General features: G+C 34.4%; 3 protein-coding genes across 3 annotated transcripts; all 3 read left to right on the top strand.

The window, feature by feature from the left end:
- The first annotated feature begins 673 nt into the window (after positions 1–673).
- On the top strand, positions 674–9437 carry LOC143343123 (uncharacterized). The gene is made up of 5 exons (XM_076767652.1): positions 674–740; positions 1126–1313; positions 8506–8642; positions 8735–8867; positions 9384–9437. The coding sequence occupies exons 1-5, from the start codon at positions 674–676 to the stop codon at positions 9435–9437; spliced, it is 579 nt and encodes a 192-aa protein (XP_076623767.1).
- A 10058-nt stretch (positions 9438–19495) lies between these two features.
- LOC143343134 (uncharacterized) lies at positions 19496–66509 on the top strand. Its single transcript, XM_076767678.1, has 10 exons — positions 19496–19538; positions 61180–61313; positions 61451–61495; positions 61570–61765; positions 62153–62414; positions 64694–64810; positions 64903–64993; positions 65501–65637; positions 65730–65862; positions 66379–66509. The coding sequence occupies exons 1-10, from the start codon at positions 19496–19498 to the stop codon at positions 66430–66432; spliced, it is 1212 nt and encodes a 403-aa protein (XP_076623793.1). The 3' UTR covers positions 66433–66509.
- A 1868-nt stretch (positions 66510–68377) lies between these two features.
- Positions 68378–80680, top strand: LOC143351619 (DNA damage-regulated autophagy modulator protein 1-like). The gene is made up of 6 exons (XM_076783377.1): positions 68378–70036; positions 73569–73687; positions 76620–76846; positions 77884–78022; positions 78095–78246; positions 80543–80680. The coding sequence occupies exons 1-6, from the start codon at positions 69954–69956 to the stop codon at positions 80642–80644; spliced, it is 822 nt and encodes a 273-aa protein (XP_076639492.1). The 5' UTR covers positions 68378–69953; the 3' UTR covers positions 80645–80680.
- The last annotated feature ends 63499 nt before the right edge of the window (positions 80681–144179 follow it).

Below are 144179 nucleotides of genomic sequence, written 5' to 3' on the forward strand. Positions count from 1 at the left end.
AATTCGATTTAGCTGGCTGATTTATCCAATCCGCAGGGGTAACAGTTGCGGTGGTAGTATTTTTAATTATTTGTATTCGTTCCTCGACGTATCTCCGATGCACATCTTGCTACCTACCCGACACGGTGGCTCTCTTAGTTCGGACGGCCCTGAGTGCACGGCAGGCGCGCACCGTGATTCATCAGTATTTTTCGTTAATAATTCAAAAACGAAGCTCCATCCGAATTTTTTGCAAAGGAAATTGTTGTTCAGAATCGTCTCAGCTACCCCACATTTCCGGTTCTTACACTATTTACGGGACACCCCCGTATATGTTGTCAGGCGGATAGCACATTATTTGATAATAGAATATTAATAAAATAATATATAAGAATCACCACGAAAGTGATAATTCTGAAATTGTTGAACGTTCTGTTTGGCAGATTATAGGTTTCGTCACGTCGTTCTGTGAACATGACACTGATAGGGTGCTGGATGCTATACCGATTATGGTTACGAATCTCGTTACAATGATAAAACTAATAAACATTAACATTAACAGGAAAAAAGTATTTACTCGCACTATTCTACGAAGAAATTTTATGTAAAACCAATATCACGGAGATCAATGTTTTGCAGTTCAGAAAATTATATGGCTTCGTGATAAATGAATGGGAGTCATTGAAGCTTAAAAATGAGTTACAAATTTTGGACGAAATCACCAAAACTGGAAGTAACATTGCATTTCTGTACAGAAGTAGGTACATTTTTCTAATTTTTAGTCACAAGTATTTTCATAATGTCTCATAGAACGTTGACCTATGGCTTCTTCGATACTTATTCCATAACTCTTATATAACGGAATGGCCAATTAGTTGTGTATTTCACAAAAACACACACACACACACACAAAAGTATATTCAAATGTTTTAAAAAATCACTGAAAACTGCCAACTTTTGGGGTCTGCATTTTTTGAACGATGTCAAAAACAACGAAATGATGAATCAAAAAAGAACAGTCACTTTTTTTACATAAATTACAATATATTTCGTTTAGAACAAAATCTTTAATATCTGCATGTCACAAATCCAATCAAATGGACCAAAATACGATCAATTTCGTGAATTCCTCTGTATCCTTTACAGCCACTTTATTGGGATCCTTGATATTATTCGCTCTCCTCCCGCTGATACCTTTATTTTTGGATATCGTCCTACCGTTGAATGAAACACGATTAAAACAACAAGTGTTCAAGCTTAACTACTTGGTAGACGATGACAAATATTTCTATCCTATATACTTTCATTCAATTTGGACTTCGACCACTATTGTGGTAACTATCGTTACCGTAGACTCCATATACATGCTCGTAACTCACCATGCCTGTGGATTATTCGTCATATGCGGGTAAATGTAAGCTCTAAAATTTAAATGCGCGATGTAACACCTCTCTTCAACCGCAACTATTTATTCTTGCAAAAATACACTTAATTCCGCGTATGCAGAATGGATTATAAAATTCCATAACTTAATTTTGTGCACAATTCCTATTCACGCGTTGTAGTTAACTGAAATTATTTATATAATAAAAAGTCACTCATCGTATCCACTCAACACACATATCTTTCGATTTGCCCTTTCCTAATATTATTTCCCTTAAAGATTTCTAATTAATATACGGGGTGTCCCACATTTTTTATTTGAACCAATAAAATCAAGACTAGAATGATATACAAGGTGTTCGACCACCCCTGAGAAAAATTTTAATGGGGGATTCTAGAGGCCAAAATAAGACGAAAATCAAGAATATCAATTTGTTGACGAAGACTTCGTTAAACAGTTATTAACGTTTAAAGTTCCGATCGTACTGAATTTTTTTCTCGAAAATGCACAGGATTTTGAGGGTACGTCTATTCACCGAAAATTATTGTAATTGACTCCCGCAACCGAAAATAATTTTTCCAAAACGATTTGAAATTTTTTTTTTCCGTCGAAAAATTTCACACCTTCTCAAATTTTTTCTAGAAAGTGGGTAGGATTTCTTTTAGAGTTAAATAAATATTATATATATATTAATCCAAATTCAATATCATACAAATCAGGTGAATCGTGTCAACTAGAATAATAGACAATCAATTATACTTTGGTTACTAATGAAATTACTTCACTTAATACAATTACGCGGCACGGATTATAAATTCATTTCCTAACGCCTCCTCTTAATACGTGCCTTACATTAATTACATTTTTCATTATTGTATAAACATTCATGCATTATTTAAATTTCTTAAACCTATTGCATCTATACAAAAATAATGTTTTTCTTTGGTCATTGGCTTTGTTAATACATCAGCTGACATACGGTCGGACGGTAAGTATTCCACTGAGAAAGTTTCTTTCTTTAACACATCTCGCAAAAAGTGAAACCTTATATCAATATGTTTGGTTCGCGGATGAACTATTGAATTTTTCGCCAACAATTGTGCTCCAATATTGTCACCATAAATATACATTTTTGCGAATTCTTCCAACCCGATTTCTTTTAGAATTTCCTGTAGATAAAGTCCCCCTTTCACAGCCTCGGTCAGCGCCATGTATTCGGCTTTCGTGGAAGACAACGCCACCGTGCGTTGTTTTTGCGATTTCCATGTTACAGGACCTTGTGAAATCTTTATTACGTACCCAGTATACGATTTTCTGTCTATTTGGCACCTTCCTCAATCAGCATCAACATATACAGATGCACCCTCATTTGAATTCCTAAAAGTAATGCCATGATTAATAGTACCTTTTAAGTACCTGAAGACCCTCTTTACCGCTGCCCAATGCTCGTCACCATAACATTCGTTAAACTGAGCAAGAGCGCTGACAGCATACGCTATATCCGGTCTGGTAGCGACCGCCAAATACATTAGGGCCCCAACTAATTCGCGGTACGGTCTCTTCTTAGTTTCATTACCCTTCGCTTTATTCAAAACTGCGTTTTTATCCATTGGAGTGGCCACAGGATTACAGTCAGCTAAACCGTATTTTTCGAGGAGATCCATTATATATTTTCTTTGAGACATACTTATCTCTTGTGCCTCCTGCCGAATCTCAATACCTAAACAATAATTTACTCGACCAAGATCCTTAATATCAAATTCTTTTGCCATCCCTTCTTTAATACTTTTGATCCACCCTTTGTTATTGGATATAATCAACATATCATCCACATATATGATGACATACAACCTATCATTCTCGTGCTTTCCGTGGTGTAAACAAGGATCTGCTACTGTTGCTTGCAATCCCAACTTTCTTAGATTTTGGCTAAGTTTCTCGTGCCATTGTCTTCCTGCTTGACGTAATCTGTAGATTGCCTTCGTCAATAGACACACTCCATCGTTGCTGCGATCAACTTCTTTTAATAAATTTTTGGCAGTCTCTCTTATCCGCTTGTTTTCCTTTCTATCTTTTGCAATTTCTTGTAAGCAGTTTTCCAATTGATCAGGCATTTCCATGAATATTTCTTCCCGAAGATTCCCGTTCAAATACGCCCCTGTCACATCAACCTGTTCCACGGTCATATTCATCTTGACCGCCAACGACAACAATAATCTTATTGTCTCCAACCTAGCTACAGGAGCAAACGTTTCATTAAAATCTATTCCTGGACGTTGTGCGAATCCTCTCGCCACAACCCTAGCCTTGCGTTTATCCAAGGACCCATCTGCCTTATATTTGTTCGTAAGTACCGTTCTCGAACCTATAACCTTCTTGTCTTTTAGCCTTTCCACAATTTTGAATGTATTATTTCTTATTAAATTAGTTATCTCTGATTTTATAGCCTGTTTCCATTCTAACTCATTTTCCCCATTTAGGGCGTCTCTTACCGATATTTCTGCTATCCCAGCTGCTTGCTGTAAAACAGAATTATCTTCTTCTTTTTCAATTTCATTCGGTTGACCTTCGACTTCGATTTCTCCAGTATCCACCGATTCATTTTCATTTCCACTCATTCCTGTGATATTCTCTTCTTCTTCGTTGGATTCCACTATTCGCATTTGATATAATTTTCTGGGACGACCTCTTTTTCCTGTTCGAATCATTTTTGGTCTTCCCGGGGCTCGGCACTGGCGTTGACATGTTTCCATTGATTCTTCTTCTCGTTCTAATTCTCTTATACTTGGTGTTTCAGGAGTCTCGATAACCAATTCACCTGTCCGTACTTGACTTTCAGTACTATTTGGCAAACAAATCAACGGGATCATTCCCGATTCCAAACTCTGATCTTCTTCAAAATTATACGTTTTATTTCCATAGTTATAGTCATCCTCGATAACCCTTATACCTCTGGAAACAACCAATTTTCTTTCATTAGGTAACCATACCTTGTACGCCTTTGATATTTCCGAATAGCCGATAAATATTCCCATTTTTGTTTTTTGATCAAATTTCTTTTTCCCAGGATCCTTATTTAACAAATATGTTTTTGCACCAAATGTTCTCAAATGCGCTAATCGGGGTAACCTTTTGTTCCACAATTCGAATGGAGTCTTTCCATTCAGAGTCTTCGTAGGACATCTATTTCTTATATAATTTGTGGTATCCATCGCAGTTGTCCAAAACCTTTCCGACAATCCAGCATGCAGCAGTAAACATCGACTCATTTCGACAAGAGTACGATTCTTTCGTCCGGCCACCCCGTTTTGCTCGGGGGTATATGGCACTGTCAATCTTCTTGTTATACCATTTTGTCGCAAAAATTCTTCAAACTGTCCATTACAGTACTCTCATCCATTATCAGTTTGTAAATTTTTCAATTTACACCCTGTATGTGTTTCCGCGTAGTTTTTAAAATCCTTAAATGCACAGAACACTTCATACTTTCCTTTCAGAAAATAAAGCCTACACCACCTGGAATAATCGTCGATAAAGGATACTACGTACCTATATCCTCCTAGGGATTCTTTATTCATCGGACCACACACATCCGAATGCACAATTTCTAACAATTTAGAACTCCTTTGGCTTCTCTCTGGAAAAGGTGTCGAAGTTAACTTTCCTCGAATACACGTTTCACATGTGGGCAGTGTCTTTTCTCCATTCAAATTTATTCCTATGGCATTTTCCTTTTTGGCCAAATACAATAAATCTTTCACATTTAAGTGTCCCAATCTGTTGTGCCATAATTGAATTTTCGATTTTCTTTGCAGATTAGAATCTTCTTTAGAACTTATAATTCTTCCATCTACAGCTTCTTCACGCAGGTAGTAAAAATTTCCTATACGGTTTGCTTTTAATCTAACTCTTCCTTCTGGATCGACCACGATGGCATCATTTTTCCCAAAAATAACTTTATAATTCTTGTCTGTTATTATGTTACAGACAGCAAATTCGACCTCAGATCAGGCACATACAATGTATCTTTCAACTCAATATTCTTAGGATTACTATCTAAAACTGTTCTAATAGTAACATTTCCTTGAGCTTTTACTACGGCTGAAGTATCATTAGCTGGACTTAATTTGTTGTATCTAGAATGACTCATTTCATCAAACTTAGATTTATCTTTACAAAGATGAGTTGTGCACCCACTATCGAGACACCAATATCTGTGCTCCGGGTCTTCGCTGATATTATATACATCATTTACATTTACATAAAATAATTCTTTGGCCATACCTGCTGTAAATTTATTTTTACTTCTTTTATTCCAACAATCAGCTGCGCGATGACCTAGTTTTCCGCATTCATAACACTTAATCGGCGATTTCCCAGAACCGTATAACTTATTCCCTCCTTTGTCTCGTCTTACTTGTTTATCACTCTTCCATTGATTATGCTTAACCACCATCACTCCATGGTCCTCTGATCTCTTCTGCAATCTAGTTTCGAATTCTTCCATAATTTTTATTTTTACAGTATCAGGTAATTAATCAGGTAATTCATTACGCGATTCCATGGCGCATCTAAAATTCTCGAAATTTTCTGGTAAACTATTTAATAACATAGCCCTTTGTAAATCTTTATGAATATTTATATTCATCTCTGCTAGTTTTCCTACAATTTCAATAAATGAATTTATATGATGTCGGACATTATCGCCACTCGCCATGCGATGAGTCGTAAGCCGTCTTAACAAAGTGGCTCTCTTCGCTGGCCCTTGCGCTGCATACGTTGCTCGCAATTTTTGCCAAACTTCATGTGCCGTCCGACACCCTTTTAACTGGTTCAACTCTGATGGGCTTACAAATAATATAATATCGGCTTTGGCCTTTTGGTCACCTTTATCCCATGCCGCTGCCGCTGCTACTGTCATCTGATCTGCTTCAACAACTACGGGTCTTTTCAATGTCCCGGCTGCATACTCCCATCCATCATTTTTCACTAATAACGCTTCTGCCTGCATGCACCACGTATCATAATTTTCTTTATTCAGAACTTCGATCCTACCTACATTTCCCGTTACAAAAGCCATATCTTATACCAACTCTATCACTTATTGTTCTCACTTATTTCACTCAAATTATTTCACTCAAATCGCCAGCAAAATATGTCGATTCCTGGGCCCATAACCTTTTAGAGTTAAATAAATATTATATATATATATTAATCCAAATTAAATATCATACAAATCAGGTGAATCATGTCAACTAGAATAATAGACAATCAATTATACTTTGGTTACTAATGAAATTACTTCACTTAATACAATTACGCGGCACGGATTACAAATTCATTTCCTAACAATTTCGGGTGTATATCTATTCACCAAAAATGATTATAATTGAGCCCCGCAACTGAAAATAATTTTTTCAGAACGATTTGAAAATTTTTTTTTTCGCCGAAAAATTTAGACACCTACCCCCTGTTGATTTTTCTTAAAAATTCGTTTATCATTCTTAGTAATTTTGTTTGACGCCCTACAGAAAAGTTGTCTAATACCTTTTTGTAGGTACACATAAGCTCTACTTCAGAAAAAAGTTTCATTGAAATATATTCACAATTGTAGGAGTTATGGCTGTTTGAAAATTGGACCATTTTTATGGGGTTTTTCTCATTTTGCTGGGTCAAGGTCCAACTTTTCGAATATTTTTGCGACTTGTACATATTCTCCACCAAAATACGCGTAGTTTGCTTTTTTAAACATTAAAATCGTCCAATCCGTTCAGGAGTTATGACGTTTTAAAGACTCGCAAGAAATTTCCGGGGAACATTGCTGGCCATACATTATATTTTCGTTTAGGAATTTTTTTCTCGAAAGTACGTAGGTTTTCGGGAGTATGTCTATTGACCAGAATTGATTATAATTGACTTTGGCAACCGAAAATAATTTTTCCGTAAATGATTTGAAATTTTTTAATTTAATTTTGTTAATAACTTTTTAACGAAGCTTCAATCAAGAAATTTATATTCTTGATTTTTGTCTTATTTTGGCTTCCAGAATTTCCCACTAAAATTTTTCCCAGGGTTAGCCGAACACCCTGTATAACAAAAAGTCTATAAATGCTTTGTTAAAAAGTTATAGAAGAAATTACAAAATTTGTTAAAATATTCAGTTCTGACTAGTGACAGAAATCAAGTTGACCACGTTTGAGAACAAAATCTCTTCTGTTATGTATTACCGAGTCTTGATAATTTTGAAAGTTTTAGCATTGCACTCACAAAACGCAATAAAATACATGAAACAAAGTGAAAGTATTTGTTTATTAGAATTGTTGTAATCAACACAGGAATCAGATTAAACAAACGACACAAAATTTCGATCGGAACATTGATAACGCTGCTAAGGAAAGAGCCATATATCAAGAGTTCAAGAACTGCGCAATTATCCACAAAAAGGCAATACAGTTGGTACTCTTTAAATAATAACAAATTACAAGGAAAAGATAAAGAACAGTTTATGCAATACTACTAAATCGTATTACTCTTTTATTTCGAGGTTTTACGAACTCATCAATGACATAAACCAGCGAAGCTTCTTGCTTCAGATCGGGCTGAATATGATCGATATCAGCGTGACAGGTGTCCAAGTAAGAATAATTTTATAAATAACGAGAAATGTGTTTGAACCACGTAGTGCAGATTTGTCTTGTTATCTAATTGAAATTTTCACTTACTGAATCGGTATCATGCTCACCATTGATTCGTTATTCCATTTATCTTAATAATTCATTATTGTTCTTTTATTAGAGAACAGAAACGAACCCGACTTTCGATCACTTAACGAGGTAATATTGTTGAATAATATCAGATTCCCTTGCATAGGACCTGATTGAATAACTATAGCTAGACAATATTTAAATATTAAACACAACCACTTTAATTATTCATTAGATATTACATAGTGAAACGTAAAATACAGTAATGCCGACCATGCGGCTCGAACAAACGACGCGACTTGACACGAACAAAAGACACGGGAATTCCCGCACGATCTTCTACTTTATAGGTGTCGCTACTTTGTCCGCGTCCTTATTGCCGCGAGATTATGAACGGCTCAACCAATATCGAGCTTCGTTAACATTTTTGCTTTTCAGACGGTTATGAACCTAAATAACGTGAGAGAAGCATTCAGGATTGGTATTTTCCTCGGGGCACAACAATTTCATTTGTTTTTCAACAGTCTGCCTGGTCAAAATCTCGTGGATCGCAGCTTACAATTACTCGACGATTTGTACGCTCTCAATGTGTAGAAAGAAGAATATAGTTCTTAATAATTATGCCGACAATTAACGCGAATGTAACATTTTGCGAATCTTGCGACAGATACAGCTCCAAATGGTACCAAGCGCCAGTGAGAATGCAACGAGTGATTTACATGATGCAAATAAGATCCGGCGTACCGTGTACATTGACTGCAGGTGGATTGTACAACATGAATATAGAAAACTTTGGAATGGTATGTAACAAAATACATTCAAGATGTTTCTGAAGTATATGGGATTAATGAAATTAGGCATTATTCGAATTGTTTCGAATAAATAACGATTATGATTTATTCCTAATGTAACAAATAACAGATAAACGCTTGTTTATTTTTTATTCGTTATTTGACGTTTTTATCCAAAAAAGAATTTTGTTCATCTCTAATACAGAATTGGTTCGAATTATTCCCGGATAGTGGTGGGGGTAATTATGTGACAAAGATATTACTAATGTACTATTACTATTTATTTCTAATAGCTAAAAACTGGTAACAATGTTTATAATCCTAACTTTGTCAGAAATTCTTGCTAAACTTCCTTGCAAAAAAAAAATAGTTTCATCTCGAAATAGAAACATTAAATTCAATTCATATGTCTATGTTTTTTATCTTTACAATAAATAAACTTCTAAATTTCACCGACTATTACAAAAAGATCCTATATACGATAGTAGTATAAGCAAATATCAATAAATGCGTTTCTATTTCAAGATTATCAAATCCTGTATGTCGTATTTTACAATGCTGCTATCATTGAGGGAATAAATCATCGTGACTACTGGAAAACATCCGCAATTAATAATTTTGGCTTCGATGTAAAAGTATGTTGTTCTAAATTTACCGCAAAATAAATTAAATTGTCAATATTTACATTCCTGTATTAGTGTATGATTATACTGAACATTTTATCCGATCCACTACTGCATGTGAAAATTAAAAAATTCAACACCATAATACTCAAAATTAGAAAAAATTCTCAGCTCAGATCTTATTGCATAACATTGTCAAGAAGGTTTTAAAAAATAATATAATTCACCGATCCACTCTAACAACAGAATCGACAATAAATAATAAAATTGGTAAAATTAGCATCATTAAAAAATTTTATTGCTAATATATGAAATCGAATTTTCGATATACTTCGAGGTGGTAGTACTGCAATAATTATTAAATTTTTATTTTTGTTTTCTTTACAATTTATGGAACGCGGATAAAACAGTATTTTCGTTTAAATTATGAATTACAATAAACTACCGAAACTACTTTTGAATATTTATTTTTATGGTATTACATACTTAGCAATGTAAAGTACTATTATGGTTTATAATCTGAAAGTAGAACTCACGGATATCTACAAAAAAGTATTAGACAACATTTTCGTATAGTGCCAAACATTAAAAATGAAAACCAAATTTTTAAGAAAAATCGACAGGGGGTAGGTGCTGTTCGACGAAATTTAAAAATTTCAAATTATTTTAAAAAAATTATTTTCGGTTGCGGGGGTCAATTACAATTATTTTTGGTGAATACACATACTTTCGAAATCCTACGCACTTTCGAGAAAAAAATTCGAGTAGGTACTGAACTTTTTAGATGAAATTAAAAAATTTCAAATTGTTAAGATTCCACATCGGGGGGCGACCCGAATCGAGTCATACGCCCCTGTCGTTGCCTCGTCGGGACCGACGCGCGACTGTTTGGCGACGACGAGTTTGCAGTTGTTTCTTCTTCATATAACGACATGTTTTATCTTTCCGCGACTACGACGTTTATTCATGTTATGTATAATTAATAAATCTTGTTTGTGAGTTAATACCATTTTATTTCCGAGTCTTCTAACCGGGAGCTGCCCTCCAAACAGGTTATGGGCCCAGATAGGAAATCGAAAGAAGTGTAACATCGGCAAATAACGTGAGTGTCGTGATTGTGCGTCTCCTGAGTTCGTGCGACATTTTTTTTTCTTCCAAGATGACGACGACGTCGGTTAAAATCGAGTCTTTGACGAAAGATAACTACGATACTTGGAAGATCCATATGGAATCGTTATTAATAAAGAACGAAATGTGGGATTATGTCAACGGCGAAACGAAAAAGCCGGAACTTGTAGAGGGGAACGCGGCATCAATCGAAGCGGTAAAGAAATGGGAGAAGGAAGATCGCAAGGCAAAGTCCGACATCATCCTTGGAATCAGCCCGAGAGAATTAAAGCAGGTGAAGGAATGCGTCACTTCCCGAGATGTTTGGCTACGTTTACAAAAGACGTATCAATCAAAAGGTCCGGCTCGGAAAGCCACGCTGCTGAAACGTCTTATGCTGCATCGCATGGAGGAAAATGGTGACATTCGAGATCACCTCAGGGATTTTTTCGACACGTTGGATAAATTGACCGATATGGGGGTAATCCTGGATCAAGACCAACTGTCGATAATGTTGCTCTATAGTTTACCAATGAGCTTCGAAAATTTCCGATGCGCAATTGAATCGAGAGACAACTTACCGCCACCAGAGGACCTTCGAGTAAAAATCGTGGAAGAGAGCGACGCTCGAAAAAAGGACGAGCGCAATGTCGAAACGAACGTACTCTTTGCGAAAAGGACAAATAGATATACAGGCGCGAATGCAAGAGGAAACAGTGAATCGAAAAGCGATCATAAGAGAAAAGTTAAGTGCTTTCGATGTCACAAATTCGGACACAAAGTGAGCGAGTGTAAACAGCTACCGAAGAACGTCGGACAGGCGAAAACCAGCCTCTTTATTTCATTGAAGACGCAAGAGGCGTACAGTGTGGAAGAAAATAGAAGTGATACTTGGTGCCTGGACAGTGGGTGCACGGCACACATGTGCAAAAGTCGAGAAAAATTCGCGAATGGTGTTAAAATGTTTCCCGGAAAACTAAATCTCGCGAATAGTGCATCGACGGAAGTTGCAGCGCGCGGAACTGTTTCTATGAACACAGTGGTAAATGGAAAAACAGACTTAGTTACTTTGAATGATACGCTACATGTCCCGGACTTACGTAGCAATTTATTATCAGTGAGTAAAATTACGGATAAAGGTTACAGTGTCGTGTTTGAAAAACACGTGGCGACGGTGGTAGACGGCAACCGAAAAACTGTTCTACGGGCACCTCGCGTAAACGGTCTTTACATTGTAAGGGAATCGGCACCTCAGTATCGTACGGCCACTCGCACCAGCCCGATTTATCGATCGTTCGTGGCATCAGCTGAGGTATGGCATCGGAAGATGGGACATTTAAACTTTAAAGATCTTGAAAAGTGTGCTAGAGACGGTAAAGTACACGGAATAGACATTAAAAGATCTGGTAATTTAAAGTGCGATATATGTATTCGCGGAAAAATGTCTCGGTTACCTTTTACAAAGTCATCAGAACGGAGTTCTAGTTTATTAGAGATCGTTCATTCTGACGTATGCGGCCCTTTTCGCGTGAGATCGAATGGCGGTGCCGCGTATTTTGTGACTTTTATTGACGACTTTTCTCGATGGTGTGAGATCCGTATGATCAAGTCGAAAGATCAAGTTTTCGATAGTTTTAAAGATTTTAAAACGTATGCCGAGAATGTAACCGGAAAAAGGATTAAGTATTTGCAATCCGATAATGGACGCGAATACGTGAATACCGCGTTTGACAAGTTCTTGAACGAAGCCGGTATTAAGCGACGACTCAGCGTCACTTACACCCCCGAACAGAATGGACTAGCCGAAAGGAAGAATAGGACGATTTTGGACATGACGCGATGTCTGTTGTTGCAATCGTCGTTACCAGATGGTTTTTGGGGGGAAGCCGCAAACACGGCAAATTATATACGCAACCGATGCCCGTCTGCCAGCCTCGGAGGCACAACACCATTTGAAAAGTGGACAGGGCGAGTTCCAGACGTACGTCATCTACGGATTTTTGGTTGCGACGTGTATTCTCGTGACAGGACACCGAACCAGGGGAAGCTCAGACCCCGTTCAAGAAGAGGAATATTCGTCGGATATTCGGAGACCTCAAAAGCTTATCGTGTGTGGGTTCCAGAAGAAAGAAGAATCGACATCACACGCGATGTTATTTTCATGGACGAAAACTCCATTGTAGACAGGAGAGTCGATGTGCAAGAGAAGTCGACAACATCCGGAGAAGTAGGAAAATCTGAACCTACTGGACTTCTCGAGGTAGTATTATCCCCGAATGACGATTCAAACGAGGAAAGAGGACAGATTCGTCAGCAAGAACCAGACGAGATCGTCGACTTTGAATCGGGGGAAGTGAGTGCTAGCGATTCAGGCGACGGCTTAACTGGCGATCAAGAGGAAACACCTAGACGAACACGTGGACGTCCGCGGATCATAAGGATGGGTTCGAGGGGAAGACCCCGAAAATTGTTTCATACGGCTACCAAAGCCGAGGTATGTGATACCGAAGAAGTTTTTCTGATGGAAGTACCATTGAAGAAAGCGCTAAACGGACCCGATATGAGCGAATGGATTCGTGCTATGGCTTCGGAACTCATCTCCATGTTGAAGAACGACACCTGGAAACTCGTACAACGACCTAAGGATCGGAAAGCGATTGGCAGCCGCACCGTCCTGACGAACAAGTATCATCCGGACGGCACTCTGGCCAGGAGGAAGGCCCGAATCGTTGCTCGTGGTTTTTCACAAAGACCCGGCATCGATTTCTCGGAAACCTTTGCCCCTAATGGGACGTAATAAACACGTTGCAGAACAATTCGCTCATGTAACGCAAATCTCCACAAAATAATGCGAGTTTTGCCATCTGATGAAACCATTAGAAATTCTATCTTCGCTGGTAAGAAATTATTCTTCGGGATACAGTATTTGAGAATCAGTTTCCTGGATGTACAGTATCCTGCTCGTTAAATTGTTCGATTAATTTCACCGTCTAGCCTATCAGAAGATTACTTAATTTGGAGAAGATCGTTTTCTTAAAATATTGAGATATTAAACTTGAGCAGTACACATACAACGTAAATGAAGATTGAACGATATACTCGATATATTTTTGAACATTACGATTTTACGGCCTCACTTAGAACTTTAAGATGCAACGAACTCTATCGTCAGTTTAATTAGAATACGTATTAAATCGAAAATAACATTTCCCTCGTTTTATAAATACGCGTTTAAAAGAATTTTTAATTCGAAACTAAATTCAAAAAGAGATAACGCAAGAAATAATATTTGCAAACTAAGTCTATTAACTTCCTTCTACAGCTATTAGTATGTAACAAGTACCTGCTCTCTCAGGGGAAAGTACTTGATTTTATGCTTCAAGTAAAAAGAATAAAGATATTCTGCTCTTTAATTTATTATCAGGAAATGAAATATTTTTATTTTAATAAATTAAAAAGCAAAATATCTTTATTCTTTTCTAATTTTATCTTTATCTAATTTATTATCAGAGAACGAAATATTTTTGTTTTTTAAATTAGATAAATAAAATATATTATACTGTGACATGGATAGTTTCTATTTTAAAGAATTTTTCTAACAAATAAAATATTTTATTTTCAAGAATACATGTATGATCTGAAATAAAATATTTATTTATGATTTACTAATTAAAGTAGTATTTTTAGTTTAATAAATTGGTTAAATAAAATATATATAACTGTGACACAGATAGTTTCTATTTTAAAGAATTTTTCTAACAAATAAAATATTTTATTTTTAAGAATACATATATGATCTGAAATAAAATATTTATTTACGATTTACTAATTAAAGTAGTATTTTATTTAGCTCTGCATATCGGGTGAATAGCAAGACGATTTAGAATAAGTATTACGGTGTTAGGAATAAAAAATTTGAAAGGTAGATTCCTCAGAAATTGAACGAGAAAACCAGAAGAGACGACGGTATCGACTATACCGTTCGAAACGTTTTTATTTCAACGTAAGAAACGGACATTTTACCATCCCGATGCGACAATCCAGCAAAATGCAATGACTGCATTCGAGGTGTTTCGACCGATTCTATCCTGCGTAATAGTCTGTGTTAGATGTTTTTACCAAATACAGAGAGGATTGGTAGAGAGCCAATTTTATACGTATGCAAAGGAGATGAATACATTTGCAGAGTTACATCTCGAAAATAGATTTATACTTGGGGTCGACATACATACAACCGAGAAAACGAGTTTGTTAGCCTAGTGCAGGTGAAATCGACGTTGAAGAATTAGTTGCCCTTCTAAGACAGAGAGAAAGACAGATTAACAGACTTATGTCAAGTTTCACCGACAAAAAGAATTATTCATCCACCAAACACGACAAATAAAACCGTAGATGACAACATAACACGCACGTTCCTTATTGCCCTGTGTTAACGAGTATGTATTTTTCAAGATTGTAAATAAATTCGAGAAAAATAACAACATTGGTGCACTTTCATTTCGATCTTATATACTGAAGATGGTTCGACTAATAAGTGAAAAATAAAAAATAAGAATATAATTGTTTCATTTATTCTTTAATTACTTTATACTAACTTAATTAGATTCAAAAAATAGGAAATAAATTGTTCGATAAAAAAATAAGAAAATGAAAGGAAATACAATGTTACTTTTATAAAGGTTTGTTATTTTAATACTTAGAATCAAATACAGGGTGTTCGGCCACCCCTGGGAAAAATTTTAATGAAAGATTCTAGAGGTCAAAATAAGATGAAAATCAAAAATACTAATTTGTTGATAGAGATTTCGTTAAAAAGTTATTAACGTTTAAAGTTCCGCCCGTACTGAATTTTTTTCTAGAAAGTGGGTAGGATTTCGGGGGTAGGTCTATTCATAAAAAATTATTGTAATTGACCCCCGCAAACGAAAATAATTTTTCCAGAACAATTTGAAATTTTTTAATTTTGTCGAAAAATGTCACACCTTCTCGAATTTTTTTCTTGAAACTGCGTAGGATTTCGGGGATATGTCTTTTGACAAAAAATGCTTGTAATTGACCCCGGCAACTGAAAATAATTTTTTTAGAATGATTTAAAAATTTTCTTTTTTTGCCGAAAAAAGGCACTCTGGGTCGATTTTTCTTAAAAATTCGTTTTTCATTTTTAGTAATTTTATTTGACGCCTTACAGAAAAGTTGTGTAATACTTTTTTGTAGGTACTCATGAGCTCTACTGCAGGAAAAAGTTTCATTGAAATATATTCACTATTGTAAGAGTTATGGCTGTTTGAAAATTGGACCATTTTTATTGAGTTTTTCTCAGTTTACGGGGTCAAGGATCAACTTTTCGCATATTTTTGCAATTTCTACATATTCTTCATCTAAATACGCGTTGTTTGCGTTTTTGAAAATTAAAATCGTCCAATCCGTTCAGGAGTTATGATGTCTTAAAGATTCGCATGAAATTTCGGGCAGACATTTCTGGCCAGAAATTATATTTTCGGTAAGGAATTTTTTTCTCGAAAATGCGTAGGATTTCGGGGTACGGGTAATGACCAAAAATGATTGCGATCGACTCTTGCAACCGAAAATAATTTTTTTAAAACGATTTGAAATTTTTGAATTTAATTGTTAATAACTTTTTAACGGAACTTCCATCAACAAATTGGTATTCTTGATTTTCGTCTTATTTTGGCCTCTAGAATCCCCCATTAAAATTTTTCCCAGAGGTGGCCGAACACCCTGTATACTGAAATCCTCGTTTGTTTGTTAACTTTACAAGAGTTTATTATAGTCTATTATAGTGTATTTCATCGCGATAAAAATTATATTGCGTTCACCGCAGATATTTATCTTCTAGAGATCCGAGGCATACGCTTTGTTTCTAAAACTCTCGTGAATTTCTTACATCCCTAATTAGTTTGCTTCACATTTACTTCGAAGAGTAAGCGGATGGTGTCTTTAAGATAGGTAAACGGCAAGCTTCATAAATTTTATTTTGCAATGAATTTAAACGCGAAACAAACTTATCTTTCTATCTCTATATTGTGAAAAATTTAAACTCATTGTATGTAAAGGCTGATGACACCGTTACTTTGAATTTTCGTTTTACTTATATTGTGTATTTTTTTCAAACACTTTGTAAATTTTAATTAAGTTACTCAAAAATAGAATTATAAATTCTTAAAGACCTGTTTCTGTCTAATTTTCAATAAAGAATAAGTAAATACATTGCTCGTTGAAAAAGAAGAAAACGATAGGAAATACAATGTTGCTTTTATAAATCGTTTTTTCATTCTCAAAATTGTGTGTTGTAGCACTGTTAGAACCGGAATTCAAGTTGACATTTTATTTAATATAGGAATAAAACTTACAAATAGTACCTCTCATACACAATTAATACGAAATTATTAGTGTAAGTTACAACCTGATACTTTAATATTCCACGAAAAATGAATTTTTCCGACATTCTGTGCAAAAAATTCACCGAACATACTGGTAGTAACTGTAAAATATACAACAAAATTATACTGTTATACGATCGTAGATTTATCAAACTTCCGTGTCGAATGAAATGATACAACTCCACACTCGTAAAACGTAGAAATACTGTTTACGATCACGTATCGATTTTCTACTACGATAATAAGGAGTAATTAAAATCAAAGTGCAAAAGACAAACCTTGTGTAGCCAAACCGACGACAATCAGAAGAAGCACAGTTGTTCTCTTCATTTTTTCGCAACCCAATATTTTTTGTAAACTTTAACCCTGATCAGCCGGTGTGTCGGAGGAACAATCTCTTCTGGCAGCACTCAGACTCGCGAATGTTATTAATCCAATAAAAGGGCACTTCTCCGAATTTCGAGTTCACTGAATGTGCCACGAGGCTAACGTCATTTCGGTACTGTTCCCGTGAAGATCGTCTGAACGCGAAATAGGAACCGGAACTCCTCCAGGAGGACGATCGTTCCGGGTGACGCGCGACTATGTTTCCCAAGGTAAAGGTCTCTTGGCCGCAGGTGACTTTCGGGAGTACGTAGACTCGAACGACCGATGTGAAACGATCTTTTCTAAAGACTGAGGTGCTTACTCCTTGGCAGGAAGTCGTCCAGGTGTTCTGCTCCCCCACTTATTTCTCTTCTCTACCACCTCTCCTTTCAGGTAACGACCGATGTGCTGGTTGCCATCGAGAACGAGGCTGACTTGTGCGACTGACTGACTGTTCGTCCCCTGTGCTTACGTGCTCCTGCGGTATTCAGGCCAACTTTTGATGCGATATCGCCGAGCCACAAGATGACAGAATTTCCCTATGCCAAGGTAGAATCAATTTTACCAAAAAATTCGACTCGAACATGGTACCTTAATGGAACGATAGAAGCACCGAAACATTCTAACCCGAAGAAGTGAAAGAGTACTGTAGGATTTAACAAAGAGAATTGTATTTGGAACGAATGTACAAATTTCGGGGGCTCGACCGGGATCGATCGCGAAGAAAAATTTGTGTTAGTTAGAAAAGTTGAGTACTGTTAGTATGGAAACTTTGGCTAAAATCGGGGAAATTCAGTACAAAATTAATACCGCATCTGTAACGAGTATAATAGCTTTGCACAAATTTATTTTTGAAACCGATGGTGACCGAGGGAATCGAAACGCATACGTGATTTTAAAGGCTTTCAATTTCAGACAGATTCAGTAGAACGTAAAGCTAAATTAACATATGCTAATGGTTTAAGTTATGGCGATTTGGTATCTTGTTGTAACATCTTAGACCTGGATTATGGAGGAAGCCGAAAAGATTTGATTCGGAAAATTTGCTCTGGTTTAATGGATTTACGTTCTCTGTGTTCACTACAGAAGAGGATACTGAAGACGATGAAATTGATGAAGTCATTGAAGATGATCAGGGTCAGAATGTTGAAACATCTGTTATATTTGAAGATATAAATGATAACAATATTACACATTTCTCTTTATTAAATAAACGAAATCACTTAAAATTTGCTATGAACTATCGCGCTGTAGAAGATTGTGTTCGCCAGTTTGACGGTACTGGTGTATGTTCTGTAGAAAGATGGATTTCTGATTTTTGAGATGTTGCAATATTGTTTCAATGGTCTGAGTTAGCGAAAGTAATTTTTGCAAAGAAGTCTTTGACAGGTATAGCAAAATTCAGAGCGAAGGTGTTGTCGAATTACACGAAATGTTAGTTAAACGAAAAATGTGGAAAGAACGAAACGAGTGGTTGTGAAAGACAGATGTGATTCTTATACGATACTAATTTGTGTAAAAAGGTTGTGTATGCTTCGTGTGTTTCAAATTCGTTTATATAATTATATCATTTGTACATTTGTTCCAAATGCAATTCTCTTCGTTAAATCCTACAGTACTGAAATAAGGTAACTGTACTAGTAATCGGAACCTTCGAAAAAAAATTCTTGTTTTCTTGTTTTCTTTGTTTTTACGTGCAATATAATTTCGCTGTACCCTCGCAAGAAAGTGTTTTTGGTCCTTCGAGATAATCGACACAACACGTGCAAACGTTACAAACGCTGAAGATCTCCAGCCCATCACGAGCCTAATCATTGTTACTTTTTTTTTCTAAATTTTAAGATAAAACAACAAGGAATTATACAACAGACAGATTATACAGTAACAAACTTTTGAGTTTATCTTAGGTAATCAAGTACATTCAAGTATTTCAAGTATCAGGGATTTCGATATGTTGAGACTTTATTTCAAAAAATTCAAACCAGTCTTTTCCACGTCTTTGCCCCCGTCTACAACTGTAAGCATATTGAGGACAGATCCACTCACGATGCTCTTGATCGTTATAATTTCTTTCACAACACCTCATAGTAAGTCTTAATCTGGTTCTAGTCTCCTGGAATCATCTTAAGCAGGGACCGGGATGGAACGAAATGATGCTGGGAATCGTCTAGAAGGCAGAGAAGGCAAGTCTGGGGATGGCTGAAGGTGAATTGGGCTTGTACGAGCTCCAGGCATCTTAAATTTAAAGGAAGAACCAGTTAACCCTTTTCTTTGGTCACTCATAACTCCGCATATGAGAATAAAAAGAATAGAGAGGAGAAAAATGAAAAGATAGAATATAGCCCCCAAAAAGAGGGTGCCAAAAAATGCTATTAACAATGAAGGTAAAATATTAATACTGAGAGAGTCAAAGGTAGAAAAAATATATGAAAGCGGTGTGAGAGATTATCAATATTACCTGACTTTTATCAGGAAAACCGAACACTCTAAGATCCTAGTGGTGATCCGTGACCATTTTTTTAAATATCTCATTCTTCAATTTATTGTCATAAACAAAACATGCGATCATAGAATCGCCAAAATAAGTAGATAGAGAGATAAGGGAATACTCTTTAATCAATACCTAAAAATTAACGTCAGAAAATGACATTACTCATGAGGATGACCAAATATTTGTTCTCCTCAAAGAAAATAACAGCCTTCCAAAACTAATTGACTTATCTGCATATGCTTTAGCGAAGTCGAGGTGTTTTCCTCTATTTCTATTGTTTACAAACGATTTCTTTCTTGCTGTTTTACCATAAATATTAGCAGAATGAGTAATATTTTGTACAGTTTGCAAAGATGTTGCGATATTGGCGAACTTTAACCACTCACAAACGAATTTTGTATTGTTTCTTATCGTTAATGCCTTTCATCGCTCTGATCGCAATTTATTTTCTGTAGTCCCAGTTCTTCATCCTTTATTACGATTCTTCTCACCGTCGAGGGACTTAAATGTAACGTTTTATCGATTTTTTGAAAATTCTCACTACTCTTACGCAGGATTATATTTCATACGATTGCGAACAATTCACTTTTCTTAGCAGCCATACTTTCTCTATTGAGTGCAAATGCAGTCTAACTGTGGAAATCGGGAGAACTGAATCATAGAAAAACTCTGTTTACATCCATCTCCTCTTTTTTCTCTAAATAATCAAATTACAATCTAATCTTCGTGTGTGATTAATCATCAGTTATTCTGATGTTTGGTTATTCTTTGTTTTGATTATTCTGGTTATTCCGTGTTTGGTTGGCGTGAATGAGGGTGCCTTTCTGCGAAAGTTACTCATTGGACTACGAGATCTTGTGGTTTTCTTCTATTCAATCTTCCGCGTTGATCCATGTTTTGTGAAAATTGAGATGTGTTTATGTTGTTTCAATCAGCTGTTGTGGTTTTTGGCGAACTCGAGTATTTCATCTTTGACTTCTTTCATTTTTCGATCCTTATGAATGTACTTGTTCTTTTATCTCTCTATTTTGGAATCTTTGCAGTATTTTTATATTTCATTTCCTCTATATTGATTTTATGACCATTTTATATAATAGGAACTTTTTGTTAAGTGACAAATACGGTTTGCTACTTAGGAGCCAATATATACGTCTTTTTAAAAATAACCAATTCTCGTCTCTTTTTCTTTACGTGTATTACTCCATTTGAGTTTGGAGTCCAGATTTATGTTTAAATATGGTGGTCGCTGTGCGGGATTATTTCTCGATTTTGTGTGATGGGAATAAAATATTCTTCTTTTCATAGTATAAAGATTACATGTATCGATTTCGATTCATTTAATTGCATTCTTCATTTTTTTGTCTAGTTGCTTGTTTTAGTATTTTGGAGTTCGTTATTGGCATCCTGAAAGTTGTCGCTGATAGCTATATACAGGGTGTTCGGCCACCTCTGGAAAAAATTTTAATGAGAGATTCTAGAAGCTAAAATAAGACGAAAATCAAGGATACTAATTTGTTGATTGAGGCTTCGTTAAAAAGTTATAGAAACATTTCCGGCCATACAGTATATTTTCGGTAAATAATTTTTTTCTCGAAAGTACGTAGGATTTCGGGGGTATGCGTATTAACTAAAAATGATTGTAATTGACTCCCATAACCAAAAATAATTTTCCAGAATGATTTGAAATTTTTTAATTTCGTCGAAAAATTTGTCCACCTTCCGGAATTTTTTTCTTGAAAGTAAGAAGGATTTCGGAAGTATGTGTATTTACCAAAAATGTTTGTAATTGATCCTTCTAATCAAAAATGATTTTTTCAGAACGATTTGAAATTTTTTTCTTCGCCAAAAAAAGGCACCCACCCAATGTCGATTTTTCTTAAAAATTCGTTTTTCATTTTTAATAAATTCCTTTGACGTCATATGGAAATGTTATTTAGTACTTTTTTGTAGATACCTACGAGCACTACTTCAGAAAAAAATTTCATTGAAATATATTCACTATTGTAGGAGTTATGGCTGTTTGAAAATTGGACCATTTTTATGTGGCTTTTCTCTTTTTACAGGGTCAAGGAACAACTTTTTTAATATTGTTTGAATTTCTACATATTCTTCACTAAAATACGCGTTGTTTGCCTTTTAAAATATTACAATCCTCCAATCCGTTCAGAAGTTATGATATTTTAAACATTTGCATAAAATTTCAGGGCAACATTTCTGGCCAGGAATTACATCTTCGGTAAGGAATTTTTTTTCTCGAAAGTGCATAGGATTTCGAGAGTATGTGTATTGACCAAAAATGATTGTAATTGACCCCTGCAGCAAAAAATAATTTTTTTAGAACGATTTAAAATTTTTTAATTTTGCCAAAAAATTTCAGCACCTACTCGAATTTTTTTCTCTAAAGTGCGTAGGATTTTGGTAGCATGTTTATTCACAAAAAATCATTGTAATTGACCCCCTCAACCGAAAATAATTTTCCACTATAATTCGAAATTTTTAAATTTAATTTTTGATAACTTTGTAACGGAACCACAATCAAGAAATTTACAGTCTTGATTTTCGTCTTATTTTGGTTTTTAAAATTTTTCCCAGGGGTAGCCGAATACCCTGTATTTATTAAAACGTGCAACTATGAACTCTACATATATTAGAATCATAAATGGGCTAATACCTTTGAATAATGTGCCAATACGTTTTTCAGTAAGAAGTTTCCGTTTTTTTTTATGCTTCTTTCGCCGACATGATTTCGAGTTCGACAATAATACATTACGTCTGTATGTCACAGAATATCAGAAGATATATTACTCCAATACATAAAGATATAAAAAAAATGAGCGTACCAATACATTTTTTTACCCATTTATAATAAAAGGGACTTTTTGCACCTTCGTCAGGAACTGCCTTGGTTAAACGAATCCTTTTGGTGCGAAGATTCGCTGTTCTGGTTTTCCTAACGCTTTGTTCAACCGCGCGAAAGGACCTAACGGTTACTTTTTTTGACGAAAATCTGCAGGTCGCCAAATGTTTATGTCTGAATTCGTTCCTCCACTAATCACACTACGCAATAATAAATATACAAAAACATTTCATAATCGGTTTCTTTCTTTGCGAAAGGGTTATATCAATTCCATACAAAGCACTATTAATAAAATGCGTTCGTCGTTATTACGATTTATTAACCGACATATATATTCAACATAAGTGAAGTGCATTAAAAGATAACTGTGTTTTTAAATAAAAGCTGCTATTCTCTTTAGATCATCTCGAATTTATTTTACGGTTCAGTCAACTAATGATTTCGCGATAATCTCAATTATAATTATAATAATTAAACTTTATATAATATTTCACAAAGCAAAAGACACGAATTAGAACTGTTCACTTTATGTAGAATTCACGTGCTACCAGTTTTACTTTAAAGCATATCAACTCGCATCAGAAGATACTGGAACTTTCTAGCGCGTCATAGTAATGGGATGTTGCATGCAATTCAGTTCGTGAATTTATTCATTTTTTTTTTTGTCGTATGCATTTTAATGAAACTTCGTAATTATAGTACCGTTATATATAATAATAATTAGAGGAACGTTGGTTAAAATAATCACTGATAGTTACGAATAAATCAAGCTCTACTAATATTTTTACTTTTACGATACTAATTAAAGAGATGTCTGTAACACTACCTTCAAGAAAAGTAGGTTATAGTATCGAGCGAATTTCTCAAAATGAAAGAATCTAACTCATCGTATATTACTTTGTAAATATCAAATTTATTACAGTGTTTCTTAGATGTAACAATATCAGTTAAAATGACGTGGTTCGAGTAGACGAAACACTTTCTCGCAAACAATTAAATTTTACGGTTACATTAATCAACATGTTCGAGGTGAAGGTACGAACGCATTTCATTGTCGGTGCAAAGCAAAAGCAACAATTACTCGAAGAAGGAAGCATGCCCATCGAGGGTTAGACGATCCGGTTTAGGATGTTGCGGTTCGCTGGTCAACGTACTAGTTCTTCCTGTTTGGTTTAAAATATTTTTAATAAGCGATGGTAGGATTTATTATGTACGATAATATAATACGATGACGCGAGGTTCTTTTAATTTTTACTCAAAATCGTAACATTAACTTAAATGATCACGCTCAAATAATGTATTTTTATTCAAGGACGAACATTAAATTCAATATATTATAATAAATATTATTTGAACAAGCATAATTAATTTAATATTAATTAACCACTTTTAGTAGATTAATAATTAGAAATACATAAATATATAAGGTGTCACTTGGCTCATCTATACTTCCGTGTTGTCCCAACAATCCCATATAAAACCATAAAACAATTCTTCTGAAAATTAAAAATTAAAAGCAACATTTTTTTGTTGCAGTAGTTACACAGCGTTTTCCGCATGTTGCTATAAACACTTCAGGAGTGTGTTCTACAAGTAAAAATAGGACTAAAATGTTATACAGGGTGTTCGGCCAGCCCTGGAAAAAATTTTAATGGGGGATTCTAGAGGACAAAATAAGACGAAAATCAAGAATACCAATTTGTTAATGAAAGCTTTGTTAAACAGTTATTAACGTTTAAAGTTTCGACCGTACCGAATTTTTTTCTCGAAAATGCGCAAGATTTCAGGGGTATGTCTATTCACCAAAAATGATTGTAATTGACCCCCACAACCGAAAATAATTTTTCCAAAACGATTTGAAATTTTTTTTTCGTCGAAAAATTTAGGCATCTACCCCCTGTCGATTTTTCTTAAAAATTCCTTCTCCATTTTTAGCAATTTTGTTTAACATCCTACAGGAAAGTTGTCTAATACTTTCTTGTAGGTACCTACGCGCTCTACTTTAGAAAAAAGTTTCATTGAAATATATTCACAATTGTAGGAGTTAGGGTTGTTTGAATATTGGACCATTTTTATGGGGTTTTTCTCATTTTGCGGGGTTAAGGACCAACTTTTACAATATTTTTGCTATTTGTACATATTCTCCACCAAAATACGCGTAGTTTGCTTTTTTAAACATTAAAATCGCCCAATCCGTTCAGAAGTTATGACGTCTTAAAGATTCGCATGAAAATTCGGGCAGACATTTCTGGCCAGAAATTATATTTTCGGTAAGGAATTTTTTTCTCGAAACTGAGTAGGATTTCGGGGTTATGTCTATTGAACAAAAATGCTTGCAATTGACCTCTGGAACTAAAAATAATTTTTCCAAGACGATTCGAAAGTCTTTTTTTTCACCCAAAACTTTCAGCACTTATTCGAATTTTTATCTCGAAAGTGGGTAGGATTTCGGAAGTATGTGTATTCACCAAAAATGATTGTAATTGACCCCAGCAACCGAAAATAATTTTTCCAGAACGATTTGAAATTTTTGAATTTAATTGTTTATAACTTTTTAACGAAGCCTCCATCAACAAATTGGTATTCTTAATTTTCGTCTTATTTTGGCCTCTAGAATCCTCTATTAAAATTTTTCCCAGGGGTGGCCGAACACCCTGTATAACAAAAAATCCATAAATGCTTTGTTAAGAAGTTATAACAAAAATATGAAATGTGAAACTTGGTTGAGATTCAGGTCATTAAAATAAGAAAAGAAATTTATAATAAAATAAAATCAATCTTTTGTAAGCATTCGATATCGTAAGTTTCTTTGCAATTTACTGAACATAAACTTGAACAATAGTTCGAAATTTTATTACAACATAAAGTTGTAATAAAAACCTCTGATAAAGAAATGTGCAAGTTATTCACATAATTCTACGTTAAAAATATTTTTTCGTGTTTCAACTAGCAGTAAATTTGTTTGTTTAAAAAATAAGAAACATCATATTTCATATTTTTGTCACAACTTCTCAACAAAGGACTTATGAATTTTTTGTTATATAACACTTTAGTCTTATTTTTAGTATAATCTGTATAAGATATAGTGAGTATACTGTTAGGGAATAAAGACAAACTGTGACAAGGCCAAACATGTTCAGAAGAATTGTTAAATATATGGCTGAAAGATTATTAACAGCGTTGTAAAATATAAAGTTATACAAAAGCAAACTATGACCTATTTCATATAGGTATGTATAGTCAAAAAAGCAGCGCCTAACCGTGTTCTTCGTCACATCGACGTCTCGTTTTCCTAGTGCATTCCGTGTCGGTCATTCGAGAAGAGGTCACGATTGGATATTCAATTAGAAACGTAATGCACAAGTATGCGAGTTGCATCTTCTATGCGAGATCGTCGCGTGCGATTGCAATTTGATGCTCGTATCATTCCAAATTCAGACAAAACCGATAGAATTTAAATAACTATTTTATGCAACGGGCAATTTAAGTAGTTACGCGATGCGCTAGCGTCCTACCAAGGTAAAATTAGTGTTATAAAAGTATAATTCCGACCAGACGTCGGTAAACATATATCAATACTTGCATATACTCTTTATAAACAATTTCGAGAGATGCAATTATTCATCGTCATATCAAAAAGTTAACGCTTAACTCGACATTTAAAAACGATAAAAAATACCGTATTCATTGTTTTTAGTAAAAATGGCATGCTAATATAATTTCGAAGCTCGAAATTATTGCCTTAAGATTTATTGAAACTTTTTTATCTTATAACGTAAACAAAAAATTTCAGTAGAATCGAATATTACACATAATTAACTGTTCAATGCAATTTCTTTTCAAAGAGTTCTTGATTGTTCTTGAATCTCGATAAAATATTTTCGCCTTGTTTTTGCGTTAGAACGATGACACACTTAAGTTTGCGATATAATTTTTATTTCGAGCACGTGACTGGAATTCCAATCGCGGAACTAGGTGACTAACTGTTAGCCAACGCTTTTTTAGGGCACTTTCAGCATCACGGTAACCGACGAATTGCGTAGGGCCAGATTTGGTAGAGGCGGAAATTTGGTGCGACGAAAGCTAGCGGTGTCGAGTCACTTGTTAGTAACATCGGCTTCCTGACCCACATACCACGACCGCTATACAAATGCAACGTTCCTTACGTAGGTGTGAATTCACGAGGGAACACAAGTGCATCTGCAAGTCGACGTATGAGGAACGCATCATCATCGTTGAGGATGAGGCCTCCGTTCGCGTACCTGATTATTCTGACATGGAAGACACGGCTATTGACGTCCTACCTACCACTGACACTATTTTGCAATTAAATGGACAATATTTTACGAGCCTTCAAGACGCATGGAGATCATTCGCTCGTTCATTGCGAATCTCAGTATCGGCATCTTCCATCACGTACAGAACGATGTAACCACAAGTTATTCTTACCTTTGGAATCTTGATGCTAAAGATTTCAGTTTGTTTAGATTAGTGATTTTTAGGCACACCGACGCGTTGTCAAGCCTTCATCATCCAAATGATCTGTCCAATTTTTATTTCTGATACTTTTTTACATTTTTACAATGAATATTTATAATTCTGAATTACGACAGACTTTTTTCCTACACTGAGGAAATGTTCGCTTGGATAAAGCAACGATAAACTTGTTCTCGGAAGGATTGAATAATAAATACCTATTTGTCGGTACTTTTATAATCTCGATATATCTTCTGAGTTGTGTAATAAGTCTGCTTTTTTATAAACTTTTACTGCATAACCAGACGATTAATAGCGAAAGATACGGCTTACGACTGGATAAATTAAAAGTAACCATATAAAAGAAACGACCTACGCTCATATTTAAAAAACGAGTACCACAATAGAGTCCTACTACAATACTGTACGACCCTATATATGTTTAATAACAGGGCAACAATTACTGCAACTTGCTTCATCTGATTTTTATTTATTTTGTTCATTGAAAAATTCTCTCGATGCAAAATCATTATATTGGTTACTCTAATCTGAGATCTGTCAATATCGTCTACTGATATCATGGAGTATTTGGACACCCCCAGCGACAACATTTGCTTTTTATTTATAATTAACATTGTTCTCTTTTGTGTAACTGATTGTATAAAATAAAGACGATCATACGAGGAAGTCACTGCGTCCATTTTTCAATAGTATCTATATGTTTTAGGAAGTCGAAATGCCTCACAATACTAGTTACATCTTGCGAATACACGATACCAATTAAGAGTAAAAAGCTCAAGTTCTTTATGATAGAAAAATATTTCGTGTGTGAATCTTACCTACTCTGAGAATATACAAATTACTTTGGGATTAGCACCGGACACTTTGTGGACGTTTCGCTAGTTAGTGCGTCATCATTCATGTCTTGCAAAGATCAATGAATAATCAGGAAGACGTTCCTCGTCCATGTAAATGTAGGGTCACCGACCGAATAGGTGTCTAATCTGACCGAATCAAGTTTCTCCGTTAGTCGTCGTCTTCGGCCATGACTATATTATTAATGACATTGGTTTTTTCTTTCGTGCATATGAATCAATGGATGATCGACCACGTCCTCGAATTTTTGAGTGGTTGGACGTTTGTCCATTCTGTTATCGCTCCACTGCTTAATCCTCGCTGTTTGCAATAAAAGAAAATACTTAAGAAAGAAGAAAAATGCATACATATACACATACGATAAATTGTATTTTCATAATATATAATCCAACCTGTAAGAATTAAGCACAAGTGGAAAAAATTAGAAAGCTTCCTTTACAAATTTTAATGTACTAAATCTATACAAGTAGATGATTATTTTTAAGAAATTGTGGGATCAATGCCAAAGTGACTTTCTGAAGTGATAAATCAAGAAGGATATCCTACAAAATACTAACATTGTTAAAATTATTCATTTTTGTAACGTGTGCCAATAATTTCGTGATGTCAATTGATGCACGGAATCGTTTCGTCTCATTCTTTTATAACTACAAGTAATGATATTATTGTTTTTCTCATACTATTGTGAGTTTCTGGTCTGAACATTATATTCTTCAAACAGAAAACATAAATAAATTTTTTATTACTTCTTTTATCCTTCGTATTCCTGTCACTTTATTTGCGGTGAATGGCGTAATATAGAAAATTATTTTTTAAAAATTGTAAAATTAATGCCAAAGCGACTTTCCGAAGCGATAAAGTAAAAAGAACATCTTACAATATATTAACATTGCTAAAATTATTAATTTTTGTAACATGTGCCAATAATTTTGTGACTCACTATATCTACAATGACTACGGTAACATAATATATCAAAAACAGTATTAAAATCTATTAGCAAACTTAGAAAGTATCTTACACTACACAAATTTATCATAATATAACATGATATAATAAAAAAACATGTTTTCGAAATACTAGTACACAATTATAAACATTATAATTCGTTCAAAAAATATATGCGTTTAAAGTTTCAAATTAATATCGATTAGTTCAAACAGAGTAACGATAGATCGTATACTTGCATTTGAGAGATATAAAATATATTTAACGTCCAATATTTTCCTATTTTCTTCTTTACAGTGTACAGTGAAATATGTGCATATTGTTCGCGTATGTGCAACGCATTCCCATAGAATAGTTGCACAGTTGTGTTACTTGCAGCACTGTCATGACCCCGATTTAAACACCTGCGGAGATTCCTCACGGCATTCGATGTTCATGGAAAGTCAAAACAGTAAGAAGATCGTAGATACGGGTATAGTTATACATATTGTTTCCCGTTCACATGCGCAACGTGTGTAAGTATTATCTTCTCACAATTTCTAAGTTCTCCTACCCTATTATCTGTCTTTCTTGTGTAATTCTAATTAATTACTAATCTAATTAATTAGCATTCAATTATTTCAACCGACCAAATTTCGCAAGTAGCCACGCTTACGAAACACGAAACTTACTGCACTCGTGGCGCACACGTGCCGCATAAGTAAACTATCAATCTCTTACAACAGATATTTTCTGTTATTGATACGTCCTATTTTCAATGGTCTTTTAATTTCTAACAGTATTTACATTCCTTTTTTTAGGTAAGACATTATCATTAAATCCTAAAGTAATCGAGAATCAGTTGTTAAAAAATGATTTAATAAATCTCAAGGTAATAATTTCGAGCTTTTATAACGATATTACGCATTTTACGCGATTTTCTCACGTTTTGGCAAGCAGTTTCTGTGTTAACAACACATCACTTACTTTCTCGAATTTCTAACTAATTTGTCAATGTGACGGATGTGTACAGTGTTGGATTAAATTCAACTATTTTGAAAGTAGCATTGCAATTAACGTCTTAACGTACATTGTCGTTAATAATTTCTTAGCAACGTCCACATTCTCGCTTTCGACTTGTCACGGGAGAACAAGTTGTCCCCTTTATGTCCAGTAGAGATACCATTATTTCCGCCTTCGTTCATTTCCACAACTTTAACGATCGTCCTTCTCCTGCGTAATATCACGACAAATTCATTTCTGTAATCGTGAGCCTTTCGAAATATTTTTCTCCTTGTAGTCTCTTAATCGTCATGGAAATGCACACGAACGAACGGACTATTGCAGATGTCCGTATTGCTTTAACCTTTCCTTTTTCATCTAATTAAAATTTTTATTTCGCTTTCGCCACGCGTGAAAGGACAAAAAGCCTCGTTTTTCTAGTACTCGGGGCTTACCATAATACGTGATCGTAATTACACTATTCGAAATAATTAGTAAATCGAGTTTCCAAGTGTAAAATTTTCATACGATGTATTTAATGTAATTAATATTAGTCGCAATAACGAATTAATAGTATGGATAATAGTTGAAAGTATGAATTTCATATCAAACTGGTTTAATTGTACGGTATCGAACAGAATTGAGAACCATTTGATATTTATACAGGGTGTCTCAGTACCGGTGGTACAACCGGAGAAGAGGTGATTCTACATGAAAAAACAAATTGAAAGTAAAGAATAAAATTATTTCATTCGAGGTTCCGTTGTCCAGAAAATCAACTGTGAATATTCATCAAGCATTTAACTCTGGCTTAGATAAATAGACTTCGATACAGGCTTTTATTATGTTTTTTGTATTTCTGTACATTCATGTTGACATGATTTCCTGAGCACGTATCATAATTTTATTTGTTGCCTTGGTATGTTATTATCTTCGATTTTGATTAACCATGGTCATCTTAAAACAAACGAGTATAAAAAGAATAAAAGCGAGAATCATTTGGCATTTGAAGAATTAAAGATACAGAATACATTAAAATCCATTAATTCCTACAAATTTAATTTTGAGAGTCGTATATGTAGCACGATGGACAGTTTTTAACCATTTTTGTATGAAGTAAGTTAGTTTAATAAGTAAATTACATGCCTCATTTTCATTTAAATCTACTTTAAATTTATAAACAGAGGTAACACAGTGCATCATGTCGATGCTAATGATATTGGACTATTTGTATCGAGATTAAATTACAATTGATTTTCGCGATAACGAGACCTTAAATGAAAAAATTGTATTCTTTACTTTCGACTTGTTGTTTCATCTAGATCACGCTTTTTCCGTTTGTACCACCGATGCTGGTACACCCTGTATAAGAGTACTGATACATAGTATAACTTACATTAGAGTTATACAGGGTGTACGGGCACCCCTGGGAAAAATTTTAATAGGAGATTTTGGAGGCCAAAATAAGACGACAATCAAGAATACCAATTTGTTGATGGAGGCTTCGTTAAGAAGTTATTAACATTTAAAGTTCCGCCCGTACTGAATTTTTTTCTCGAAAATGTGCAGGATTTTAGGGGTACGTCTATTCACTAAAAGTGATTTTAATTGACCCCCACACTCGAAAATAATTTTTCCAGAATGATTTGAAACTTTTCAATTTCGCCGAAAAATTTAGGCAGCTACACCCTGTCGATTTTTCTTAAAAATTCGTTTTTCATTTTTATTAATTTTGTTTGACGCCCTACAGAAAAGTAGTCTAACACTTTTTTATAGGTACCCATGAGCTCTACTTCAAAAGAAAGTTTCATTGAAATATATTCATTATTATAGAAGTAATGGCCGTTTGAAAATTGGACCAGTTTTAGGGGGTTTTTCTCACTTTACGTGGTCAAGGAACAACTTTTTCAATAATTTTAGAATTTCTACATATTCTCCACTAAAATACGCGTCGTTTGCGTTTTTGAAAATTAAAATCGTCCAATCCGTTCAGGAGTTATGACATTTTAAAGATTCGCATGAAATTTCTGGGAAGCATTTCTGGGCCCCACATCAGATTTTCGGTAAGGAATTTTTTTCTCGAAAATGCATAGGATTTCGGGGTTATGTGTAATGACCAAAAATGATTGTAATCGACCCTTGCAACCAAACAAAATTTTTTCAGAATTATTTGAAATTTTGTAATTTAATTTTTTAATAACTTTTTTACGAAGCCTCAGTCAAGAAATTGATATTCTTGATTTTTGTCTTATTTTGCCCTTCAGAATCTCCCATTCAAATTTTTCCCAGGGGTGACCGAACACCCTTTATAGTATATCAGTATTCGATTAAGGTCTATTACTATAGACCGAGACTTAACTTATAAATACGGTTTATAACTTACAAACACATGCTCGTAACGTAACTTTAATACGTTCTTAGATTAATTATATAATTTTCATACGCCAACGTTTAAATTTCTTTCTACGATGAATCGGTCTGTCTTTCTATCATTCTGTATGCTTTTTACTAGAAGCAGTATCTTAAAATTCCGATCAATACATTTTACGATGCTACAACATACTAACAATGTAATACTCTTTTCGTTATAATTTCATGTGTTTATCATTTCTTCGAATTACTTCTCATGTTCTCCGTTTTACCTTATAATAATTCTTATTATAAGAATTTCCCTGACATTAGGCTTGCTTTTTCCTACATGCTCCTTATAATTTTAATATGCAACGTGACTTTTCTTTTTTAATTATGTAATGCAAGTTCCACGTACAAGTGCAAGTACTGCTATATAGTTTCAGTTGTTCTGTAACTTTCCTCGTATTCCTCAGTGAATAGCAGTGACTTTAAAGTACCGTTCATGCCCGTCTACTCTTACCTATTATTACCTTCAATTTTCCTTATTGATATCCCGTTTTTTCTGTCTATTAGTTTTCTCAATACTCCGTTCACGTGACATTCAACTCGCTTCCTTTTCCTGCTCGTTTACAGTAACGTACGAACTTATCAACGGAATACGTATTCGCAAAATGAACAAATCTATTTTTCTACGCGGTATCAGACAAGAAAGAATTTTGAGCTGCCAATTTTCTCATGCATAGTTTTCGCTCTCATTAAGTGATATAAATCGGACACACGGTATTTCTATCGGAACGTGAAAATTGTATCTTGTCTATAGGCGTGATAAATTTGAGAAAATGAGGTCGAACTAGATCAACGACGAAGGTCTCGCTACTACTTATCTCGCTTGTTTGCAAGAGAAAGCTACGCAAATTTACTCAGCGTGTGACTCACGTGAAATCGTTCATGCAAAATACTTAATACTATGTCACCGCTACATCCGGCGCGGAACAATCAAAAAAATTGTTTTGTCACCTTCCTCGGTGTTTCACTTTTTAAATACAAATACAGCTTCGTTAACTACAAAAAGGTCACAGCATTGGTTGCAAATAATTTCACGAGTCTACATTTTTGTTCGAACAAGTTTTCTTCGAGAAAAACACGTATGCATTGACGAAAAGCATTCGATTATTGAGTCACGTGCATAGAGACCATCCTCTTGTATGATTTCTTCCTACCTTTATATTAATTAAACGATTCCTCATTCGTAGAAAAGCATGTATGATATAATTTGTTGGAAACTAAATTTAAAAACATTTTTGTTGCATATAAATTTTTTATAAAGAGACAACTAAAAAAAATAAAACTAAAACAAAAATCGTTTGACAGCAAAAGCATGTATGGTATAATTTGTTGAAAAACTAAATTTAAAAACATTTTTGTTGCTGTAATACAGAGACAACTAAAAAAGAATAAAAGTAAAACAAAAATCGTTGGTACGAACGACGTCAAAGCACTATATTGTATTGTATTGGACACAATGACGTTGGACGTAGTCGCAATTAATTATTTATTATTCGTGTTCAACGTTTTGACCAACCATATTTTATCATCTTCAAAACTAGTAATATAGATTAATTTGTATAACAATACATTTTTCAATACACTTTCACAACTTTCATAGACCCATATTCTACATTTTATGCATTGCACTATGTTTTCTATTTTTACTTAATAGCAGAGCAAGCAAAACTAGTCTTCTTCATAAATGCAAATACATAGCAAGATTTTCTTCAGTTGACGTTGGTCGTGCATTGAGATAAACTTTATTGGAATTAATATATGTTTAATTCTTGTTCAGTTGATCTATTTTCTTAATTTTAACAGTTTTTTTATTCGTCTAGGTTAAACATTTTCATTGCAACCCCTTGGAGTATAAGTCCCCCTGCTCTATCCTTGGAGGTCGCATCCCCTACTTTAGAAAATACTAATTTACAATGGATAAGCGCCCGAATAAATAACTATCAAAAATGGTGGACATAATTGCTAACGACGTTCGTGCCACGTTATTAGGCTGTCCATGATCATGGAGCTACAAACGTTAATCCAGTGACTGCGATATCGCCGATAGACCGAGTAGTTTCACCGTATTAAATTAACCAATTGCTGGTTAAATTGATCGAAACAGGATAATGTTCCGAGGAATGTAGCGCGACGTGAAAGTTCCATCGACAGTTCGAGAAGGAAAAATACTTCGTCTCCGATATTATAACTTGCAAACGTCTAGCTCTCTTACTTTTTGTTGTGACTATTTTACAGTGACTGCTCGCGAGAACGATATCGATGACATTTCTCTGACGAACTGAATGAAACACGTCTTCTAAATTCTATTTCTCTCGAAGAGGAAATCCAACGAACAGGAAACCAATCGCGTCACTAGTCATTTTTAATACAGTAACATATTCTTTACATATAATATTAAAGTCATATCAAAATAATGAAACATTTTGAAATATATAATACTATTTTGTTTATATAAATATTATCATCAATTTAAATAGTATTACAGTGATTTGTTGGAAAGTATTGTAATGTATTCGTTTCTGTTAATTTCAATATCCAACATGTAATATTCTATACGTACACCGTTCTGTTTTTTGGAGATTAGATTTCGATATATCATACGATTCATAAGTTATTTAAGTAATTTGAGTAACTTTATTTTAGAACCATACGATAGTATAGTGTGTAACTAACTCTTAATCTAAAATTTAAAGTTTCGTTAATTCAAATTTCTAAAATTTGGTGGTTGAGTCACAAATCAGGTATACGAGTAGACCTTACATCCAATTTATTCTTGTGGCTCATTTTTCTCGGTCTCTAGAGCCCCATTACCATTTTTGTGTAACTCGCTACGTTACCAACAGGTTACAGAAATGAACACAAGAGAAAGTGAGACAGAAAATGAATTCGTATACCTCGTCTGTGGTTGCATGCATTGTTTTTTTTTTTTATCGATACTGTTGGGTTAAGGTAATGAAACTGAATGATTTAAACACACAAACTAAATTTATTTATTATACTTGAAAAAAGGCATAACGAAACATGTGATTGTACAATAAACGATACGTACTACATAGCATAAAAAAACTCTATTCTTCTTGGGGCATGCTCAGCGCCATCTCCTGAGTATGCAGTGGATAACGCGTGCCCGATCCAACAGCTGGAAATCGCGATTGAAATTCTAACAGGTACACACTGAAATACGAATTTAGCATTCTTTGGAATTATGACTATAATTAAGACATAGTTTATCCTATATCTGGTCTGTAACAATACTCTATACTCGGGCCAACGAGACGAGTTAACAAATAAAAACAAACATCCCTGAATGTGATTCGTAAGTATGTCTTTGGTAGCCAATGACTGCAGCCGCAGCATCGACCACATCGAGTACTTTGTCTTTCTTCACTGACTCGTCTAGTTGACCAGAGTATAGAAATTTGTTATCATTTCGGTGTCGAGTTCAGCGTTATCGATTCAAAATGGAATAAGACTGCAGCATTACCAACTATGAGAATCAAGTAATCTAGTGAAGAAGCTCTATCACAGACGAGGTATGCGAGTAAACCTTTCACCACAGACGAGGTATATGAGTAGACCTTTCACCCAATGTATTTTTTCGGCCCATTTTTATGGGGTTCTAGAGCCCCATTATCGTTTCGGTGTCGTTCACAACATTACCAACAGGCTAAAGAAAGCGATCATAGCGCTTCTTATGGTAGGAAATGAAATTACAAGAATTTTTTTGTTTCCCAATGGAGTGAAAGAAGGCAGGCTTCGAAGACTCACAGCTGATTCCTGGACCCTACCTAAAATATCAAACGTGAAAAAATAATCACAACACTAAAGACAATGGCGATCAAATTCATATTCCTTGCAACTTGCAACGCGATTAATATTCGTATTTCGTAACGCTACTGCAATTCGAGATTAATGTTTATACGTAACTCTATACTGGAAAAGCAAACGCGAAAATTTTCATTATTCGTAACTCTTAAGTTAACTATAAAATTGATTATAACACTAATACAAACCGCGATTTACTACACAATATTGATTGTAATATAAGAACCATTTGAAAAACTACAAGTAACTACAACAACTACAGACAAATACAGTGACAAAGTAGTAACAGAGAATGACTTTCCATCCTCATCCGAAGATGAAGATGAATTGCCATTTGTTGTAGCCCACTCTTGAGACAATTTGTCAGGGCCTCTTCGACTCCGCAGAGCCTTTTCTCTCTTCGGCGGTCCTGCCGAAGCCTGAAACTTAATACTAGGCTCGAGATTCCGTGCAACATACAGTCCTTCAACGATTCTAGGAATCGTTATCAGAACAGATGTGACCACGACCGCGAAGTGCGACTGTAAAGTCACGCGATTCCAAGAATCGAAACTAAAACCAAAACAAACGGAACAATCCGTTTGGATCGGCGAACGTTTCGACTCTCCAAATCGAACTACAGGAATAGGTCTGCCACAGAAATAAAATCTGTAACAGTTCTATCCTGACCCTACCTACTTACAACTAACACACATACCAGAAAGTTGAGTTACCTACCTACCTAACGCTATATTTAAAAAATTCCAAAACTCATTCTCGCAAGCAAACACTCCACGGTTCTCACACATAATGTCCGGGCGCAAGAGCCTACACTAGAGAGGATTCCCCGGGGTTCCTCCGACACCCAAACATTGTAACAACATTCATACTCTAAGGTACGTACCATTTACTGAAATCGGCTGACAAAAACTAACGACCATTGCGTGTTTTTATTATATGTGTGCATAAGCATTTAAATAGAACATTTTAATATTGTCTCTAATAAAATATAATATGTGTAAAATTGAGAAGTTAATCTATAAAGCATTTTATAATGTTATAGTTGTGTATGCAATATCAACTATTGGCAAATAAATGGTAAATAGAAATTTTATATTATTATTATAATTGATGAGAATCTAGTGTTAGAAAATTCTAAACTACAAAATAATGAACTTCTGAAACGACGCACTTCCACTGCCTAACCACACACACACATGTGAAAAGTACGTCGTGCACGATACACTAGCATTGTCAGCCGCCCATATACATATAAATTATTGTTATAAATCCAAGTCATCGTGCCCCTTGCCTTTACTCACCCAAGTAGCACCTGGGCACTTGAGTGAGATTAGGCAATGAACACGGAAAAATGATCTGAAAATCCTGAACTAGAAAAATGATTACTGTGAATACTAACGCATAACGAAATAGTAAATATTATTAATAATGAAAATTATTCTAATTCAAATTGAATTATTTGGGAGAAAATACTTTAGTCAAGACTTTACGATAAAATAATTTATTTTGGAAATTGAAGATAAATTATAAAAGCAATCTAATTAAAATATTCAAACCTCGGGCAATTCTGTCATCAAAGCATATTTTTTAATGATGAGTATAGTATATGTATAATGCATGATTCAAGAATTTATCCGTCGCGAAATATTTTCTTGTGCATAAATTGAAACATATTTTTCAATATGTAAGGAAAGGCTTTGGTATCTTTGACACAAAGTTATTAAATTATATTTACATGCGAGGCATGAACAATATAAAAAAACAATCAATATTCAAAATTATATATTCAATAATCATTGGTATAGTAAATGTAATTAATATATAATTAATAATTTAATTAAGAAAAATAATTTATCATACTATGGCGCATTCATTTGTCTAATTAGAGATCGCGGAGCACAAGAAAACCCTAGCCTACGCTACAAAAAATATAACAGTACATATTACTACTCACGGATATGATTCATACCCGTGGTCACTGTATTCGTCAAAAATTGCACGTATACAACTGGTCACCCGCGTCGCTTCGGACCTTTTTGCCCTACGACGTGATTAGGGACCAGAGGAATAAAAATTGGCATGCAACTCACCAATTGTAGAGTACAAGCACCCGCTCGACGATGTTGGCTAGTGGGAGTCATCAGCGAAGTCATTCAAGAGATTCCTGGATCCGTAAGTAGGTACATTGATGAGATGTTAGGATCCTGTAAAAAGAAACAGCAATTATAACACCCTATTTCTTTAATTGTAGAGATTTTAGTTTTAATAAAAAAATGTCTGCTAATATGGGAAATTTGATGTAGCAACATTTCAAAGAAACAATTTTTTTCTAAACGTACTCGGAATAAAGTACGAAGATACTTACATTTTTTGCTCGTGGGCATCGCCAAATACATACTCCTGTCCAGTGACGCACTGACTCTACTATCGCGATTCATGAAGCAAAGAGAGCCCCGGTGCTCTGACTAAAATTTACGAGATTTCAATACATATACACTGACTCGAACTTCGCGTGTCTCTAAAATCGAAACGATAATTTACTAGAAGCCACTGTGCTTCGAAAAACAAGAAACTTTAAACGACGCAAGCACTGAATTTACTGACCGCATTGCGCGCAGTCATCACAATTTCTAAAAGAGAAAATAAAAATTTGGGATTAGAAATAAAGAATAATTTAATAAACAAACAGATCTGTCTGTCTATCGATTCAGTATTAAATTTCATCGATAAAAACACAAAAATTGGTAAACATATATGTATAGATACATACTTACTGGTTATAATGAAGTTGACTGTACCAATATTGAATTTCCTATTCCCTCGATTTGCGATTTTCAAGCATCAATGGCGTCCATCCATTGCATGCCGGTAGCGTCCCTTCCAGCCGAATTATAGGAAAGTCTGTAACAGAAATAAAACAAAAATTACGATCCAATGCGTTAAAATAAATGCATCCATACCTTAATTAAAGGTCGGCTGTAATCGAAATGTGGTCTATGAATTAATAATTTCGTTTACAGATATCATAATTGATGTCGATTAGACATGTAAGAAAATGTACGAAACTGATTCGACTTTTTTCGCGATTCCGGCCGAATTTCTAATAGATATGTGTTAATATTACATGAGAGTACCGACAAAGATTACCGGAGAGTACTACGAACGATTCGGGACATTCAGATGAGAATAATTAAAAATTACGTACCTAATTAGTCGCGAAACTGTCAACGCACTTATCATCTCACTTTCCAGACGAAGAATGACGAACAGGATCGCACGCGTTTACCGCGCAAGGAGTGGGGAGTGGGATGAGGGAGTCACGTACCCCATCTCGATTCTTGATGTATACTTCGAAGGAAAGATTAAACCTTATATTTCGAATTACTGAAAATAAATAAAGCAGATACGAAAAATAAATAAAATGAATACAAAAAGATACGAAACAAATAATTAATTACTTAATTGACGTTATATTCTTGTGACGTCAGAATGCAAGCCACTCATTGGCTCTACTTGAACATTGAATATCGACCTGTTATTGGATGCATAAGTTACTAGATCGATTCAAATATATTAATTCTAATCATAGAAACATATAATGTGTTAATATTAGATTTCAACCTAAATTTCAATCAGTTTCTTATATGAATGTTCCTTTTGTGTATAGTATATTTTCTAAAGTTATTTGTCTCAATTTTCACTAGATTTACATAAGAGCCTATCGTGATTCTGTGACGACACCATTGAGTAATCTGTCGTGCAGGCAGATGTCAGCAGCAATAATTTTTTCGTGACACACGGATTAACGACACAGACAATGCATCGTGCAGCCGTGTAAAAAACACAGTTTCCCGTGCCACGCGACCAAGGAATCGAGCTCAGTTTCAAGGTGAAGTCGAGAGGCCGGCGACCAACGATATAAACACGGACCGATCGAGTTTCCTGGCTTACGAATGCTAGCAATGGTAGGAAAAAATTACTTTTAAGAAATATTTTAGAATACACAAGAAATAGGTACGGACGTGTAATAGATTAGAACAGTCATTTAGTCAAACATTGTGAATATTAATGTTTTTGTGTATTCCATACATAAATTACAAAATTTACATGAAAAGTATTGATTAATTTTTCGATCAAACATTAATATATTTACATGTTATTAAGTAGATATTGCGATCGACTTAATTACCCATGAATAGTATAATAAATCGATATGTCATTTTTAAGAGACACTATCGAATTTATCGAATGTATCGATGTTCAAGCAGAGCCAATGAGAAGCTTGCATTTTGACGTCACAAGAATATAACATCAATTAAGTAATTAATTGTTTGTTTGGTACCTTTTTGTACTTATTTTATTTATTTTTCGTATCTACTTCATTTATTTTCAGTAATTCGAAATATAAGGTTTAATCTTTCCTTCGAAGTATCCAGTGAGAATCGAGATGGTGTACGTGACTCCCTCATCCCACTCCCCACTCCTTGCGCGGTAGACGCAACCGATCCTGTTCGTCATTCTTCGTCTGGAAAGTGAGATGATAAGTGCGTTGACAGTTTCGCGACTAATTAGGTACGTAATTTTTAATTATTCTCATCTGAATGTCCCGAATCGTTCGTAGTACTCTCCGTTAATCTTTGTCGGTGCTCTCATGTAATATTAACACGTATTTACTAAAAATTCTGCCGGAATCGCAAAAAAAGTCGAGTCAGTTTCGTGCATTTCCTTAGATGTCAATCGACACCAATTATGATATCTGTAAACGTTATTATGAATTCATAGATCATATTTCGGGTTCAGTCGATCTTTAATTAAGATGTGGATGCATTTATTTTAACACATTGGATCGTAATTTTTGTTTTATTTCTGTTACAGACTTTCCTATAATTCGGCTGGAAGGGACGCTACCGGCATGCAATGGATGGACGCCATTGATGCTTGAAAATCGCAAATCGAGGAAATAGGAAATTCAATATTGGTACAGTCAACTTCATTATAACAAGTAAGTATGTATCTATACATATATGTTTACCAATTTTTGTGTTTTTATCGATGAAATTTAATACTAAATCGATAGATAGACGGATTTAAGTGTTTACTAAAATATTTTTCATTTCTAATCCCAAATTTTCATTTTATCTTTCAGAAATTTTAATGACCGCGCGCAATGCGGTCAGTAAATTCAGTGCTTAGTTCGCGAAGTTCGAGTCAGTGTATATGTATTGAAATCTCGTAAATTTTAGTCAGAGCATCGGGGCTCTCTTTGCTTCATGAATCGCGATAGTAGAGTCAGTGCGTCACTGGACAGGAGTATGTATTTGGCGATGCCCACGAGCAAAAAATGTAAGTATCATCGTACTTTACTCCGAGTACGTTTAGAAAAAAATTGTTTCTTTGAAATGTTGCTACATCAAATTTCTCATATTAGCAGACATTTTTTTATTAAAACTAAAATCTCTACAATTAAAGAAATAGGGTGTTATAATTGCTGTTTCTTTTTACAGGATCCTAACATCTCATCAATGTACCTACATACGGATCCAGGAACCTCTTGAATGACTTCGCTGATGACTCCCACTAGCCAACATCGTCGAGCGGGTGCTTGTACTCTACAATTGGTGAGTTGCATGCCAATTTTTATTCCTCTGGTCCCTAATCACGTCGTAGGGCAAAAAGGTCCGAAGCGACGCGGGTGACCAGTTGTATACGTGCAATTTTTGACGAATACAGTGACCACGGGTATGAATCATATCCGTGAGTAGTAATATGTACTGTTATATTTTTTTTAGCGTAGGCTAGGGTTTTCTTGTGCTCCGCGATTTCTAATTAGACAAATGAATGCTCCATAGTATGATAAATTATTTTTCTTAATTAAATTATTAATTATATATTAATTACATTTACTATAACAATGATTATTGAATATATAATTTTGAATATTGATTGTTTTTTTATATTGTTCATGCCTCGCATGTAAATATAATTTAATGACTTTGTATCAAAGATGCCAAAGCCTTTCCTTACATATTGAAAAATATGTTTCAATTTATGCACAAGAAAATATTTCGCGACGGATAAATTCTTGAATCATGCATTATACATATACTATACTCATCTTTAAAAAATATGCTTTGATGACAGAATTGCCCGAGGGTTGAATATTTTAATTAGTTTGCTTTTATAATTTATCTTCAATTTCCAAAATAAATTATTCTATCGTAAAGTCTTGACTAAAGTATTTTCTCCCAAATAATTCAATTTGAATTAGAATAATTTTCATTATTAATAATATTTACTATTTCGTTATTCGTTAGTATTCACAGTAATCATTTTTCTAGTTCAGGATTTTCAGATCATTTTTCCGTGTTCATTGCCTAATCTCACTCAAGTGTCCAGGTGCTACTTGGGTGAGTAAAGGCAAGGGGCTCGATGACTTGGATTTATGACAATAATTTATATGTATATGGGCGGCTGACAATGCTAGTGTATCGTGCACGACGTACTTTTCACATGTGTGTGTGTGGTTAGGCAGTGGAAGTGCGTCGTTTCAGAAGTTCATTATTTTGTAGTTTAGAATTTTCTAACACTAGATTCTCATCAATTATAATAATAATATAAAATTTCTATTTACCATTTATTTGCCAATAGTTGATATTGCATACACAACTATAATATTATAAAATGCTTCATAGATTAATGTCTCAATTTTACACATATTATATTTTATTAGAGACAATATTAAAATGTTCTATTTAAATGCTTATGCATACATATAATAAAAACACGCAATGGTCGTTAGTTTTTGTCAGCCGATTTCAGTAAATGGTACGTACCTTAGAGTATGAATGTTGTTACAATGTTCGGGTGTCGGAGGAACCCCGGGGAATCCTCTCTAGTGTAGGCTCTTGCGCCCAGACATTATGTGTGAGAACCGTGGAGTGTTTACTTGCGAGAATGAGTTTTGGAATTTTTTAAATATAGCGTTAGGTAGGTAGGTAACTCAACTTTCTGGTATGTGTGTTAGTTGTAAGTAGGTAGGGTCAGGATAGAACTGTTACAGATTTTATTTCTGTGGCAGACCTATTCCTGTAGTTCGATTTGGAGAGTCGAAACGTTCGCCGATCCTAACGGATTGTTCCGTTTGTTTTGGTTTTAATTTCGATTCTTGGAATCGCGTGACTTTACAGTCGCACTTCGCGGTCGTGGTCGCCCGCGGTAGGTTTCCCGCGACGCTCGTTCCGCTCGAGTTTCGTCACATCTGTTCTGATAACGATTCCTAGAATCGTTGAAGGACTGTATGTTGCACGGAATCTCGAGCCTAGTATTAAGTTTCAGGCTTCGGCAGGACCGCCGAAGAGAGAAAAGGCTCTGCGGAGTCGAAGAGGCCCTGACAAATTGTCTCAAGAGTGGGCTACAACAAATGGCAATTCATCTTCATCTTCGGATGAGGATGGAAAGTCATTCTCTGTTACTACTTTGTCACTGTATTTGTCTGTAGTTGTAGTAGTTAGTTGTAGTTTTTCAGATGATACTTGTACCACAACGTCCAATATTTTGGGGCAAATCGTGGTTTGCATTAGTGTTACGAAATACAAATGATCGCGTTTGCCTTCAAGATAGCGTTGCGAATATCGCGATTCCATTTAGCGTTGCGAACTGAATATTTTTGCGTTTGCTGTCAGAGTAGTGTCGCGAGTAAGTACTGATCGTGGTTTGCATTAGAGTTGCGAAACATGAATGTTATTCGCGTTGCTTGTCTAGTTATTTTTGCAAATAATTAGTTTTATTTTAGTTTTCGTTCAGAGTAGTGTGGCGTATGAAAACTGATCTCGGATTGCATTAGTGCTGCGAAATGTAGGTTTTATCGTGTTGCAAATATCCCGATTTTGATTACTTTTAGAGTTGCGATCGGTTATATTTCTCGCGATTGCTTTTGGTGTAGCGTTGCGAATAATCACTGATCGCGTTTGTTTTAATGTAGAGTTGCGATATAGAGAATGCCTCAAATATAACACTGGTACCCTACCTGCTTCAGCATCAATTCATCAAGCCTGGAACGGCTGTCCTTGTTAATAAAATTAGCGTTGCGCATTATTTAATGCGCGATTTTATTAGTGTCACGAAATATCAATATTAATTGTGTTTGTGTTCAATTTTCGTTTTTGTGTTCAATATATCGTGATTACTGTTAGAGTTGCGAACAATTAATATTTTTCGTGTTTTTTTTCAAAGTAATGTTGCAATTAAGAACAGATAGCTGTTTGTTATTAGCGTCGCGAAGTATAAATTATTCGCGTTCCTTTGTCGAGTTAAAATTGAAAATAATTTTTGTCAATTGTATAGTTCCATTTAGAGTTGCGAATAATGACAATTTTCGCGTTTGTTTTTCCAGGGTAGATTTGCGTGTAAACATCAATCTCAGTTTGCAGTAGCGTTGCGAAATACGAATATTAATCGCGTTGCAAGTTGTAAATAATATAAATTTGTTCGCGATTGTCCTTAATGTTGCGATTATTATTTCGCGTTTGATTTTTTGGGTAGGATCCAGAAATCAGCTGTGATTTTCCGCAGCCTGTTTTCTTTTACTCCGTGGGGAAGCAAAAGAATTCTTGTAATTTAATTTCTTACCATAAGAAGCGCCATGGTCGTTTTCTATGGCGTGTTGGTAATGTTACGAGCGACGTCGAAATGATAATGGGGCTCTAGAGCCACATTTGAGGTATACGAGTAGACCAATCACCTTATGGACTTTTGCGGCCGAATCTGACTGCCATACCGACCTGAAAATTCGGAGGTGATTTTAGCGGCCTCTTCTCATGGATGACGGTCAGTTGAGAAACTATTCACTGAATTAGGATTGATGGGCAGAAAACTGTAGTTGTGCGTAAATACATGTGAGTTGGCAGTGCAGTATTATCAGACGGCAAGCCTGGGGCCAAAGGAAACTGCCCCTCCACTTACACACACAATGCACAACCACCTTGTATATGAGTTCTGGCGTTTCGTATAGCTTCGAGGATTCGAGAAAGGCGGTGAATGTGAGTCTACCCTTCTTGCTCTCAACACAACTGAAATTCGACCTAGCATCACGGCATGCGATATCGAGTCTCGGCTGCCCAGGCATTTTTTACTTTCCGACCTATGTATGCGCATATAAGCAAAATACCATAATGTAAAAAAAATTTCAAAATTTTTTTTTACGAAAATACACGTTTCAAGACTCCCTAATCATATTTTAACTATGAAAAAAAGGACATTTTTTTACTATGCTTATGGACGTACGTTCATATATTTATACTATTTATGCGATTGAGTCTAAACAACCGAATGAATTTCAATGTAATTTTAAATTTTTAAATCTGAAAAAATTTGGAAATACTTTCCTATTTATCCTCTTTGTTTAGCAATTTAAAAAAACGCTGATTCGTTAAAATCAATCATATTAAAATAAAAGACTGGAAAATTTTTCTTCTTTCAATGAAGAAAACTCTTTTACTTAATCTTTTTCGAAGGCGAAGGTGAAAAAGTCGATTTCACCACGGCAACAATGGTTGGACGCGACGCATGGACGTTCCCCCGAAATAGGGGATCGGTTTTTGTTTTCCAGAAACGCGAGTGAGGCGATCGAAAACGCGAAACGCGTTAGTTGGATAACGGAGAGAGTCGCGAGGTTCCGTATGAAATAAAAAGACACGACCCCTAGCAACAGCATGCGTGTTTTGTTTGCCCCACATAGTCATCCAAAGACTGAAGCTTGAAATTAAAATCAAAATAAAAATTAAATATACAATATAAAATTTTTCTATATTGCAGAAGATAGGGATAAATTATAGTTAATTGTATTATGTAAAATTTATTTCAAGCACTTGAAAAATCATCTTCAGTCTTCTCCATTCATCATCAAGCCTTTCTTTTTTGAATGTAGATTAACTTGTTTTATTTCCAATTAATTTATATTTAATGTTTCTATAAATTTCAAATCCATTAATCAATTTGAATTTGTGATATTATGTCAGCCAGTTTCGAAAAAATGGTTTCAAGAAAAACGCATTTAAAATTTCTGATATGATTATTAACCGCTGGGTACTCTTCCCTTTAAATGACTATAACTTTGTTACTTCTACGAATTTTAATGAGTCTACGTTTATAATAATTGCTAAATAAGGAGGACGAGTTCCAAGCCAAAGATCAGTTGCAGGGTTTTTAAAAAAGACAGATTGGCATTTTTCTTCTCATTGTTTGCGGCGTGTTTGCGAGGGATGTGTCCGATATATACATATGGATATAATCAATTCATTTTCCTTCAATAATTCTCCATTGCAAAAATTCTACAGTATTCTTACATTTTTTTATATTTTAAAATTTTCCCATATGATTAGAAAGTAGGTATACGACGAAAGCTATACAACTTTATATGTATACAGGGTGTTCGGCTACCCCTGGGAAAAATTTTAATGGTAGATTCTAGAGGCCAAAATAAGACGAAAATCAAGAATATCAATTTATTGATGAAGGCTTCGTTAAACGGTTATTAACGTTTAAAGTTCCGACAGTACTGAATTTTTTTCTCAAAAATGCGCAAGATTTCGGGGGTATGTGTATTCACTAAAAATGATTGCAATTGACCCCCGGAACCGACAATAATTTTTTCAGAACGATTTGAAATTTTTTTTTTCGTCGAAAAATTTAGGCACTGACCCCTGTCGATTTTCCTTAAAAATTACTTTTTCATTTTTAGTATTTTTGTTTGACGCCCTACAGAAAAGTTGTCTAATACTTTTTTGTAGGTATCCATGAGCTCTACTTCAGAAAAAAGTTTCATTGAAATATATTCACAATTGTAGGAGTTGTGGCTATTTGAAAATTGGACCATTTTTATGAGGTTTTTCTCATTTTGCGAGGTCAAGGACCAACTTTTCGAATATTTTTGCGATTTGTACATATTCTCCATCAAAATACCCGTAGTTTGCTTTTTTAAACATTAAAATCGTCCAATCCGTTCAAAAGTTATGACGTTTTAATGATTCGCATGAAAATTCGGGCAGACATTTCTGGCCAGAAATTATATTTTCGGTAAGGAATTTTTTTCTCGAAACTGAGTAGGATTTCGGGGGTATGTCTGTTGACCAAAAATGCTTGCAATTGACTCCTGCAACTAAAAATAATTTTTCCAAGACGAATCGAAAGTCTTTTTTTTCCCCGAAAAATTTAGGCACCTACCCCCTGTCGATTTTTCTTAAAAATTCGGTTTTCATTTTTAATAAATTTGTTTGACGACCTACGGAAAAGTTGTCTAATACTTTTTTGTAGGTACCCATGGGCTCTACTCCAGAAAAAAGTTTCATTGAAATATATTCACAATTGTAGGAGTTGTGGCTATTTGAAAATTGGACCATTTTTATGAGGTTTTTCTCATTTTGCGAGGTCAAGGACCAACTTTTCGAATATTTTTGCGATTTGTACATATTCTCCATCAAAATACCCGTAGTTTGCTTTTTTAAACATTAAAATCGTCCAATCCGTTCAAAAGTTATGACGTTTTAAAGATTCGCATGAAAATTCGGGCAGACATTTCTGGCCAGAAATTATATTTTCGTTGAGGAATTTTTTTCTCGAAACTGAGTAGGATTTCGGGGGTATGTCTGTTGACCAAAAATGCTTGCAATTGACTCCTGCAACTAAAAATAATTTTTCCAAGACGAATCGAAAGTCTTTTTTTTCCCCGAAAAATTTAGGCACCTACCCCCTGTCGATTTTTCTTAAAAATTCGGTTTTCATTTTTAATAAATTTGTTTGACGTCCTACGGAAAAGTTGTCTAATACTTTTTTGTAGGTACCCATGGGCTCTACTCCAGAAAAAAGTTTCATTGAAATATATTCACAATTGTAGGAGTTGTGGCTATTTGAAAATTGGACCATTTTTATGAGGTTTTTCTCATTTTGCGAGGTCAAGGACCAACTTTTCGAATATTTTTGCGATTTGTACATATTCTCCATCAAAATACCCGTAGTTTGCTTTTTTAAACATTAAAATCGTCCAATCCGTTCAAAAGTTATGACGTTTTAATGATTCGCATGAAAATTCGGGCAGACATTTCTGGCCAGAAATTATATTTTCGGTAAGGAATTTTTTTCTCGAAACTGAGTAGGATTTCGGGGGTATGTCTGTTGACCAAAAATGCTTGCAATTGACTCCTGCAACTAAAAATAATTTTTCCAAGACGAATCGAAAGTCTTTTTTTTCCCCGAAAAATTTAGGCACCTACCCCCTGTCGATTTTTCTTAAAAATTCGGTTTTCATTTTTAATAAATTTGTTTGACGTCCTACGGAAAAGTTGTCTAATACTTTTTTGTAGGTACCCATGGGCTCTACTCCAGAAAAAAGTTTCATTGAAATATATTCACAATTGTAGGAGTTGTGGCTATTTGAAAATTGGACCATTTTTATGAGGTTTTTCTCATTTTGCGAGGTCAAGGACCAACTTTTCGAATATTTTTGCGATTTGTACATATTCTCCATCAAAATACCCGTAGTTTGCTTTTTTAAACATTAAAATCGTCCAATCCGTTCAAAAGTTATGACGTTTTAAAGATTCGCATGAAAATTCGGGCAGACATTTCTGGCCAGAAATTATATTTTCGTTGAGGAATTTTTTTCTCGAAACTGAGTAGGATTTCGGGGGTATGTCTGTTGACCAAAAATGCTTGCAATTGACTCCTGCAACTAAAAATAATTTTTCCAAGACGAATCGAAAGTCTTTTTTTTCCCCGAAAAATTTAGGCACCTACCCCCTGTCGATTTTTCTTAAAAATTCGGTTTTCATTTTTAATAAATTTGTTTGACGTCCTACGGAAAAGTTGTCTAATACTTTTTTGTAGGTACCCATGGGCTCTACTCCAGAAAAAAGTTTCATTGAAATATATTCACAATTGTAGGAGTTGTGGCTATTTGAAAATTGGACCATTTTTATGAGGTTTTTCTCATTTTGCGAGGTCAAGGACCAACTTTTCGAATATTTTTGCGATTTGTACATATTCTCCATCAAAATACCCGTAGTTTGCTTTTTTAAACATTAAAATCGTCCAATCCGTTCAAAAGTTATGACGTTTTAAAGATTCGCATGAAAATTCGGGCAGACATTTCTGGCCAGAAATTATATTTTCGTTGAGGAATTTTTTTCTCGAAACTGAGTAGGATTTCGGGGGTATGTCTGTTGACCAAAAATGCTTGCAATTGACTCCTGCAACTAAAAATAATTTTTCCAAGACGAATCGAAAGTCTTTTTTTCCCCCGAAAAATTTAGGCACCTACCCCCTGTCGATTTTTCTTAAAAATTCGGTTTTCATTTTTAATAAATTTGTTTGACGTCCTACGGAAAAGTTGTCTAATACTTTTTTGTAGGTACCCATGGGCTCTACTCCAGAAAAAAGTTTCATTGAAATATATTCACAATTGTAGGAGTTGTGGCTATTTGAAAATTGGACCATTTTTATGAGGTTTTTCTCATTTTGCGAGGTCAAGGACCAACTTTTCGAATATTTTTGCGATTTGTACATATTCTCCATCAAAATACCCGTAGTTTGCTTTTTTAAACATTAAAATCGTCCAATCCGTTCAAAAGTTATGACGTTTTAAAGATTCGCATGAAAATTCGGGCAGACATTTCTGGCCAGAAATTATATTTTCGGTAAGGAATTTTTTTCTCGAAACTGAGTAGGATTTCGGGGGTATGTCTGTTGACCAAAAATGCTTGCAATTGACTCCTGCAACTAAAAATAATTTTTCCAAGACGAATCGAAAGTCTTTTTTTTCCCCGAAAAATTTAGGCACCTACCCCCTGTCGATTTTTCTTAAAAATTCGGTTTTCATTTTTAATAAATTTGTTTGACGTCCTACGGAAAAGTTGTCTAATACTTTTTTGTAGGTACCCATGGGCTCTACTCCAGAAAAAAGTTTCATTGAAATATATTCACAATTGTAGGAGTTGTGGCTATTTGAAAATTGGACCATTTTTATGAGGTTTTTCTCATTTTGCGAGGTCAAGGACCAACTTTTCGAATATTTTTGCGATTTGTACATATTCTCCATCAAAATACCCGTAGTTTGCTTTTTTAAACATTAAAATCGTCCAATCCGTTCAAAAGTTATGACGTTTTAAAGATTCGCATGAAAATTCGGGCAGACATTTCTGGCCAGAAATTATATTTTCGTTGAGGAATTTTTTTCTCGAAACTGAGTAGGATTTCGGGGGTATGTCTGTTGACCAAAAATGCTTGCAATTGACTCCTGCAACTAAAAATAATTTTTCCAAGACGAATCGAAAGTCTTTTTTTTCCCCGAAAAATTTAGGCACCTACCCCCTGTCGATTTTTCTTAAAAATTCGGTTTTCATTTTTAATAAATTTGTTTGACGTCCTACGGAAAAGTTGTCTAATACTTTTTTGTAGGTACCCATGGGCTCTACTCCAGAAAAAAGTTTCATTGAAATATATTCACAATTGTAGGAGTTGTGGCTATTTGAAAATTGGACCATTTTTATGAGGTTTTTCTCATTTTGCGAGGTCAAGGACCAACTTTTCGAATATTTTTGCGATTTGTACATATTCTCCATCAAAATACCCGTAGTTTGCTTTTTTAAACATTAAAATCGTCCAATCCGTTCAAAAGTTATGACGTTTTAAAGATTCGCATGAAAATTCGGGCAGACATTTCTGGCCAGAAATTATATTTTCGTTGAGGAATTTTTTTCTCGAAACTGAGTTGGATTTCGGGGGTATGTCTGTTGACCAAAAATGCTTGCAATTGACTCCTGCAACTAAAAATAATTTTTCCAAGACGAATCGAAAGTCTTTTTTTTCCCCGAAAAATTTAGGCACCTACCCCCTGTCGATTTTTCTTAAAAATTCGGTTTTCATTTTTAATAAATTTGTTTGACGTCCTACGGAAAAGTTGTCTAATACTTTTTTGTAGGTACCCATGGGCTCTACTCCAGAAAAAAGTTTCATTGAAATATATTCACAATTGTAGGAGTTGTGGCTATTTGAAAATTGGACCATTTTTATGAGGTTTTTCTCATTTTGCGAGGTCAAGGACCAACTTTTCGAATATTTTTGCGATTTGTACATATTCTCCATCAAAATACCCGTAGTTTGCTTTTTTAAACATTAAAATCGTCCAATCCGTTCAAAAGTTATGACGTTTTAAAGATTCGCATGAAAATTCGGGCAGACATTTCTGGCCAGAAATTATATTTTCGGTAAGGAATTTTTTTCTCGAAACTGAGTAGGATTTCGGGGGTATGTCTGTTGACCAAAAATGCTTGCAATTGACTCCTGCAACTAAAAATAATTTTTCCAAGACGAATCGAAAGTCTTTTTTTTCCCCGAAAAATTTAGGCACCTACCCCCTGTCGATTTTTCTTAAAAATTCGGTTTTCATTTTTAATAAATTTGTTTGACGTCCTACGGAAAAGTTGTCTAATACTTTTTTGTAGGTACCCATGGGCTCTACTCCAGAAAAAAGTTTCATTGAAATATATTCACAATTGTAGGAGTTGTGGCTATTTGAAAATTGGACCATTTTTATGAGGTTTTTCTCATTTTGCGAGGTCAAGGACCAACTTTTCGAATATTTTTGCGATTTGTACATATTCTCCATCAAAATACCCGTAGTTTGCTTTTTTAAACATTAAAATCGTCCAATCCGTTCAAAAGTTATGACGTTTTAAAGATTCGCATGAAAATTCGGGCAGACATTTCTGGCCAGAAATTATATTTTCGTTGAGGAATTTTTTTCTCGAAACTGAGTAGGATTTCGGGGGTATGTCTGTTGACCAAAAATGCTTGCAATTGACTCCTGCAACTAAAAATAATTTTTCCAAGACGAATCGAAAGTCTTTTTTTTCCCCGAAAAATTTAGGCACCTACCCCCTGTCGATTTTTCTTAAAAATTCGGTTTTCATTTTTAATAAATTTGTTTGACGTCCTACGGAAAAGTTGTCTAATACTTTTTTGTAGGTACCCATGGGCTCTACTCCAGAAAAAAGTTTCATTGAAATATATTCACAATTGTAGGAGTTGTGGCTATTTGAAAATTGGACCATTTTTATGAGGTTTTTCTCATTTTGCGAGGTCAAGGACCAACTTTTCGAATATTTTTGCGATTTGTACATATTCTCCATCAAAATACCCGTAGTTTGCTTTTTTAAACATTAAAATCGTCCAATCCGTTCAAAAGTTATGACGTTTTAAAGATTCGCATGAAAATTCGGGCAGACATTTCTGGCCAGAAATTATATTTTCGTTGAGGAATTTTTTTCTCGAAACTGAGTAGGATTTCGGGGGTATGTCTGTTGACCAAAAATGCTTGCAATTGACTCCTGCAACTAAAAATAATTTTTCCAAGACGAATCGAAAGTCTTTTTTTTCCCCGAAAAATTTAGGCACCTACCCCCTGTCGATTTTTCTTAAAAATTCGGTTTTCATTTTTAATAAATTTGTTTGACGTCCTACGGAAAAGTTGTCTAATACTTTTTTGTAGGTACCCATGGGCTCTACTCCAGAAAAAAGTTTCATTGAAATATATTCACAATTGTAGGAGTTGTGGCTATTTGAAAATTGAACCATTTTTATGAGGTTTTTCTCATTTTGCGAGGTCAAGGACCAACTTTTCGAATATTTTTGCGATTTGTACATATTCTCCATCAAAATACCCGTAGTTTGCTTTTTTAAACATTAAAATCGTCCAATCCGTTCAAAAGTTATGACGTTTTAAAGATTCGCATGAAAATTCGGGCAGACATTTCTGGCCAGAAATTATATTTTCGTTGAGGAATTTTTTTCTCGAAACTGAGTAGGATTTCGGGGGTATGTCTGTTGACCAAAAATGCTTGCAATTGACTCCTGCAACTAAAAATAATTTTTCCAAGACGAATCGAAAGTCTTTTTTTTCCCCGAAAAATTTAGGCACCTACCCCCTGTCGATTTTTCTTAAAAATTCGGTTTTCATTTTTAATAAATTTGTTTGACGTCCTACGGAAAAGTTGTCTAATACTTTTTTGTAGGTACCCATGGGCTCTACTCCAGAAAAAAGTTTCATTGAAATATATTCACAATTGTAGGAGTTGTGGCTATTTGAAAATTGGACCATTTTTATGAGGTTTTTCTCATTTTGCGAGGTCAAGGACCAACTTTTCGAATATTTTTGCGATTTGTACATATTCTCCATCAAAATACCCGTAGTTTTCTTTTTTAAACATTAAAATCGTCCAATCCGTTCAAAAGTTATGACGTTTTAAAGATTCGCATGAAAATTCGGGCAGACATTTCTGGCCAGAAATTATATTTTCGGTAAGGAATTTTTTTCTCGAAACTGAGTAGGATTTCGGGGGTATGTCTGTTGACCAAAAATGCTTGCAATTGACTCCTGCAACTAAAAATAATTTTTCCAAGACGAATCGAAAGTCTTTTTTTTCCCCGAAAAATTTAGGCACCTACCCCCTGTCGATTTTTCTTAAAAATTCGGTTTTCATTTTTAATAAATTTGTTTGACGTCCTACGGAAAAGTTGTCTAATACTTTTTTGTAGGTACCCATGGGCTCTACTCCAGAAAAAAGTTTCATTGAAATATATTCACAATTGTAGGAGTTGTGGCTATTTGAAAATTGGACCATTTTTATGAGGTTTTTCTCATTTTGCGAGGTCAAGGACCAACTTTTCGAATATTTTTGCGATTTGTACATATTCTCCATCAAAATACCCGTAGTTTGCTTTTTTAAACATTAAAATCGTCCAATCCGTTCAAAAGTTATGACGTTTTAAAGATTCGCATGAAAATTCGGGCAGACATTTCTGGCCAGAAATTATATTTTCGTTGAGGAATTTTTTTCTCGAAACTGAGTAGGATTTCGGGGGTATGTCTGTTGACCAAAAATGCTTGCAATTGACTCCTGCAACTAAAAATAATTTTTCCAAGACGAATCGAAAGTCTTTTTTTTCCCCGAAAAATTTAGGCACCTACCCCCTGTCGATTTTTCTTAAAAATTCGGTTTTCATTTTTAATAAATTTGTTTGACGTCCTACGGAAAAGTTGTCTAATACTTTTTTGTAGGTACCCATGGGCTCTACTCCAGAAAAAAGTTTCATTGAAATATATTCACAATTGTAGGAGTTGTGGCTATTTGAAAATTGAACCATTTTTATGAGGTTTTTCTCATTTTGCGAGGTCAAGGACCAACTTTTCGAATATTTTTGCGATTTGTACATATTCTCCATCAAAATACCCGTAGTTTGCTTTTTTAAACATTAAAATCGTCCAATCCGTTCAAAAGTTATGACGTTTTAAAGATTCGCATGAAAATTCGGGCAGACATTTCTGGCCAGAAATTATATTTTCGTTGAGGAATTTTTTTCTCGAAACTGAGTAGGATTTCGGGGGTATGTCTGTTGACCAAAAATGCTTGCAATTGACTCCTGCAACTAAAAATAATTTTTCCAAGACGAATCGAAAGTCTTTTTTTTCCCCGAAAAATTTAGGCACCTACCCCCTGTCGATTTTTCTTAAAAATTCGGTTTTCATTTTTAATAAATTTGTTTGACGTCCTACGGAAAAGTTGTCTAATACTTTTTTGTAGGTACCCATGGGCTCTACTCCAGAAAAAAGTTTCATTGAAATATATTCACAATTGTAGGAGTTGTGGCTATTTGAAAATTGGACCATTTTTATGAGGTTTTTCTCATTTTGCGAGGTCAAGGACCAACTTTTCGAATATTTTTGCGATTTGTACATATTCTCCATCAAAATACCCGTAGTTTTCTTTTTTAAACATTAAAATCGTCCAATCCGTTCAAAAGTTATGACGTTTTAAAGATTCGCATGAAAATTCGGGCAGACATTTCTGGCCAGAAATTATATTTTCGGTAAGGAATTTTTTTCTCGAAACTGAGTAGGATTTCGGGGGTATGTCTGTTGACCAAAAATGCTTGCAATTGACTCCTGCAACTAAAAATAATTTTTCCAAGACGAATCGAAAGTCTTTTTTTTCCCCGAAAAATTTAGGCACCTACCCCCTGTCGATTTTTCTTAAAAATTCGGTTTTCATTTTTAATAAATTTGTTTGACGTCCTACGGAAAAGTTGTCTAATACTTTTTTGTAGGTACCCATGGGCTCTACTCCAGAAAAAAGTTTCATTGAAATATATTCACAATTGTAGGAGTTGTGGCTATTTGAAAATTGGACCATTTTTATGAGGTTTTTCTCATTTTGCGAGGTCAAGGACCAACTTTTCGAATATTTTTGCGATTTGTACATATTCTCCATCAAAATACCCGTAGTTTGCTTTTTTAAACATTAAAATCGTCCAATCCGTTCAAAAGTTATGACGTTTTAAAGATTCGCATGAAAATTCGGGCAGACATTTCTGGCCAGAAATTATATTTTCGTTGAGGAATTTTTTTCTCGAAACTGAGAAGGATTTCGGGGGTATGTCTGTTGACCAAAAATGCTTGCAATTGACTCCTGCAACTAAAAATAATTTTTCCAAGACGAATCGAAAGTCTTTTTTTTCCCCGAAAAATTTAGGCACCTACCCCCTGTCGATTTTTCTTAAAAATTCGGTTTTCATTTTTAATAAATTTGTTTGACGTCCTACGGAAAAGTTGTCTAATACTTTTTTGTAGGTACCCATGGGCTCTACTCCAGAAAAAAGTTTCATTGAAATATATTCACAATTGTAGGAGTTGTGGCTATTTGAAAATTGGACCATTTTTATGAGGTTTTTCTCATTTTGCGAGGTCAAGGACCAACTTTTCGAATATTTTTGCGATTTGTACATATTCTCCATCAAAATACCCGTAGTTTGCTTTTTTAAACATTAAAATCGTCCAATCCGTTCAAAAGTTATGACGTTTTAAAGATTCGCATGAAAATTCGGGCAGACATTTCTGGCCAGAAATTATATTTTCGGTAAGGAATTTTTTTCTCGAAACTGAGTAGGATTTCGGGGGTATGTCTGTTGACCAAAAATGCTTGCAATTGACTCCTGCAACTAAAAATAATTTTTCCAAGACGAATCGAAAGTCTTTTTTTCGCCGAAAAATTTCAGCACCTATCCGATTTTCTTTCTCGAAAGTGGATAGGATATCGAAGACATGTGTATTCACCAAAAATTATTGTAATTGACTCCCGCAGCCGAAAATAATTTTTCCAGAACGATTTGAAATTTTTGAATTTAATTGTTAATAACTTTTTAACGAAGCCTCCATTAACAAATTGGTATTCTTGATTTTCGTCTTATTTTGGCCTCTAGAATCCTCTATTAAAATTTTTCCCAGGGGTGGCCAAACACCCTGTATATAGTGCATGATCGCTTTGTATGGAAAGTCAATAAATCTTCAAAAAGCGTCCAGGTCCGATTTCGAGAAATGTAAGGTCTGTCAGTCACGATGGCTTTTGCCGTTTACTGACGATTCGAACGTGTGGCGATTGGCGATGCCAGGCCTGCTTTCGAGAAATGTAAGCGACGTCAGCGATGCAAGAGCGAGAAGGAAAGCGAGTATCAGCCTGTTGTTCTCGCTTCTTCCGAAACTTTACGAGCTCACGTATACGCAATTGGGCATAGTGTGCGAAAGTGGAATGAGGAGTTCCTGGGGCCCCCGATGCGCGGTTTGATAATACTGATTTCGAGTCGCAAATACGTTTTTGCCGAGTTATTTTTTAAATAAATGATGTATTACAATTTAAAATAAAAAATAGAGGATTTGCGGTGTACGTATCAATGAGATAAATTCTTAGGTATTTTAATAATCTTGAAATTTTTAAATAACCTTAATCGATTGATTATTCCAATGAAATTAATCGATTAATGTCCAATTATGGACCGTACAGCTTTCATTTCGTTAAAAAATAATAAAATTCCTGAAATTTCATTTACTGTCTCACTTCCTCTTTTGTTCATTTCTAAATCTGTTGGTAACGTTGTGAGTGACACGGAAATGGTAATGGGGCTCTAGAGCCCCAGAGAATCGGGCCGAAAAAATACATTAGGTGATAGGTCTGGGTCTACTCGCATACCTCGTCTGTGGTGATAGGTCTACTCGTATACGGTGCTTACATCTTATGGTCTTTCGTGGCCCAATCTGACTGCCATACCGACCTGAAAATTCAGGGGTGATTTTAGCGCCCTCTTCTCATGGATGGTGGTCAGTTGACAAACTATTCACTGAATTAGTATTGATGGGCAGCAGCTGTGTGTGTGTGTGTATAAATACATGTGAGCTGACTATGGAAGGGATTGAAATTCATTTCTAAATCTGTCGGTAATGGTGCGAGTGACACGAAAATGGTAATGGGTTTCGGGACCCTGTAAAAATGGGCGGAAAAAATACATTGGGTGAAAGATCTACTCGTATACCTCGTCTGTGACAATCCAGTACAATCTTTGAGGAATCAATGAGAATCGAAACTAACCTAGTAAAGAAACTCTATATTTATGGTGACCTATGGCAAGACGGATCGCAGCCAATTTGCTAATATTATTTAGTTTTTAATTAATAATTGCATTACCCAACTAAGAATGATATGATTATTAATTAAACGCTAAATAATATTACCCAGGTCTTACTTACTTCTTTGATGTTTCTGCCATTTGTTTTATGATGATTTTCTGAAACATAAACTAAACAATATGAAAATATTTATATATACATATATTCTTCTTTTTTCTATCTTCTATCTTCTGTTTATCCTACGATGATTTCCTGAAATACAAACAAAACAATATGAAACAAAATTGTAACAATTCTTAATATTCTATTCTTATTCTATGCTTATTCTAATACTATTAAGCATAATTTTATAATCGTAAAGAGCACTAAGAAATTCATCAAAGCAGTACTACTCCAAGAATGATAGTTGACAGAAACTGCAATGAAGTGCAAAGGCCATATTTATCGATTTTATATTTCCAATGAAATTAATCGATTAATGTCCAATTTTGGACTGTTTCTAAAATTTCGTTTAGAATTTCTAACACACAATATTATTTTAGCGCCATTTAACTTCATGACTTTTCTTACAGTATACGTGCAATGAATTTTACAATATTCACTTCTATTCTTATTGTTTGTTTCCTGAGAAAAATATGTAGTCTGTTCTGCATACCACGACCGGTTGCTATATGTATAGCAAAGACGAAAGGAGAGAATCTTCAGTTTCCACTGTCTTAGAACAATCTTACAACGTGTATTAAAATAGTTAAACTTTAGAAGCGTGCAGTTACGAAACTATTAGTATTTTATTAATTATTGAGGCATTGTTAGAAGCGACAAAGCCTCCCCTTTAAAATGGTTTTTGGTTTTTGTCGCTTCGATTTTCCGTTTTCGAAATATCGTAATTTATGTAAAAGGGTGTTTTTTGAATTCGACTATCTCTGTCTTCGTCTAACGCGTCGGACCTCCTTCTCACACGTTGACCGAGTGACCGAGTAACGTAGTGTTTACTATTTACTACGAGCACGTGCGGTTAACGACCTTGACAAGGCCGTAATAAGAAAGTAAACAAACGTTTCGGACCCTTATATCTCCGGAACTAGCCACCGCATCGACTTGAAATTAAAATCGCTATATCTCCGGAACTAATAAAGCTATCGACTTGTTTGAACGTTCATTTTAAAGGGCATTTCATCCTCTATCCAATGACTATACCAGCTACTATACTTTTTGCTGTCTTCTATGTTTATTTTGAAATTTTCTTTGAGGCTGCATACCTAAGGAAGTTTCAGCAATTCCTACTGATCGTACGACTAGTGTTCGATAAAACTGGATCATAAAATGTTTATTCAATTGAAAATGAATTTAAATTTAAATACAAGATGTTTGCGTAATTATTAGCTAGCAACTTTTTCTTAAATAATTGTTTTCTCTGGAACTAATTATGGTATCAACTTGGAACAAAATTCGTTTTCAAGGGCGTTTTATCTTCTATCCAATGAAAATTAAAAAATTTTTTAACATAAAGGAGAAGGATATCTTACGAATAAACATCAAAACACAACTTTCTATACATATAATGCAAAAATTAGAAGTACGTTGCCTCGTAAAAGAGAAAAAGAAAGACTGGTCGTTTGACCGATCAACGTAGGAATGTGTGTACATGAAGTGTACAATAATTACAAAAACGATAAAAAAATAGACAGATTTTAGGGAAAGCCACAAAAGAAACGTACCTATACCACTATTACAATTCTCAAGAGTTTCGGAGTATTAATTAATAGTTTCCAAATATTAATAGATTTACGCAAGCCAGACAAAGATGACGTTAACTTCAAGATAAAGCATTAATTTTTTATTCCTAAATGCGTAAATTGTTTTTGACAATTTATTAATATTTTACATTACGAAATCAAAACATGAAGGTTAATGTTAGAAATTGACCAATTTTTACCTAGCTGGCAGTGGAAGGCTTTTGCAAGTCTTAAGAAATTTGAAATTCGTATGCGTACGCGATGGGAAAATTATAAAAAAAATGAGTAAAAAATTCGAAATGTCACCATCAGTAAAACTTGCCTGATTAACCATCATTGACTTCTTCGGATGATAATTCATTAACAAAAGAATTATTCAAGAAATCAACTGATGTTATTGCTCCCATGCAACATCAATTTTCTCATTTTTCGAATATGTTCGACACAAATCTACCGAATCTACTGGTTTTCTAAATGATTAGTCAGAAAATTATTATAAAGTATTTATAATTCGTAGCAATGGACTTAAAATTTCGTCTTACACATGTCGAAAGTCACTGTTATAGTATATTCTGTACACACATTTCACATAAATGGAAGGCCTATAGCTTTGCAACTTCTACGTTTCAGACGATTTACGTGAATAAATCATAGAATGAAGCGACGAAAATAAAGCGTCACATTAAATATTTAAACGGTATTTACCTCACCATAGCTCTGGCCAGTCGTTAAGGTTTCACCGAATCAGTAATACTTGTCAACCTATTGTAATGTCAATCACTTAAAAATTATACAGGTTACATTTATCTTCTGGCCGACAGAGTAATTTCCTATTCGTTTCTTTCCCTTTGTAGCGATAACTAGGAACGTGAATCTACGAGGCAATTGACAGGCGAGTATTACGGTTTTACTTGTGTATTACCAAGAATATCCTGTCTATAAGAAAATGACAGGTCTCCGAAATGCTAGTCTTACGCATTAATCAACGAAAACGAACCACTCTTAATATTTTATGCTGGATGTTCCCTATACTTTGCTGCCGTAAGATTTTCGTATTCAGAGGGACAACTTTTCTTACAGAGGAAATGTGTATCCGTACTGAAAGTAATTCAGTCGTGACCTTGGAACAAACTACATCTACCAACGTTTTATTTACATGTTTCGTAATTTGTAGAATCAAATAATTCGTTTGTGTCATTGTGAATAAAACTGGTGAAAGAATTAACAGAAGAATGTCTATCGTCGGTGAGACTTACTTGTTTTAATAAATTTCATCAAATCATATTCTGGTCATAAACAAATTAATCATTCTACGTCAATCTAACAGTGTATACATTCCGAGAAAATAGATTGAAAATATTAAAATCATCTCCACATTGTTTTTTTTTACTTTGATCATATTTGATTATGTGAAACTGCGGATACGGAGTTTTACTGTACCATGAAACACTGGATCTAACGTCTAGATAACAGGCAATTTTATAGTAAAGGCCCAACATAATTATAAATTTGTTTAACTTACTATAGTTAGAAAATAATGTGTCAATGACCTGCATATGTACAATGCTCTCTTTTTGTGTTGAGCTACAAATGTATTTTTTGCAATATTGAAAAATAATCAAGTTATCGATGTGCCTACCTCAACTATACATATGTCAATTTGTAACGTTCCGTTAGTATTTCAGAAGAACAAGAACTGTTATGTCACTTTAGGTGATATTCCATATTACAGAGAACTCAAGAAATTTTTGATATTAATAGGACAGTATCCACAACAAACGAATTATAGTCGCAATACTCTATTCGTCATGATTTTAACCAGTCTCGTAAGCCTGTTGATACCAACTGTAAGTGAGATAATATCAAGATATATATGTTGTCAGGCGGATAGCACATTATTTGATAATAGAATATTAATAAAATAATATATAAGAATCACCACGAAAGTGATAATTCTGAAATTGTTGAACGTTCTGTTTGGCAGATTATAGGTTTCGTCACGTCGTTCTGTGAACATGACACTGATAGGGTGCTGGATGCTATACCGATTATGGTTACGAATCTCGTTACAATGATAAAACTAATAAACTTTAACATTAACAGGAAAAAAGTATTTACTCGCACTATTCTACGAAGAAATTTTATGTAAAAACCAATATCACGGAGATCAATGTTTTGCAGTTCAGAAAATTATACGACTTCGTGATAAATGAATGGGAGTCATTGAAGCTTAAAAATGAGGTACAAATTTTGGACGAAATCACCAAAACTGGAAGTAACATTGCATTTCTGTACAGAAGTAGGTACACTTTTCTAATTTTTAGTCACAAGTATTTTCATAATGTCTCATAGAACGTTGGCCTATGGCTTCTTCGATACTTATTCCATAACTCTTATATAACGGAATGGCCAATTAGTTGTGTATTTCACAAAAACACACACACACACGCACAAGTATATTCAAACGTTTTAAAAAATCACTGAAAACTGCCAACTTTTGGGGTCTACATTTTTTGAACGATGTCGAAAACAACGAAATGATGAATCAAAAAAGAACAGTCGCTCTTTTTACATAAATTACAATATATTTCGTTTAGAACAAAATTTTTAATATCTGCATGTCACAAATCCAATCAAATAGACCAAAATACGATCAATTTCGTGAATCCCTCTATATCCTTTACAGCCGCTTTATTGGGATCCTTGATATTATTCGCTCTCCTCCCGCTGATACCTTTCTTTTTGGATATCATCCTACCGTTGAATGAAACACGATTAAAACAACAAGTGTTTAAGCTCAACTACTTGGTAGACGGTGACAAATATTTCTATCCTATATACTTTCATTCAATTTGGACTTCGACCACTATTGTGGTAACTATCGTTACCGTAGACTCCATGTACATGCTCGTAACTCACCATGCCTGCGGATTATTCGTCATATGCGGGTAAATGTAAGCTCTAAAATTTAAATGCGCGATGTAGCACCTCTCTTCAACCGCAACCATTTATTCTTGCAAAAATACACTTAATTCCGCGTATGCAGAATGGATTATAAAATTCCATAACTTAATTTTGTGCACAATTCCTATTCACGCGTTGTAGTTAACTGAAATTATTTATATAATAAAAAGTCACCCATCGTATCCACTCAACACACATATCTTTCGATTTGCCCTTTCCTAATATTATTTCCCTTAAAGATTTCTAATTACTATACGGGGTGTCCCACATTTTTTATTTGAACCAATAAAATCAAGACTAGAATGATATACAAGTTGTTCGACCACCCTTGAGAAAAATTTTAATGGGGGATTCTAGAGGCCAAAATAAGACGAAAATCAAGAATATCAATTTGTTGACGAAGACTTCGTTAAACAGTTATTAACGTTTAAAGTTCCGATCGTACTGAATTTTTTTCTCGAAAATGCACAGGATTTTGAGGGTACGTCTATTCACCGAAAATTATTGTAATTGACCCCCGCAACCGAAAATAATTTTTCCAAAACGATTTGAAATTTTTTTTTTCCGTTGAAAAATTTCACACCTTCTCAAATTTTTTTCTAGAAAGTGGGTAGGATTTCGGGGGTATATCTACTCACCAAAAATGATTATAATTGAGCCCCGCAACTGAAAATAATTTTTTCAGAATTAATTAAAAATTTTTTTTTTCGTCGAAAAATTTAGGCACCTACCCCCTGTCGATTTTTCTTAAAAATTCCTTTTTCATTTTTAGTAATTTTGTTTGACGCCCTACAGAAAAGTTGTCTAATACTTTTTTGTAGGTACCCATAAGCTCTACTTCAGAAAAATGTTTCATTGAAATATATTCACAATTGTAGGAGTTATGGCTGTTTGAAAATTGGACCATTTTTATGGGGGTTTCCTCATTTTGCGGGGTCAAGGTCCAACTTTTCGAATATTTTTGCAACTTGTACATATTTTCCACCAAAATACGCGTAGTTTGCTTTTTTAAACATTAAAATCGTCCAATCCGTTCAGAAGTTATGACGTTTTAAAGATTCGCATGAAAATTCGGGCAGACATTTCTGGCCAGAAATTATATTTTCGGTAAGAAATTTTTTTCTCGAAACTGAAAAGGATTTCGGGGGTATGTCTGTTGACCAAAAATGCTTGCAATTGTCCCCTGCAACTAAAAATAATTTTTCTAAGACGATTCGAAGGTCTTTTTTTTCATCCAAAACTTTCAGCACTTACTCGAATTTTTTTCTCGAAAATACGTAGGATTTCGGAAGTATGTGTATTCACCAAAAATGATTGTAATTGACCCACGTAGTCAAAAGTAATTTTTCCAGAACGATTTGAAAATTTTTTTTTCCGCCGAAAAATTTAGGCACCTACCCCCTGTCGATTTTTCTTAAAAATTCCTTTTTCATTTTTCGTTATTTTGTTTGACACCCTACAGAAAAGTTGTCTAATACTTTTTTGTAGGTACCCATGAGCTCTACTTCAAAAAAAAGTTTCATTGAAATATATTCACTATTGTAGGAGTTATGGCTGTTTGAAAATTCGACCATTTTTATGTGGCTTTTCTTTTTTTACGGGGTCAAGGAACAACTTTTTTAATATTGTTTAAATTTCTACTTATTCTTTACCAAAATACGCATTGTGTGCTGTTTGAAACATTAAAATCCTCTAATCCGTTCAGAAGTTATGACGTTTTAAAGACTCGCAAGTTTCCGGGGAACATTGCTGGCCATACATTATATTTTCGTTTAGGAATTTTTTTCTCGAAAGGACGTAGGTTTTCGGGAGTATGTCTATTGACCAGAATTGATTATAATTGACTTTGGCAACCGAAAATAATTTTTCCGTAAATGATTTGAAATTTTTTAATTTAATTTTGTTAATAACTTTTTAACGAAGCTTCAATCAAGAAATTGATATTCTTGATTTTTGTCTTATTTTGGCTTCCAGAATTTCCCACTAAAATTTTTCCCAGGGTTGGCCGAACACCCTGTATGACAAAAAGTCTATAAATGCTTTGTTAAAAAGTTATAAAAGAAATTACAAAATTTGTTAAAATATTCAGTTCTGACTAGTGACAGAAATCAAGTTGACCACGTTTGAGAACAAAATCTCTTCTGTTATGTATTACCGAGTCTTGACAATTTTGAAAGTTTTAGCATTGCACTCACAAAACGCAATAAAATACATGAAACAAAATAAAAGTATTTGTTTATTAGAATTGTTGTAATCAACACAGGAATCAGATTAAACAAACGACACAAAATTTCGATCAGAACATTGATAACGCTGCTAAGGAAAGAGCCATATATCAAGAGTTCAAGAACTGCGCAATTATCCACAAAAAGGCAATACAGTTCGTACTCTTTAAATAATAACAAATTACAAGGAAAAGATAAAGAACAGTTTATGCAATACTACTAAATCGTATTACTCTTTTATTTCGAGGTTTTACGAACTCATCAATGACATAAACCAGCGAAGCTTCTTGCTTCAGATTGGGCTGAATATGATCGGTATCAGCGTGACAGCTGTCCAAGTAAGAATAATTTTATAAATAACGAGAAATGTGTTTGAACCACGTAGTGCAGATTTGTCTTGTTAACTAATTGAAATTTTCACTTACTGAATCGGTATCATGCCCACCACTGATTCGTTATTCCATTTATTTTAATAATTCATTATTGTTCTTTTATTAGAGAACAGAAACGAACCCGACTTTCGATCACTTAACGAGGTAATATTGTTGAATAATATCAGATTCCCTTGCATAGGACCTGATTGAATAACTATAGCTAGACAATATTTAAATATTAAACACAACCACTTTAATTATTCATTAGATATTACATAGTGAAACGTAAAATACAGTAATGCCGGCCATGCGGCTCGAACAAACGACGCGACTTGACACGAACAAAAGACACGGGAATTCCCGCACGATCTTCTACTTTATAGGTGTCGCCACTTTGACCGCGTCCTTATTGCCGCGAGATTATGAACGGCTCAACCAATATCGAGCTTCGTTAACATTTTTGCTTTTCAGACGGTTATGAACCTAAATAACGTGAGAGAAGCATTGAGGATTGGTATTTTCCTCGGGGCACAGCAATTTCATTTGTTTTTCAACAGTCTGCCTGGTCAAAGTCTCGTGGATCGCAGCTTACAATTACTCGACGATTTGTACGCTCTCAATGTGTAGAAAGAAGAATATAGTTCTTAATAATTATGCCGACAATCAACGCGAATGTAACATTTTGCGAATCTTGCGACAGATACAGCTCCAAATGGTACCAAGCGCCAGTGAGAATGCAACGAGTGATTTACATGATGCAAATAAGATCCGGCGTACCATGTACATTGACTGCAGGTGGATTGTACGACATGAACATAGAAAACTTTGGAATGGTATGTAACAAAGTACATTCAAGATGTTTCTGAAGTATATGGAATTAATGAAATTAGGCATTATTCGAATTGTTTCGAATAAATAATGATTATGATTTATTCCTAATGTAACAAATAACAGATAAACGCTTGTTTATTTTTTATTCGTTATTTGAGGTTTTTATTCAAAAAAGAATTTTGCTCATCTCTAATACAGAATTGGTTCGAATTATTCCCGGATAGTGGTGGGGGTAATTATGTGACAAAGACATTACTAATGTACTATTACTATTTATTTCTAATAGCTAAAAACTGGTAACAATGTTTATAATCCTAACTTTGTCAGAAATTCTTGCTAAACTTCCTTGCAAAAAAAAAATAGTTTCATCTCGAAATAGAAACATTAAATTCAATTCATATGTCTATGTTTTTTATCTTTACAATAAATAAACTTCTAAATTTCACCGACTATTACAAAAAGATCCTATATACGATAGTAGTATAAGCAAATATCAATAAATGCGTTTCCATTTCAAGATTTTCAAATCCTGTATGTCGTATTTTACAATGCTGCTATCATTGAGGGAATAAATCATCGTGACTACTGGAAAACATCCGCAATTAATAATTTTGGCTTAGATGTAAAAGTATGTTGTTCTAAATTTACCGCAAAATAAATTAAATTGTCAATATTTACATTCCTGTATTAGTGTATGATTATACTGAACATTTTATCCGATCCACTACTGCATGTGAAAATTAAAAAATTCAATACCATAATACTCAAAATTAGAAAAAATTCTCAGCTCAGATCTTATTGCATAACATTGTCAAGAAGGTTTTAAAAAATAATATAATTCATCGATCCACTCTAACAACAGAATCGACAATAAATAATAAAATTGGTAAAATTAGCATCATTAAAAAATTTTATTGCTAATATATGAAATCGAATTTTCGATATACTTCGAGGTGGTAGTACTGCAATAATTATTAAATTTTTATTTTTGTTTTCTTTACAATTTATGGAACGCGGATAAAACAGTATTTTCGTTTAAATTATGAATTACAATAAACTACCGAAACTACTTTTGAATATTTATTTTTATGGTATTACATACTTAGCAATGTAAAGTACTATTATGGTTTATAATCTGAAAGTAGAACTCACGGATATCTACAAAAAAGTATTAGACAACATTTTCGTATAGTGCCAAACATTAAAAATGAAAACCAAATTTTTAAGAAAAATCGACAGGGGGTAGGTGCTGTTCGGCGAAATTGAAAAATTTCAAATCATTTTGAAAAAATTATTTTCGGTTGCGGGGGTCAATTACAATTATTTTTGGTGAATACACATACTTTCGAAATCCTACGCACTTTCGAGAAAAAAATTCGAATAGGTACTGAACTTTTTAGATGAAATTAAAAAATTTCAAATCATACTAAAAAAATTGTATTTAGTTACAGGGGGCAATTACAATCATTTCTGGTCATTATACATACACCCGAAATTCTACGCATTTTCGAGAAAAAAATTGTTTACCGAAAATCAAATCTGGGACCAGAAATGCTTCCCTGAAATTTCATGCGTATCTTTAAAACGTCATAACTTCTGAACTGATTGGACGATTTTAATATTTAAAAAAGCAATCAACGCGTATTTTAGTGAAGAATATGTAGAAATTCTAAAAATATTGGAAAAGTTGCTCCTTGACCTCGTAAAGTGAGGAAAACCCCATAAAAATAGTCTAATTTTCAAACAACAATAACTCCTACAATAATGAATATATTTCAATGAAACTTTTTTTTGAAGTAGAGCTCTTTACCTACAAAAAAGTATTAGACAACCTTTCTGTAGGACGTCAAACAAAATTATTAAAAATGAGAAACGAATTTTTAAGAAAAATCGACAAAAGGGGTAGGTGCCTAAATTTTTCTGGAAACGTTCTGGAAAAATTATTTTCGGTTGCGGGGGTCAATTACAATTATTTTTGTTGAGTACACATACTTTCGAAATCCTACGTACTTTCGAGAAAAAAATTGTTTACTGAAAATTTCATGCATATATGTAAATAATCATATCTCCTGAACGGATTGGAGGATTTTAATGTTTCAAAGTGGAAACAACACGTATGTACAACTTTTATTCTATTAAAATATAGTAGAATTTGCGTAATTTTCTGTCTCACTTCCTCTTGTGTTCATTTCTAAACCCGTTGGTAACGTTGCGAGTGATACAAAAATAGTAATGGGATCTCGAAATCCCAGAAAAATGAGCCGCAAAACTACATTAGGTGAAAGGTGTACTCGTATACCTCGCCTGTGGTGTAAGATCTAATCGTACACCTCGTCTGTGAACAGATACCGACGTTTCTTTGTTCCGGCGGTTGACGATGACCGCTACCACAGTCGCTGATAATACCGGTCGATTTGGCGCGGAATTGTCGCCGCTTTTCCGCAAAAGCGACACGCAGAAACAGCAAGAATCGATGCGACGATAATACGTCGTCGGTTAACGGCAAATCGTGCCGGATTCGCTACATCTGGTCGCGCATTCCCGTCCACGTGGTGTACGTTTTGTCACCGGACGTGACTTATCGCTTCCGAATCGTTCGCTCGAGCGTCTCTCGACAACGCAAGAAACTTTCAACAACGTCTTGCCAGCGATTGGAAATTAAAAGACATCGATTTACAACCGCGACGACGTTGCCTCCTAACCAAAATAAAAAATTTCTCCGAGAAACCCGCGACTTCTAAACAGTCGTGTGCGTCTTTACGATCTATAAACGATCTTTATATCCGGTGGAAAGCGCTACGAAGGTTGTTCCGCGGTCTCTTTTTAGCGAGAAACGAAGCCTGTTGTCCGGTCACGTTCGGAAAACGTGTTCAAGAACTACCAGCACGATATGTTCGATTTCTACGCCGCATTCCCTGACTATGAGAGTACGAAACAAACTAGGAGAAACAGAATCGTAAAAATTGGTCGCGCGGGCATTATCGGTTCTCAAGAGCCCAAACAGCACCGATTATCTGCTCGAAGTGCGCCAGCCGTCGATAAACCTAGTGTGCATCGTACGTCGAGACACAATTCACGGTAAGCATCGGGATAAACGTTTCTCGGAGAACGTCGTCGGCCAGTAACGACGACGTCAGCGTCAGTCTCGTGGCGCAGCTGCCGAGAGCGCCGTTACCGCTGGCACGAACATCGATCGCGCTTCGTCGGCCATAACCTCTGCAATTCCGCTGGCTCGTCGCCCTGGCCCTTCGCGCGACAACCCTAAAATCCAAATCCAACGTCACATCGAACCGTGTCACGATCAGTTTTGCGTTTCTCGAAACTCGTCAAAGTGCAGTTTTCTCAAAGTGTTCGATAGCTCTAGGAAAACCTTCAACTGCAACCCTTTCAGCGTCCAGCTTCGACGGGAAACTCGAGACAGTCGGGTAGACTTTCCTGGCGAATAAGCTGGGAAACAACGAAGGTACGAGAAGGGTTCTCTCCATTCGTGACAGTCGTCCACGGTACGTTCGAGCAAGGAATCCCTTTCTTCCCTTCGATTGGCAACGCCCGCGTGAGAATATTTGCACGCGGCCACGTCCTGCAGGCACTCTCAAGCAGTGTGGGTGGCCAATCGTACGCATCGGTCTTATCGAGATAATTATTTCTGTTCGCGAGCCAGGGATTAAATTCTCCCGGCGTGGCGGTGTGGAAACTCGATAAGATCCGACCGTGTGTCTCTTTGGGCGAGAATCGAGAACGACGGGGACGAGAGTTCGTCGGTTCGAAACGCCGTGGTTAAAAATAGCAGGAGCACGTTTTGGCGCTAACCTGCCACGTGACAGTTTCCCGACAAAAGGTGCGTCGACGAGGAACTTGATGGCAGTCGAACTGCAGTGCAGTCGTCGCTCTAGACGTCGCGACGGTTGATTCGAAGCGGAATCAAAGGTTTCCCCTGGCTGCTGCAACAGACGAGCATGAGTGCTCGTGGCTCGCGGTCGCGTGCTTCGACGCGTGTTTGCACCCGATAGCGGCGTCGTCCGCGGACGTCGGCGTCTGACGTCACTGGTTCCGGCGGGAAACCCGACAACAAACCGAAACGCGCAACGGCAACATGGACAAGCACGATTTTCTGGCCAATCTCCATTACCTGCCGATTCTCCTGTGTGTCTCGTTGCCTGCCGTCCTCATTCTCACGTGAGTATCTCGGAACGATCAATTCCGTACGTTACGAAACGATTAATGCTAGAACTATCGAAGTGGTAAAAACGACCCATTCGTAATTTCTAATAAAAATTTTTGCTACCGTGGCTCTCTATAACGGAACGAATAAATATTTATATCCCATTGCATTGTACGTTTCTTTGAGAACCTATCGTTTTAATTTCTTTCTAAATAAATACACCATTGTTGATAGTTCTAGAGGTAAGTAGGGTAGACTGACGACGGTTGTAACAATGTATATATCTCAAAATATATAATAAATAATAAAACAAGTTTCAGGTACATAGGGTGTTCGACCACCCCTGAGAAAAATTTTAATGGGAGATTCTAGAGGCCAAAATAAGACGAAAATCAAGAATATCAATGTGTTGATTGAGGCTTCGTTAAAAAGTTATTAATAAAATTAAATTGAAAAATTTCAAATCGTTCTGGAAAAATTATTTTTGGTTGGGGGAATCAATTACAATCATTTTTGGTGAATAGACATACACTCGAAATCCTACGCACTTTCGAGAAAAAAATTCTTTACCGAGAATATACTGTATGAAGCCTCAATCAACAAATTAAAAAAATTTCACAAGGGTGGCCAATCACGCTGTATAATACAAAAATTACATTTTGAACGTACTCATCTATCATACTTAGACAGCATGATGTTAAATAACTGTATAACGAAGGAAATAACTGTTTTGACACTCAAAGTTTACTTTTCTTACTACGTTAAAATTGTAATTAAATGCTTTTTTAGCAATTCTTTTTGTTTTAAATCTTCAATTTGGTATTTCATAAAGAAATTCTGTTCGTTACATTCGTAAGCGTACCATTAACGAAAACTTATAATTAAAGTTTATAAGTGCAGTCGTGGACAATTGTAACACTGGCAGTTGGAGTATAAACATATCAAAATATCAAAAAGAAAGAAGGAAGAAGATAAAGAATATTATTGCATTGTGTATGCCCATTTAAAAAATAAAGCTTCATTGTTTACCTAAAAAGAACAATAAATACACTCTCAGCTGATTTAAAATACATTACTAGTTGTCGTTAGCAATCTTATCTTAGTTTCTACGACAGCCTTCGTCGTTACGATATTAATATAATCTCGAATACGTTATCTGATAATTGTTAAGTACGACATATTTAACCACTACACGTTGCTTTACACACAATTGTTTATTCAAGATCATGATCATTACCATGTTGGTTGTTCCTTGAATCATGAATAACACTCAAAAGTCCAGAGAAACGAAAAGATTTTTTATAGTAATAAATTCTAGTATTTTCTTTTTTAATACTATGTATTGTTGCCCTTGTAGCTACGAATTTTAGTTGTAAAAAGTCATTTAGACTACCGGTGCATGCGAAATTTCTTTTCTATTCAACGTCGCTCTGAATTGAAACCTGGCCTGCATGTGGGTCAACAGACAGTCAAAGCACTAATGCATATGCTAGAATAAATTACATGTCTCGTAGTCGTATCAGGCATTTTATTTTATCCGTTCAACATTTTCCACGCTTTTTATTACTCCAATCATCCTTGGTATATTCAGAAAATCTAAAGAAATGTCTACATATTTTCGAAATAGTTTGTTAAAATCGAATAAATCACTGCAACCTATGTATTTTCTGTCTTTACGTAATATAGAAAACAGATATCATTTTATTTTTGGAACTTCGAAAATTGAACTTAAAATTAAAAAAATACGTACACTAAAAACAGCACACAGATGTCTAAGTTTGTTTTTATTTAAATACGTAAATGTAAAAAGTTGTTTACAAATGGAAATGTCATGTTTGATGTACATATATGCATATAGTGTAATACGTACATATGTATTTATATACGTATACGAAGTTTTTTACAAGTAGGATTGCGTTATACAATGAATATGCAGAAAGAAACTGTTTACATGTGTGTTGTGTGATAAACCAGAAAAACATTAACACATATTTGGATTGCTTTTATATAACGTACAGTTGGCTGTAAATTATCGAAGTTCAAGAAATAAATTAAAGATACTTTAATCTATACTACTTAAAGACAAAATATACATTGTAGATGGTTGTTGCCCTTTGGTTGCTAAATACAAAATCGTTTTTTATTCATGTTGATAAAAATAGTCTTTTTTCAAAAACACGTAAACATTCTTTTAAATTTTTAAAATGTACTGAGAATAAAATTGTTTAGTTGCCTTTACTGCGTTTCACTTTACCATAATTTGTATATTCAGTTTTTGAAAAAATTGACTTTCCAAGAGTTTCTAATACTTTACAATAATATAATAAAGAAAATAAGTATGTTTAAAAAAATAGTATATCTGATGTGCTTTATAATGCACTGCAATCACTATTTTTTATTTAGGAACGTGGATGTAATTAAACAATGTTGATATAAAAAAGTGTTTATTTGCAAGTTTCATAGAAAAACATACTTGAAAAAATCTTTTTATAAAAATTGTCAATTTGGACAAGTAAATCTCAAAAGAAATGTAAGGAAACAAATTAAATTTTCTGTCACAATTTACAAACAGACTGTGAATTTAAAAAATCCAATTTCCACTCCGAAATACAATGATCTTATTTTAATATTAAATTGAATTTTATATAACCGCAATAATTCAGTCATAATAACATCAAAAATTCTAATGAAATAATTTAAATTCTAAGTATAATTGTAAAACTAATGGCAAAATAAATTTCAGTCGTCTGTTTCTAAAAATTTCATTTACATATTGTGCATCATAGTTATAAAAAATTGCATGATTCAACTAACGTAGTCGCAGTTAGTTTGAATACTCGTTTAAATAGTTTTCTTCGGGTGATTCGGAGCTCGTTCGACCGTCTGTGTTTCGACTGCTTTCGAATTCATTTAAATAGTTTTTCTCGGACCCTTTGTATTTCAATTAGGATGCTTAATTAATTTTCTTTCTCTTTTTCTCATTTGCACGTTCAATTTGGGCGTACAATTGTCTACAGCACGCCATGTGAATTATTATTCTTTGTTGAAAATTTACCTTGCTAATTGTACGTCGTACTAGCGTATGATGAATATGACAGTTGGTCTGTATCGCTAAGCACATACCATAGATAAAAACACACTAAGGTTCATTAAAAACTGGTCACGAATAACGTACTATTATTACGTGTTTGTAACGAGATAGTTCAGGAAATATTTAATTATTCAACGCTTTCGCGTTATCGTACAGGCAGATAAAATATTCAATTAGCATCTGCTGATTCATAATCATTATCTTCTCGTGTCACTTTGCATGAATTTGATTTTCAGTCGAATATTCGACGTTTATAATTGACATTCTGTAATCCGTGTTACTAATCCTGACTGAATGCACGAAGTAACGAGTTTAATACTACGTTAAATTCAATGAAACTGCCTTCCCTCGAAGCTTGTATCTTTATTGAACTTTCATAAAACTGACAGCAGGAACTTCCTACTGTCCGATGAATAATTCAGTCGATTGTAAATACGTACATTTCTATTTTCCAGTTATGTAATAGCGGTACTGTTGGGCCACGTAGCCGGTTTTTCGTACATCTCAGATGCAGCGACCAACGCACCTGAGAGCTGCATTTTCGCCCAGTTTATCAACATGATCGCAATGCTCAGTAAGTGCATCGAGCCGACGAATAGATTTAAATTTTCAATGTTCCCGAGTAGGCGAGAAAATCGATCGACACTTTGCACGTGGTGCAGCGACCTCGATTCTACTCTACAAAGAATACGCAATAGTTCCGACGAACTATAAATAAATTTCCGTTTCGCGGGAAAAGTGTCGTTCGACTTGTTTACGTGGATTTCGATAAACATACCTGATATGAATAACGGTGAATTGTTTCGAAGCGTTTAAATGAATTTAATACCCAGATTCTGAAAAATTATAATATACATAGGTATTTCTAATGAAAAAAGAATTAATATTAAATTACAAAAATACTCAAAATTATACCCCTGGTATTGTATACTCTATCGAAGTTATAGTTTGTTTTCTATTTTAAACGGACAAATATATGAACCAAAACGTTCAAAAAAAGCAAAATATATCTCATTAAGGAGGGCTTCTCGTGTAACAGCAGTATAAACACAGGACTTTTATATAATTTTTTTCTAGCAAACTATTAATAATATTGATTTAGGCTTTTTAAGGTGTAAAAAGATATTCTTAAAGTACAAAAAAAATTTTTTGTTTTTAGTTCTTTTTATTGTGAAAGTGAATTTAGTACAATTTTTGTAATCCTTTTAGATGATGTAACCATTATTTGCGTGCCGTGTAGTATGTGTAAAAATCATCAGAATCTAAATAATGAAAATTTTTTTTAAAGTTAAATAGTTTGTGCTGGGATCATACCTATTTAAAAAAGAAGTATGAAAAATTGGGCAAGTTGTGGGATTTTTTTAGTAAATAAGTAGAGTTTATATCGATAAAAAAGTATTATAAATACAAAGAAAAAACAGGTTTAAGGTGTAATCCTTAAAGAAACATGTACTGAATTGAATGAGTTTTCAAAGGTATTAATGTTATTTGAAGATACTTACAATTATTTTTAAGTATCATAAGTAAATAAATGTGGTTTAAAAGTTTAGTCTGCTATGCCTGGATCATACAGCAAACATTCCTCATCCTCGAAATAGTCTTGCTGCTTTGTTTTTTCTTCTCTTCGCGCCGTGCAAGCTTCTTTCGTCCCCTCTAAACTATGCCACTCTGCTTTTTTAAGCCGCATCTCGTTGTGAGAATCACAATGTCCAACGTTTTCATTATTAAATATTGTAGCAGCCAAGTGGGATGCAATTTGAATAGTTTTTGAACCGCAGTGGAGATGTTTAGGAGTCGGACGCCAGATAGTTGCAGATAGATAGTAATCTCATTAATTGATAAGAGATGATCTTGAACACAATTTAAAAAGGCATGTTGGTGCTTAACCCCTTGCCATACAATGACGTGTCTGACTCGTTACAAGTTCTTGATGTCAAGTTTCACAATTATGAGGTCACTCACTCGTCATCAAGTCTTATAAATTAAAATCAACACATTTTTACATTTACGAGGTATTCGTAAAACAACTCTATCTTTTTCGTGACCATTCTTCGTATGAACAAATGTAAACAAAATTAAATAACATACGTTAGAAAAATTATTTGGAATTAAATCGTAAGTCAAGGGGTTAAATTCATGAACGTTTCCTGTCGCTTTTGCAACTCGCCATTTGCACCAGCTTTTAGCTCCCGATGGACAATACATGCTGGTGTTGCGGATTTTCATTAGTTGAACTGTGGTGTGCATATGGTCGCACGATGACGCTTTACGTTGGGGTACTAGTCGACCGTAGGGGAGCCCCCCGAGTGGAGCTCGCCATACGGTCGCGGGGCCTTCTGGTGTTTGTTGTATTACTATCGAAATTGTTTTATAAAACATCTCTTCTTCGCTACCTCTGTAATTTCGCTGTATGGGTTATTAGACCTGAATAAATTACATTTTATATTACTATCGGATCACATGAGCACATGTGGTAACAAGTGGCTACTACAGCTTTTTTCATCTCATTCACAGAATTCGGGTGTCTTCTAATTGCAAGTCTGAGAACAGTCCCTACTCGTTCGAACCGAGTTCTGAAGATTATAGCAATCTTCAAACCACGATGCCATAATACGTTTAGATTACCACGCTCTTTATCCACTCTAAGTATTGCATTTCATAAATATCGCAGACACATGCCTGGGACGTTGTATACCCACTTATAGTCGACCACTTGTTCTTTTAGGCTTTGACGTATTTCATTGAATGAGCTATAACTTCGTTATTTTTTCGAATTCGACTTTTTGTTAGGAATATGTGTAGAAATTATTATATTTTTAATTTATGGAAACAAAAAAAAATTGATTTTTTTGACCTGTTACACGAGAGTCCCCCCTTAAACTAGATTAACTTGTCGTACGATTTAGTTAAAAGTAATTTTTCGAATACATACTGTTTATTTATTTTTTTTGTAATATATCTAATGGACATGGAAAACACATTTCATTTACGAATATTTTGGGATTGTAAAAATTTGTTGCTTCAAATACATTAAAATAAAATACGGTTGTAGTTATTACACAGTTTGACGTAGAATAATTATATCAGTATGTATGTGTACTAATTTTCTGCATAAGAGAATTAGTAAAATACTACACTAGACATAATATTACTAATTTTCTGTATAAGAAAATATATTTTTATACAGGAAATTAGTAATATTAATAATAGTATAGTATAATAGTAAAGAATATATTTTCTTATATAGAAAATTAGTAATATTATTTATAGTATAGTATAGTAGTAAAGAAGAAAATTAGTAAACAATATAAAAATTGATTGAAATATTATTTATAGTATAGGATAGTAGTAAAGAAGAAAATTAGTAAACAATATAAAAATTTATTGAAATTTCTCAAATTTTTCTGTATAAGAAAATTAGTAAACTCTGAAATTTCAATCAATTTTTATACTATTGTATATCGGGTACTAATATTGTTTATTTTCTTAATGTTTTGCGATTTCAGTGTCATTCGTGGTGTATATAAGGTACTCTTTGGTGAGAGAGTGTTCCAGCACCTTCAGCTTGCAATCATCGTTACCTAAGTGGAATCGTTGGGCGTTAATTTTTGGCCTAACGTCTACCTTTGGACTTTCTGTGGTTGCTAATTTTCAAGAAACGTCTGTGATCGTTGTGCACTTTATTGGCGCGCTTCTCTGTTTCGGTGGCGGCACTGCATACTTCTGGACTCAGGTGTGTAATGAAATTTCATCGATTCAAAGCTACAAATAAATTTTCCATTTCACCTCCATCGAAAGAAACGTAAATGGAAAGTTATATTTATAGTAGCGTTAATTGTATTCGGAATTATAATCGTATGCAATTATTTGACTCAGTAGTCAGACATTTTGGAACGCGTTTTGTTTTTAATATTAAGAAAACAGGTGGCATTTTTCGATATGTGTGATATTTATAGGATAACATAAATAATTAATTCCATACTTGATGAATGCTTTAATTTGAAACACGTATCTAAAATGAATACAAATTTCCTTACTTGTTATTAAAATGAATGAATATTATAAGATTACACGATTTTCAATACTGTTTGCTCTAAAATTTTATTTATTTCTTGAACTTAAATGCAAAAATAAATGATTGCTGTAAATCTTTTTATTTTATTTCACCGTATCGGATGACAAAGAGTGAATTTCAGAAGTTCAATTACTGAAATATGTTTAACGACAGAAATTATTGACCAGACCTTGCATCACCTCATTTATACTTATTTCGTACATTGAAAATTTTCTTAATAAAAAATTGTTCGAAAGCACCGAAGAAATCAATATACACGTATCTAGATTTTTTAATCCATAAATCAATCAGTTTCATCCCAAAAAAATATTGAAATTGAGTTCTATATAAAATTGTCAATATTTAATATTACTATAAAGAAACACGAATGGATTCATTACACCACCTGAAGAAACGCGAAAAATGTGAAAGTCGAAAATTAAAGAATTTTTGTTTGCTTGGAACGTGTCAGTTTTAAAAAGTAGAAAGAATCGATTGCATAACGTGGCGATTAACAAAGAAACTACGACTCAAGGAGTCGAAAAGTCCGATAAGGCGATGTTAATTATCGAGTAATTCGATTACGTCGAAGGAAATGCGATTCGTTCCCTCTGTGTTGCGTAACTTTCTGGAAAGCTGATTAATAGGTTACTCCGTAGTGTCTGTGTCGAAACACAGGCTTTCATTAGATACACGTGTGTGTGTTTTATTTTCAGGCCGTGTGCTCGTTCTACCTGCATCCACTCGGGTGTTCTTTAAGACTGGCTCATCTTCGAACGGCGTTATCCATCTTCTGCACCGTTTGTTTTTTCGTCAGCCTTATCACCGGCGTGCTGTCGCGCATGGCCTATAAGGGTTGGTTCGTTGCCTTTCCCTCTTTCAACGCTACCTTCCTCATTCATTTATTAACGAACTTTCGCTTTTCAGGAACGAATCCACGAAAATGGTACAAGGGGGACGGTGGCTGGGAATTGCACGTCGCTAGCACGATTACGGAATGGGTCTGTGCAACAGCGTTCTGCGTCTATATTTTGACCTTCACTGACGAATTCAGGGACATCAAGATTAGCCATCCAAGGGTGAATGATTTGTTCAATTAATTTAATTATTTTCCAAGTATTCGAGTTATCGTGGGTATGACCATATGATCACGGGAGACTAACGGTTGTCTAAACATTTGAATTTTTATTTTTGACGCTGTTTTGTTTCCAATTATTACTTCTGGTATGTAGCAATTAACGAGTACCCAGTTTTTGCAAAATCTTGAGCCGCGAAAGAGTGAGATAGCAGTTACGTGTGATTTCTAATTAAATTTTGAATGTGCATGAAGGGGTTGGTTGTCGCGTACAATTTAATTGAAGAAATAAAACGAGGCAACAAATCTGCAATTTTTTAAAAATCAATATACAGGGTGAGTATTGTTATATGACAACTTCGAATGACACATAAATTATTTGTTGTACGAAAAAATAATTTTAGATAAAAATGAATTTTAGGGGGGCATACATATGTATGGTACTGTAATAGATTTTATGTTATTTTGCTTTTTTCATCAATATACTTTTTATTTATTAAATAGCATGGTTAATATTTCTTCATGTAAAATCGAAAGCAAAACGTTGGACGAAATAATGATATTCGTTATTTTTTACTGGTTTGTTTGTTGAGTGTAGAATCACTCTAGTCAGTTGTATACATGGTGATTTATAAATACATGGCTATACTGTCGAGGGTGAATCTATACACTGAAAGAAGTAAAACAGTGTCATATGATACATATGTCATATACATATTCTTTAGTTTTCGAGTTATGAATGGTTTGAGACAGAACTGCACAACAACAGGCAGTTTCAGTAACCACGTAGTATAATTGCGATGTGTCTGACATTCCACTAACCGCTCCCCAGAATAGGCTTCGTTTTATATGTGTCAACAAAAACAAAATAAAATCAAAAAAAGGATCAAATGCTATTCCCACTACCACTCATCGCTTTAGACGAAAGTGGGAAGAGCTTTCACGATTAGATATAACTAAACAGCGGACGTTTATGCATTTATGGCAAATTTTAATTTTGAAAAAACTACAGAATGCACTTAATATGGAAAAATAAAAAAATACTCAAAGCAAGATACTAATTATTATTATTTAGAGGTTGAGACAACCCTCTACAAAGCTCCCATTTCATTAATTCTATTAATCCTTTGCCTTACAATAACGAGTCTGACTCGTGATAAGTTCGTAATGTCAAGTTTAACAATTATAAGGCTACTCATTTATCATCAAGTTTTATACAGGGTGTTCGGCCACCCCTGGGAAAAATTTTAATGGAAGGTTCTAGAGGCCAAAATAAGACGAAAATCAACAATACAAATTTGTTGATTGAGGCTTCTTTAAGAAGTTATTAACGTTTAAAGTTCCGCTTGTAGAACGGCAATCTGCGAATAGTTGCGTGCATACGATAGTGGTTCTCACCACAGGCGAGGTATATACTTACAAGTAGATTTTACACCTTATGGACTTTCGTGGCTCAATTTGACTGCCATACCGCCCGGAAAATTTTTCGGCGAAATTATAAAATTTCAAATCACTCTGAAAAAATTATTTTCGGTTACGAGGGCTAATTACAATCATTTTTGGTGAATAGATGTACCCCCGAAATCCTACTCTGTTGCGAGAAAAAAATTCATGACCGAAAATATAATGTGTGGCCAGAAATGATGCCCTAAAATTTCATGTGTATGTTCGAAATATCGTAACTTTTGGACGAATTGAAGGATCTTAATGTTTCAAAATGCAAACAATGCATATTAATTGGGTTCAAGAGCCCTAGAAAAATGAGCCGGAAAAATACACTGGATATAAGGTTTACTCGTATACCTCGTCTGAGGTTCTCATTCACAGAACTGTAAGATTGTCGATACGTGAGTAAGTAGAGTTTCTCATGCTGAGTGAGGACCACTATCGCACGCACGCTGCTGTTCGCAGATTGCGGTTCTACAGGCGGAACTTTAAACATTAATATCTTTTCAACGAAGCCTTGATCAAAAAATTGGTATTCTTGATTTTCGTCTTATTTTGGCCTCTAGAATCTCTTATTAAAATTTTTCCTAGAGCTGGCCGAACACCCTGTATACTATCATATAGTATAATATATAAAATTGAAATCGAACAATTGGGATCCTTCCCTTGCAAGACCTACAGTAGCATCTATTCAGTAGGTTTTTTACTTCTAGCCTGTAGATTCACTTCCTGAAGTACGAATAACATTTAGCAGTAAGAGGATTAAAACGAAGCGTGTTGAATATTTTATCACAAATTTAAAAAGTAGGACAGTTTGGATTTTTTTAACCATTCCATGTTCTGCGTCTGTTCAGGTTGTTTGCAACCCTCATCGCGTAAGACTGACCGACGAGGCGCTGAACGAAAGCCAGGACTCAGCATTGGGCCAGGATCGAGGATCGCCGACGATCACCTGATCGCTCATAGGCAGAGGCGTCGGTGGTTACGTAAACCTCCTCTCACACTCTCCGGTGAACACCCCGTGTCCCGGCTACAGGTACCGTGAATCCCGAGAAGCTTTGCTGGACGAACAGGCGCCGCTAGTGGCGACGGTGCCGCCAGCCACCTGCGACGTCGAGAGGAGAACCGACGTCCTTTGCCCAGTGCAAGTGCACGCGCCGGGTCCAACGATACGCGAACGACGACGGCAACAGGCCACTGTCCCGGAAGATGCGGAATTTAGCCGTAATCGCGACGAGGATCGATCGAGGAACTGGATCGATCTCGACGAGAACGTTCTCGATGGCTATATATTGATAGACGACGCGTGTCTCGAGCCAACCGTTGTGCCTGACGAGAGCCAGGAACTTCCTTATCCCGAGGGAGCCGAGGGCCTGGACGACGACGAGGACGACGGTGATGCCGACAGTCATGGGAAAGACGAGATCTACGGCAGAATCGGGCAAGCAGTCTCTGGAAAGCTTCGCGAAGAAGTCGACTTCAGCATGACCTATCCGCTCGCCAACAGCCACGGGAATGCGAATCAAGCGAGCAGTCACAGCAGGTACAGCGAGTTGTATTCGGAGCTGGCGGTCAGGAACTATCTGGATGCGAATCGAGACGACACGATGAACTATTCGGTGGCCAATAGCCACGGCGATCACAGCGCTTCGTCCGAGAACAGGGAGAGAAGCATCAGAGAGAACACGGAGACTGACCAGCTCAACTGGGACAGTAGACAGCATAGCAATTACGAGGTAGCCAATAGTCACAGCAATTACAGGGTGTACTATGACAGCCAGACGCAGCAGAGGGAGTTCCTGCAGACGTCGGGTTGGCCAGTCGAGTCCTGGAAGGAACAACTGTTCGGTAACACCGAGGTGACCAACGACAAGAAACAAAAGTCGGCAAACCTTAGCAACGTAGAGGCTACGAAGACTAGTCAGTCGGAAGCAAAGTCGGAGAGCGGGCATTGCAGCGAATCGGGCTGCGACATCGAACAGTATTTGGTACAGATCGAGGAGAGTCTCATAAACATCGAACAAAATTTACTTCACGTTCAGGATTTGGATATACCAGAGTTGAGGAACCTTTTATATAAAAGTCCTAGCATCGAGAAGAGTCTCTTCGAGGTTCAAGACCTTCTCTATGCCGACGGGATCGTTCCTGGGAAGAAGAGAAAGCCTTTGACCCTCGACTCGGAGGAAGAGAACGAAGAAGACGAAGAGGAGGAGGAGGAGGAGGAGGAAGAGGAGGATGTTTGGGTGGATCGCAATCTACCGATAAAAGACAACGACGACGAAGATGACGACGCTGGCGCCGGTGCCTTTGACGCCTCCAACGAAGAATCTTCCGACACTGCCAATGCGGAAGAGAACAATCGATCCGGATCGGCGGACGATCGTTCCAAAGTCGATTACGCGAACGGTTCGACGATCTTCCGGGAGGAGAGCAACTCGAATTACATGAACTTTATCCCCAACAGTTTAAACAAAACGTTGCCTAAGAGAGTGTTTCTCGAGGGAACAAAGGAGAATATCCGACTGTGTTCGTCCGGGCCCGAAGAGCCGACGATCATCGACTACAACTTGAACACCACCTGCGCGGAGAAGAAGTTGTTCTGTCGCGACAAGTGTCACAGTAGAACTAACTCTTTGGACGAGAACTCGGCGTTCCCGAATTTCGAGTTCTGCGACAAGCACGAGACCGGTAAGAGTTCTTTGCAGAACCTGCTCTTTGAGTCTGTGAACAGCAATTCCTTGGACCTGTCGGTGAAAGCCAGGTCGGAGGAGATGCTGCGAACCCCTCGCGGGAGGTTCTCCAAGACTCTGAACAAAAGGGGGATCGACGAGAAACAATGGACCATCATGGAGGCGAAGACGAAGGATTTTCGCAGAAAAATCGAGTCCATCACTTCCCACAGACGGTTCACAGTGTCGGGTGCAAACGATCAAAAGAGATTGAAAGCTTCGAAGGAGCTGCTGTCGGAGAATGTTACTCGTCCACGTGAGAAATCGCCCACTAGGCCAAGACGAGGCCTAATCTCCGGGGATAGAAATCAGGATAAGGAGTCCAGCGGTGGCAAAGGTTTCGACAAAAGGAAACGAAAGAAGATATCGAGCAGAGGTCAAAGTTCCTCGGAGAATGCTCTTGTGCCTAGCAAACTTATCTCTCTCTCACTGTCCATTCTCCTCGCAGCTTTGCTGCAAGCTGTCAGGTGCCTAACGGATCTGGTGGAGGACGCGTTCAGGTCTGTCAGTTACGACAGGAACGGTCTGTTGCAGTGAATCGTGATGGACGTTTGAATCTGGGTCTTGCAAGAGCTTCGAAAATTTCAAGATCGAAGATACGAATCGTTTCGAACGTTATTCGGATCCAGACAGTCTTAAAAGTGTTGATTGAACTTGTAACTTTTAATCGGGGATTGAAAACAGTTATAATATTGGTTTCGGTTCTAGCTTATTTCGGTTTCAATTACGGTTATTCAAACTTTTGTTTGATTATGGTTTGGTTCTATACAGGCTGTTCGGCCACACATGGAGAAAATTTGAATGGGAGATTCTAGAGGCCATAATAAGACGAAAATCAAGGATACTAATTTGTTAATTGAGGCTTCGTTAAAAAGTTATAGAAACATTTCCGGTCACACAGTATATTTTCGATAAATAATTTTTTTCTCGAAAATGCGTAGGATTTCGAGAGTATGTGTATTGACCAAAAGTGATTATAATTGACCCCCTCAACCAAAAATAATTTTCCCAGAATGATTTGAAATTTTGTAATTTTGTCGAAAAATTTCTTCACCTACCCATTCTCGATTTTTCATAAAAATTAGTTTTTGATTTTTAGTAATTTTGTTTGATGCCTTATGGAAAAGTTGTCTAATACTTTTTTGTAAGTACCCATGAGCTCTACTTCAGAAAAAAATTTCATTGAATTATATTCATTATTGTAGGAGTTATGGCTGTTTGAAGATTGGACCATTTTTATGGGATTTTTCTCATTTTTCGGGTCCAAGGAACAACTTTTCGAATATTTTTACGATTTTTGCGTATTCTTGAGCAAAATACGCGTTGTTTGCTTTTTGAAACATTAAAATCCTTCAATCCGTTCAGAAGTTATGGCGTTTTAAAGATACGCAAGAAATTTTCGAGTGACATTTCTACCCAAAATTATATTTTCGGTAAAGAATTTTTATCTTGAAAATGCGTAGGATTTCGAGGGTATGTGTATTGACCAAAAATGATTGTAATTGACTTCTGCAATCAAAAATAATTTTTTTAGAATAATTTGGAATTTTTTAATTTCGCCGAAAAATTTCAGCACCTACTCAAATTTTTTTCTCGAAAGTGCGACGGATTTCGGAGGTATGTCTATTCATAAAAAATGATTGTAATTGACCCCAGCAACTGAAAATAATTTTTCCATAAATGATTTGAAATTTTTTAATTTAGTTTTTTAATAGCTTTATAACGAAGCCTCAATCAAGAAATTGATATTCTTGATTTTGGTCCTATTTTGGCCTCTAGAATCTCCTGTTAAAATTTTTTTCCAGGGGTGGCCGAACACCCTGTAGAATAAATAAGTACACTGCAATAAAAATTAAGATTTTAGTTGTTGTTGACGAACGCTTGACACTCGACATAAAATACGAAATACAATGTGTCCCGTATACAGGGTAGTCTATGCTACTTGTGCACCTGTATAATTTTCAAAGTATGCGTTGCTCAACAAACATTTTGTATAAAAAAGTTGCATGGTTTGGAAGGTTACACTATTTAATGCATTTGCCTTTTTTATAGGAGAAGAGGTTTGTCTTTTTAAATGAAATACTACACTTTTTATACCAAAATATGGAAGAATATCAAATTCCGAGTAAAAAAGTGTAGATGAGTATTAGTCCTAAACCTGATAACTAATGAGTAATTTAACTTTACTTATTGAGAATTTTCACTGTTCTGCAGAAATCTGCGATAAGTACACTGTGGATGTTTATGCATTTATAGAAAATTTTAATTCTTAAAAACTACATAATGCTCTTAATATGCAAAAATATTTTGGAATTACTTAAAGTAAAGTACGAATTATTATGTTTAGGGATTGAGACAACCCTCTACAAAGCTCTCATTTTATTAATTCTATTAATTAAAATAAGTATTTGCATAAAAATCCGCAGTCTAGTGATAAGGTTGAATCTCCAATTTGATATCACGTGAAGAAAATTTTCAATAAATACAGTGAAATTACTCATTAGTTATTAGGTTTAGGGCTAATGCAGGGGTTTTTTTTTATAAAAAGTATAATATTCCATTTAAAAAAACAAAGTTGATCTTGTAAATCTCCAAAACGCCTTTACCTGTAAAAAAAGACAAATGCACTATATAGTGTACCCCTTCAAACCATGCAACTTTTGTGTACAAAATTTTTAAAAATAATGCATACTTTGGAAGTTATAGAGATGCACAAGTTGCATAAACCGCCCTGTATAATGTGCTAACATTTTCACAAATTCAAGAAGAATTGAGAACTGTATTGACATCGATATAAGAATATGTATACACAAAACCGAAAAATAAGTTATAGAACTGATACAAAACCAATATAAAATCCGATATCGATATAAGGTAGGGCCGATAAATCTTTAATAATTATAAGATTTCTTCAATTCACATAACTATTTTAATTCAGAATCGACGTATGACAGTTTGGAAGTTATTTTGGGAACCGTTTCAACCACTGTCTTTAATACGTCTTGAATATTTTGCATAAACAAATAAATGCATTTATAGATTTACAAAACGTTTTACTTATTTTTCTTATTGATAATAATGCAAATAACACGTTTAAATAGCTGTTTAGATTTAAAGCAATTGTCACATTTATAATGACCCTCGCGTGACGAAGGCTGGATCTTTTTGGACCCAAGCTTATAAATATAATGTTAGGCTTTATCGTTCAACGTTCGTGTTCAAAAGGGAAGGACGTATTAGCATTTCGTATAATTAAAACGAATCAAGTTAGAATAATATTAATCTCATTGTTAGAATAAGAAGGGTCTCGTCTTTGAAAGTCTAATAGAAGTCAAAAATATTTGTTGAAGATATTGACGATATTAATCAAACAATAGATAGATTAATAAAATAAAATGTTTGCATTCTCAAGGTTTTTAATTTCCGTAGAGGAATTTACAAAACATAATTGCATACATATTCAACTCCGGAAGGTATTAGTTTACATGTCGAGCAGAAATTTTTACCCCGGGTCACAAATGACCCAGTCTCAACCGTTTGCGGTTCGCCGTCCAACCGTGAAATAGCACGTAAATTGTTCATAAATTTTGTATAAATAAATAATTAATTTCGTCAATTTTCAACAAATTTTTAAATAGCGCATAGATTTTTTATAACCAACTAATTAACATTGTTGATTTTAAAACATTTATTAGGACTGTACAGATTTATAAGTAACGTATGAATTGTTTACAAATTTGTTATATATACAAAATTAAACAAGTAATAAACAATTGAGTATGAGTTACTTAAAGATTTGCAGGGTACTAATATATTTTGTTTAAATTGACGAAGTTAATTATTAACGTAAGAAACAATCAGAATTTAAACAGCTGTTAAAGCGTGGTAAATGCAAAAATTTATTTATTTATGCAGAGTGTTCAAGACTTATTATAAATTTCGATACTCATAAAGAAGGCAAGATCGACCAAGATTTTTAAAACGTTTTCGATGATGTTTCGAAGCGATTCGATCAGGTCTGAATTCCATCGATAGCAATGAAGCTGTTCTTACTTGGCACGAGAACATTCTCGCGGATATGAAGTTAACGTCCACGACAAAATATCGCGTAATAACGGATAAAGCAAGACTATACCAACAATGGGTACATTTATTTTTTTTCGTCGCACACCTTAAGCACATACATACGCTTTCTTCCAAGAAAAGGTTCCCGTTTAAGGTGACGATCGAGACTCTTCCACGCGAATACTTTTATCAGTGTTAGAAACATAGTTCTGGATGTGATTAGCGTTATAATGTCTACGTGCAACACCGGCTGAGACGACCGCGTCTTAGACGATATCGTAGATTTTAGCGATAGCGAACGTTCCATTTTAACGAACGAGATCCACTCTGAAGATACGCGTAATTGTTATTAATACAGAGCATAAAAGACGCAATTTTACGTAAAATCTCCAATCTTTTGTCACAGATGTTTCGTACGCGATCCCCTAAGTACAGTTTCTGGCCATCGAATTAGGGTTGTTCAAGATTTTTAAACTTTTTCGATACTTTAAAGAGATTACAAGGCACGAGTGAACTTTATTAACAATGTTGATTAAATATTATACACGATACGAGATACGCAACATTCATGTTACTAACGCGTGCTTCCTCCTTTTGCTTTGATTGTAGCTTGTAATTCAATCTGGCATGTCATGTATACAGGGTGTTCGGCTACCTCTGGGAAAAATTTTAATAAGAGATTCTAGAGGCCAAAATAAGACGAAAATCAAGAATACCAATTTTTTCATCAAGGCTTCGTTAAAAAATTATTAACGTTTAAAGTTCCGCCTGTAGAACGGCAATCTGCGAACAACTGCGTACGCGCGACAGTGGTTCTCACTCAGAAAACTGTAAGGCTGTCGATGGAGTCAGTAAGCAGAGTTTTTCATGCTGAGTGAGAACCACTATCACATGCACGCAGATTCCCGTTCTACAGGCGGAACTTCAAACATTAATATCTCTTTAACGAAGCTTCAATCAACAAATTGGTATTTTTGATTTTCGTCTCATTTTGCCCTCTAGAATTTCCCATTAAAATTTTTCCCAGAGGTGGCCGAACACCCTGTATACTGTTTTATCATATTCTTTATAACTTCGTTATTTTGCCAAATATCTGCAATCTTTCGTTTCAAATCGACTACTATAGTATTTGGGAATATGTATACAGTTGTTTCAAGTAAATTCTAAACATTTTTCTGGAAACAAAAGATGAGGGATGATCCACAAAATTATTGCTTTTAATAATATTTTAGACCCATGGAAAACTTTACAATATTTTCAATCTCTCACTTTTATAAATTTTTTTTTATTATTAAATTTTAATTTTTTATTTAGGCGTTGAAGAAAAGAATTCATTTTTTTTATAACTGTGACTGAAAATATTATTTACAGTATCAGATTGCAGAATGACAATAAAATATAAACTAATTACTGCGTATACATCGTCACTTAGTATGTAATACTAAGGGCATTGAAAAATAATTTGCAATTTCTAATGCAGGATCATAATTATTAAGTTTATAAATTAATTCTCAGCCAGTAGATTAAATTACGTATAACATTTATTCAAGTTGAACTTTAATCTTGCTGTGTTAAAGTAGCCAAGGAATACAAACTTTAGAAACGTAATACTGAACTCTGCAACCGACTTCAAGAAACAGTAGCGAGTTCAACAAGAACCAAGTAACAAAGGAATTGATTAGTTCGGTTTATTAATTCTTCTTATCGCTACATCACCGCCTGTACTTTCTTAAACGAAACAAGACGGCAAACAAGAACAAAATTTACACTTAAAATCTAATTTGACAATTTATAAAAAGTTTGAAGATTAATTTGTAATAGAAAAATGAATTTTCATGGACGGTTTTGATTCGATGACCAGTGACTGTGAAAAATAAAGGTACGCGACAAAACTTTGTTTACTCCGTCTTCGACAGGATCACCTTAAAAGGAACCTGAAATTGATCTTGGAAACCGTGGAAAAGATGGTCGACTTCCGGTTACGAACCTATAATTTGCAACCATAAACGTCCAGAAGCTACAGCTGATGTCTGTGATAAACGCTATGCTTACGATCCAGAATGATGTGTTTACACGGAACGCTACTAAAATAGAAGGAGAAGTTTATTCTAAGTACACACGGTTCTGTTGTTGTATTGTACAGTCGTAATCTAAGTAAAACGCCGCGTGAAAACGCGGATAGACTTTTGTCGAATGGATTCGTTGTAATGTGGTGGTACGTAGGTGCAACGAAAGGAACAGGATGAGAATCAGAACATTCTACGAGCTTCCAAGGGAAGGTGTCCATGGATCTTGAGACGGGCATGTGGCAGAAAAGCTGACGCCATCGTGATTCGATAGTGCACGATAATAGAAACCAAGGAATATCGTAGATAAGTCTTATCGATGGTGCAAAGTACACGGGCTAAGCACGTACCGGTGTTTAGTATCGCATACGTGCGTTAAAAAGTGCCTAAACTCGTCGTGTATCGCTGGTACGCGAGGTGCAGTACATATTGTTTAATTTAATTAACTTAAAGAAAAAAAAACCTAACGATTTAATGCTACTTATGTCTACCTACGTAAGCCTCTTTTTTCAAAGGTGTAACGTCGTTACTGGGAGAAACAAATAAAGGAGAGTGAAACAAGCTGGCGAGGAACGCTTAAAACGTTTAAAAGCAAAATATTTGCCTGTCGGTCGCTTATCTAAATCCCTACGTTTCCAACCCCTTTTGGTCGTTCCTTCTACCCCCCGCGGCAACGAGCACGCAGTTCCAAACTTTGGATCTAAAGAGGGGACTAATAACCAACTTCCTGCCGGAACTTGGAACTCGGGACTCGCGAGAATTCATTTTGATAAAGTTTATTCTCATCTGTGTTCAGCTCGAATTCGTGAATCTTCGTGGAATGTAATCTTGCTCCCTTTAAATGAAAAATCTTTTAACCGAATCGAGAATCTGGCTTAGGTATTTATTTGTAGTTTTATGGAGAGGTTGCTTTTAATTGTTGTTCACGAGGTAAATATATTTCTTTTTAGCGTACTCTCTAACCTGTAAGATACAGAATACTCCCATCGACTTTAATCTACCTTTGCAGGATGGTAAATTACACGTTTCAATCGCTGTGTACAAAATATTGCCATTACCGGTGCTGGTCAAAATTTAGTCAGATTATTTTTTGAATGACCATCGCACGATAATTTTAGAAATATAAGTACAGTAGAGAATCGTTTTGAATGTCTTGAATAATTTAATGAAGAAATTTTATTTTGAAAACAAAATAGACGTAAGGTTATCGGTTTCAAAGTATAATAGGACCTTCATTAACTTGCTTATATGAGAGACAAGCTCCTCGAGAAACTTGAGGAGAAAACAATATGGATTGCATTTCTTGTGCAAAATGAATTATTTATTATCATAATACAAATATTGAATCAAACCAAAACGAATTCAAATATTTTTTATTTTTTAAATTTTAATTTTGTAAATACTTTATTGTGCCAACTTTTGTTGTGAGTAGATGAATTGAACGTACTGCAGTTGATATTTGAATAACGTTAGAAACTATTTTACAGGAATTGAAACATTAACAATGACTATCTTTTATCCCACACGTCTTCTCCCTCTTGATGCTCGCTTAACAGCGACCAGTTTCATACACGTCGCTCTTTCGTTCACTCTTCGATCATAATATACATATACAAATCATTTAGACCATACACTTGTATCACACTCATCCCTCCATATAAAACATCACTCACTTCATACCATACTTTCTTGTCTTCTATGACAACCAGTACCACATTTGTTGCCATTGATAAATATTAAAGTGCACTATTCAAAACTAAAACACCGTCATTATGGTTAATTATTTCATTTTCGACGATTTCTTTACCGAACTTGGTTTCAATTTCAATGTTTATATTAGGTTTCCTGCCAGAAAGGACAATGTTAAAAATCGCCGATTTTTGGCTTTTACCAGAAACATACCATTGTTTCCTAATATGTTTCTTCTATACGTCCTTGAAAGTAAAAAGTATAATTTTGTCCGGAAACAATGGGAAATTAATAAAAAATGCATTTAAACATTCGATTATACCGTGGTTGCAATTCGTTCGGTATTTGTTTTTTTTAAGGATTTTTTCTTAATTTAAAAATTTTCACGATTTAATCTAACAATAGAAAAAAGAAAATAGGAACGCCTGAAAATATTTAAAAAATTTCAATCTAATAGTCGTTTTCTTTGAAAGGTTGCAAAATGTTACAATTTTGTATAAATGTATAATAAAACAACTGCGATTGTTACATACTTTGTTATTATATTATATTTCATCCTCACTTTCTTCGGATAGTAATAGTTTTTTGAAGAAATTATTTAAGAAACTCGCTAATAAATGTATAAATAGTATGTCCAGAAATAACTAATAATATATAAACGAAATACTTTGAACTATTTGAATGACGTACTTGTGTCTACAATAATAAACTGTTGATAGACTCGACTTTAAATAGATATACAGGGTGTTCGGCTACCCCTGGAAAAAATTTCAATGGGGGATTCTAGAGGCCAGAATAAGACGAAAATCAAGGATACTAATTTGTTGATTGAGGCTTCGTTAATAAGTTCTAGAAACATTTTCGACCACACAGTATAATTTCGGTAAAGAATTTTTTTTCTCGAAAGTATGCAGAATATCGGGGGTATTTATATTTACTAAAAATGATTATAATTGACCCCTCAACCAAAAATAATTTTCTCAGAATGATTTGAAATTCTTTAATTTTGTCGAAAAATTTCTTCACCTACCCCTTGTCGATTTTTCATAAAAATTAGTTTTTGATTTTTAGTAATTTTGTTTGGTGCTCTACAAAAAAGTTGTCTAATACTTTTTTGTAGGTACTTATGAGCTCTACTCCAGAAAAAAGTTTCATTGAAATATATTCACTGTTATAGGAGTTATGGCTGTTTGAAAATTGGATCATTTTTATGGGGGTTTTCTAACTTTACGGAGTCAAGGAACAACTTTTTCAATATTATTAGAATTTTTACATATTTTTGATTAAAATACGTGTCGTTTACATTTTTAAAAATTAAAATCCTTCAATCCGTTCAGAAGTTATGAAGTTTTAAAGATTCACATACGGGAAGCATTTCTGGCCTGAAATTATATTTTCGGTAAGGAATTTTTTTCTCGATAATGATTAGAATTTCGAGGGCATGTCTATTGACCAAAAATGATTGTAATTGACCACCGCAACCAAAAATAATTTTTTCAGAATGATTTGATATTTTTTAATTTAATTTTTTAATAACTTTTTAACGAAGCCTCAATCAAGAAATTGATATTCTTAATTTTTATTTTATTTTGACCTGTAGAATTTTCTATTAAAATTTTTCCCAGGGTTGGCCGAACACCCTGTATAATCAATTTCCCAAAGTATTTTTGCAATTTTAAATTTAAAGTCGAAATTTTCCTTTAAATGATCTTTATACTAGCCAGGAGCTTGTTTTAATTAGTATGTATACATACGAAGATAATGTAGTCATAACTTTAATGCGTACAAATCGTGACATAAGTGCATTCAGATTTTTTCGCATACTAAACATCGACACTAAGAGGATGCATAAGCTTAGAATTACATATAAAGTAATTCTTTCTCCTTCGCGTTTCATGATAGATGTGTATGTTCGATCGTAAGAATTTAAAAATTAAAGAAAAATCCTAAAAAATTAACAAATGCTGAACTAATTGCAACCACGGTATAATCGGCTGTTTAACATTTCAGATTCCAAAATTAAGAACAGAGCTCATAAATATTATTTGTAAAAATTTGATTAATATAATGTTACGAATGTATATCCTAATTAAAAGGAAAACCACATTTTTTAATGTGAAATGGATTTTTGGTAACTTGCCATAATTTCAGGAGAAAGTGGGTATCAGGATGCGTGGAAACATGCTATGACAAAATCGACGATTCGTAACATTGCCCTTTAGTTCATGTATTATTACGTTTCATCGGAAAGTGGTTCGTTCGAAAAGCTCACGTTCCACCAGGAAATCGTCCAAAAAGCTCAGGTTACCATACGCAGCTTGTATCGGAGAGGAGAGGGACGAGGACTGTATCGATCGATGGTTTACGTTCATCGCGTGTGACAACGGAGGTCGCCGGTGCCGTTGTTACAGGAACAACCCTAACTTCCGAACTCTTTCGCGCTTTCCCTATCCGGTGAATCAAAATTGACCCTGGCCTCCAGTGATTCCATGGTCTTTCGTAGTCGATCGGTTATCTACGGTATCGTTAATTTTAGCCAACAGCTGACAATAACCGTTTCGAGCCTTCGACGATGCCCAGCTCAACGTGAACAAGGATACCCTAAATATATCGCCAACCGATCGATTATCCGCTTCGCAATTTTCTTCTGACAGGTTTTAACTCTTTCGCTACTAAACTACTTTAATCAGAATCAGTCTGATGTACACGGAAACACTGTTTACCCTCAATTTTAATCGCTTGTCTTCATTTTTTCTGGGTTTGCTCTTTATCTCTTGACTGTACATACTTAACTTTTCAAAAAAGTTAACGAGTAATTTCACTTTATTCCTTGATTATTCTTACTGTTCTACAGAAATCTGTGATAAGGTTGAGGCTCCAATTTGATATTACGTGAAGAAAATTGTCAAGAAATAAAGTGAAATTACTCGTTAGCTATTACGTTTTGGACTAATAAAGGTTAATACTTTTTTACTCAGAATTCGATGTTTTTCCATACTTTCATACAAAAAATATAGCATCCTATTTAGAAAAACGAAGTTGACTTTCAAATCTCCCAAACGTCTCCACCTATAAAAAAATAAATGCACTACATAATGTACCCCTTTAAACCATGCAACTTTTGTATACAAAATTTTTTCGTGCAACGCGTATTTTGGAAGTTATCGAGCTGCATATGTTACGTGGACCACCTTGTATACCGGGTGTTCGACCATTCCTGGGAAAAATTTTAATGGGAGATTCTAGAGACCAAAATAAGGAGAAAATCAAGAATACCAATTTGTTGACTGAGGCTTCGTTAAAAAGTTATTAACTTTTAAAGTTCTGCCTATAGAACGGCAATCTGTGAACAACTGCATGCAAACGATAGTGGTTCTCACTCAGCATGAGAAACTCTACTTACTGACGTATCAACAGTCTTACAGTTTTGATTGCCGTTCTACAGACGGAACTTTAAACGTTAATAACTGCTAAACGAAGCCTCAATCAACAAATTGATATTCTTGATTTTCATCTTATTTTGGCCTCTAGAATCTCCCGTTACAATTTTTCCTAGAAGTAGTCGAACACCTTGTATATCTGAGAAATTGTACTTCTATTTAAAAATATTCATTAATACTTCTAAAGTAGCACAATACAATTATGTCCTAAATTGACGTGAAATCAGCTATAATTTAAAAATTTTAACTCAAATGCGTCACAGGTTCCCGTTTTCTAATCACTCTAAAATTTTGCACATTTTATTTTCTCTGTAAATGTCATAATTTAAGAGGGTAAGGCCGAACTAAATCGGAAGTCGAAAAATAGGGGCCATCCTAATATGTACTATACTTTTCTACTCCAAATGCTACATTGTGTTGGATTCTAAATATAACAATGAAAATCATACTCATGTTATTGTTTTAGACATAAGGATTTATAATTTCACTAAAAACTATCAGTCGACAACTTTGGTATAAGATGATACAAGTGCATCCGATTCTAACACAAAATCATAAAAATGTCAAAATTCTAATTTAAATGCAGCACGTATTCCTGTTGCCTAATCTCGCTGAAATTTTGCACTAAACTTTTTTTCACCAATTGTCACAATCTGGGAGGGGGGGGGGGGGCGTTGAAAAGTAATCGAAAATCGAAAAATAAGAACCACCCTACTGTACATATTTAACTTTTCAGAGTTAAATCAATGTTTCAGTATTTCAAAGTTAACTCTCAAGGTTAAATGTGCTTATTTAATGTTTCAGAGTGTAACTCTCAAGATCAAGTGTGTACACTGAATTTAAATTTAAATTCGTTATGATCTAAAAATCGTTATCATTTTTTATTGACAATATAATACCTTCTGGCTTTTTTAAAATTGTGGCAAAGTTATTTTTGATGAGAAATTGATTGAAGACTTTCTTTTTAATTTATCTATATCGCACGCTTTTGTAGATTATGCTGTGCAGCATTTTCCTGATTTGGATTAGATTAAAATGAAGCAACAGCTTAAAAAAATGTTGGAGAGTAAGTGCAAAAATACAAATAAGGAAGCAAATATTTCTACAAATAATACTGAATTGTATTTATCATATTTTCTTTTCCAGTTCAAAAGATTTTATATTTTATATTTATAATAGAAAGGTAGAAACTCGCTTCTAGTAATATCAAAAATAAACTCCTAGTCCCTACGTTATTTTTAACATAACTTAATGATGCAAATACATTATGAAATATAATGTGCTCTGTCTGAATTTGAGAATAAATCTTGAATTTCAGTGTTACTCCCAAATTGAGAGTGAATCCGGAATTTGAAAGTGTTCTTTCAGATATTCTGCAGCACTTTAACTTTAATGTCCAGAAAATTTCATTTTTCTATATGACTTCTATCTAAAGCTTTACGATTTTGACCCAATGTTGGTCAGTTTTTCTCACGAAGTCTGGTTAGATTGGTTTCCCGTGGCTGCGGCCATACATCAATTTGTCCACGGCATTCCATTCTTATCCAGTGGCTCCCTGTGTTAATAAAATATCGTTTCATCCACAACTTCTAATAAAAAAATACCTCGCTTAAACTGACCCTCCCGACACGTAATATATTGCACACATGTTGCTGGTCGTGCAAGGAAAAATCATGGAACAGAATTACGTTCGCTAAATTGCTGCTAGAGACACAAGTTATTTTATTAAATTAATTAGTGAAAAGTAGAAAAATGTAGTTCCATCGGTTAACTCTAATTCTAACGTAATATAGTACGAGTTAAAATTGACCCACTCTTGCATATTCGTAAAGTTTAAAATCAAAAAACATGTTTCCGAAGTATTAAATTGAATTTCGTAAAATTTGCATAGTCATGAAAATTTAAACCGTGCACATTTAACGAAGGACATGATATGGTTAAACAAACCACTGAATTTCAATACAGAATTTGATTGCGGTAAATACGATTGGTTGCGCGGACATAACAATCATGTATCAAAGCGTCCAACTTTAATGCGTTTTCTCGAAAATACATTTACATCCCTGTTGATGTTATTAAGATGCTTCGTTATTTTTAACGATAATATATTTTCGTTATTGTATCTTCTGGAAAAGTATCCTTTAGTCATATTTCTGTAGCTGAACCACTGTAATAAATAATATTAATGAAATAGCAAAAATATCATCTATAACAAAACATTACATATTTGAAGTTTCTCCTTTACATGCTAGAATTAGATTTGTGGAGCATTGCTTGTACATTAGTTACAGACTACACACTCAAGCATACCAAGTTAAAGGAAAGAATAAATATACAAAATCGAAAGAAAAGAATAATAGACAACTTGAAAAAGGAATTAAAGATTTTAGTTGATCAATCATAACAGTGGCTATGGTTCTACAAATGATGGAAATACAACGAGAAAATTTGTCCAAAATCCAGAAATAATGGGACTAAATGAACAACTTAATCACAAATTCCAAATTGTGTTAAGAACGCTATGAAACGAATGCAAAATTAATATACTTAAATTTGAAAATGATACATTAGAGGTTGCTAAATTATTTGTAATATATTATCCCTGATTATAAAATTTTAATGCATAGAAGTGATACTGTTGCCCACACTTTATTGCCAAATAGTCCATTGAAAGAAGAAACACGAAAAGCAAAACATGAAGATTTCAAATTTAAGAGAACATTCATACAAGGAAAATGTCACGAGCATTAAAAAATCAAGATTATCTTACCTAACTATATCATTCCATAATTTCTGATAAATACATAAACAAAATTTCTATAAATTTCTAAACAATATTCTATCCTCCCAATGCCATTTATCTGTCATATCTGTCGCTCAAATGTTAGAGAAATAATAATATTATAAATTGCCTCCGGTACATGCCGCCAGAGGGACCGTTTCTCTCACAAGCGCTCGACTGACCTTCCATTGGTATTTAGTATACGCTCCTCGACCGACTACCCAATATCCTGGGCATCTAAGGCGTTTATTCCCTCTCCTTTTCTTTCTGATCTTTCATCAATAGGACTCCTCATTAATATTAATTACATCAGAATACGCGAAAGTAGGAAAAGCAATTTCTTTTTTATCCAACAAGGAAGAAAATCCCTCAGGTAAATTCTACGAAGCTTCGAATGCACAGCAGAGTAAAAAAAAGTTCAGAGTCCAGCCCGATCACGTTCAATTCCTCCGTGAACGGCAGCTTCATATTCATGGAGGCATCGCTAGAATTTTCAATTAAAATCGCGAGTACGGTCCGCGCGGCCGGAACACACTCGGAATACATTAAAATTCAGCAACGACGACGATAGACAGAAGCCCTCCGCGAGATTTAATGGCAGCCTTCCGAACGGTTTACGGAGCTCTCGAACCGGTCCGCGTCGCTTCATCTCGCGCGGATATTGGTCGCCGACTATAACATGGCCGATATTGCCGTCTCCTCCGTCAATTTATTGCGGTTCGCTGAATCAGGACGGATGATATTCTTAGGGCTGGCCTCCCCGTGGAATATCAATCGTTTAGAGAACGAAACGGTCCGTTTCGATTCTTTACGAGACCGACACCGGCGAAATAAAAAGCCCATCCACCGGAGAAATCAATCCTTAGATATTCCCCACGTAACACTAAACTACACTCATGGACAAAATGGTGGTATACTGTTGCTGACGTGGGTCAGAAATTTTATTTTCTCAGCCTGAACTGTGCGACGCAAAAAAATGTAAACCTTAAATCTAACTTCAGACGAAATTACATGTCATCTTGTGTTACTCCCAAGATCTTTCTCGTTTTTAATTAATTCATGATCTATCTTTCTCTTATTCTTACTAAATAGAAATAGATGAAGAATCTTTTCTTTGCCACTGAACTGTTTGAATGAACTTAATGATTCTTGACGAACGAATCCGTTTCACCGAATTATCTCAATGGGGGTTGGAGCAGATCGATTTTACACCCCTTTTTGTGGCCTATGTGACTGTTACGATTTTTTTTTTTAACTGTCACGCTAGTTTTCCATGTTCAAAGGTGTCATCAACATTTGTTCAAATAATAGAAACATAGAAATATTCAATAATTCAGTGGTGACTTTGTCATTTTATAATATTTCAAATTAAAGTAGCGTTATTTACTATTTTACAAGTATAAGGGTTCTTCCATTGTAAACAATATTGCAATACATTGTTTGTTCAAAGCGCTGGTCACCGGTGACCACCATGGTAATCAACGTGTTAAGCAATTTTTCTTGACAATTCTTTCAAGACCGTACAGAATGAGTCACTGTAATTTAACAACTTAAATAATTTAATATCTCGAGAAAAATATGTTTTATTTAACAGTAAATTTACGAAATCCGTCAAAATATTATCTGATATCAATTTATATTAAATGTAATTAATGTAACGATATGAATCTATATCCTAATTTTTTAGAAAAATACATTTTGATGTAACAATTGTGTAATTAGTGTCCGTAAATTCGTAAAGTAATTTTTGTACGAATCTCATAGTTTTAAAGATTTTAAAGTGACACAATCTGTGAGTGGGGAAAAATTGCCTAGAAAATTTAAATGCATTTGAAATTGGTATCATCTGAAAGATGGTGCATGCAAAAAGTTATTAACAAAATTATTGTATGTCTATTCACAAAAAATGATTGTAATTGATCCTCGCAACTGAAAATAATTTTTTTAGAACAATTTGAAATTTTTTAATTTCGCCGAAAAATTTCAGCACCTACCTGTCGATTTTTCTTAAAAATTCGTTTCTCATTTTTAATAAATTTGTTTGGCGTTCTACAGAAATTTTGTTTAATACTTTTTTGTAGGTATCAATGAGCTTTACTTTCATACTAAATTTCATTGAGATTCGTTCACTATTGTAGGAGTTATGGTCGTTTGAAAATTGGATCATTTTTATGAGGTTTGTCTCATTTTACGGGGTTAAGGATCAACATTTCGAATATTCTTGGAATTTCTATGTATTCTTCGCCAAAATACGCGTTGTTTGGGTTTTGAAACATTAAAATCTTCCAATTCGTTCAGAAGTTATGATATTTTAAACATTTGCATGAAATTTCGAGGAAGCATTTCTGGCCAGAAATTATATTTTTGGTAAAGAATTTTTTTCTCGAAAATGCATAGGATTTCGAGGGTACGTCTATTCGTAAAAAATGATTGTAATTGACCCCCGCAACCGAGAATAATTTTGCCAGAACAATTTGAAATTTTTCAATTTCGCCGAAAAATTTTACGTTCGATATGAAACTTTAAACGTTAATAACTTTTTAACAAAGCCTCAATAAACAAATTGCTATTCTTGATTTTCGTTTTATCGTGGCCCCTAGAATCTTTCAATCAAATTTTTCCCAGAGGTGACCGAACACCCTGTATATTCAAACCAAATTTTTAGTGATATTTTATGATCACAATAGTAAGATATGTGTACAGTGTAATGAAATAAATGCATATTACATTTTATAGTTAATAATATAATTTGGTGCTTTTGCAAAGGTTTTCATGATTGTAATTAAAGCTGAAATCTTATATTTTACGTACAATGTAATAATTTGAAAAAAAGTATTTAAAACGAAAAGATTATAATTTTTTATAAACAATTTGTAAAACCACTTTAACTGCCTTCTATTCAGAAGATCGCAATTTCAAATGCTAGAGTTCATATGAGAAACTACTCACCGATGGTCCAAATCCCAGATGCCATATTGAAAGCGATTGAATTGTCTGCAATTCGTAGATAAAAGCTATACAATTCTTTGTGAAGTTATTTCGTTTTATTGTGCAGAGTATTAAAGATAATATCAATATTTTACGGCTGGATAACACTGTTCTTTTCCTATAATATTAGTTTCAGTATAAAAGTGAATATCAATCTACATGTTTTCACAATAACCAAAAGCAATAAAATACACAATAACCAAACAATAGACTATATATCCTTCTTGAAAAATAGATACGCAACTACAATAACTACTTCTGTTAGAGATGGTACAGGAATAATTAATTATACACACGTTTCACTATGAGGAATAAACTATTTATTGTAACGATAACAGTTTAGATTTAACACATATTTTTGACGTTTTCAATTACAGATGACTTCACAGTTCACTTTCAATAAAATCAATCACTCGTGCTCACACAACTTCAAGCATGAAATTCGTTCACGTTCCAGATTTAGAAACAATAGTTGTATAAAAGAGACGGTCCCATATATGGAGATAAAAGCTTTATCAAAATGCATAGAATTCAGGAAACTAACATTCAACAAATGAAATTTAAAGCTTTCCAATTGAAAATCGTGCGATCGAATCACAAAACAATGCAATTTAAACAAAACTGCGCGCGTTACAGCCAGGGATGTATGTACCTATACGATGGATTTTATAATTGAAATACATCTAAAATACTGAATACGTGTGTGGAATGTTTAAAACAATTGACGAGTAATTTAACATTCCATATGTTACGGAGACCAGATATTGATATATTATCAATTTCAACGTTCGTATTCTGTAGATAATTATACTGTCATTTAATTTCACTGATGAGTAAATACATTCGATATGCGTCTCGTTAAACAAATACATATTACTACATTTAGTGATCGTCTCGAATAGATAAATATATGAGGATTATTTTGTTTATATAAGACTAATAAAACTCATAAATAAATCGTCATTTATCATTCCATATTCAGATTAAAATATACTGAACACTGAAATCACGATAGCTATTTAAAATTACATATGTGTAGATATATGTATAGATATAACAGTAAACATTGCATATCAAATACTTATATAAATAATATTAAATTAAAACAACTATCAAATCGATGAATGAATTTACTATTAAATGAACCATATTTCAAAATTGTTTACAAATCGAAGGTTATCCAAACGTATACATAATGAACAAAGTTGTTATTTACACTGTTTCTTTTCTTTCTAAGGGAAATAAATGTTCTTCCATGCGCGATTGAATGGTTTCTCGAAACTTTCGACTGTTTTAATTAAACCCGAACGATTGTGCAATACACGTGTCCCTGCGTGATTATTGTGGGATTACAGTCGTTTCGAAGTCGAAATAGCTTCTCTTAAGAGGAAGTAGAGACTCTGTACTATAGAGAATTAGGTTCGAGTAGCACTTCTAGCACTCTCACGAGAGCCTGGCTCCCTCGAGCAAGACATTCGCGTCGAAAAAGTCCCGTCGGCGTTTCTCCGACCGTGACTTATCCGCGACAACGTCGATTTTATTTTTACAGGTGGTATACAGGCTGTGTCACGTAGCGCGATGACATCAAATAACTCGTAAATAAACTGGGGATCTTTATCCAAACTCATATTTTTATTAACACCTTGACGTACGATTTAATTCCAAGCAATTTATCAAACGTATACTATTTAATTTTGTTTAAATTAGTTCGTACAAGAAACAACCACGAAAAACAATAGATTTGTTTTACGAATACATCGTGAATGTAAAAATGTGTTAATTATAATATATAGGGTGTTCAGCCACCCCTGGGAAAAATTTTAATGGAAGATTCTAAAGACCAAAATAAGACGAAAATCAAGAATACCAATTTGTTGATTGAGGCTTCGTTAAAAAGTTATTAAAGTTTAAAGTTCCGCCTGTAGAACGACAACTTGAGAACAGCTGCATACGCACGATAGTGGTTCTCACTTAAAAAACTGTAAGGCTGTCGATACGTCAGTAAGTGAAGTTTCTCATGCTGAGTGAGAACCACTATCGTATGCACGCAACTATTCGCAGATTGCCGTTCTACAAGCGGAACTTTAAACGTTAATAACTTCTTAAAGAAGCCTCAATCAACAAATTGGTATTCTTGATTTTCGTCTTATTTTAGCCTCTAGAACCTTCCATTAAAATTTTTCCCACGGGTGGCCGAACACCCTGTATAAGACTTGATGACAAATGAGTAGCCTCATAATTGTTAAACTTGACATTAAGAACTTATCACGAGTCAGATTCGTCATTGTAAGGCAAGGGGTTAATAGAATTAATGAAATGGGAGCTTTGTAGAGGGTTGTCTCAACCCCTAACTAATAATAATTAGTATCTTGCTTTGAGTATTTTTTATATTTTTCCATATTAAGTGCATTCTGTAGTTTTTTCAAAATTAAAATTTGCCATAAATGCATAAACGTCCGCAGTTTAGTTATATCTAATCGTGAAAGCTCTTCCCACTTTCGTCTAAAGCGATGAGCGGTAGTGGGAATAGCATTTGATCCGTATATTGATTTTATTTTGTTTTTGTTGACACATATAAAACGAAGCCTGTTCTGGGGAGCGGTTAGTGGAATGTCAGACACATCGCAATTATATTACGTGCTTACTGAAACTGCCTGTTGTTGTGCAGTTCTGTCTCAAGCCATTCATAACTCGAAAACTAGAGAATATATGACATATGTTTCATATGACACTGTTTTACTTCTTTCAGTGTATAGATTCACCCTCGACAGTATAGCCATGTATTTATAAATCACCATGTGTACAGAGTGTCATGAACAACTGACTAGAGTGATTCTACACTCAACAAACAAACGAGTCAAAAATAACGAATATCATTATTTCGTCCAACGTTTTGCTTTCGATTCTTCATGAGGAAATATTAATCATGCTATTTAAAAAACAAAAAGTATATTGATAAAAAAAAGCAAAATAACATAAAATCTATTACAGTACCATACATATGTATGCCCCCCTAAAATTCATTTTTATTTAAAATTATTTTTTCGTACAACAAATAATTTATGTGTCATTCGAAGTTGTCATGTAACAAGACTCACCCTGTATATTGATTTTTACAAAATTGCACATTTATTGCCTGGTTTCATTTCTTCAATTAAATTGTGCGCGACAACTAACCCCTTCATGCACATTCAAAATTTAATTAGAAATCACACGTAACTGCTATCTCACACTTTCGCGGCTCAAGATTTTGCAAAAACTGGGTACTCGTTAATTGCTACATACCAGAAGTAATAATTGGAAACACAACAGCGACAAAAATAAAAATTCAAATTTTTAGAGAACCGTTAGGGTCTCCCGTGCCCATATGGTTATACCCACGATAACTCGAATACTTGGAAAATAATTTAATTAATTGAATAAATTATTCACCCTCGGATGGCTAATCTTGATGTCCCTGAATTCGTCAGTGAAAGTTAAAATGTAAACGCAGAATGCTGTTGCACAGACCCATTCCGTAATTGTGCTTGCGACGTGCAATTCCCAGCTAGCATCCGCACTCGACAGATCCTCCTATTTCTATACAGGGTGTTCGGCCACCTCTGAGAAAAAGTGTAATAGGAGATTCTAGAGGTCAAAATAGGACGAAAATCAAGAATACTAATTGGTTGATGGAGGCTTCGTTAAAAAATTATTAAAAAATTAAATTAAAAAATTTCAAATCATTCTGAAAAAATTATTTTTGGTTGTAGGGATCAATTACAATCATTTTTTATGAATACATATGCCCCTGAAATCCTACGCACTTTTGAGAAAAAAATTCGAGTAGCTGCTGAAATTTTCGACGAAATTACAAAATTTCAAATCGTTCTAAAAAAATTATTTTCAGTTGCGGGTGCCAATTATAAACATTTTTGGTGAATATACATACCCTCGAAATCCTACGCATTTTCGAGAAAAAAATTCCTTACCGAAAATCTAATGTGAAACCAGAAATGCTACCCTGAAATTTCATGCGTATCTTTAAAACGTCATAACTTCTGAACGGATTGGACGATTTTAATATTTAAAAAAACAATCAACGCGTATTTTAATGAAGAATATGTAGAAATTCTAAAAATATTGGAAAAGTTGCTCCTTGACCTCGTAAAATGCGAAAAACCTCATAAAAATGGTCCAATTTTCAAAAAGCCATAACTCTTGCAATAGTGAATATATTTCAATGAAACTTTTTTCTGAAGTAGAGCTTATGGGTACCTACAAAAAAGTATTAGACAACTTTTCTGTAGGGCATCAAACAAAATTACTAAAAATCAAAAACGAATTTTTAAGGAAAATCGACAGGGGGTAGGTGCTGAAATTTTTCGACAAAAAAAGAACTTTCAAATTGTTCTGGAAAAATTATTTTTGATTGCAGGAGTCAATTACAATCATTTTTGGTCATTATACATACCCCCAAAATCCTACCCACTTTTGAGAAAAAAATTCCTTAACGAAAATCTAATTAGATGCCTAAATTCGACGAAAAAGAAAATTTCAAATCGTTCTGGAAAAATTATTTTTGGTTGTGGTGGTCAATTACAATCATTTTTTATGAATACATATGCCCCTGAAATTCTACGCATTTTCGAGAAAAAAATTCAGTATGGGCGGAACTTTAAACGTTAATAGCTTTCTAACGAAGCCTCCATCAACAAATTGGTATTCTTGATTTTTGTCTTATTTTGACCTCTAGAATCTCGCATTACAATTTTTCCCAGGGATAGCCGAACACCCTGTATATGTTGTATGTCAACTTTTAGTGAAATTTAAATTTTCGTATACACTAAATAGCTCTTAACTGTTTTGTTACGTTATATGAATATCGCATATCTGCAGATTTTACAAGTACGTTAAAAACAATATTTTTATTGTATTTCTTCGCGTTCATTATTTCGAGTGCACATACATAAAATGGACAAGACTTGAAAAACGTACGATACAAATGCAATATTTCTAATACCTATAGAATTCCAGCAGTTCAATATTTCAAAATCTTCTTCTGTACTTTGTAAGTATCAAATATACATATGTGTATTACAGATATATTTAATTTGTTAATAATATCAGCAATAAATCAACGTGATCTAATTTTAATTTCCATCAACGAAAAGAATAAAACTAAAGAAAATTCAATTTAATAATTATTTTTATCTTTTATCATACCATTCAAGAATGAAATTCGATATGGTTTATTTTACATTTTTATCCTATTGAGAAGACTATTCTGATTATATTTTCGTCAAAATATGCGTGTTCAAAAATTAAACAAATAAAAAATAGGTGGCAACTAACCCCTACGCGATTAACGGAGAATTATTTACAACTTGCTATAATAACACGTTTAATGGATCATTACTAACCTTCCTCGGCCCTTTAGACTTTCAAAGTAATTATTTCGGACTCTTTAGAAGAATCGTAACCGTATATTTCACTTTCTGATTACACCATTATGCTAACGTTGTTATAACGCTGCGTAATAGCACGCGGTACACGGTCATTACACCATCGAGCTTCCTTTGGCGAAACATTACTTTGTCACGCTAGATTTCTCAGTTTAATGTTACATGTCGTTCCATTTCGTGGCGGTTTCGGCGCATTAACAGCAACACGCCAGTTCACAGTCCATGAGTTCCAAAGAATAATCATGAGAGAATCATGGGATGTAATTTTTGGTACTGTTATTAAGCTATTACACGTGTATACGTGCACAAATGGGTTATTTTTCGAAACGCGTCGCAGAAATCGATTCAATGTAAAATTACGATGTAAATATTAGTAGCATTGTGATTGGGAAACAGATAGAAATTCTCTAGAAAAAGCTAGTGTTGCAAAAATAATACTTCTGACCGTTACTTGCGAATTGTATAAATAAAATATTTTTTACTAAAATTCTGAAAGACCCCGGTGGCCCAACGAAATTTAAAATTTCAGCGTAGAAAAATTGTTTTCTTAGTTATCAAGGTAGAATTCATGTTTGTTTTTTGCATTAATATCAATTGTGGCTGAGATAACACACGTTGAGTCCATGTGAATGACTGTTTTAGAGAAAGTTTCCAAGTCTGAAGAAAATTATTTATTTATAAATCATTCGCTCTCAAAAAATAATTTTGGCCTATTTAAATAAATTCTTTCTCAAACATTGTAACTTTTACTAACAGTAATATACATCTATATGCTTTTAAAAATGATAATGAGCAAGCTGATAGCGGAATAATTTTCACTCTAAAAGGAGCATCTTTCAATTTCACGTTAACGGCACTAAGATGCATGAAAACCAAGCACATAATTCTGTTCGAATGAACGATGAAGCTTAATATTGAACAAAATGCTTAATTGCGATATTAACTTCATTAAAGAAGTTTAAAGCGTTTTAGCCGTGAGTTATTAAATTTAATATCCTTAATTACCTAATTTTATATGTGTTTAAAGTGGCTAAGTGGAATGTCCTCTGGATTCGTCTGCGTTCAAATAAAATTGTTCCAATTTTGAATACAATTAAACGCGACTTTTAACATTCCAACAGAAATACTCTTGAATTGATAGTATAAATTCGTGCTGCAAGAAGGACAGAATGCAAAAACCATCGCCAAAGGTTTTAACATTTATCATATGATTCTCTCCAGATTTATTAAAAAGTTACAAACTGAAGAAGAAACCACAGTAGGTTACAAGAAATAGGTTCGTTTAACAAGTTATTTATACTAGGTTCAAGTATAATTGTTATTCATTTGTCACTATTCCGTAAATTATAAAATACAATGTAAAACAGTATAGGCAGGAGACGATTATTATTAAAAACAATTACATCCTTTGCCGTAAAAAATTTCTTAAGGGTTCCACAAGAAAAAAAGTTTGGGGAACCCTGCCCTAAAGCGATAACAACTTGCCCCACTTCGGGGTAAGAAGTTCCGTTTCGACTAACCACAGAAAAACGAGTTTCTGTGAAAAACTTATTACAATATATTAAATTTGAGCTGACAATCCTAAAATAGAATAAATTTAACAATAAATTAATCAGAAGTGAAAAAAGTAACTACATTATTTCCTAGTCATTTTGTATGTTTTCTCAAAATCGGGACTTCTAGCCCCCAGTCTCCCCTATGGTGTTCTTATTCGTCATCTTTGAAAGTAACTTAACTTAATTATTGTTTTTGGAAGGTTGAGTACCGTTAAAAATTTGAAGCTGAACAAGGCATAATTATTACGTTTATAGACAAAAATACAGTGCATATTGCATTGAGGATACTCAAGAAATAAATACAGAAGCATCTATGTTATTACAAAGGGAATATTTACAGAACGATATAATATTTGAAAGTTTGATTGACTTTTGCTACGTGAAAATAAAGGGCTTCAAAGGGTAGAACAAATATTAATAAGCCGAAACGGTGCCTATATATCAATCTTTTCACCGAGTTTCCTATTTCCTTCCCTTTATTACACACGAACTTGAACTGATCGAAGAGCTTTGGATATTTTTACGCACCTTTGTTTCCGCTACTATGTACTGTCACAAGTGATTTCTCATATTAATATTATTTCAGAAATATCAAATATTAGTCCAAGTTCGTGACGACTTTTTCTCTCTTAGTATAATTATTTAAACATACTTTTCTTTTTACTTTTAATATTTAAATGAAGGAAAAGAACCATTCATAACTTCATTCGAGAAGTGGAGAGAAAGTAAAAGAAGAAATACTAAAAGCAGTTGATTATTCCTTCATTAGCTCAGGAAGTTCTGTTTTACTTTTAAATATTTATTTAAGTTTGACTAATGTCATTTGTGCTTAAAATTTAAAATGATAGAGTGACTGTCCTAATAATTTAACGTTTTGACAAACTCGGAACTTCTAGCCCCGGTCTCCCCTACTTAATCGTAGCTCTAAAGTAGTTAAGACTCTTAAATCACATACGAAGAAAGTTATGTTATCGACAAAGCAGCACAGAAATAATTCTTACAATTTCAATAGGATAATTTTGCCATAAAGGCCGAGTTGCGTTCTGATCGGTCGTCTCAATTGGACGTAAAAGGTGTGGAAATTCTGCTTGTGAATTGCCCAAGAAGGTGCACTACTCCACTATTTAAAAACAATGAAAAAAGTACAGTAACTTGGAACATCTAAAAAAAGTCAGCGAATTGAAAAGCTTAATACAAATGCGAAAAATCGGTGAAGTTTTGAACAGTAGCGTATATTGTTAGGTGAAGTGTGTTATAAAAAAACTGTGAGAGACATCTCGTCGGTTTAACAAATCGTACACGTTGAACAAAGTCGAAGGGAAAGAAATACGTGTTGAAACGAACAACGTTTTTCAAATCTCCCGAATACGAAGTTCAATGGACGTTGGTTTTATCAGAGCCGCGACAAATGAACCTCCTGGCGTAACGAGAGTAGCTCCGCGCCTTTGGCAACAGAATCCTTTGCTCGCGAAACTCGCGAAATTTCAATGGCACTACAGTAGTTCGTAACGCGAGCAATATTCGCCAACTCGAGGGCAAACTATAACACGTGTAGAGGCGGACACAGGAGCGTTTCTGCGTTATCCTCTGCAAGAAGTAGTTTCCACGAGTTCTCGTGGAACTGGAAGTCCAGTGGGACACATGTACGCTGATGCAAAACAGAGCTCGGGAAAAAGAAACTGAGTTCCTTGCAAATTCGAACTTACAGCGGAAAACGGTTACGAACTACCTATGTTTTCCTTTCGAACGTACTTATCTTCAAAACATGCGCTCGAAACACTAACAAGCAAAACAAATAAACTGCTGCCTTTGTGCTTCTAGCACGATGAAGTGAAGAAACTTATTTTTAAATGCGAGTTTCTCCTCGACTGTCGATCGAATCAGACGTGTCCAGGGTCGCTCGCGAGTGCCAGTAAGTTTACAAATAACTCTTATTGTGTTGCGTACGTGAGACTACGCTGGGTCCTTCCACCTCAGCAACAGAACGATACACAGCCTCTCGCTTGCAAATGTTGGTGCTGACACTCGTTAAATTCCGTAACTCTAACGTTAAAAAAACCACAACGAAACGTAGTGAATTCCCGTAAATATATTACCGCCCGAGCAAATAGTGAACTTGTGCGAAATTACCAGCTCAAAGGGATGAGCTACATGCGATACAAGATACTGGTGAAACGTCGAAACACTTTTTTCAAAGAACGCAGCTTAGACCCGGAAGCCTGAAGGAGTATTAACTGGCAGCGTCGACTGTACCGGTACCTTGTTGCAGCAACTCAAACATCGTACTCTAAAACCAGAAGAAAGGGTAGAAAAACGAGAAAGTAGACCGACGCACCCGACGCTAGGAAGTAAAAACATGACAATAGCCTCGTACATGGTCAGACAGTCGCGAACGGGCATTCACAGGAGTGAACAGCGGCTTTACACGATAATGCTAGCTCGTCAGCATAGCTTTAATTCCGCAAGATTTCCGGCATACCAACTCGCGTTCGCCACATGCACCGAACCGGATACAAAGCAAACGGGGGATGCATGCGTCACGAGGGTGCATTCCCCTTTGTCAACTATTTCTGACGGATGCTTGGACTATGCTCGTTATTTCATTCGTTTGCTCGAGTCACGGGTAACAATCGGACAACGGGGCTAAAGTCGCGTGTCGTTCAACAAACGGCACCAAATTGAGACGGGACAATGGGCTGTGCTTTGAAAATTCGCGGCTCGCCGAATGCATTCGTAAGCGCGGTTTTCAAGTCATCCTGCAGCTGATATTTTGTTTCTTTACTGAATCAACAAACCCACGAGAAATTACATTTTTTGAATGGTGTCCCGATCATGGGATTACACGACTCGAGCCTCTGCTTTTATCGGTTGCGACCAGTTTCAAACGATTCTTCTGTTTATTTCTGTGGTTGACGAAGGAACTGTAAGCGAAATAGCAGGAGTTAAGAAAAGAAAAGTAGTAAAGTATCAGTAAGGATTCTAGCAGGCCCTGCCTTAGATGCCGGGATATTGGATAGTCGGTCGAGGAGTATCTGGGAAAAATTTTAATGGGCGATTCTAGATGCCAAAATATGACGAAAATCAAGAATATCAATTTATTGATTGAGGCTTCGTTAAAAAGTTATTAACGTTTAAAGTTCCGCCTGTAGAACGGCAATCTGTGTGCAGCTACGTACGCGTGATAGTAATTCTCACTTGTCAGCATGAGAAACTCTACTTACTGATGTATCGAGAGCCTTACAGTTTTTTGACTGAGAACCACTATCACGTGTACACAGCTGTTCGTAGATTGCCGTTCTACAGATGGAACTTTAAACGTTAATAACTTTTAAACGAAGCCTCAATCAACAAATTGATATACTTGATTTTCATCTTATTTTGTCCTCTAGAATCTCCCATTACAATTTTTCCTAGAGGTAGTCGAACACCTTGTATATCTGAGAAATTGTACCTCTATTTAAAAATATTCATTAATACTTCTAAAATAGCACAATACAATTATGTCCTAAATTGACGTGAAATCACCTATAATTTAACAATTTTAACTCCAATTCATCACAGGTTCTCGTTTTCCAATCACTCTAAAATTTTGCACATGTTATTTTCTTTGTAAATGTCATAATTGAAGAAGGTACGACCGAACTAAATCGGAAGTCGAAAAATAAGGGCCACCCTAATATGTACTATACTTTTCTACTTCAAACGCTACATTGTGTTGGATTCTAAATATAACAATGAAAATCACACTCACGTTATTGTTTTAGCCATAAAGAATTTTAACACTAAACCTACCGCGACCGGTCAAATGACCGTTTTTAAAATTTCGTTTAGAATTTCTAACACATAATATTATTTTAGCGCCACTTAACTTCACGACTTTTCTTATAGTATACGTACAATGAATTTTACAATATTCACTTCTAATCTTATTGTTTATTTTCTGAGAAAAGTATGTAGTCTGTCCTGCCTACCACGACCGGTCATCTGACCGGTTGAACGATTTATGTTTTTTTGTAAAAAACTAGACATTTGGTACCAAATTCTGGTTAGCTTCCGATGTAAATAGGAAATATATGTATAGTAAAGACGAAAGGAGAGAATTTACAGTTTCCACTGTCTTAGAACAGTCTAACAACGTGTATTAAAAATAGTTAAACTTCAGACGCGTTTAGTTTCGAAACTATTAGTGTTTTATTAATTATTGAGGCATTATTAGAAGCGGCAAAACCTCCCCTTTAAAATGGTTTTTGGTTTTTGTCGATCCGACTTTCCGTTTTCGAGATATCGTAATTTATGTAAAAGGTAATTTTTTTAATTCGACAGTGATCACGCTCGGCGCCTCAGAAAGGCCTATTAATGCGTATTAAAAAAATCACAAAACTTTAAACGCGTGCAGTTCCGAAACTATTAGTGTTTTATTAATTATTGAGGCATTGTTAGATGCGGCAAAGCCTCCCCTTTAAAATGGCTTTTGGTTTTTGTCGATCCGACTTTCCGTTTCGGAGATATCGTAATTTATGTAAATGGTAATTTTTTTAATTCGACTATCTCTGTCTTCGTCTAACGGAGTCGGACCTCTTTGTCACACGTGCTTAGTGCTGACCTAGCCCGCGTACGTGACTGTCGTGACCCAGTGCCGGCGTAGTATTTCCAAGAATTTACTACGCACTGTTTACTATCTACGCGCGCGGGGGATGAATGAATTCGCGAGCGCACAACGAAACGTAAACAAATCCTATCTCCGAAACTAGTCACCGCAGCGTCTTGAAATTAAAATCACTATATCTCCGGAACTAATGAAGCTATCGACTCATACAAACGCTCATTTTAAAGGGCTTTTCATCCTCTACCTAATGATCATATCACCTACTATAATTTTTACTATCTTCTATGTTTCTTTTGAAATTTACTTTGACGCTACGTACCCAAAGAAGTTTCAGCAATTCCTACTAATCGTACGACTAGTGTATGATAAAACTGGACCATAAATTGTTTATTTAATTCAAAATGAATTTAAATACAGGATGTTTGCGTAATTACTAGCCAGCACTTTTTCTTAAATAGTTCTTTTCTCTACAACTAACTACGGTATCTACTTAGAACAAAATTCGTTTTCAAGGGTGTTTTATCTTCTATTCGATAAATAGTAAAAAATTTTTTCATATAAAAGAAAAGAACATCTTACGAATGAACATCAAAACACAACTTTCTATACATATGTAAAAATTAGAAGTACGTTGCCTCGTTAAAGAAAAAAAGAAAAATTGGACATTTGACCGGTCATGGTAAGAATGGGTATACATGCAGTGTCGGTAGGTTTAGTGATAATTTCACTAAAAACTATCATGTAACAACTTTGGTATAAGATGGTACAAGTGCATCCGATTCTAACACGAAATCATAAAAATATCAGAACTCTAATTTAAATGCGGTACATATTCCTGTCGCCTAATCTCACTGAAATTTTGCACTGAACTTTTTTTCACCAATTGTCACAATCTGGGGGGGGGGGGGCGTTGAAAAGTAATCGAAAGTCGAAAAATAAGAACCACCCTACTGTACACACTTAACTTTTCAAAGTTAAATCAATGTTTCAGTATTTCAAAGTTAACTCTCAAGGTTAAATGTGCTCACTTAATGTTTGAGAGTGTAACTCTCAAGATCAAGTGTGTACACTGAATTTAAATTTAAATTCTTTATCATCTCAAAATCGTTATCATTTTTTATTGACAATATAATACCTTCTGGCTTTTTTAAAATTGTGGCAAAGTTATTTTTGATGAGAAATTGATTGAAAACTTTCTTTTTAATTTATCTATATCGCACGCTTTTGTAGATTATGCTGTGTAGAATTTTCCTGATTTCGAATACGATAAAATGAAGCAACAGCTTAAAAAAATGTTGGAGAATAAGTGCAAAAATACAAATAAGGAAGCAAAAGAGACAATATTTGTACAAATAATACTGAATTGTGTTTATCATATTTTCTTTTCTATTTCAAAAGATTTTATATTTTATGTTTATAATAGATAGAAACTCGCTTTTAGTAATACTAAAAATAAACTCCTAGTTCCTACGTCATTTTTAGCATAGTTTAATAATGCAAATACATTATGAAATATAATGCACTTATTCTCAAGTTGAGAGTAAATCTTGTATTTCAGTGTTACTCCCAAGTTGAAAGTGAAACCTGAATTTGAAAGTGTTCTTTCAGAGAGGTGTGTCGAAAAGTAATCGAAAGTCGAAAAATAAGGACCACCCTAGTGCTTACCTACCGGTTGACAAAGCTAATTATCGGACCGACTGCCGAGTTCCCGACTGACTTATTGTTCAAAAATGTTCGTTACAATCGGCAAAGGCCAGAACCCCTAGACCTTAGACATTTGCAGCGCACGTGATCTGCCATCAGCCACTTTCGCCATTTTTGTTTTTCTATAAGTCCTTGTCTTCGACACCAAGAATCGCCGGTCGTTCTTCTGAACGGAAAATTCTTACGTCGCGCATCTCCTCTTCCGTTTTAAAAAATAGGCACACCTTTGAGTCAGAAACGAAATGTTACAAGCTCGTGAGTCTCCAAAAACACTATTTTAATTCCAAAGTGTGCTAGACATCTCTCACTGAAAATTTAATTTAAAGCCTTTCAAACACGGAACATCATCCAAAACTTTGAGTAAATCATTCATTAAAAAGTTACCATAACTTTCACTCATCGTTATGGTAAGTGGAAAAGTTGGTCTAGGAAACTAACTCCTAAAATTTCAACTCACACATTTAAAGAAAATTTTTCTTAATGCTTTCGTTCTATAATTACGCCATTGATTTTCATCTAACCATTCGTACTTACTATGAAAGTTTGTAATTCCATTTCTGGGTAAATTCAGCTCGCCAGTAAAGTATAGCAGAATGGAAATTTGAAGTTTCAGGGTATTTTTTATGCAACCATTGTCAGGAGCACCAATCTTCTTATATGGTCAGACAATTTAAGAGCGTAGAAATATAATCGATCGTTCATAAATATGAATATAGACTTTACATCGAAAGGACCGATTATAAAATCTACGTTGACGAAACATTTTTTACTCCTCTCGATAAATATTATAAGGCCAACTCTTAAACACTTTTTCTTATCGAACTGTACAAGATCAAATAAAGAAAACTGCGAAAAATGTGTGTCAATTACCTCGAGTCATTTTCAAGTATACAAATTGTTAAAAAAAAAGTATTATAATGAATACAGAAAATATAAACTGTATCGTGCAAAAAATATAAAAAAAATACATATACTAATACAGTACAGGGTGAGAAAGTAAATAGTTCAGGTAAATAGGTCAGGAAAGATAAAGAACAAATTTATTTCCGTAGAAAAGAATATTAATTGAAACCCAAAATTCGGTCCCAGAAGACCGAAGATTAAAGACTTATTAAGAATTAGTACTTCAGAAAAATAAGTCTAATTTCTATTATCTTCAATTCTAGAATGTCGTTATTATTTAACAATAGTAGTAGATTTGCGATTTTTAGATTTGTGTTTACAATTTTGTATTCGACAGTGTGAAAAACTTGGTCAATACGATCCTACTTTCTTGTTGTTTTATCCTTTCTTTAGGTTCTAGAGCACGTTATTTTTTAATTGTTACTCGAGTAGTCAAATAAAAAACTGATTTCGAAACAAGTTAACCATTAAATGTGTACTGAGTTGAAAGGTTCAGATTTATTTTTCAATACTCCAAATTTCGGCCATTCTTTTCAGCCTTTTTCAATAGGATTTTAAATATAAAAAGAAAAGATAATAGAAATTATAGAGCAACAACAATTTTCTTTCTATCATTCGTTAAATTATAGCCACTATTTTTACTACGATTTCTGCTATTTTTTTGTATTATTATTGCTTACTTTACGTTCAGAATATGTATCTTTTTTTTGTATTTACAATTCTCTTGGAAAGGGCTTAAAACGATGGCAGAAACGTCGAGTGTTAAAGAATAAATCTGAACCTCTCACCTCAGTGTGCTTTTAATGGTCAAACTGTTCCGAAGTCAATTATACTCAGAGTTTAAGTTGATACAGCAAAGTGCAATACAGTAATTGTTCGGAAGATAAGAAATTCCAACTTCATTCCAATCGTTTTGTGACTTCACATCGATTTTCTCAAGAGATAAATGCGTCTGTCGGTATTCCCGCGCCACAGAAATAGAAAATGGAGCAAAATCTATTCAAAGTTTATTGGACATTGTCAATTGAAACATAACCATTGATTCTTATTATCTTGAATTTCAGAATCTATCGGTTCCACATTGACAACATTAGATTGGCGTTCCTTAATGATAAAAGAAATAAATTTCTTGTTCTAATGATTGTTTTAATGATTCAATATAAACAGTATAAATAATCTATTTCCTAGTAAATACATCATTCTTATTTTTTTCGAATTATTACTTTCGACACTTTGTAGACATTGAAGTTCACCGATATAACGAAATCTAATCCTAGAATACATTAATAATTAATGTTGAAGAAATTAACCAGAAGTATTTATATTTCTTATCATATCATTGACAATATAATATTATATTTTCTTGTATCACCGTAATCCTGTTTAAGAACTTTATTTGGCGAAGAAGTTTCTAAAGCAGTGGTGTATAACCTTTTTCGTTACTCAACTAAATAAACAAATAATACTCTTTGCGAGTTACATTTGATGTTGAACTAAGAGTAAAACAATCTACATCCATTTAATATATTATCAACTTGCTACTACTTTATTGAATCTGAAAGTTAAAAAGCCTGTATCTTTAAGATTAAAATATATCTAAAATCTAATGATGAACTTAATGAAGTATATATATACATACAGGGTGTTCGGCCAACCCTGGGAAAAATTTTAATGGGGGATTCTAGAGGCCAAAATAAGACAAAAATCAAGAATATCAATTTCTTGACTGAGGCTTCGTTAAAAAATTATTAAAAACTTCAAATCGTTCTAGAAAAATTATTTTCAGTTGCGGGGGTCAATTACAATCATTTTTGGTGAATAGACATACCTCCGAAATCTTGTGCATTTTCGAGAAAAAAATTCAGTATGGACGGAACTTTAAACGTTAATAACTTTTTAATGAAGCCTCCATCAACAAATTGGTATTCTTGATTTTCGTCTTATTTTGGCCTCTAGAATCTCCCATTAAAATTTTTCCCCGGGGTGGCTGAACACCCTGTATAATGTCCTCAAGTTGAGAAAACATATGAGTGCTGACATTAACTCTTAAATATTATTTTACTTTAGATACATGCACTCTAATATTACACTTCAATTAAATCATTATACGTAATATTATACGTAATATTATACGTAATATTACTCTGAGTTTCATCTTTTTTTCAGCATCGTGACTGAAAAACTTTGCCAAATATTTTTTGTAAAGAAAATGCATTATCTAAGATATTTAGATCAAACCTGAGTATCATAATTTTGTAAAATCTTACGATATTCAGTGACTCAAACTGCAAAGTCAACACTTTAAATATCAATGATTTTCAGTTACATTTTTGAATAACTTTGATTTCCTAATATAAAACAGATATTAGTAAAATCTTCAAATCTAAACATAAATATCTCAAGAAATCTATTGATTTTTCATATTTTGTCGTTAGGACTAGATTCATGTTTCATCAACACATTCTGAAAGTTTGGAAAATATTTCTAACATATCTTTAAAAGATAAATTAAACGTATTTAAGTGTTGGAATATAATTTACGAATTACACCCTCGTATTTTCCATAGAGATTTTTTAATTTGCTATTAACTCTATTATTGGACATGATAAATTAATAAAAGGACCTAATCGACTTGGAAGCTGGATTTTGTACACCAGTGGTTTAAAGAAATCCCTACTGTAAATATTTAACAGATCAAATGAATTACGGATCGAGTTTGAACTATACAAATAATTTCTTCAGAGTCGTATAGTTTTGATTTTTAATAAAAAAAACAATATCAATAACACTAAAGAAACTTACAAAAATAAGCAAAAAATCAGTGAGTAACGTTATACTGGAATGAAAAAGAGAACAAAATTCTGGTTAGAGTAAAAATTCGTTTAAAAAATTTGATAATATAATTCACGCGAATTAAATTATCCACCGCTCTGTATTACATCGAATCCTCATTGTGTATAAAATGTCAAAGAAAAAAGAAATAATCCAGAGCCTTACGACTCGGCTTCTTCATTTTCATCGTCTTTCTTCGAGTTTCGTCTCATTTTTTTTTTTCTATATTTGTGCTCCTCATCATGATAACCCGGGTCTCTTTATCTTTTTGACAGACGAAAACTATCGCTTCAGCGGCACGATTAATGATAGAAAGCCGAGGAAAAAGAGTTCTCGTTAACGTTTAGGACGTAATCGATACATTTCCGTCGGCGTTTCGATGGAGATGGGCTTCACAAGAAGAACGAACGACACCGCGCGAGTAGAAAAATGCGGCTTCAGAATATCCGAGAATTTCATTAAATGCTGGTAATGGAGCCAGCAATACCTTATTTCTTCTCGATATCACTTTCCATCGATTTTCTGACTATTCCCAGTCGGTCTTTCCGCGACAGATACATTTCTGCGTTGAAATATGCGGCTCCATTGACGGGAAACTAATTTAAAAATGGCTGACGGGTAAAGGAGCTCCGAAATCTTTTGAATAATGTTCGAGGCTCTTTTCACGCGCCACTATCATGTCTATATGGACGTATGTATTGTGATAGAGGCATCAAGGTGAACCAATATTTTATTTGCACATATTATGCACTAGTGATCTTAGATTTTATCGGTTATTATCAAAATTAATAAATACTAATATATCAGAAGATTTTGTAATGCACATTACCTTAATATTATCTTCATTAAAGAAAATTTCACCAAAGGAAACGATATTTTCATGAAAAATATTAAGAAATATTTTCTTTATTAGAGAAAGTAGAGAAGAAAATTTAATTTTCTTACGTCAAATTTGATTCCTCAAAAGATTAATTTAAAATATTTTTAGAAGTGTTCAGAATGCTTTGAAAATGAATTGTCAAGCTTTGTTACGTTCTACTAGAATAGGTTCTACTTCTTTTCCGAAATATAAACACTTGTTGTTCACTTAGAAATTTTACATAAATATAGTTGAATTATTATAAATATTAATATATCATAAGATTTTCTAATACACATTACTTTAATACCATTTTCACTAAAGAAAATTTCATCAAAGAAAACGATATTTTCATGAAAAATATTAAGAAATATTTTCTTTATTAGAGAAAGTGGAGAAGAAATTTATTTAACTTTCTTACGTCAAATTTGATTCCTCAAAAGATTAATTTAAAATATTTTTAGGAGTGTTCAGGATGCTTCGAAAATGAATTGCCAAGCTTTATTACTTTCTACTAGGTCCAGGATCTTTCTTTTCGAAATATAAACATTTGTTGTTCGCTTTGAAATTTTATATAAATATAATTGAATAATTATAAATACTAATATATCGTAAAATTTTCTAATACATATTGCCTTAATACCATCTTCACCAAAAAAAATTTAATCAAAGAAAACGATATTTTCATGAATCATATTAAAAAATATTTTCTTTAATAGAAAAACTAGAAAAGAAGTTTATTTAACTTTCTTACGTCAAATTTAATTCCTCAAAAGATTAATTTAAAATATTTTTAGGAGTGTTCAGGATACTTCGAAAATGAATTAACAAGCTTTCTTACGTTTTACTAGGTCCAGGATCTTTCTTTTCGAAATATAAACACTTTTTGTTAGCTTCGAAATTTTACATAAATACAGTTGAATAATTATAAATACCAATATATCATAAGATTTTCTAATACACATTACTTTAATACCATTTTCACTAAAGAAAATTTCATCAAAGAAAACGATATTTTCATGAAAAATATTAAGAAATATTTTCTTTATTAGAGAAAGTGGAGAAGAAATTTATTTAACTTTCTTACGTCAAATTTGATTCCTCAAAAGATTAATTTAAAATATTTTTAGGAGTGTTCAGGATGCTTCGAAAATGAATTGCCAAGCTTTATTACTTTCTACTAGGTCCAGGATCTTTCTTTTCGAAATATAAACATTTGTTGTTCGCTTTGAAATTTTATATAAATATAATTGAATAATTATAAATACTAATATATCGTAAAATTTTCTAATACATATTGCCTTAATACCATCTTCAACAAAAAAAATTTAATCAAAGAAAACGATATTTTCATGAATCATATTAAAAAATATTTTCTTTAATAGAAAAACTAGAAAAGAAGTTTATTTAACTTTCTTACGTCAAATTTAATTCCTCAAAAGATTAATTTAAAATATTTTTAGGAGTGTTCAGGATACTTCGAAAATGAATTAACAAGCTTTCTTACGTTTTACTAGGTCCAGGATCTTTCTTTTCGAAATATAAACACTTTTTGTTAGCTTCGAAATTTTACATAAATACAGTTGAATAATTATAAATACCAATATATCATAAGATTTTCTAATACACATTACTTTAATACCATTTTCACTAAAGAAAATTTCATCAAAGAAAACGATATTTTCATGAAAAATATTAAGAAATATTTTCTTTATTAGAGAAAGTGGAGAAGAAATTTATTTAACTTTCTTACGTCAAATTTGATTCCTCAAAAGATTAATTTAAAATATTTTTAGGAGTGTTCAGGATGCTTCGAAAATGAATTGCCAAGCTTTATTACTTTCTACTAGGTCCAGGATCTTTCTTTTCGAAATATAAACATTTGTTGTTCGCTTTGAAATTTTATATAAATATAATTGAATAATTATAAATACTAATATATCGTAAAATTTTCTAATACATATTGCCTTAATACCATCTTCACCAAAAAAAATTTAATCAAAGAAAACGATATTTTCATGAATCATATTAAAAAATATTTTCTTTAATAGAAAAACTAGAAAAGAAGTTTATTTAACTTTCTTACGTCAAATTTAATTCCTCAAAAGATTAATTTAAAATATTTTTAGGAGTGTTCAGGATACTTCGAAAATGAATTAACAAGCTTTCTTACGTTTTACTAGGTCCAGGATCTTTCTTTTCGAAATATAAACACTTTTTGTTAGCTTCGAAATTTTACATAAATACAGTTGAATAATTATAAATACCAATATATCATAAGATTTTATAATATACATTACCTTAATACCATCTTCACTAAAGAAAATTTAATTAAAGAAAACGATATTTTCATGATTCATATTAAAAAATATTTTCTTTAATAGAAAAACTAGAAAAGAAGTTTATTTAACTTTCTTACGTCAAATTTAATTCCTCAAAAGATTAATTTAAAATATTTTTAGGAGTGTTCAGGATACTTCGAAAATGAATTGACAAGCTTTATTACGTTTTACTAGGTCCAGGATCTTTTTTTTCGAAATATAAACACTTTTTGTTAGTTTCGAAATTTTATATATATAAACTCAATCATATTTGTACATTTTTCATAACATAAAAAGAGCAGTTAAAAAAACCGTCTGTATGTTTTTATATTGTGATATTAAAAATGTGGAGAAATAAACAAAAATGAACTTCTTCGAAAATCGAAACGAATAAAATTATATTTTAGGCTGTAAAAAAATGTAAACTTAATATTAACTTTACTTTCTATTTAGTATTTTGGAATTTTTTATTCTTAAAGAAAATAGAATACAATATTAAAGTTTGGCAATCTATTTCTGAAGAAGAACCAACGAATTACGAAAGATAAATATCATTATCCGATTTTACTCGAAATTTAATCAGAAAATTTAAATATAAAATAAAGTAAACAACGTTTCCTCAAAAATACAAATTTATATTCCCCTTGTTGAAATTCTTTCTACTCCTAAAATAAAGCTATCCTTCCTGTTCACGTATTCATTTATTCATAAAATCGTAAGCTTTTTATACCAGCGCAATAAAAATATAAATACAAAGGCTTTTTAAATCGATATTAGAAAATTAAAAATATTCTTTGCCATGGCAAAAATTCAAATTCTCTATACCGAGAGAAAGGAAACTCTTGGTCCGTGTAATATGTTTATAAAATAGTTTATTCGTTTCCATTAGAGATATTGAATATGTGCAAGGTTAAAGTAAAAATACGTAGGTGGTATGTATCAGCGAGAATGAGAAAATGTGAAGTATTTTCCAGCCGATGAAGACACGTGGGATATTAAAAACGACCTGCTCGATAAACATTGGATTTTCTCGTCGGAGCGGTAGAAGCGGCTTTCACGTTCAAAGCTGCAAATAAATGTTCGATGCTTTTTATCAGATACCTTTGCACAATGCCTTTGGGATTGTTATTTGATGCGATCGTAGCTGTGTGAAATTACTCCTGGGACGAGTCAGGTATATCGTGTGCATCCCAAGTATGTCAATACGTGTAAGTACGTTCTCTGTAACCGAATCTATCATCGCCCTCTAATTGATCATTTTTTATCATTTTTACGCAATGAACATTGACACGATAGTGTGTGACTAGATTTAAGTCATGGATGTTTCGTGATAGAAATTTACTCAAAACTAAATTTCCATCTTTCACAGATGTAAAATCGTTATTACTTGCAGTATACAGGGTGTTCGGCCACCTATGGGAAAAATTGTAAGGAGAGATTTTAGAGGCCAAAATAAGACGAAAATCAAGAATACCAATTTGTTGATGGAGGCTTCGTTAAAAAGTTATTAATAATTAAATTAAAAAATTTCAAATCGTTCTGGAAAAATTATTTCTGGTTGCGGGGGGCAATTACAATCATTTTTGGTGAATACACATACTTCCGAAATTCTACCCACTTTCGAGAAAAAAATTCTGCTGCAAGTTTTGGGTGAAAAAAAGACTTTCGAATCGTCTTGGAAAAATTATTTTTATTTACAGTGGGCAATTACAATCATTTTTGGTCAGTATACATACCCCCGAAATCCTACTCAGTTTCAAGAAAAAAATTCCTTACCGAAAATATAATGGCTGACCATACCATTGATATGTTTCACTGAATTTTCATGCGAATCTTTAAAACGTCATAACTTCTGAACGGATTGGACGATTTTCATGTTTAAAAAAGCAAACTACTCGTATTTTGGTGGAGAATATGTACAAATCACAAAAATATTCGAAAAGTTGGTCCTTGACCCCGCAAAATGAGAAAAACCCCATAAAAATGGTCCAATTTTCAAACAGCCATAACTCCTACAATTGTGAATATATTTCAATGAAACTTTTTTCTGAAGTAGAGCTCATGGGTACCTATAAAAAAGTATTAGACAACTTTTCTGTAGGGCGTCAAACAAAATTACTAAAAATGAAAAAGGAATTTTTAAGAAAAATCGACAAGGGGTAGGTGCCTAAATTTTTGGACGAAAAAAAAAAATTTCAAATCGTTCTAAAAAAAATATTTTTGGCTGTAGGGGTCAATTACAATCATTTTTGGTGAAGAGTCATATCGTCGAAATCCTACTCATTTCCTAGAAAAAAATTCGAGAAGGGTGAGAAATTTTTCGGCAAAATTGAAAAATTTCAAATCGTTTTGGAAAAATTATTTTCGGTTGCGGGGGTCAATTATAATAATTTTCGGTGAATAGACGTACCCCCAAAATCCTGCGCATTTTCGAGCAAAAAATTCAGTACGGTCGGAACTTTAAACATTAATAACTGTTTAACGAAGCCTTTATCAACAAATTGGTATTCTTGATTTTTGTCTTCTTTTGGCCTCTAGAATTCCCCATTAAAATTTTTCCCAGGGGTGGTCGAACACCCTGTATAATAGTACTGTAATCGGTCTTATGTTATTTTGTTTTTCTATCAAGATTCGAAGGTTATTTTCGGTTTTTTTTAAATAGAATAGTTAATGTTTCTTCTCACTGTAAGCGAAAACATATTATATGAACAAGTAAGAACAAATTCATGTATTGCCCTATGTTACATCCATAACGAAAGGGAATTGCCAATCGATCTTTGCGAAGTAAACACCGTTTAAAAAAATCGTTGTTTATACATTTGATTTCCACGTTTCTTTTGAGCCTTCTCACACCACATTTAGATAAAGCATTAAAATTCTATATAAAAAACTATAATAAGGTAAAAATGTTCGTAATCGATATATATAAAACAAACAATATGAAGAGGAAGAGTGTTGAGGGTGAAAATCAATAACGTTGAGGAAATAAAGAGAGTAGTCATTATTTTAATTAAGAGTTATATATTTATTTATTGGGTAAATACCTTTACATATTACATCAAATAGGGTCTAGAATAAATAATTACTGAGGTACTAGAATTTTTTGTAAACTTTGTCATAAAGTTGCTTTACTACGTTGTACTAACAGACAGGTTGATTAACGCGAAATTTTCTAATACAAAATAATTTATTTTTGCTAGTATCTCAGTAACTATTTTTTTTCCAAACTCTATTTGGTATAATACCTTTTTATGTAGAATTTAATGTTTTATTTAAATTCGAGAAAAACTATTAACCATTTCGTTTAAAAAATTAAAATTCTCCTTCATATCTTGATTAAAAAATAAAATAACATAAAACCGATTACATCAGTAGTACATGTCCCTCTGTGAACCATGCAACTTTTATGTGAAACACTTCTTTGTACAACAAATAATTTATGAGTTATTTGAAATCATGTTACGAGACTCACCCTGTATAAAACTAGTTATTTACCAAACAGTAATAGTATAATATCTAGTACGATTATTATTTCGAAATACATTAAATTTACGTGATATCATCATTAACCCCTTGACGTACGATTTAATTTCAAATAATTTTTCAAACGTGTACTATTTAATTTTGTTTAAATTTGCTCGTATAAGAAATGGCCGCGAGAAGGGATAGATTTGTTTTACGAATACCTTGTGAATGTAAAAATATGTTGATTTTAATAGATAAGGCTTGATGACGAGTAAGTAGCCTCATGATTGCGAAACATGTCATCAAGAACTTGTAACTGACTCATAAGTAATGACTCATTAGTAATTTCTAATAAAAATTATAAAAAATCTACTTGATCAGATTTCTGAAAAACGGTAGTTTTCTATAAGGGAACGAATAGACATTTATTTCCATTGCATTATACGTTTCTACGAGCACCTATCGTTTTAAGTTCTTTGGTACAAATAAATACACCATAATTGTCGGTAGTTCTAGTGTTAATGATAAAAAGGGTTCGTCAACTGTTGATTTGATTAAATGTAATAAACGTATAATTTAACTTTCCGTAAGATCCGGTGTAAATGATTAATCACCGACAGTTTTCACTCTAAATCCTTCTCTAACGAGATAAAAGTACCTGTCTAGCGACGAGAGCTCTCGTGGCGGCCTACCTTGAAGAAGGAAGCTCGAGTGTTTACGACATACATTTTCGAGCCTACTTTATGCCGTGGCACGAAGCAGAGTTAAAATCGTTCGGCAGGTCTTGCCAGTGACGTTCGCTAAACAGCATCCACAAATTTCTGGTCCGCTATCATCACGAAGCTCCAACAAAGGACCTGTAGTTAAAACACTGTACGTGTTCACGCTCGGATTTGGTTGGAAGGATTGAAATTGGTGTGGTTCTGATTTTTGAAAAAAACGTGTATTTTATAACAATAACAATTGGACTGTATATACAGGGTGCTTGGCCACCCCTGGGAAAAATTTTAATGGGAGATTCTAGAGGCTAAAATAAGACGAAAATCAAGAATACCAATTTGTTGATGAAGGCTTCGTTCAACAGTTATTAACGTTTAAAGTTCCGACAGTACTGAATTTTTTTCTCGAAAATGCGTAGGATTTTGGGGGTACGTCTATTCACCGAAAATTATTGTAATTGACTCCCGCAACCGAAAATAATTTTTTCAGAATTAATTAAAAATTTTTTTTTTCGCCGAATAATTTAGGCACCTACCTCCTGTTGATTTTTCTTAAAAAATACTTTTTCATTTTTAGTAATTTTGTTTAACGCCCTACAGAAAAGTTGTCTAATACTTTTTTGTAGGTACCCATAAGCTCTACTTCAGAAAAAAGTTTCATTGAAATATATTCACAATTGTCGGAGTTATGGCTGTTTGAAAATTGGACCATTTTTATGAGGTTTTTCTCATTTTGCTAGGTCACGGTCCAACTTTTCGAATATTTTTGTGATTTGTACATATTCTCCACCAAAATACGAGTAGTTTGCTTTTTTAAACATGAAAATCGTCCAATCCGTTCACAAGTTATGACGTTTTAAAGATTCGCATGAAAATTCAGTGAAACATATCAATGGTATGGTGAGACATTATATTTTCGGTAAGGAATTTTTTTCTTGAAACTGAGTAGGATTTCGATGGTATGTCCATTGACCAAAAAGGATTGTAATTAGTTCCTACAATCAAAAATAATTTTTCCAGAAGGATTTGAAATTTTTTAATTTTGTCGAAAAATTTCACACCTTCACGAATTTTTTTCTCGAATGTGGGTAGGATTTTGGGGGTATGTCTCTGGACCAAAAATGATAGTAATTGATCCCCGCAATCGAAAATAATTTTTTCAGAATTAATTAAAACTTTTTTTTTTCGCCGAATAATTTAGGCACCTACCCCCTGTTGATTTTTCTTAAAAATTCCTTTTTCATTCTTAGTAATTTTGTTTGACGCCCTACAGAAAAGTTGTCTAATACTTTTTTGTAGGTACCCATAAGCTCTACTTCAAAAAAAAGTTTCATTGAAATATATTCCCAATTGTCGGAGTTATGGCTGTTTGAAAATTGGACCATTTTTATGGGGTTTCTCTCATTTTGCTGGGTCAAGGTCCAACTTTTCGAATATTTTTGCGACTTGTACATATTCTCCACCAAAATACGCGTAGTTTGCTTTTTTAAACATTAAAATCGCCCAATCCGTTCAGAAGTTATGACGTTTTAAAGATTCGCATGAAAATTCGGGCAGACATTTCTGGCCAAAAATTATATTTTCGGTAAGGAATTTTTTTCTCGAAACTGAGTAGAATTTCGGGGGTATATCTATTAACCAAAAATGCTTGCAATTGACCCCTGCAACTAAAAATAATTTTTCCAAGACGATTCGAAAGTCTTTTTTTTCACTCAAAACTTTCAGCACTTACTCGAATTTTTTTCTCGAAAGTGGGTAGGATTTCGGCAATATGTGTATTCACCAAAAATGATTGTAATTGCCCCCCGCAACCGAAAATAATTTTTCCAGAACGATTTGAAATTTTTGAATTTAATTATTAATAACTTTTTAGCGAAGCCTCCATCAACAAATTGGTATTCTTGATTTTCGTCTTATTTTGGCCTCTAGAAGCCTCTATTCAAATTTTTCCCAGGGGTGGTCGAACACCCTGTATGTAATTAACACTAGGTTTACGGTACGCATCAATTTGACGCATTCAGATTCTAAACTTAACGTTATAGGACTCATAAATATTATTTGTTAGCAATTTATGTTGAATTGAATTGATGTAACGATATGGATGTATACTCTAATTAAAAGAAAGAACTGCATTTCAATGCAACCGTCAACGTAGCGAATTATAATAAAAATATGCGCAACGAGTGTCCGTAAACCTAGTGTTAATAGCGCGACTGTAATGTGTGAGGAACTGCTCCCCCTGCTATGTTCAAATATGCGTTCAAATGACAAGTTAAGAGAGTCTGACTGCTTCTCCGGAAAGATCGATTAAGATTTGGACTGCTACCCCGAAAGGACCGGTTAAGAGTGTCTTTGATGTCCGGAGTCCGTTTCCTCCTCAGCGTAGATCCTCTCCAAGAGGTACACTTGGGGGTGTTTGCAAATTCCTCTCTGAAATTGTGACTCGATTGATTGGCCATCGACTTGGGAGAGGAGGACCCATCTTCCTGCCCCATTTCGGCAGGAAATTCCTCCTTCACCTCGGTGGTGGAGGAAAGTCCCAGGACACGCTGGCGGGGGTGGCCGGGGTTTCCTCCCCAAGTCGAAGGCCGCGTTAATTTCCGGAGGAAGTAAATTAACTCCGGATTATCAACGCACCCAGAGACCGCATCTGTTTTGCAGCTGTTTTTTGGCTATATTGTTCCGCGTGTCGGTGATGTACCTACTATCCAGTGATGACTTGTTGTCTAGGCACCTTCAAACTAAACGGGGCAAGGGCAAGGAGAGAAGGTCTTCGCGTCGCCTTATTCCCACTGGAGAAGCCCGCTCTGACGTCACGCTGCATAGTAGGGTCTCCATAACCACGAGGGATACATTTTTGTTCTATTCATGGCTAGTATTTTGAGCGTACGGTTACGCCAATGCCTCTCAGTCTTGTCCTATCCTACTCTATCTTTATACGTTTCGTTCGCGTCCTTTGTCACGCGATGGAATTGTAGTTGTGAGCGGCCCAGCCAATAATGACAATGCGTGTGACAGCAGGCGTCGCTATTACGCTACGGCCAATCAGCGTGCCTAGCCAACAAGTCATCTCTGTATAGTACATTTGGCCTCGACGATCTTACCACCCGCGGACCAATATAGCCCTTCGCTGGTCAACTCGAGTGTAGCGTTTCTTTCATTTAACAAATTCCTTTCTTTCACTCTGAAATTTGCCAGATGCGAGAGACTCGAAGATCTTCGCAACGTAGTACCGATCCCGCATCTGGCAACGTAAAGGACCGGAAACAACCCGAGTTGGCCAGCGGAATGTGCGTACTTTGTTTCTCGAACAGTTCGAGTAAACAAAATCCGCGAGAACACGACGAGAACGGAAAATCCCGGGTAACCCGTTAACAGAGAGCTGAAAATTGTTCTCAAGCAGAAGGGCGAATCGATTTTAGCGAGATAGTATATCGAAAGCCAGGTAAACATACCCGAGTTGAACGAGTATATACAAGTTAGACGAGAAATGATTTCTTACAGAAGCTCGCTGGTGGCTTTTACTCCGAGAGAAATATCGATCAAGAGAACTGTAATTAAAAGTGGCTGATTCTAAAAGACGAACGAAAATCAGTGTCAATACCTTAAAATTCTTAAAGATGTTTCAATGGTACAGTAATGACGATTGAACCTTTAATAATAATTGCTCTTAATCTTTTTAGTTTTAAATTATTAAAAGTACGATTAGTAAGATAACGAAATAATCGCAAAATTAATACACGGAAATGATGAAACAGTAATAGAAACAAAGCAGAGGCAGTAATTTTTAAATTTATTGACACATTCCACCCTCGAAATAGAGTTATTCAATGGCTACTTTGAAACATTTAAAGGATCTAGCGTTTGCAAAATCCTTTAAATTATGTAATTAATTCCTTTTATGATTAACAAAATTATAATAATGTTATTTATATTTATTATTTTTACTTTTTGACCAAATTATTGCCTTGACAAGTAATTTCCAAGTTCATAAATATTGTGTCTCAGTTGCCAACACAACTTTTACTTAAAATTTTTCCTTCGACATACATCCTTCAATGATACGCGCATTAAAATTAAAACAAAATGTAGAGGAAGGATTGACACCATACAAAAATATTTTGAAAAAATACAAAAATAGAAATTTTACCTTGAAAATCATGCTCAAAGACAATTCTCCAGGAAGTTTTTCAAATAATTTAGAAATATAATTTGAATTTATTGAATGTCTATTACCACCATGGGCGTGATAATAAAGTAAGAGACTCCTACCCAGTAGATTCAAGTTCGATTCTCGATAATTACATAACTTTCTTTCTCTTAATATAAATAAATTTGAATAATGAAATTCACACAATAAAAATGTTAATTAACTTTTAAATAAAGTGCCTCTGTATTTATTAAAATATATAACGCATATAAAAATAAAAAAATTTGGTATTGATAATCAGATGAAATTCTCCATCCACAGTAGCTGGAAACAAAGGAAAGCATTATTAAAGAACCATATGTTGTACTTCACAAATGAAGAAGTATTAATGTTATAAATAAAGATATTTTATTTAAAAGTTAATTAGCATTTTTATGTGTGAATTTCATTATTCAAATTTATTTATATTAAGAGAGAAAATCTATGTAATTGTCGGAAATCGAACTTGAATTTACTGGGTTGAAGTCTCTTACTTTACTGTCACGTCCATGTTGGCAAATGACAGTTCATTAATCATTAAACTTTAGTCATTAATATTTCAAAAATTATTGAGTATCTAACTTTTAAAATACTTTTGTGACGTTCATTTAGTCGATGTTACCAGGAAATGTTTCATAACTAATGTTGATATTATCAAAGACACGTGAAATTTAATATACAGGGTGCCCCAGTTTTTTCCGGCTAAACTTTGCCATCATGTTCTACACGCAAAAGTAAGAAAAAAATGTTATATGAACATATGCTCTTAAACGTTTAATTAAGGAGTTAGAACCAATAAAAAAATAAATTAGAGAAAATGAAGAAGAAATTAGTAATACAATACGGTCAAATTTTGTTAGACGCCAATCCTGTATTCGTAATAACGGACGCCATTTTGAAATGTTAACTCGTTAAAGAAACGTTAATAAAAAATGGCGATGTCAACTATTTCAGCAAGTAAACATAAGAATTTATGTAATCTCAAATAGAGATATTCGTAATACGTTCGTACACAGTGTTGACGAAATACCAGTTCATTATCATTTTGTATTATTGGTTATAACTCCATAATAAAACATTTAAGAGCATATGTTCATATAACATTTTTTTCTTACTTTTGCGTGTAGAACATGATGGCAAAGTTTGGCCGGAAAAAACTGGGGCAACCTGTATGTAATCATGATTACATACAGGGTGTTCGGCCACCCCTGGGAAAAATTTGAATGGAGGATTCTAGAGGCCAAAATAAGACGAAAATCAAGAATATAAATTTCTTGACTGAGACTTTGTTGAAAGGTTATTAACAATTAAATTAAAAAATTTCAAATAGTTCTGGAAAAATTATTTTCGGTTGCGGGGATCAATTACAATCATTTTTGGTGAATAGACACACCCTCGAATTCCTACGCACTTTCGAGAAAAAAATTCGAGTAGGTGGACAAATTTTTCGACAAAATTAAAAAATTTCAAATCGTTCTAGAAAAATTATATTTGGATGCGAGGGTCGATTACAATCATTTTTGGTCATTACAGATAACCTCGAAATCCTACGCATTTTCGAGACAAAAATTCCTTACCGAAAATCTAATTAGGTGCCTACATTTTTCGATGAAAAAAACTAATTTCAAATCGTTCTGAAAAAATTATTTTCGATTGCAAGGGTCAATTACAATCATTTTTTATTAACAGGCATACCCCCGAAATTCTACCCACTTTCTAGAAAAAAATTCGAGAAAGTGTGAAATTTTTCGACGGAAAAAAAATTTCAAATCATTTTGGAAAAATTATTTTCGGTTGCGGGATTCAATTGCAATCATTTTTGGTCAATAATCATAACCCCGAATTCCTGCGCATTTTCGAGAAAAAAATTCATAACGGGCGGAACTTTAAACGTTGATAACTTTTTAACGAAGTCTCCATCAACAAATTGATATTCTTATAAAAATATATTCCTATAAAAATTTTTCCCAGGGGTGGTCGAACACCCTGTATGTTATTATACAAATAAAAGCATTACGTAATTCATGATGTGACTCATACTTTTTAAGCTTCAAACTTTTCAGTTCAAAGCGTTCGAATACTCTCGTCACTCACTGTGTATAACTTACCCACTAATACTTATGAGACTGACTGTAAATAAGAATCGAGAAAGTAAAATAGAATTTTGTTCGCGAAACGAGGGAACAGCCGGTTAAAGGGAACTTCGATTAAGGGCAAGTAGAGGTAAAATCAGAATGTCGGTAAAATCGCGGAAGGAATCACGCTAATAGCCTTGCTGGGGGCTGGTCAGCTAAAAAACGTCAATAAAGGTCTCGCGTTGCGAGCGCTAATAATCCCGGGGACAGGTTCAACGAGAACGAAGGTTCCTCGTCGAAGTGGAAACGGAGGCCGAGGACGATAATGGAGCCGTCGGGGAAAGGAGATACCCGGGGGGTCGCAAGGACGAGGGTAGAAAAGGAGGACGAAACACGCCGGAAGCAGCCATTCGTTTAGCTGGATACGAGTTGGAGAAAGAGGGCATGACACGCAACGAACGCGAGGAACGCGAGGAACTCGTCCTAGAAACGGGGCCCTCGAGTCCTCGACTCCGGGTTTCGCGTTTCAAGGTGTATCTTACAGTTTAGATTCCTTAAAATACGTCACCTTGCTCCGGCAATTAGCGCGAGGCACGCGAATGGCCCTTACTAAACTCGCGCCTCGACTGAAACCGAGACGGGAAAGTTCAAGGCGACCCGACGCAACGCTGTGCAAGCTCGTTGCTTTAAAGTAGAGCCACGAAGCGATGAGAGATTGAAAGATAACGCGTTAACGTTCCTATTAATCACGCTTTATCGTTTACGTCGTAGGTCGAAGGTCCTCCGGGAGGGATTTGTTTTTATCGATCACGCGCCCTCTCGAATGGCCCACCACTGTTTCAAAACGCCGAAAACTTGGCCAAAATTCTATTTCTCGAACGTGACTAATGTGGTTAAAAATCGATAAAGAATTAACAAAAAAGACTGGTTACAAAACTTAGATTATAACTTTACAATTGAGCCGTTTATTTTGAAAGTGGCATAAGTCCATTTTCCAAAAAAATCGAGTTAGCTACCTTAATAGTTACATTTTTACATGATCGTTTCATTCTGAAGCAACTTGTTACTAATATATTTAAAGTCATTAAGATTTTGTAACACGAAAATTTGCTGGTTAATGAAGCGATGAAAAAGTTTATTTTGAAAGTGGCGTAAGTCCCATTGTGAGAGTTTCAAATGGATATGGAAAATATTATGAAATAAAATTTTATGAGATCCCAGCTTTTTTATTTTGTTGCATAGTATTATCAAAGTAGCAGTTGAATTATCAATGTGCAATGAATTTGTTATAAATACAGAACAGTGCCTGTCCACAGAAAGACAGAAACGCGACTTTTTAAAGACTAAAAAATAGTGACGGTGAATGTGTAAATTCTTGTGACAGTCACGCACATCCCACACACCGAATATAGAGTTTCTTTTGTTACTTCAACACAGATAGTATGGACAAACGTGATGCAAGATCAGGGAGCTGCAGAAAATGTTAGTTGACCTCGTAACTTTAAATTATTAACACTAGATTTACGGGCATTGATAGCACGTATATTTATTGATACCTCTCATGTTGACAATTACCCTAAAATACGATTTTTCTTTTCATTAGAATATGTATTCATGCCATTGTATCAATCAAATTCAACATAAGTTGTTAAAAAATAATATTTACGTGTTCTGCAATTTTAAATATGGAATCTGACATCCATCAAATTGACGGCTTCCGTAAATCTAGTGTTAAATATAATATAACTCGAGCGGTAAAGTTATATTATTGTGAGAATGTTTAACTATAATCGCATTATGTAATGATGGGTTCAAGAAATTGAGTAACTCTGATTTAATAATAAAACTAGATATATTTTTAAAGCAACAAGATATTTACAAGTGTTCAGTGTAAGTTATGTCGCGATAAGAGAATTGTATAATTACCTAAACGAGCTACTAGGTTGTAACAATTCGTATTTGGATTTAGGATGTGTTAGTTGATCTCGTAACTTTAAATTATTAATTATAATATAACTCGAGCGGTAAAGTTATATTATTGTGAGAATGTTTAACTATAATCGCTTTATGTAATGATGGGTTTAAGAAATTGAGTAAGTCTGATTTAATAATAAAACTAGATATATTTTTAAAGCAACAAGTAATTTACAAGTGTTCAGTGTAAGTTATGTCACGATAAAAGAATTGTATAATTACCTAAACGAGCTACTAGGTTGTAACAATTCGTATTTGGATTTAGGATGTGTTAGTTGATCTCGTAACTTTAAATTATTAATTATAATATAACTCGAGCGGTAAAGTTATATTATTGTGAGAATGTTTAACTATAATCGCTTTATGTAATGATGGGTTTAAGAAATTGAGTAAGTCTGATTTAATAATAAAACTAGATATATTTTTAAAGCAACAAGTAATTTACAAGTGTTCAGTGTAAGTTATGTCGCGATAAGAGAATTGTATAATTACCTAAACGAGCTACTAGGTTGTAACAATTCGTATTTGGATTTAGGATATGTTAGTTGACCTCGTAATTTTAAATTATTAAATATAATATAACTCGAGCGGTGAAGTTATATTATTGTGAGATCGTTTAACTATAATCGCTTTATGTAATGATGGGTTCAAGAAATTGAGTAAGTCTGATTTAGTAAGAAAACTAGATATATTCTTAAAGAAACAAGTTATATACAAACGTTCGGTGTAAATTGTGTTACGTTAAAAAAAAATTAGAATTACCTAAATAATTATTGCACGGTGTTGACGCACTGGCGATGCGGGGGTACGAACGGTTGAAAATAATGGCCGTAATAGAATTTATAGCGTCTCACGGATTCTACATAGTTAACTATATTATGAAAGGGTACTTTAGCACGATCTCACGAAATGCAACCGACTATTAGAACCGTAGACAACGAAACGAGCCACGTGATGTTAACTCTAAACGCAACGGTACGATCCTGATCCCATGAGTAACATCGCGTTACGCGTGATGCCTTCACATTACAAGGAAAGCGCCCTGTTATTTATTAATAAAAAAAAAAAAATGAAATCGCGAAAAGGCAAAATAATAAGAAGTTAAACGTGTCGGGTGTAGTGTCGTGTTGTGGCGTGTACTTATCAATAATGGTGTGTTGGCTGCGTTCATTCCTTGGGCACAACGTAGCCCAGTTTCAGCCAGTCCAGGAGAGGGTTGCCCCAGGAGACGGTCCAGGTACAGGTTGGCGGTGATGGCGTCTTTTGCGTCGCTTATTCCGGTAATTAAGCCTCTCCTGTTGTTCATAGCGATGACTGTTATCCTGGTCATCGCGTTGACTGGGCGACTGTACCTGGGCTGGACTCTCTTTAGATTGATTTTTATCGACAAGAGAATTTTTCTGTAGCGTGGCGGAAGGGATCGGATGTCAGCTATCGGCAAAATCGTCGTTTTCTCGGTGCCTCCAAAGAAGATGCTGCACCCGTTCGCAGCAGCCTGTTCTATTTGGCCCCTTTGCCACGCTCTCTTGAGATAAACAGCTACCAACCGTCCCAGTTGCAGGGCGTCCAATGGAAGATATGTTTCCTCGACTCTGTATGCGATGATGCAGCTCCAGCCCCATGGCCCATTTGTGGGGGAGGTCCTTCTCCAATATTGCCCACAGGTCAATGCGGGCCTCGGTCCCCAGGGTTTTGGCTGTAGTATTTTCCATTGCTCTCTGTATCTGATACTGATTTCCGGAGGACCCAGCATCTTGCTTTTAAAGGCCCCAAGCTCCGCTCGCCCCACTCCGACTTCCCTGCATGTGGGCGGAGGGGATTTTTAGGGACGCAAGTGTTCCGTCCTTCGAAACACATTCATACCTGGGGCGAGGTGGCTGCCTTTAAACCTAACCCAATCCCTAACTATAATAATTCATATCTTACTCTAAGTATTTCTTATGTTGGGAAAAGGGAATAAAATAAAATGAAAATGATCGGTATATTGGAACGCGGTACAATACTAGTGGATACACTTCGAAAACCTCTCTTGCTCGTGCTATTTTACTAACTTACTTATTCTTATAGTCCGGGCCACAATATAGCGAGGTCGTAAACTCGAGTGGGTGTCAAAGTTTACAGTTTCAACTCCCGAAACAAGTGAATTGACAGAAATATAAGTAGCTAAGGGCCTTAGACCATAGTCAGGATCGTACGAAGAAATATTTTATCTAGTGTCGCCATTTTTAAAAAGCCATTTTTAGAGGTATCGTAACAGATAAAAGTCTTACTCAAGTCTTTAATATCTTAATTTACCTGCTTATAATATATGCATCTAGAAAATGAAAAAAGGTAGTGCAGTTATGGACACAGAAAAACATTCAGAAAGGCACCCTCAAACAAGATGTCATGTACGGCCCTAAATGCCGTAGCAGGAGTCGGTCCCAACCCTCAAGAGTTTAGTTTACGACCTCGCTATATTTTGGCCCGGACTATACTCTCCTGATTTCCGGTGATTCGTGCTTTTATTCCCTTTCCTTTCTCTCTCTCTTTCTCTCTCTTACATCTTCTAGCACTCATCGCTCATTCGTCATTCCATTCGCTCTTGTCATTCACGCGCATTTACAAAACCTATAACACTTATATTTTTAACACTTATAGTGCATTCTGTAGTTTTTTGAAAATTTACATTTCCCATAAATGTTCAAATATCCGTAATCTAATGATATAGTATTGATATATAGTTAATTCGTTGTTAATTTGTTCGTGTTAAAATGAGTTCTGTGAGAAATACCCCTCCCCGGCGCAACAGTATACAGGCTTTGAATTAGCTTCTAGACCTAATAGAACACGCTTTATTTCCAGCCATCAACCTGTCATAGTGCAATCAAAATAAAAAAATCATTTCTGCTTAGTGATGCAACAATGCATCAGCGAAGAATTCTAGTTTGCTATTCCTCTGCTACGCTTTGACTCAAAGTTATTGCACCCCGAGCAAAGCGCAGGGATTAAATGGCCTAGTTCTACCTCTATCTCGCGTGATCAAGGAGTCTCTAAATTGTTAAATAACTATTGACCCCTAGGCGTGAGTTCACTTTGATGCTCTTCGTCTAAAATACTTCCTATTATGTTCAACTTTGCAGTATAAAGGGTATGCATCAGACCTATAGAATTATATTAACCGACTACCTAAAAGTTAAATAGATGTACACCATTCAACTGTTTGCTAATTGTTAATTGTTTGTAAATCCGTTGCAGAACAAAATATTGTATACAAAAGTGATACACGACAAAATATCACAGTAAACACTATCACACGAGAAATTATTATAGTAATTTTGAATTATATTTGTTAAATTACTTTTACTTAAGTATTAAACGTGCATTTTAATTCTTTCGGTTCATATTACAAAATAAGTAACAGAAAATTGCACGTGGACACTTACTCGCAAATACTTGCTGTTGCATCAGAAACAATAAACGTCTGTTAAATAATGGAATAACGTTATATAACGATGGTTGCTACTATATGATGTTACTATGATCTTCATATTTTGTTTTCATCCATTACTATACAAGGTATGCGGCCACCTCTGGGAAAAATTTTAATGGGGGATTCTAGAGAACAAAATAAGACGAAAATCAAGAATACCAATTTGTTGATGGAGGCTTCATTAAAAAGTTATCTTGTGTGTGAGAGCCATTATTGCGCGTACGCAGCTGTTCGCAGATTACCGTTCTACAAGCGGAATTTTAAACGTTAATAATCTTTTAACTGAGCATCGATCAACAAATTGCTATTCTTGATTTTCGTCTTATTTTTCCCTCTAGAATCTCTCATTAAAATTTTTCCCATTTTTGGCCGAATACCCTGTCTATGTCAGTATTGCGTATAACTCAAAACCATAGTGTCTCATATTTCTACCCTATTTCGTAATCCTACCTTCACCTCTATCAATCCTTTGCACTCCAAGAATCTTTATTAATATGAACAACTAGCAATATAAATGTAATTTTCTAATTCAACTTCTAAAGATAAAGAAATATATTTATTTCCACAAAAATGTATAAATACCTATAATTCAAATTTTATTCGTATATTTCCTAAATCCAGTTTGTGTTACAATACACTCCCGGACAAAAAGATAGCACACTTTAAATTTAACGTAATTTTTATTTATTTAATATCACAACCAAAGTTTTGTTTTTATACATTCTTGCAAAATACCTCTATAAACATACACAAATGAAATTGAATTGAATTTCACCAGTCTATACAATTTTATTTAAAAAAAACAACTTTTAAGGAACTATAGTGGGACAAAATGATAGTCCATTTAACTTGAAATTATGTATAACGATAAATCAACGAATGATATTTAATGCTTAATATCTTGTGGCTTCTCCTTTACATTTAATAACAGCCATTATTCTCTTTGGCAAAGATTTATAGAGTTTTTTAATATTTTTTCGCTTTAATTGCTCCCATTCATCTTGAATACATTTTTTTAATTCGGCAGTATTTTCAAATTGTCTGCCATTTCCATATACAGCTCCGGCAAGATTTCCCCAACAATTTTCAATAATATTAAGGTCGGGTGACCTTGCTGGCCAATCCAAAACGCGAATTTTTTCTCGAGAAAAGTACTCTTTTACTACTTTTGCAGTCTACACTGCGACATTATCCTGTTGAAAAATAAACTTCTCTCCAGCAATCCTGGTGGCGTACGTGTTTATTTGTTCCTTAATCATTTCCAAATACATTTTGCTATTCATTTTTCCTGTTATAAATTTGATTTCCATTTTAACATAGTACCCGATACCGCACTAAATCATCACACCACCACCTCCCATTTGCCGACGACTCAAAAACTGTTCCTCTTTTCGCATATCATGAAAATTGTAACTCAGACCATCAGGTCCATCTAAATTAAACCTCTTTTCATCTGTAAATATTATTCTTCGCCATTTCTTTCGCATACGAATATTCTTTTCCGCAAAGTGTAATCGATTCATCTTATGTTGCACAGTTAACCAAGACTTTTTCTTCAATTTTCTTCGTGTTATATATTTACATTATTGTAAAACACGTCACACATTCTTTATATTAGTGTCTACACCAACACTTTGAGCAATTTGCCTTGCAGTCATCTTAGAATTTGATGCTGCTTTTATTATTGCACGTCGTTCCCGGGCATTTAGACTTTGCGGAAGTCCAGAACTCTTCTTTTTACCATAGTTTTCCGGATTTTTCCAGAAATTCATTATTACTTGTCGACTTCTATTCATAATTTTTGCTATTTTTGTCACTGAATATTGTTCTTCTTTCAATTTTATTATAGTGCCCATTTCACACGCGATCAATCTCTTTCCGCGACCCATTTTTAATAATATTTCGCCTTTTTTGAACAAATATACAACATGAAATAATGTCACGGACTTTATCAACTATGTTCCAAGGTTGATGTTCGCAATTCGCAAGCTTCAGTATAACTGGAAAGCGTAGATTTACCACGTATGCTATCATTTTGTCCCGCTTGCGAACAGTAATATTTACATTTTTTGTATTAGAATCCTGTTGAAGTATATATTGTGGACGATATTTCGTAAATTGTATACACAAACATGCTCTGAGTTATCAGTAAAAGAAAATATGTATCTTAACCAGCTCTTAACACAAAATGTGAGAAAATATACGGTGTGCTATCTTTTTGTCCCAGAGTGTAAATTGAGACTTGAATCAAGCTACGATACCTGTTCTATATCATATATTCAAAGCGCCTTGGTGTAACCGCTGGCAGCTCGTCAACAAGGTTTGATATTATTGTCGTTACGCGAACACGCCCGAGTCCCGCCGGATTGTTTTTCATACCTGGCAGGCGAATACAAAATTTAACCGTTCGCTTCGCTTACGATCAGTCTGTGAGTGAGAGTCGACTCGTACAGAAACAATCTTGTAAACCGTGAGCTCGTCAGGCTTTTCACGAAGAAGAAGCGAAGGGAGAGATTAAAGAAAGTTTCCCAAGAGACCGAGAAAATTAATTAGCCGGACTATCCACAGTTTCGTGGGCCAGTTTATCCTTTCTACTCGTCGAATCGGTTTGCTAAATATAGACCGAGACAAAACAATACCTATTATGTTTGTCGCCAGTGGAGTGTAAAGGATTAATAAACGACCCATCATAACTTAGAAGTAGACTGCGGATGTTTATGCATTTATGGGAAAATTTATTAATTTTCAAAAAACTATGTAATACACTTAATATGCAAATATACAGGGTGTCTTGTTTAAGTGAGTACAGCAGAGTATGTCGGAAGGAGTTTGTTCCATCCTTCGGAACACATTCATACCTGGGGGGAAGTGGCTGCCTTTCCGGTCGTTCTGGCTGGCCATTGTTTAATTTTTTGGAACGGAATCGACCACCGTATCCTTCGAAATTTCTCATTTGTATAGGATTCTATAGAAAATTAGGAACTTGGTGATTAAATATATTTTATTTCGCTGGATATAATTCAACACTCATGCTCGCGTTCTAATTACTCTTTTTCGACTCTCTTGTCATCAGCTGTTTCGCGGTTTATATATTGTTGTGCACACGTTCGCGGATTATCGCACTTTCATTTTATCTCACTCACTTACTCGCACTCTCTCTCTCACGCTCATTCTTTCGGCCGTTCACCTATCATTTTTGAACGCGCAATGCTCGTCTTGTTTTTGGGACCGTCCCGTAATCGACTTACAAAAACGTGTGTCGCGGGCAAAAACGCGTGATTTTGTGCGAATTCTTCGATCGATCAAATAATTGTGTTATTCCTACATTTACGAGGAAAACATTTGCCAGCCAGAAGGTGTGTCGGAACGCGTCTACGGTTTCCAATTGCTCCGCTGTGAGTAAATCAGTCTGAGGCCTCATCAGCGGGCGGTCCACTCGAGGACATTGGGCCGCATGGTCCATTTCCGCTCGTCGACTCGCGGTAACAAAGCGCACATAAATCGCTACCTTGGCTAGACACTTTGTCGATTTTCGTTAAACATTTAGAAACCCCCGACGCCTGCATTTTCCTCCACCACGTCGGCCAAGAAGGCAAGACCTCTTCCTCGTTTAGCTGAGTGTTATCATGTTTCTCTGTAAAACAACAGAGTCTTGTTTACGAACATCTAAACGTTATTATTGGTATATTTTTACGTACTTTTGCCAAATAATGGATGTGTCATTGCACTAGTACGCCAATAATACAGTTATAGCGGGGAATTAATCGTTCTTCGAACTGTTATGCAGTGAACACAAATGCATTCAGATGCTCCTAATTCAATAGAAGAGACAGCATTTGATATTTAGCTGAGTATTATTATGTTTCTCTGTAAAACAACTGGGTTTTTGCTTGTAATACAGGAATTCTTTCAACAAGTACCGACACGAAAACTTACCAGGAAAGATAGAATAATTCTATCAAGTCTCAGAACCGGACACTCAAGAATTACTTATGAATACTTGCTACAAAAATCAGATTCACCAATCTGCAACCCTTGTAACTAACTAATATCAACACACCATGTATGAATGCCAAAGATTTGCAGTTCAAAGAAGAAAATATGGGCACATCCAGAAACATCGTTGACTTCAGAGGACCACGTCGGGAACACCTTGAACTATCTGAGATAAACCCAATTATACAATAAAATCTAACCGAATGACCCAAAAATAACCGCATAGAACCTGTCGCTGATGACACGAATACTTGCTACAAAAATCAGACCCACCAATCTGCAACCCTTGTAACTAACTAATATCAACACACCATGTATGAGTGCCAAAGATTTGCTGTTCAAAGAAGAAAATATGGAGTCATCCAGAAACATTGTTGACTTTAGAGGACCACGTCAGGAACACCTTGAACTATCTGAGATAAACCCAATTATACAATAAAATCTAACCGAATGACCCAAAAATAACCGCATAGAACCTGTCGCTGATGACACGAATACTTGCTACAAAAATCAGACCCACCAATCTGCAACCCTTGTAACTAACTAATATCAACACACCATGTATGAATGCCAAAGATTTGCAGTTCAAAGAAGAAAATATGGGCACATCCAGAAATATCGTTGACTTCAGAGGACCACGTCAGGAACACCTTGAACTATCTGAAAGAGACCCAATTATACAATAAAATCTAACCGAATGACCCAAAAATAACCGCATAGAACCTGTCGCTGATGACACGAATACTTGCTACAAAAATCAGACCCACCAATTTGCAACCCTTGTAACTAACTAATATCAACACACCATGTATGAGTGTCAAAGATTTGCTATTCAAAGAAGAAAATATGGAGTCATCCAGAAACATTATTGACTTTAGTGGACCACGTCAGGAACACTTTGAACTATCTGAAAGAAACCCAATTATACACTAAAATCTAATAGAATGACCCAAAAATAACCGCATAGAACCTGTCGCTAGTGACACGAATACTTGCTACAAAAATCAGACCCACCAATCTGCAACCCTTGTAACCAACTAATATCAACACACCATGTATGAGTGCCAAAGATTTGCTGTTCAAAGAAGAAACATCGTTGTTTTCAGAGGACCACGTCAGGAACAGCTTGAACTATCTGAGGTAAACCCAATTATACAATAAAATCTAACCGAATGACCCAAAAATAACCACATAGAACCTGTCGCTGATGACCTTGCAGTCGATGCGACATTAAACCCAAAGGAAAAAAAAGGACACCCTTTATAAGAAATACTTACAGTAAGATACGAATTATTATATTTAGGGGTTGATATTTAGCTCTACAAAGCTCCCATTTCATTAATTCTTGTTGGTTTGTCTCTTCCAAAAGAGAAAGTTTTCTTTCCCTGACAAAAACCATCGACGCGTATGTTGCATTTCGAGATAGAAATCAAGAAGGTACAGCTGTGACCCTTCCTTGGCTTGTTTGGACAAAGAATAGGACCGATTGAGACTGAGGGTACGGGACGAATTTTTCGTCACTGACTTTCATTCTGGATGTTTCTTTCAAACTGTGCAGACGTACCTTCCAAGTATTTTAAACAATATTAAAGTTTAGTTAAAAGGAATTTCGAACTAGTAGTTTTTTTATTCCACCACCTATTTCCAGTACTTCTATTAATAAAACTATGAATTTGCATAAAAATCCGTAGTCCACTCATGGGTATGCAATCGTCATCAGGATTCCAGCCCTTTTATTTATTGGTCCATCTGATTTACTCGTTCACGATTCAATCGATTTGCAAACGCGAGGTTTCACGAGTTCTGTGTCAGCGTCGTTTATTTCTCCGGTCCTCTCTGGGCACAAGAGCGTTCTGTGCGTGGGTGTGGCGCCTGCAGGTGGTCGTGTTCGTCCATGTAAAATGTAAAGAAAGCCGCCTTGTGCATTATTTCGCGCAACACTCGCTCCTGGGGGTCCCTGTGCACGGAAACCCGCTTCCTCTTTTTTCTCACCAGCCTCTGCTCCCTCCGCGCGGAGCTTCGCTCTAGTTGTGGCCCTCGGTGTACATGCTGAAATACTTATTACACCGTGGTTTCGCGGCCAGACTCGTCGGCCACGTCCGTTGTTCGCATATTAAATTGCCCCGATATCTGTGGAACTTTCCGGGGAAATTCCTTTGGTCGCTCGTCGGGCCAAACGATTGCAGCACCGGGCCGTAGGAACGTAAAACGGGAAGGCCTGGCATCACGAAGATACTTCGAGAAAATTTCAACGAGCATTGCTTAATGGCATGGTCGTTATTCTGTTTCTGAAATTGTCTTAAGTAACTTTAACGTTTGAACGATATTCTATACAGGGTGTTCGACCAGTCCTGAGAAAAATTTTAATGGGAGATTTTAGAGCCCAAAATAAGACGAAAATCAAGAATACCAATTTGTTGATGGTGGCTTCGTTAAGAAGTTATTAACGTTCAAAATTCCACCAGTACTGAATTTTTTTCTCGAAAGTGGGTCAGATTTCGGGAGTATGTCTATTCACCAAAAATGATTATAATTGGTCCCTGCAATCAAAAATAATTTTTCCAGAATGATTTGAGACTTTTCAATTTCGCCGGAAAATTTAGGCACTTACCCCCGTCGATTTTTCTTAAAACTTAGTTTTTCATTTTTGATAATTTTATTTGACGCCCTACAGAAAAGTTGTCTAATACTTTTTTGTAGGTACCCATAAGCTCTACTTCAGAAAAAAGTTTCATTGAAATATATTCACTATTATAGGAGTTATGGCTGTTTGAAAATTGGACCACTTTTATGGGGGTTTTCTAACATTACGGTGTTAAGGAACAACTTTACGAATATTTTTATAATTGCTACATATTCTACACGAAAATACGCGGCGTTTGGCTTTTTGAACATTAAAATCGTCCAATCCGTTCGGAAGTTATGGTGTTTTAAAGATTCGTATGTTTACGAGAACAATGTCTGGCCTGAAATTATATTTTCAGTAAGAAATTTTTTTAGCGGAAATGGTTAGGATTTCGAGGGTATGTCTATTGACTAAAAATGATTATAATTGGTCCCTGCAATCAAAAATAATTTTTTCAGAACGATTTGAAATTTTGTAATTTCGTCGAAAAATTTCACACCTACCCAAATTTTTTTCTCGAAGGAGGGTAGGATTTCAGGGTAGGATTTCAATATGTCTATTCACCAAAAATGATTGTAATTGATTCCCGCAATCGAAAATAATTTTTTTAGAACGATTTGAAATTTTTCAATTTCGCCGAAAAAGGCACCTATCCCCTGTCGATTTTTCTTAAAAAGTCGTTTTTGATTTTTAATAAATTTGTTTGACACTATATAGAAAAGTTGTCGAATACTTTTTTTTAGGTACTTATGGGCTCTACTTCAGAAAAAAGTTTCATTGAAATATATTCACTATTATAGGAGTTATGGCTGTTTGAAAATTGGACCACTTTTATGGGGTTTTTCTAACATTACGGGGTTAAGGATCAACATTTCGAATATTTTTATAATTGCTACATATTCTATACTAAAATACGCGGCGTTTGGCTTTTTGAACATTAAAATTGTCCAATCGGTTCAGAAGTTATGGTATTTTAAAGATTCGCATGAAATTTACGGAAAGCATTTCTGGCCTGAATTTATATTTTCGGTAAGGAATTTTTTTCTCGAAAATGATTAGGATTTCGAGGGTATACCTATTGACTAAAAATAATTATAATTGATCCCTGCAACTGAAAATAATTTTTCCAGAACGATTTGAAATTTTTTAATTTAATTGTTAATAACTTTTTAACGAAGCCTCCATGAACAAATTGGTATTCTCGATTTTCGTCTTATTTTTGCCTCTAGAATCTCCCATTAAAATTTTTCCTAGGAGTGGCCGAACACCCTGTATACGAACAGGACACTAAACACACACACGAGTATCTGAGGGGTAAGATCACTGTAAAAACCTGAAATAAAGCGTTGTTTTGCGATTTTTTTTTTGTATGGATGGAAAAGTAAGAGGATAATAATATTGTTAAGCGTTAAAAAAAAATATTTATTGAAAAATAGTGCAAAATGATGACCCTGGAGCCATTCTCGCGAAGTGCGTTGAATTTGAGGCGCCCTACGACATGCAGTGTAACTGACGCTTGTATCCGGAAAAAATAAAAAATATTCTCTTAATCTACATGAGTATAGATAGAGAAATACGTAGGGGATCTTCGATAAGTTAATTTTAACATTATTTATTGACAAATGATTGCCTCATTTTTTGTACAAAATTGAACTTTTTACTTCAAATGCTCGTCAATTACACAAAAATTAATGTTTCAAAAATCCCCTACGTATTTCTCTAGCTATACTCATGTAGATTAAGAGAAAATGTTTTGTTTTTTTCCAGATACAAATTTGCGTCAGTTACACTGCATGCCGCAGAGCGCCTCGCGAGAATGGCTCCAGCGTCATCATTTTGCACTATTTTTGAATAAATATTTTTTTTTAACACTCAACGATATTATTATCCTCTTACTTTTCCATCCATTCAAAAAAAAATCGCAAAGCAACGCTTTATTTCAGGTTTTTACAGTGGTCTTACTCCCTAATGAAAAAAACCGAATTACCACC

Source organism: Colletes latitarsis, chromosome 1 (genome assembly GCF_051014445.1).
Source record: "Colletes latitarsis isolate SP2378_abdomen chromosome 1, iyColLati1, whole genome shotgun sequence".
Lineage (NCBI taxonomy): Eukaryota > Metazoa > Arthropoda > Insecta > Hymenoptera > Colletidae > Colletes > Colletes latitarsis.

Bases quoted from the DNA above. Each gene is read 5' to 3' on its own strand.
- LOC143343123 (XM_076767652.1), top strand. From the start codon at position 674: ATGAGTTACAAATTTTGGACGAAATCACCAAAACTGGAAGTAACATTG. The intron at 741-1,125 runs GTACATTTTTCT...TATCCTTTACAG, and splicing joins GCATTTCTGTACAGAAGTAG to CCACTTTATTGGGATCCTTG. The intron at 8,868-9,383 runs GTATGTAACAAA...TTCTATTTCAAG, and splicing joins ATATAGAAAACTTTGGAATG to ATTATCAAATCCTGTATGTC.
- LOC143343134 (XM_076767678.1), top strand. From the start codon at position 19,496: ATGGAACGAAATGATGCTGGGAATCGTCTAGAAGGCAGAGAAG. The intron at 61,766-62,152 runs GTAGGTACACTT...TATCCTTTACAG, and splicing joins CATTGCATTTCTGTACAGAA to CCGCTTTATTGGGATCCTTG. The intron at 64,811-64,902 runs GTTCGTACTCTT...TTTTATTTCGAG, and splicing joins ATCCACAAAAAGGCAATACA to GTTTTACGAACTCATCAATG.
- LOC143351619 (XM_076783377.1), top strand. From the start codon at position 69,954: ATGGACAAGCACGATTTTCTGGCCAATCTCCATTACCTGCCGATTCTC. The intron at 78,023-78,094 runs GTTGGTTCGTTG...TTCGCTTTTCAG, and splicing joins GTCGCGCATGGCCTATAAGG to GAACGAATCCACGAAAATGG. The intron at 78,247-80,542 runs GTGAATGATTTG...GCGTCTGTTCAG, and splicing joins TCAAGATTAGCCATCCAAGG to GTTGTTTGCAACCCTCATCG.